General features: G+C 44.6%; 3 protein-coding genes across 3 annotated transcripts; 1 reads left to right on the top strand and 2 right to left on the bottom strand.

The window, feature by feature from the left end:
• Positions 1-23,715: 23,715 nt before the first annotated feature.
• On the bottom strand, positions 23,716-42,901 carry SNX5 (sorting nexin 5; the record flags this gene model as incomplete). Its single annotated transcript, XM_080716611.1, has 13 exons — positions 23,716-23,766; positions 25,016-25,101; positions 27,448-27,607; positions 28,199-28,285; positions 28,375-28,414; positions 29,235-29,310; positions 29,389-29,494; positions 30,112-30,207; positions 30,958-31,081; positions 32,206-32,327; positions 33,616-33,726; positions 34,445-34,549; positions 42,851-42,901. 13 exons carry the CDS (start codon positions 42,899-42,901, stop codon positions 23,716-23,718), a joined length of 1,215 nt encoding a protein of 404 aa, XP_080572737.1.
• A 2,194-nt stretch (positions 42,902-45,095) lies between these two features.
• Positions 45,096-63,913, top strand: MGME1 (mitochondrial genome maintenance exonuclease 1; the record flags this gene model as incomplete). The annotated part of the gene is made up of 4 exons (XM_080716161.1): positions 45,096-45,600; positions 53,055-53,265; positions 63,249-63,381; positions 63,752-63,913. 4 exons carry the CDS (start codon positions 45,096-45,098, stop codon positions 63,911-63,913), a joined length of 1,011 nt encoding a protein of 336 aa, XP_080572287.1.
• Positions 63,914-98,439: 34,526 nt separating this feature from the next.
• OVOL2 (ovo like zinc finger 2) lies at positions 98,440-139,358 on the bottom strand (the record flags this gene model as incomplete). The annotated part of the gene is made up of 4 exons (XM_080716567.1): positions 98,440-98,756; positions 122,346-122,535; positions 138,780-138,976; positions 139,259-139,358. The coding sequence occupies 4 exons, from the start codon at positions 139,356-139,358 to the stop codon at positions 98,440-98,442; spliced, it is 804 nt and encodes a 267-aa protein (XP_080572693.1).
• Between the last annotated feature and the right edge of the window lie 4,821 nt (positions 139,359-144,179).

Here is a 144,179-nt window from a genome sequence, read left to right as displayed (position 1 = left end):
AATCTGGTCTAGTGAAGGAAAATGTCTAAACTCTGACCAGGTTAAGTGAGGATCTAAAAACACAATACCAACAGTCTACCTCATATCTTGAATGGTTCCAAGGGCCAGTAGTTGCTGGGCTCCTTCCCCTTCTGGGACCTGTTATCATAATTTGACTTTTCTTTTTGATACTCCCTTGTCCCCTAAAATTCATTCAAACGTACATTACCAACCTGTCCAGGGTAACCTTCAATCAACTCCTGCTGCAGCCATACTCTCACCTGCCCACTTCCGAATAACCCAACCTCTCCTGGCCAAGGGGGCCCCTGTAACAACATCCCCTCTGACAGCAGGAAGTAATAATCAACTCAGTCCTTGACTATTATCACCAAAAGGCCAGGATAATAGGTTGGGTTTCTCCCCTCCTCTCGGGATCCTGCAGTTGAGACAGGAGGCAGAGCCCCAGAAGCCAGAAGCGGAGATGGGGCAGACTCCAGATGTTGCAAGAGGGCCATCCTTCTCCCACCTTGCTAGCCCCACCCCAAGACTCCAGCTACATAAATACCCTCACTTCCCCTCTGTGGCACAACTCTGCTGACCAGTAGCCCCCTCTTCCTCAATACTGGTCCACAGACCTCCAACAGGAGCAACAGACCTCTAACAAAAGGAGCCTGGTATCACAGTTCTTTGCTGTATTTTGCCTCCTTTGTGACCCCCAACTCAGTTTCAACATTATCAAACTGTCTTGCCAGAGCTTAGTGGACCAGGGTTTTATCAACGCCCAACTGACCTAGGGAAAAGAGAAACCTAATTTCAGTTCTTGTTAGCCATCTTGTCTCACCTAATTAGAGGAAAAACTGAGAAGATCGCCATCAGGGCACAGGTGCACTGAAGGACTGAGATCTAATCACAGGATTCAGTGTCTCTTCTCTCACACCTCACCACCACAGCACTAGAAGCCTATTGGCCATGCTTACTTCTTTCATGTGTGTAGTACTGAGGGTAGAAACCAGGGACCTTCTATCTCTAAACTACACTCCAGCTCTATTTTATTTTTTATTTGGAAACAGGATCTCACTAAGTTGCTAAGAGCCTCACTAAGTTGCTAAGGCTTACCTTGAACCTGCAATTTTCCTGTCTCAGCCTCCCAACTACCGGGATTACAGGCATACACCACCAGGCCTGGCTTGCCACTCTTCTTTTGACCTTTGTTTTTTTTTGCTTGACTTCTAGCAAAAAAAAATTATCAGGCATGCTAAAAGGTAAAAAGCAGAATTTGAAGAGATTACGTAAACATCAGAATCAGGTATGGCAGAGATATTGCAATTACCAGAATTTAATTTTAATTTTTTTTTGTTTTGGTGGTACTGGGGGTGGAACCCAGGGGCTGTCTACCTCCAGGCTACACTCCCAGATCTATTTTATATTTGATTTAGAAACAGGGTCTCACTAAGTTACTAAGAGCCTCACTAAGTAGCTGAGGCTGGTTTCAAACCTGTACAATCCTCCTGTCTCAGCCTCCCAAGTGCAGGGATTACAAGCATGCACCATCAATCCCGGCTCAATTACCAGAATTTTAAAAAGAAACTATAAGCCGGGCGTGGTGGCACACGCTTGTAATCCCTGCGCTTGGGAGGCAGAGACAGGAGGATCGCGCTGGTTTGAAGCCAGCCTCGCTGGCTTAAGAGACCCTGTTTCCAAATAAAAATATAAAATAGGTCTGGGAGTGTAGCCTGGAGGTAGAAAGGTTTCCAGGAACCCCAGTACCACCAAAAAGAAAAAAGAAGAAACTATAAGAAAAACTGTAAGAAACTATAGGAAAAAAGAAAGAGAAAGGTGGAGGAAGGAGGGAAAGAGAAGAGAAGGGAAGGGAAGGAAAGAGAAAATAAAAGAAAAGAAAAGAGAAAAAAGAAAAAGGAAGTCAGAAGGAAATAACACTTTAAATAAGCCAGAATAAGACTTGCATGGCAGAATCCATGCAAACAAGATGAGAGTGAAATATTTAAATCGATGAAAAAAAATAAAACCACCAACTTACAATTCTGTATCCTATAAAATTATTCACCAAAAAAGGAGAAAAACAGACTTTCTCAGGAAAAAAAAAATTGAACGAATCGGCTGCCAGAAGACCTGCCCTGCAAGAGATGTTGAAAGATGATATAAGAGAGATGAGAAATGAGGTCGGTTAGTTAACATTTCTCATCACAAGTCATAGAGGCCAGAGGAAGTAGCACATTTTCCAGGATTTAAGGAAAAAAGTGTTGCCTCGTAATTCTATGGCCAGCAAAAATAGCCATTGGGGTAAAAGGGAAATCATTCTCAAATGGAGAAAAACTTAGAATTTGTCACCTGCACAGATATCCTAGAAGAATGGGTAAAGAAAAGCTGGTGTGGCGGCACACGCTTGTAATCCCAGTACTTGGGAGGCTGAGCACAGGTTCAAAGCCAGCCTCAGCTACTTAGTGAGGCTGTCAGCAACTTGGCGAGACCCTGTTTCCAAACAAAATATGAAATAGGTCTGGGAGTGTAGCCCAGAGGTAGAAGGCCCCTGGGTTTCATCCCCTGTACCACCGGGGGGAAAAAAATGGGTAAAGAAAGTTTCTAAACAGAAATCAATAAAAGAAGAAATCTTGGAAATAGAAGAAGAAAGAACATTGTAAGCAAAATACAACTGAGTAAATAAATATATAATGTAGGATGGTTGAAGCAAATATTTTAACAGTGGAAGATGTGGTTGGAGGGGTATAAAGTCAATATTTAATGCAATTATATTACAAATGGGGGAGAGTAAAAATAAATAAATAGATTATATAAGACGTGTGTGTGCGCGCCAGGTATGGTGGCACATGCTTGTAGTCCCAGTATTTGGGAGGCTGAGACAGGAGGATTCTGGTTCAAGGCCAGCCTTAGCTACTTAGTGAGGCCCTCTGCAACTTAGTGAGACCCTGTTTCAAAATAAAGAATAAGCCGGGCCTGGTGGCGCACACTTGTAATCCCCGTGCTTGGGAGGCGGAGACAGGAGGATCGCGCAGGTTCGAAGCCAGTCGCGCTGGCTTAAGAGACCCTGTTTCAAAAATATAAAATAGGTCTGGGAGGGTAGCCCGGAGGTAGAATGGCTTCCAGGAACCCCAGTACCACCACTAATAATAATAATAATAATAATAATAATAATAATAAATAAAAAGTAGGTCCGGGAGTGTAGCTCAGAGATAGAATGTTCGTGTGTGTGTGTGTGTGTGTGTGTGTGTGTGTGTGTGTGTGTGTAAAAGGTAGTAACTAGGGCAACCATCCAAATATACAAGCAGTACACTCAAAAACACTATAAAAAGATATATTATGCATTTGTTAATCAAAAGAAAGCAGAAAGCTAGGTGAGGTGGGCCTATCATCCCACTACTTGGGAGGCCAAGACAGGAAGATCACAGGAAAGTCCCAGCAACTGAACCAAGATTCAATTTCAAAATAAAAAACAAAAAAGCTAGAGGCATAGCTAGGAGGTAGAATGACCCTGGGTTCTATCCCCAGTACCAAAAACAAACAAGGAAAATCAGAGGAAAAGCCAGATATGGTGGCACACACCTATAGTCCCAGTACTTGGGAGACTGAGATAGGAGGATCCCGGCTTTGAGGCAAGCCTCATCAACTTAGCAAGGCTCTCAGCAACTTAGCAAGATCCTGTTTCAAAATTTAAAATAAAATAAAATAGGGCTGGTTGTGTGGCTCAGTTAAAATGTCCCTGATCAATACGCAGCACCACAACCACAACAAGAAGCCAAACCAAAACAAGACAAAACTATGTATTGTTTTGTGGTTTGCTATATTTTTCATCCAATAATGTGTGTTAGCCACTTTCCATTGTCAGGATTTACAAACCTTCCATCTTTATCTTTTACTTTATCTTTTACACGGAATTCATAGTATGGACATAATATGTTCATATTGTCATTCTTCTAGTGATAGATGTTTAGGTTCTTTTGTTCTGTTTTGTTTTGTTTTTAAACAGGCAATGGGTTGTGCAGGGCAACTCAAAGTCTATGACCCAACACCCACACAAACTATTTTATTAGCAGTCTATAATGAGATAAGAAACTAAGTATAATGAGGATGTAGCTAAGTGGTAGGACATTTGCATAGCTTCTTTGAGGACCTGGATTCAATCTTCAGCACTGCAAAAGGAAAAGGAAAGAAAAGAAAGGAAAGAAAGAAAGAAAAGAAAGGAGGAAGGAGTAAAAAGAAAGAAGAAAGAAAAGAAAGAAGAAGAGAAGGAAGGAAGGAAATTATTTCAAAGTCTTTGATTTTTCTTTAAAAACCTTCCTTTCTCTAGCAATTCGTTTTTACTATAAAAGCAAAAAGGTATGAGTTTACAACCATTTGGAGATATTCTTCCCAATGGAAATCCATTCAACCAGCATGAAAGGAAGACCGGAAGGAGAAAATCAGCAAACACAGCACCAGTAACTGTTACAGACAAAAGGCCAGGTGTGGTAGCACACACCTGTAATCTCAGTACTTGGGAGGCTGAGACAGGGTCACAGGTTGAGGCCAGCCTCAACAATTTAGTGAGGCCTTCCAAAACCTAGCAAGACCCTGTTTCAAAATAAAAAAAAGCTGGGTGTGGTGACACACACTTGTAATCCCAGTACTTGGGAGGCTGAGACAGGAGGATCTGGATTCACAGCCAGCCTCAGCTACTTAGTGAGGCTCTATTCTAAAATAAAGAATTAAAAATCTGGCTGGGGATGTAGCTTTGAGTTAGAATTCCCCTGGGATCAATCCCCACTACTGCAATAAATAAGTAAATAAATAAATAAATAGCCGGGTGTAGTGGCACACGCTTGTAAGACCCTGTTTCAAAATAAAGAATAAAAAATAGGGCAGGGAGTGTAGCTCAGAGGTCGAATGCCCCTGGGTTCCATCCCTAGACCCGCAAAATAAATAAATAAATAAATAAATAAATAAATAAATAAATAAATAAATAAATAAATATTACTGGGAGCATAGCTAAGAAGTTCAATCCCTGGTAACACACACACACACACACACACACACACACACACACACGTTGCAGACAAGAGCTGCTGATAGATTCTAGCATCTGTGGAAAGTCTGAGAAGAAAAAGAGTTTGCAAAGCCTTTGGGTATCTCTTCCAGGAAGTTTGTTGACAAAACCAGGGCCTGGGGGTAGGGGGAAGATACACATCACACAGGAGCCCCTACGAAACCACCTGACCAGGAAACTAGGGCCATCATCACAGAACCAAACACTGATGCCATGTACCCATGACATGCTACACTGAGCCCCACATCTGTGGTGCTAGGATACGTGACCAGGATGCATGACCCACACCCAAGCACAAAACCCAATCAGGCCTGAGCTGAGGGACTTCAGTCACAAATAAATATTCTCCAGGGGTGTCCAGGTTCATGAAAAGCAAGAAAGAAATTACAAAGGAACAGTTGCAAGGAAGACCAGAGAGAACAAACTAGATGCAGATATGAAACTCTGAATGGTATCCTGAAGCAAGTAAAGGATATTACTGAGGAAACTAGCAAAGCTTTCATGGGCCTTCCGTTTAAGTAAGGGTGTTGCACCAATGTTAATTTCCTGGCTCTCATCAAACAGAGCCTCACTAAGTAGCTGTAAGGTTGTAGAAGGTTGTGGGAGAGATATAGGAACCTCTATTATTTTTACAACTTTTCTTCCTTTTTTTTTTCACACTAGGCTAAGGAACCCAGAGGCATTATATCTACAATCTACACCCCCAGGCTGATTTTATTTCTTATTTGGAAACAGGGTCTTGCTAGGTTGCTGAGAGCCTCTTTAAGTTACCAAGCTTGCTTTGAACCCACGATTCAAAGGTTCCAGTCTCGGCCTCCCAAGTACTAGGATTACAATTGTGTGCTATCACATCCAGCTCCCAACTTTTCTTCAAGTACTTTCTTTTTGTTTGTTTGTTTTTTGTCATTACTGTTTGCTTTGCTATTGTTAGTATTGGAGATTATGGTTTTGTTTTGTTTTCAGTGCTGGGACTAAACTCAGACCCTCATACATTGCTAAGCAAGTGCTCTACCATTGAGCTACATCTCCATCTGCTACCCCTTCTTTTTACTTCTGCTTTTCTAAAAGTGGTTCAAAGTACAAAGTTAAAACACAAAAAAAGCAGTAGAAAAGGCCCGCCTAGTTTTCCAGCAGTGTCTTTATTACAAAAGGGTCAGCTGGGCACGGTGGCGCATGCTTGTAATCCCAGTACTTAGAAGTCTGAGACAAGAGGACTGCAGGTTCATGGCCAGCCTCAGCTACTTAGTGAGGCCCTCTGCAACTTAGTGAGACCTGTTTCAAAATAAAGAATAAAAATAGGGTTAGTTATGTAGCTTGGAGGTAGAATGCTCCTGGATTCAATCCCCAGTACTGCAAATAATAATAATAATAATAATAATAATAATAATAATAATAATAATAATTGAACAAACAAATAAATCAATAAATAAAAGGGTCAAATACCACAATTTAAAAATGTTCAAAACCAGGTCCACATATATCAAAATATTTTGACATGTGGGAGTGGAGAGGTAAGGTCTGAAGCATTCTCTCTTAGAAACCTTCTCCTGAGACTGGAAGGAAGCAAAAACTTACAAGGTAGCACAATATATTTGGCAGAAAAGATGTTGTGACCCGCCCTGAGACTGTAGCCTTAGCAAATCCACTGCAGAAAATGCTGTGCACATCTGTTTCAAACCATATAACCTTTTGCCACAACCTCTTTGTGACTGATTCAAATTCAGATTCAGGGCCAGTGCTGGAACCAGGAGTACTAGGGGGATGTTAGGAATGTTTTGTTGTTTTCGTTCTGCAGTGCTGGGATTGAACCCAGGACCTCCTACATGCTAGGAAAGCACTTTGCCACTGAGCTACATGCATAGCTGCAAATGTCAGGAATATTCTGAACACCTCAGTTGCAGGACTGGCAGCTACATGCAGTGTGTGTGGAGCCAAAGGACCAAGACATTTCCCAGGGGACGAAGAAGCTCTCGCAAGGCTTCAGGCCTTACTGGTGGGCAAGGGATAGAGGCAGACCTGTCCAGGGAACCTACCTGTAGAGAAAAGGCAACCCCCAAGAAACTCCAGGCAAAAAGCTGCGTGCACGCACAGAGGAAGGGAGATGCATCTGTCCTGACCTTCAGGCAAATCCCAGGCTATGTGAGGCCAGGAAAAGAGCCATAACTGACAAAGGTAAGAAGCAGAAGCAAGACATAGCAGCCAGCCCAGAGGAAGCATGTCTTGGAAAGGGTCTCCCAGGCCACCTTCCCCAGGGGTCCCTGAAGAGGCCTCTCTTCCAGAGGTCCTCAGTGCCTCCTGGGTGGCACCATAGGGCCCTGGGGACCTTGAGTCAGGCCTCCAGGGGCTTAGCTGTTCCTGTTGGGCAGAGGTGTGGGCAGAAGAACTGTCCAGAATCTCTGAAGGCCACTCTGCTTCAGCAGCGCACTTGGGGGTCTCCAGTGCTGCCATTATATGAATGAGTGGGCTCAGGGCTCTCATCAAAGGCCCATGGGTGCTGGGTTAAAAAGGCACATTCCTGATTCGCACTCACCCACTTCTACCTTAGAAATCCAGGGATGAAGCTCAGGAAGGTGCAGTTTTAACCACCTTCCCTGGCAATTCTTTTTTTTTTTTTTTTTTTTGGTACTGGGGTTCCTGGAAACCCTTCTACCTCCGGGTTACACTCCCAGACACCTATTTTTTATATTTTTATTTGGAAAAATGGTCTCTTAAGCCAGCAAGGCTGGCTTCGAAACAGCGCAATCCTCCTGTTTCCGCCTCCCAAGCGCAGGGATTACAAGTGTGCGCCACCATACCCGGCCTTCCCTGGCAATTCTGATACTGGTCCAGGTAGGAGGCCATTTCAGAGAAGAGAAAGCAGGGCCCAGGGAGGGTACAAAACTTTCTGTAGCTACCTGAAGAGAGAGGGGCAGTGAGGGAAGAGAGTCTAGCTTCTACCTGACCTCAGATGATCAGGGCAAAAGAAAGCAATCAGATCTACCCCTGTCCCTTGAAGTTAAAGAACAGGCATGGGTTTGAATCTTGGCAGTTATGTGGCTTTGGGCAAGTGGTTTATGCCATTATCCCTCTTACCCCTGATCTCTCACCTGAAAAATAGGAGATTATAGTAAAAAGCAGATGTGGTTATGATCTTTGCAACTCCTCCCATAAAAATGAGTTTATTTTTCCTCCCCTTGAATCAGGGCTACCCTTGTGCCCTTGTTTATCAGAATGCAGCAAAGGGGTGCTCTCCCTGTTTGGAGCCACCTAAAGGGCCCTGCAGCTTCCCCTTCCTCTTGAAACCCAACCCAGCCAGTTTGCCATTAGAACCAGCCCAAAGTGCCTGCAGGAGGAGGAGAGCCCACATGGAGCGGGACCAACCATGCCCATGGAGGCCCTTCTAACACAGCCAGTCCTGGCAGACCTGACAGTCGACCTCCCGCAATAGAGTGAGCTCGGCTAGCAGAAGAACTGCCCAGCTGAGCACCGCTGTCAAAAACAAATGGTCAAGCTGGGCATGGTGGCACTTGGGAGACTGAGACAGAGTGATTGCAGGTTCAAGTCCAGTCTCAACAAGTTAGTGAGACTCTTTCAAAAAATTTTTTTAAAGGGCTAAGGGTATAGCTTGGAGATAGATTATTTCTAAATCCACCCAGGAGTGGTGGTGCATGCTTGTAATCCCAGCATTTGGGAGGCTGAGACAGGAGACTGTATACAGCCTCAGCTATTTAGTGATGCTCTCTGCAACTCAGTGAGACCCTGTTTCAGAATAAAGAATAAAAAATCAGGCTGGGGGGTGTACCTCGGAGGTAGAATGTCCCTGGGTTCCATCTCCACTACCTCAAAAAAAAAAAAAAAAAAAAAGAATGTTCCTAAGTCCAACCCCCAGTACCTAAATAAATTAATGCTGATATTTTAAGCCCCTAAATTTTGGGATAGTTTGTTATATAGCAAATTTTAAAAAAATGAGAGCCAGGCATGGTGGCACATGCCTATAATACCAGAAAGTAGTGAGACTCTCATCAACCTAGCTAGACCCTGTTTCTAAATAAAGATAAAATAGGGCTGGGGGTATAGCTCAGAAGTAGAAGGCCCCTGAGCTCAACACCCAGCACCACAAAAAAAAATGAGAATATGCTTCCCCAAAATATGAAAGGCTGCTAAGCTGAAGAGGCAAGAGGCTCTCTACCTTCTCTCTTTGCCTGAAAACATGACAGAGATTTACAAAACTAAAATATCATTCTATCTCCACCCCCTTTTCAACCTAAAGACAGGATATAAATTCTCCTTTACAACCCTTATCAGCTCAGAAACAGTGGCCGAGGAACCTGAGAGCAAACTTTTGCTCCCTGAGTGATTTCCCATATGTTCTTCCACAGCTTCCTGCCAGTGCAAGCTTGGGGCTGCTTTCCTTTTGTTGCTGAATATACTATAGAAGCCAGCATTCTTCATGTGTGTCTTGGGGGGAGGATATTGGGGATTGAACCCAGGATCATTCTATCTCCAATCCATACCCGTAGCCCTATTTTTTTTTTTTATTTTGAAATTGAGCCTCAGTAAGTAGCTGAGGCTGGCTGAGAAACTGCAATCTTCCTGTCTCGGCCTCCCAAGTACCAGGATTACAAGAGTGTGCCACCATGGCTGGCTTGATTTTTGTCTTGAAACAGAGTCTTGCTAGGTTGCTAAGAGTCTCTCTACATTGCTGAGGCTGTTCTCAAACCTGCAATCTTCCTGTCTCAGTCTCCTAAGTACTGGGACTACAGGTGTGCACAACCACGCCAGGCTTCAAGGCCACACTTCTAAACTACTGTCTTCAGTTATTTTTTTCCTGCATGATATGCACAGGTATAGATAAATAAACTTGCTAGGTTTTTTTGTGTTTTTTTTTTTTTTTTTTTTTGCAGGTCTGGGGATGGAACCCAGGAGCATTCAGCCTCCGAACTACACTCCCAGCCCTATTTTTTTTTATTCTTTATTTTGAAACAGGGTCTCACTGAGTTGCAGAGGGTCTCACTAAATAGCTGAGGCTGTCTACCAACCGCGATCCTCCTGTCTCAGCCTCCCGAATGCTGGGATTACAAGCGTGCGCCACCACACCCGGCTAAACTTGCTAGTTTTTCACTTGTTAATTGGCTTCTCATTGCAGTGACAAAATGCCCGAGGAAAACAGCTTAAAGGAGGAAAGGTTTATTCTGGCTCACAGTCCCTGAGGTTCAAGCCCACGGTCAGCTGATTCCACTGCCTTGGGCCTGAGGTGAGGCAGGTCATCATGGCAGAAGGATGCACTGGAGAAGGGCTGCTCATCTCATGGTGTGCCGGTATTGGAAAATGACTTTGGTATTAATGTATTGAAAATTTGTTTCAAAATGTAAAAAAGTAGTCAGGGTCTGGTTGCTGCCAGGCACTCAGGCAGCTTGTTATAATGCAGTTTCCTCACCAAAGCTGATTAGCAAGTACACAGAAGAGTTGGGACCCAGGGCCTTCATATTTTAAAGGCAGGTTTACATAATAAATAACTTCTAGTAGATAGGTTAAAATTCCCCAAGAATGCGGGAGGAGGGTACAGGCTCCTGGAGGGGGGGCAGGTACCACGTGACCCCTGATTTTGTTCATCATTCCAGTCCTAACAAAGACCTAAGCCTACACCTGCATTGAGGCAGGAAGGCTTTTGGCTGAGCAAGAAATCCCCATAATCATAATCCCCATAATCATAGAAACGAGTCCCGCATGGAGTTAATGGGTGGGCTCACACCTAGGTCAGAAGATTATTGGTTGGGCAAGATGAAGTATAATGTATGTTTTTTTATTTTTTATTTTTGGTGGTACTGGGGTTCCTGGAAGCCCTTCTATGTCCGGGCTACACTCCCAGGCCTATTTTATATTATTTTTTATTTGGAAACAGGGTCTCTTAAGCCAGTGAGGCTAGCTCCAAACCAGCACGATCCTCCTGTCTCTGCCTCCCAAGCGCGGGGATTACAAGCATGCGGCACCACGCCCGGCGCTATAATGTATGTTTATAAAAACCGTTCTGTATCCAAAAACTTCAGTTACATATTTTCAAGTCACTCCACTACATCCCTCTCATGTAGTGCTTTTAATTTGTCCCTTCTTTCTACCTTTGTAATAATAAAATTGCTTAAACTTACAGCAGAAGAGTTCTGGCTATTCTTTTCTACAATAGCTAAGAACAAGAACCCGCGGCTATATCTCACACTGGTACAGTTTTGCTGTGCCACCATAACAATGGCATCTAGGAAGCAGAGAGAGAGGAAGGGGTGACGGGATAAGATATACTTCCCAAGGACACTCCCCAAGCACCCACTCACTGCAACTAGGTCCCTCCTACGGCCTCCACCACTTCCCAATAGTCCTTTCAAAATAAAATGCCATCAACAGATTAATCCACTGTTGAGGTCAGCGCCCTCAGGAGCCATCCATCTCCTAAAGCCCCACCTCAACTTTGCTCTACTGGGGACAACCCATGAGCAGTGGGGAGCATTCCATATCCAAGCTATAACACTGTTTTATGTTACCAAAGTCTATAACTACACCAACTATAAACTTACCAGGGTTAAGGATACTCATTTTCTTCTACTAATTAAGCACGCCTCTACCTCATGCCCTTTCCCCTTGCTCTCTCTGAAACTCTCTTCCACCAAATACCATCTGCCTCTCTCCCTCGCTGCCCCAGGTCTCAGGGAGGCCCCTGCACAGGTGGGACAGCAATTTCATCTTACCCTGCCCCATGGCCCACCACGGAGACTGATCCCCATCCCTGCTTTGCTCTGGGCCCTCACTCCCTCAGTCACACTGGGCACTGCATTGAAATAACCCTTTAGAATATTAAAAGACTAGATAGAAGGCCATGGTGGCATGCAATCCCAGTACTTGGGAAGATAAGACAGAAGGGTTGTAGATTTGAGACCAACTTCAGCAACTTAATGAGGCCCTCAGCAACTTAGTGAGCTCCTACTTCAAAACAAAAAATAAAATAGGGCTGGGTGTATAGCTCAGAGGTAGAACACAGGGGCTAGTAACATAAAACCCACATCACATTTATCAAGAACTTACTGCCAGATGCATTGATGCACATCTATAGTTCTCGAGAGGCTGAGGAGGATAGTAGGATCAAGCAGCACATGGTAACTTAGTGAGACCTTGTTGAAATAGGGGCCTCTCCTCTTAGGGTTCTCGTCTACTGGATCATGATGAAGTTCAAGGACTAGCAAAGGTATAGAAATATGAAAGTTTAAGGCAGGGAAAGATAGAAAACAAAGCAGCCCCTCTCCACAAGGGTGGGGGGTGGATTCCAGAAAGAAAGTGACCACTCAGCTCTTGGGAAATAGGCTTTTAAAACTCCTAAAGTTGAGTATGATGGCATATGCTTTTAATCCCACTACTCAGGAGGCTGAAACAGAGGATTGCATGTTCAAGGACAGCCTCAGCAAACAGTGAGACCTTCATCAATCTATAGAGGCTCTGTTTCAAAATGAAAATAAAATACGGCTGGGGATCTACCTCAGTGGTAGAATATCCCTGGGTTCAGTCCCCAGTATCACAAACAAACCTTTCTGAGATTTTTTACCTGTTCTTTTATGCTTGGTCAGAACTGGGTTTTGAGGAACCAATGATTTTTGCACAATTTTGATCTTTTTTTTTTTTTTTTAACTTGGGATAGAACCCAGAGGCATTCTACCTCTGAGCTATACACTCAGCCCAATTTTTTATTCTTTATTTTGAAATAGGGTCTCACTGAGTTGTAAAGGGCCTCACTAAGTAGCTGAGGCTATCTGTAAAAAGTGATCCTCCTGTCTTAGCTTTCCAAATGCTGGGATTACAAACTGTGTGCCAGCAGGCCCAGCTTAATTTGAATGATTGTGTGGACTAGCCAGGGCCCTGTCTCCTGGTGCCCATCAGTCTCTTACCCTCAAGCTCACCTCTCCAACCTCATAGAAGAGGGGCAACACATAGCTGCTTTAATTTTTCCTGTTCCCAGGTCCTTTGCTCTGCCTCACTGTTTCAAAGTAAAAAAGAAAAAAGGGAAGAAAAAAAAAAAGGCTGGGGTGGGCGTAGCTTGAAGGACAAATATCACAGGGTGCAATCCCCAGTACCAAGAAAAAATAAAAAAAGAACTTATTTAGGCTTTGCATGGATTACCACTTTTTGTCCTCACAGTTCCTCCAACTATACAGAGCTACTCTTCTCATCTGAGATGGGACTGATACTCCAAATGCCTCTTGAGCAGTTTCTGACCCTTCACAAACTGGACCCTCCTTTTGTGCTCAGCGTAGTTTTCTTCTTAATGTGAAGAGACCCTGGAGAGAGAGCGTTAGAACAATGAGAGGCCTGCATAAGTCAAACATGAACAGGTAGATCCTCACCCAAAGGAGCCTTCGGGAAACAAGACCTTGAGGAAGACAAGCCAGAGACAGCAAACTGCAATGCAAGGCAGGAAGACAGTTGCCTCCTGCTCTAAAACGTTTGCCAATGCATTTTCCTGCTCCATGGGTTCTGGGAATGAGCCACCATCCTCAGCCAGCCGGCTACAAGAAAGTGGAGAGCCCCCAGTTCCTGAGAACTGCTGGGGAGGCATTAAAATTAGAGAAGGGCCAGGAGCAAATTACAGAGGTGGCTGGGCAGGGCCAGAGTGCCTTTCATTAACCTGGTTATCTGAGGAAGAGGCGGGGCCCAGGGGAGAGGAGACCCACCCTAGGGCAGGTTATGGGGAACACCTCTGAAGTCCAGGGAGCCTCATCCCTGGCCTCTGCCTTCTGTCATTCCCTGTCCCTCCCTGTAGGGGGAGCATCTGAGCAAGTCCTAGATGCACCATTTCTTACTTTTTTGAGCTGGGCAGCAGGCCTTGCCTCTCTGCACCTCATTTTCCTCTCCTGTGGAGTGGGGCCGATGAGAAGCCAGGTCACAGGGCACGACTGAGCTCGAACAACCTTTCTTGGCTGTGTATTGGAATCACCAGGTCTATCTGTTTAGTTGCCAGCATCACGGGGATGCCCTGGGCCACTGAAATCAGTGGGGAGAGACAACTGGCCGAGGCAGAAGGGAGCCTCACGGAGGCCCTGCTGGAGGGGGACGTGCACATGAAGTAGAGGTCCAAGAGGGTGGGGTCTTCAGTTACACTTGCTGAGAAAGGACCATGTCCCATTGAAGGCCTGAAGCAACCTCCATTTTGTTGTTATTGGGACATCTGTGGTCAAGAGTCCAGACAGGTTAGTGGGAATGTCTTAACTCTGCTACACAATGTGGGGGGCTTCAGCTAGGAAGACATGGATGTCTCAGGGTAACAAGAATGCCTGAATCTGGGGTTCAGTGGTAAAGTGTGTGCTTAGAATGTGTGAGGCCCTGTGTTCTATTCCTAGTACAAGAAAAAGAGGTAAGGAAGGAAAGAGAAAGGAAGGAGGGAGAGAGGAAGGACAAATTATATAGAACACATTGTCTGATACCTAGCTGCTATGCACATGGGCTATTTGATGTAAATTAACTAAAACTCAGTTCCTCAAAAGCCACGTGAGGTGGTGCATGCTTGTAATCCCAGTACTTGGGAGGCTGAGACAGGAGGATCCGGGTTCGCAGAGAGTCTCAGCTACTTAGTGAGGTCCTCTGCAATTTATATGAGACCCTGTTTCAAAATAAAGAATAAAAAATCAGGCTGGGGGTGCAGGTTGGAGGTAGAATACTCCTGGGTTCAATTCCCAGTACCCCCCCACACAAAAACCCTCAGTTCCTCAATAATACTAGTCCCATTCCAGGTGCTCAATACAGAATTTGATTATTTGGCAATCAAAACTGCAGGGCACCCGATGAAAATGTGATTGACACATTTTTAGCATATCTCCCAAATAATGCATGAAATATATTACATGAAAGTAGTAGCATACATGTAATCTGAAACGTAAAGCTGACAAGGTGTTCTGTGTTTTATCTAAACCCTAGCTAACTGGATAGCATGGACATGGGTATTTCCACAGTGTAGAAAGGCCCATGAGACTGGTCTGGCTCCGGGGATGGCTAGACTTTGCTGGGACACAGAGGTCTTCACTACATGGCAGCTGGGTTCCAAGAGCAAGTGACCCAAGAGTAAGGCTTCCCCAGCTCTGTACTTGGGACAGGATCACTTCTGTCCCATGCTATGGGTCAATGACCCTCAGCGTCATTAAGGCCAACCCAGATTCAGAAAGAGGGAATTAGATTCCTTTTACTGGGGATTTCTTGCAAATTCCATTTGCAAGATCATGTTGCAAATGGTATTGGACATATTGGTGTAGACACTTTGGGAAAGTATAATCTTGTAGAAGGGAAGGTCTGGGCTTTTGAGTCAGACGTGGAGTTGTGAAGGGAATTTGTGGAAGCACACAGAGGCCTCCTATCAAGACCCAGTTCTCATCCTTGCTCCTGCCTGCTCTCTCTCTTAAGGATTAGCTGCCCACTGAAGCCTATCTTTTATAGATCAACTGCACACTAAAGTTATCCAGGAATGCACGAACACCTCCTCTCCCAGCACTCTTTAGTCCTTAGTGGAGAAGGCCACATCTGGAAGGGAGCTTGCCAGAAATGCAGACCACAACAAAATCCAGACCCAAGTCTCTTTGATAGACCCAGAAGTTTTGATTATTTAGGTCTTCTTTAGATCCTCTGCTTTGTAACTCTTAGTGACCTAAGCAAACAAGATAAGACAAGATATACTCAGGCCACCCTTCAGAAAAGACTACTTTCAAAACACTGAATGAACTGGGTGTGGTGGCACATGCTTGTAATCCCAGAGCTTGGGAAGCTGAAACAGGAGGATGGCAAAGGTTCAAAACCAGCCTCAGCTACTTAGTGAGACCCTGTTTCCAAATAAAGTACAAAATAGGTCTGGGAATATAGCCAGAGGTAGAAAAGCCCCTGGGTTCCACCCCCAGTAACACATACACACACACTGTATGACTGAGGCTTGTATTGTCTGGGACCCACATACCTTCCCTTGAAAAGTGCTATAAAAGATTCTCTGTTGGGGCAAGGTTGGCACTGAAGGCAAGAACCCATCATCTTCCAAAACATTGATTTGTTGCTAATAAAGATCTTTCTCTGTCATTGAGTCCATGGGGCAGCAGCTAACTAAACCTTTTGCAGTTATGTTGGCAGAGAAGGGTCATAATCTGACTTTCATTCTAAAAATATCTCGTTGAGCTGGGCGTGATGGTGCACACTTGTAATCCCCACGCTTGGGAGGCAGAAACAGGAGGATCACAAAAGTTCAAAGCTAGCCTCAGCTACTTAGGCTCTCAGCAACTTAGTGAGACCCTGTTTCCAAATAAAGTATAAAATTAGGTCTGGGAGTAAAGCCTGGAGGTAGAAAAGCCCTTGAGTTCCACCTCCAGTACCACCAAATAAAAATAAAAATTAAAAAGATTTCTTTGACTGCTGTGTGAATAAGATATAGGGGGGTGAAAGTAGGGCCTGAGAATTGTGTGTGTTGTGTGTGTGTGTGTGTGTGTGTGTATTACTGGGGGTGGAACCCAGGGGCATTCTACCTCTGAACTACACCCTCAGCCCTATATTATTATTATTATTATTTATTATTATTATTATTACTATTACTATTATTATTTTGGTGGTACTGGGGGTGGAACCCAGAGACTTTCTACCTCCGGACTATACTCCCAGACCTATTTTATACTTTATTTGGAAACAGGGTCTCACCAAGTTGCTGAGAGCCTCACTAAGCTGAGGCTGGCTTCGAACCTACATGATCCTCCTGTCTCAGCCTCCCAAGCGCAGGGATTACAAGCGTGTGCCACCATGCCCGGCTTATTCTTTATTATTTTGTTTTTTTGGTGGTACTGGGGTTTCTGGAAACCCTCTACCTCTGGGCTACACTCCCAGATACCTACTTTTTATATTTTTATTTGGAAACAGGGTCTTTTAAGACAGCATGATCCTCCTGTCTCTGCCTCCCAAGTGCAGGGATTACAAGCGTGCACCACCACGCCCAGCCTATTCTTTATTTTGAAACAGGGTCTCACTGAATTGCAAAGGGCCTAAGTAGCTGAGGCTGTCAGCAAACTACAATCCTCCTGTCTCAGCCTCCCAAATGCTGGGAGTACTTACAAGTGTGCCACCACACCCAGCTCTGAAAAGTTTAACCCAGCCAGGTCTTTGGTGATGACAATTCCAGCCTCCAGCCCCCCCACCCCCTCTCATCAGCCTCATCTCTTGTTCCCAACTCTGAGGCAAGTCACATCTGGTCAGTTTCATTCCTCCTGCCCCCACCCACTATGACCAGTGCTTTAACAGGCAGTGCAAAAGAGGTCACCAAGTGCTGCAGACATAAGCCAGACTTTAGAAAAACACAAGGAAGGCCAGTTGGGATTCACAAAGGGCATTTCCAGTGTTTCTCCAGCCCTGGCTGTGGGATCAGGATTTCCTGTCTTCTCAGGCATTCACTGAGCAGGCCAAGATCAGCTTTGCCTGCAGGAAGGGCTGGGGCTTCCAACTGGGTGTCTGCACCCTCACTGGCTCTTTCCCTCTATCTCTTTAGAATTCTTTTCATATATTCTTTCTATATCTGCCACTTTTTCTGTGACTGGTAAATGTCTCTGACCCAACCAGTCTCCAAGAAAAACCAGTCATGGAATCATGATTAAAAGTTATCAAATCCAAGGGGAGGAGAGAGGATCCAGGAGCTGCAGCTGGGATCCAGCTGGACACAATTGGCTGCAGCTTCAAGTCTCCACCCTCCAGCCAAGCAGCCAACAGCTTTGCAAGAAACCTTCCTGACCTCAGCAGGGCAGAGAAAGGCAGAGCGGAGACTTCCATAAACTATGGCAAGAACTAGTAAGGTCCTCCAGCCTGAATCTGGAGTAACTGATACACAGCCTGACACCCAGCACCACTCAAACTTGCAGCTTTGGGACTTTGCCTGCCTTAGGCATGAATATGTCCCCACCTGTGGTTCTGCAAAGTATAGGAGACATGGCAAACAGCAAATGATCTCCATTTGTTCTCATTCCTCTCCTCTCCCTCTCTCTCCCTCTGAATCCCACCAAAATGACAAGGGTCTGTAACATGGCATTTTAAAAGTAATAATAAAGTCAAGCCAGATGTAGTGGCACATGCCTGTAATCTCAGTACTTGGGAAGCTAAAACAGGCTGGAGGCATAGTTCAGAGGTAGAATGCCCTGAGTTTAATCCCTACATAGACACTCAACACTTTATGAATCATGAATCATTCAATCCTTAGACATACACATACATGTAGTTAACACTTTATGAAACATAGGCAGGCGGCCAGCCTACCTTATTTTCGAAGCAACCTCAGAAATCCTATACCTCGACAACTCCCCTTTGACTGATGTTAAAAACCACCCCCAAATAGGCACTTCATTCCACTAGCTGAGGGGGCATTAGATGAATTAATTCACATGGCAAAGAACCAGAAAATGACCACCAGAAATACAAATAGCTGTGGTTGCGGTTGGAAACTCTTTTTTTTTTTTTGGTTTGATAACTGGGGATTGAACTGGGGATGGAACCCTTCTACCTCCAGGCTACACTCCCAGACCAATCTTATATTTTATTTGGAAACAGGGTCTCTTAAGGCAGCGAGGCTGGCTTCGAATCTGCGCAATCCTCCTGTCCCCGCCTCCCAAGCGTGCACAACCACGCCGGGCCTGAGCCCAGAGGTATTCTCTCAGGCCACTCTCAGCCCTATTTTACTTTGAAACAATTCTATTTTGAAACAAGGTCTCACTAAGTTGCTGATGGCCTCACTAAATTACTGAGGCTGGCCTCAAAACTGTGATGTTTCCATCTCAAACCTCCCAAGTAATGAGATTGCAGATATGCACCACCACACCTGACTTGTTTGAAATATCATAGGCGCCACAATTTAACAATGTTTGAAATATCATAGGCGCCACAATGTAACAATTTTTAAAGTTTTGTAAAAAAAAAAAAAGTATTAGAAGCTGGGTGTGGTGGCACACACTTGTAATCCCAGTACTTGGGAGGCTATGACAGGAGGATCACAGGTTCACAGTCAGCCTCAGCTACTTAGTGAGGCCCTCTGCAACTTAGACCGTTTCAGAAAAAAAAAAAAAAAAATAGGACTGGTGTAGCTCACAGGTAAAATGCCCCCTGGTTCAAAACCCAGTACTGCAAAAAGAAATAAAATTACTCTGAAAATAGTTTCCTAAGTCATTGACAACTTCAGCTAATGAATCCTCTGCAGAAGAAAAGTGGGTAAACCAGGGAAGGGGTTGCTAAAGGAAGGGGACAAGATATCCCTTGTTCACCTGTGGGATGAAGTGGGTAGGAGGCTGCCCTTTTGCTAGTGAGAACCTAGTAGTGAAAGGACAAGGATGCATAGAAGCTACATTCAGGCCTCTGGAAGATTTTCTATGAGGATTTTCTAAATGAAACAGGACTAGGGATATAGCTCAGTGGTAGGGAAACTGCCTAGCATGCAAAAGGTCCTGGGTTTGATCACTAGTACCTTTAAAAAAAGTTTCCTATTTCATTTTTACTTTTTGTGATACTGAGGATTAAAATCACCCCTCTTTATTAATTTGCAAACAGGGTCTAAGTTACTGATAGCCAGTAGCTGAGGCTGGCCAAGAACCTGTGATCTTCCTGTATTAGCCTCCCAAGTACTGGGATTACAAGTGTATGCCACCACACCTAGCTTACCTTTCCTACTGACAATTGGAAACCTCCAGGAATTAACCCAAACTCTGGCATTGTTAATTTTCTGTAAAATGCACATATCTATGTAGATAAGAATGAAATTGGTGCATGTAGGTATGGTAAAAGAGGACTTTTACTTCCTACTTCATTCATTTACTGTTGAATCTCTTACAAATATGCATAGCTTTTAGAAAGAGTACTGTGGGGGTGTGCCGAGGGGGGTGGGTAGAAGAGGGTGTCCTGGGCCCTTTCAGCACCCTGTCTGAAGCTCCACGGCCCACTGCCTGGTGTGGTCCTCCCTGCCTTCCTTTCAGACACCGCATGGCTGGGTCAGACTCAGCCAGAGGGGTTTCACCTGAGGTTGAAAGTAGTGGAAGGACACCATGCAGAACTACTAGGGGCAGGGCAACCCTCTTCCTGGTACTAATGACACTTCAGCTACAGGATGGTGACCTGAGCAGGTGACAAGCTCCCTCAGCCAGAGGGCCCATCAGCCTTGGCTACGGTCGGCCGCCTACTGGCAGTTTAAGGTGCAGGGTACTTACTGTCCCAACTGCTAAAAATATCTTCCAAATTCAGTAGAATGGCCCTGGGTTTCATCCCCAGTACTGCAAAAAAAAAAAAAAAGGGGGGGGGGGAGATGATGAGGGGAGCCAGGCGTGTTTACATATGCTTGTAATCCCAGCATTTGGGAGGCTGAGACAGGAGGATCGGTTCAGTTTCAGATACTTAAGCCCTTTGCAACCCAGTGAGACCCTGTTCCAAAATAAGAAGTAGGGATGGGGGTATAGCTCAGAGGTAGAATGCCCCTGGGTTATAACCCCAGTACAAAAAAATATATATTTATATATTTATATAAGCCTAGGTATTATGCACAACTAAGACGGGCAAATGAGAATGAGGCAGGACAATGTGAATGGAGCAGGTGGAGATGTGCTCTTTGTGACCAGCCTCCCAAAGGCTTCTTCCATGCTTGGATATTCCCAAATATTCTTTAGGAAGAAATGTATAACCTGTTTTATTGTGGTTGTATGTGTGAAACTAGTTCAGTCCCTGGACTAGACTACTCTGGTTTCTAAAAAACACTTTTGTGTTCGCTTCCTTTGCTTCGAGAGCCCTTCTGGAAGGGTTCTCCAAGAGTCCTACAGCTGGGCGTGGTGGCACACACCTGTAATGCTAATGTTTGGGAGACTGATACATGTGAGTCACAGGCTCAAGGACAGCCTCAGCACTTTAGTGAGGTTCAGTGACCTAGTGAGAGTTCCCAAATAAATTCATCCAGGGGTAGAATGCCTCCAGGTTCAACAAAACATAATTCTCCTAGTGTGGATTTGCCTGGAGGATCATTAGCAGTCTCTGAAGACCACATCCTAATAGGGGAACCTCAACAATGAAAGCACAGAAGCCTCCACACTCCAAACCATCCCTGGGCCACCATGGAACTGTGTTGCCTATGCCCGCCCACCCACTCTTCCCTTAATCTCTAGCTCGTCTGGAGCACTTACTGAGGCATCTACAGAACCTGCCTTGCCAGGTCTCAGCTCCAACTGTCCTCTCATCAGTCCCCAGGGACTAGTCTGCAATGCTTAGTATTGGGGAGTGCCTCCTGCCAGTCCTAGTTCCCCAAGGGATAATTATAGCATAAATATACTGCACCCCATCAGCGCTGAGACTGAGCATCCCTGAACAACTTGCTTTGCTATCCATCCTAGAGGGAAAGATGGCAGGAAGTTAGTCATCTAAAATCTTTCAACAAAGGCTCTCTAGAGACCACCGTATGCTCTCAACTTAGGGGACACCTAGTCACATACACAAGGTTTAGCTGGCCCAATGGAGGCTGCTCAAGCAAATGGCAGAGGAAGGTCTCAAACTGTCAAAAGACCTCATGTGAAGTGCAGAGGCCTGAAACCAGACAGCTGTGACAAGGACAGCAGAGGACACTGGTCATGATGCCAGGAATATAGAGAAGAGTGTGGAAATTGGAAATGAGTAGACCAACAGCAGAGGTAAAACTCATTTTGCACGTTTCCCAAGTATGTGCTACAGAAGCAGAAGACGTTGTGGCTGCTACTTATGTGCGACTTTAGCTACCTATACCAAATGGGGAGGCAATTTATAATCCCACTACTTGGGAGGCTGAGACAGGATCAGTTTCAAAGCCAGCCTCAGTAACTTTTGAGTTTTTAACTATGAAGCTGTCAGCAACATAGGGAGAACCCATTTCAAAAAAAAATATGACTGTGGTTTGTACTTCAGAGATAGAATGCCAATGGGGCTAAAACAGCAAATAACCAATTCTGCAACTCAGACCAGTTAATGGTTGTAGAAGCCAAAGGTGGTAGATAATAGGATTTTACCTGATATCAAAAGCATCTTCAGCCAGGCGTGGTGGTGCACGATTGTAATCCCAGCATTTGGGAGGCTGAGACCTGGAGGATCGCAGTTCGTGACAGCTTCAGCTAGTGAGGTCCTCTGCAACTCAGTGAGACCCGGTTTTAAAATAAATAAAAAATAGGGCAGAGGGTGTAGGTCGGAGGTAGAATGCCCCTGGGTTCCATCCCCAGACCCGCCCCCCCCCCCAAAAAAAAGCATTTTCATGAGTGAACTACAAACATTAGAAAACCTCACAGTAGGAAAAACCCAGTAGATAGCACCAATTTGCGGTCATGACACCCAATGGTCATGTAAGCCTGCCAAAATGTAAACATTAGGCAGCTGTGGTTGCACAAAGCTTGTTACCTTCAGAACTTTGGAGGCATAGAATAAGGACTGCAGGTTTACAGCCAGCCTCAGCAATATCCTGAGACCCTCTGCAACTTGGTGAGACCCAGTGTCAATAGGGTAGGAGGTGGGGCCAGGTTTGAGACCACTCAGTAACTTACTGAGACTCAATCTAGCAGAGTTACTATTTCCAAACAAGAAATTAAGTGTCTGGAAGTATAGTTCAGAGAAAGAACACCTGGGTTAATGCCCAGTCTTTCATTTGCAATCACAAACCCGAGATCAGGGATAGGTAACACTTCCTAACCAACTGGTCTACAGTCCCTAAAAATAATTCTGAGAGCTGGATACGGTGACACACACCTATCATTCCAGTACTTGAGAAACCAGGGGGATTCTACATGAAGGTAGAATGCCTCTGGGTTCAATTCCAGGTACTAAAAGAAGATTAGAGTGAAGGTCAACAGGACTCAGGTCAGACAGCCAAACTCTCCCCCTGTAGACAAGCTGCAATTGCTTTCCTCAAGACACATTCTGGCTGTTACCCACAAAAACACTCCACACAGTTGTACTATTTATTATATCCTTTATAAAGAAACAAAAAGGCCTAAACATGTAGGTATGCCCTCAATCATCAAGGAACTCATCTTTCTTGTAGCCATCTTCTGATGCAAGTCATATTTGTTTCTATGTATATATCTATATACTCTCCTGCCCTTAAATGTTTATATTCCAACTACAAAATGGAACTGCAAAGGTTTTATAAAGATAAATGATCTTATTAGCGCCATAGTACAAACTTTTGGGTTAATAAAGAAACACAAGAAACAAGGGGTGGGGGGGGTGTCACTTAATGAAGAAATGGAATGTCTGACAAGGAGCTGCCGCCATGTGCTGCACTGGCACCTCCAGGACAGAATCGTCTATAAGATATAGGCACATGAGTCAGTGTGAAACACCGGGGCCGGGCGATTGCTTCTACTTGCTTCCAGAAGGCTTGTGTCTTCTGCACCTTTCTTAGTAACTGAAGACAAACTACATGAGAACCCAGTACTTAGATTTTGCCCTCTCTGAGGTATTAATGTATAAGGAAAAGGATTAGTTATGTCCAAGTAGCATGCAATAAAAATGTTTTTAAACCAACATGGTTAAGTGTTAAGATTTTTTTAGAAATCAATATACTTATTTCACATGATTTTAAACTAAAGTAGAAGCAAATCATCTGCTGTGGAAATTATTTAAGTGCAAGTGACTCTGGCTTTCACATTTGCCTCCTTCCCCAAAGGAAAGACAGATCAGTTGCTCTTGAACAAGTCAATGCAGCTCTGCAAGAGGGAGACATTATTCTGGGGGGAGAAAAAAAGAAAACAAAATGCAGGTTAACACCAAAGTCAAAGTAGCCCAATGAGTCATTTTAGAATGTAGCAATTGCTATGCACTAAAGAATCACAAACCCACATAACTTTCCAAAAGTTCTGAAGCCAGCCAAAGTTGGTTGGCACTAAATCCCAATTAAACTGCAACCTATCCCAATCTCATCTCATGAAGCTTCTCTCCCTAAAAGGGACTGCTGTCCAGGGAGGCACCAGGATAAGGAGCAGGTTGCCACTACTTCAGCACCTCACTCCCCCTACCCACCCCTGCCAGCTCCCAAATGCAATCAGGGATTCCACCTGAAAAGGCATTAGGAAGATTGGATAAAAAGTTGCTGAGATTAGCCAGGCGCGGTGGTGCACGCTTTGGGAGGCGGAGACAGGAGGATCGAAGCCAGCCGCACTGGCTTAAGAGACCCTGTTTCAAAAATATAAAATAGGTCTGGGAGTGTAGCCCGGAGGTAAAAGGGCTTCCAGGAACCCCAGTACCACCAAAAAAAAAAAAAAAAGTTGCTGAGGTTGGGCTCGGCAGCCCATGCCTATCATCTCAGTACTTGGGAGGAGACAGAAGGATCACAGGTTTGGGGACAGCTGAGGCTCAATATAGGGAGACTCTATTATAAAAATAAAAAAATAGGGCTGAGGTTGTAGTTCAGAGGTAGAATGCCAGAGTTCAATCCCCAGTACCATGAAAATTTTTAGGATACTAAAGAGTTATGGGTGAGACTGTTAAAAAAAAAAAGTCTATCTGGGCATGGTTGCTCATGCTTGTAATCCCCGCACTTGGGAGACAGAGACAAGGAGGATCGCGTAGGTTCGAAGCCAGCCTCAGCTACTTAGTGAGGCTCTCAGCAACTTAGTGAGACCCTGTTTCCAAATAAAATATAAAATAGGTCTGGGAGTATAGCCCGGAGGTAGAAAGCCTCTGGGTTTTACACCCAGTACCACCAAATAAATAAATAAACAAAAAAATAAAAATAAAAAAACAAAGAGTAGGCTCTTCAGTGTGGTCTGTGAAGCCTGTGGAAGAGAAGCAGGGGCCAAGAATCTCCTTAAAGGCTATTTCAAAGCATTGTAAACTTTTCATTTACAGTAGAAAAAAAAATTCCATTAAGTGGCTAAGTGTTATAGGGGATTTAACCACAAGGAAAACACCATCTGCACCTAATACAGGGAGGGCGGGACGCAAAAAGTTGTTGGCTTATGTGAAACAAGCACTTACTCTGGCATGCTTTATTTCCAGTTCAGACATCTCAATTAGATTCTTCCTAAAAGCCGCCACTCTCTTCCGTTTGAAATTTACAAGTTCTACAAAGAAAAAATTGAATTTAACCAAACCAAGAAAAGTTAAGTTTTCATATTCATCAGTTTCCAAACACAACTCTTACACTTGATCTTCAGAGCAAGATACCTCTATTTCCTCACCTTTTTTTTTTTTTGATAGTAGAACCCAGAGGCTTTCTACCTCCCAGCTATACACCAGACCTATTTTTTATATAATATTTGGAAACTAAGATACTAAGCACCTCAATAAGTAGCTGAGGCTGGCTTCGAATCTGTGCAATCCTCCTGTCTCAGCCTCCCAAGCACGGGGGTCACAAGGGTGCCCCATCACACCCGGCTATTTCCTCACATTAAAAAAAAAATTTAATATCTGGTACTAGGGATTAAGCCCAGGGGCATCCTACCTACAAATATACCTCCAGCACGAATTGAAACACTAGGTTCTAAGACTCACTATTCCTGAAGATGTCCTCAAACCTATGATCCTCCTGCCTGAGCTTCCTAGGACTCAGGTATAAAGCTGCCACATCCAGCTTCCTAAAATGTTCTTACCTGGGATAGGGCTACACCACATGGCTTCTGGTCACTGTGATCACAAGTGGCCATCATACCCAACCACCAAGCACTAAAACTGATGAGGAGCTGCGCTCTTACGACAGTAATGTTGCCTGGGGAAAGGGCTTAAGTGAGAGTTCCAGGGATGAAAACTCTCCTCAAAAGACAATATGTAATAGCCAAAAGTTTTATGGAACTGGGTGTACTGACTCGTGCTTGTAATCCCAGGACTTGGGAAGCTGAAACAAAAGAATCATGGGTTTGCGGTCAGCCTCGGCTACTTGGTGAGGCCCTCCACAACTTAGTGAGACCTTTTTTCAAAATGAAGATAAAAGCAAATAGGTTTATGGAGAGGAAAAAATGCTGAGCATTGCTGAGGAAAATGCAAATTAAAACCACAATGAGATACTATGCCTCATACCTATGAGAATGGCTTTTATAAAGAATATGGTCACCAGAGCTGGGGACAGGATTTCAGCTAGACAGGAGTAAATTTTGAGATCTAATAATACAGTGACTATAACCAGTAATAAGGTACATTGTATCCATAATATTTAATCACACCAGGATACATGTTAAGTGAGATAACTTAGTAAGCTTCAATGCTTACTAAAACTGATTATTCAAAACTGTTAAGTTTCAAATCACTATAAATACAATTATGATGTTAATTAAAAATGATTTCTTAAAAATTTGAGCTGGATGTGGTCTTGCACACTTGTAACTACAGGAGAGGCTTAGACAGGAGGATCAATCACACGTTCAAGGCCAGCCTCAGTGAGACTAATCATCCTAATGATTAATAGGGCTGGGGGTAGAATGCCCCTAGGGTCTATCCCTAATGCCATGAAAAAAGACCAGGCATTGGCTGGGCGTGATGGTACATGCATGTAATCCTACTACTTGGGAGACTTGAGACAGGAAGACTACTAGGTCAAAGGCTGCAGCAACTTGGAGACCTTGCTTCAAAATAAAATGGGTTAGGGGCGTATCTCAAGAGATTAAAAGGTCTGTGATGTCATAAAAATGTAAAAAGCTGGTTCATTATAGTCTCACATCTATAATAAATTTCCTTGGAAGTTTAAACCCACTATTAGAAAAAAAGGCATCCAGGCATGGAGATACACATCCATAATCCCTGTACTTAGAAGCCTAAAACAGGAGAATCACAGGTTCAGGGACAGCCACAGCAACTTAGTGAGACTGTTAGGTAGTATGATGGATTCCATCCCTAATCACCACAAAAAGAGGCTAGTTCCAACAAGAATCAATACACAGTAGGTCTAGGAAGTCTAATGAAGAATAGGTATGTGTAAGGGGATTCGATTATTTCCTCAGACTTGGTGGCTAGGTAACTGTACAGAGAAACTGGATATGGTATAAATCAAAATAACACCACAAATGAGGGGAAGATAGGTACAAAGAAGGCATGTTACACATGTGTTCTGTCAGGAATGAATAAAAAGAATCAACATAAAGAAACAGCAACTCAAAATGAGGAAAAATGCTTACAAATAGAAATTAGATTCTTTGAAAAGGCCATTATCAATACATAATCAAATCCCGAGTCAAGGAGACTAAGAGACAGGATAACTTGATATGAAAGCCAATGTCATCTCCTTTGGTTTAAGTGCTTGTTTATATAGACAAGGCCAAGTTTGAGTATGTCTGTCATAAAAGACAGGGAGTGTTAAAATGAGCAATTCTGAGTTAAGGATAGATGGGTGTTTTCGTACTTTTGTACTTTTCCTCTCTATAAAGCTTGAAATTAGTTCCAAATAAAATGTAAAGAGTAGAAGAATGCTCCTGCTCAACCTTCTTTTGCAGATTCAGAAAGCTGCTCAAATTTCTGACAGCATTCCTGCTGGTGTGCCTCTGCCACCTTGACATCTTTGCTTTTCAACCGGGCTTTATCCAGAGCTTTGTTTGAATTTTCATAGTCAATGAGGGCTTTGGTGCGTCTGTATAAGAGGTCCTAAAAAGAAAATAATCACAGCATAAAATTCTCCAGGAATCAAACAGCTAAAGCAGTCTAGAAAATAACACAGGTACGTGCCAAGTATACTTCCTGAAATGATAGCAGGAATCTAATCTATGTTAATACCTCTCCTCTCCACTATTTTTTCTTCTCTTGGTGGTTCTAGAGATTGAACCCAAGGGCATTCTACCTCCAAGATAAACCTCAGCCCTATTTTTTTTTAATTTTAAAACAAGTCTTTCTAGGTTGCTAAGACTCTCACTAAGCTGCTGAGGCTGGCCTCAAACTTGAGATTCTCCTGTTTCACCCTCCCAAATACTGAGATGAAAGGCATGGGCTAACACCACCACACTTGGCTTATCTTTTGAAACAGGGTCTCATTAAGTTGCTGAAGCTGGCTACAACCCTGTTTAATGGACACAATGCCACAAGAGCATGTCAATTACCCAATCAACTGACAAAATTCCTATCTAATCAACTTGCTGACTATAAAGTAACTTTCCATTTTTAACAAAAACAGACTGTCTTTTATTTCTGGTATAGCAAGGTGATCTAATAACTGTCAAGGAGTTAAAGGACTCATCTTACCTTTGCAGCCTCTATGTTGAGCATGTAGTACCGAAGGAGCTCTGTCAGCTTTAAATCTTCATCTGACGAGACTCGACCCTCTACTTTCTATTTAAAAAAGTAAAGGTGACCATCAAGGAAGAGATCTACAGATTATAAAATATACATGTTATAAAAACCAACACAAAAATCCTTACCCTAAGTTTCTCAAATAGTTCAGCAACCTTCAATAGGTACCTGAAAATATACACAAAGTTGTGCTTAAGGTCTTCTAAGACATGAATTGAGGAGTCCTAGCCTAGCCTTTGGTACTTTATGATTGTAATTTACTAAAGTGTTCTCATTATAATGGTCTCGAAACATTCCAACCCATTTCCTGCCCAAAATGGTCCTCATCAAATACAAAGAGAACTTTTAGGTTTTTTCTTTTTCTGTGGCACTGGGGAATGAATCCAGGGGCATTCTAGCTCCAAGCTACACCCCTAGCCCTATTTCTTATTCTTCATTTAAAAACAGGGTCTCAATAAGCTGTGGAGGGAGGGACTCACAAAGTAGTTGAGGCTAGCCTCAAACCTACAATCTTGTTTCAGCCTCCCAAATACTGGGATTACAGTTGTGCATCCAGCTGATGGTCAGGTTCTAAAGAGCTACCATCATCACAAAGCAATAAATTATGCTGATTTTCAACTTCAAGGCAGAAGCAGTATTCCCTGTTACTGGCAGAGGTAGGTTAAAAAAAAAATGCTATTCTGCATTTTTTGTATTGCAAAAGAAATGCCCAAGATAGAGAAACCATAGAAAGCATATATAAAGTATAAGATCAGACTTGTGCCACTGTATTATCATCAAACCAAATCTCTTCAAGAATATCTAGGGCATTTAAGAGCACTCTAAGCCAACAGGCATCATAGAAGTGCTTAGTATAGCACAGAGTTCTGGAAAATACACTTGGTGAGCTTGTGCTTCAGAAGAAAACAGAAGCCTCCATCATTGTGTTTTTAATTACAATACTCAGTAGTCAAGAGGCCAAGGAAATGCTTTCCCAACAATAGCTTACTTTTTGATGACTGTTGGTTCTTCTAAAGCCAGGCTCTGCAAGCAGGCTGCAGTGTGGATATAGTCATCAGCAACATCTGAAGAACAATCACAGTCCTTTTTATAGGAGCAGAGCAGGCGCACCAGCAAGGCTATAAGTGCTAGTTGGTACTTACTTTTATGAGATCTGGTCATTCTGTCAGCTTTAGCACAAGAATCCTTGATTCTATTGTAATAGTTAATAAGGAAGTTCTTTTCTTGCTCAAAGAAGTCATCCACCTCCTAAAGAGGAAGAAAAAAGTCAAACAGAAATTCCAAGAATTTATAAGATACTGACAACCATGGCTAGCAAAAATCAAATGCTTGCAGGAAATGTCTAGAGTAAATTATTTAAGAGCACTCTGGCAATGACCAGTAAATTGTTAATAAAGTGGTTTTGAAAGGCAGTACACAGCCACCTAGTCTTCAATACACTGTATTCTGCGAGTTTCTTTTCTTTTTTTAATTTGATGGACATCAGACCAAATGGCAAGACTGATGGATAGACAAAAGTCCACATAAGGGCTCATCTCACACACATATATAGTGGAAACAAATGTTAACAGGTAGAAAAAATAAGCATACAAGTCTACAAAAAAAGCAAGCAGGAAGAAATAAATATACATCAATTTAACTGTGCCAAAGTTTCAAGATTTGACACTGCCCTCTACTCTCTACTTTATACCTGTACTCTGGGCAGCCAAATTAATTTTAATATTTAATACAATATATCTAAAAGTATACAACTAATGAGACAGTTTATAAGTTAGTGTTGTGCATTATACAATTATCTCTTCCAAAAAATAGGTCATGCATTCCCAAATATTCAGGAAACTTCTCAGAGATACAAAGCCTCTTACCTTAACTCCAGAAAACAGGACTTCATCAGCACTTTTCACCACACTCTTAAAAAAGCCGCCAAACATCTCTTTGGTATTTTTCCGCCTGACACTTAGCTAAAAGAAGGCAATTCCAAAGAAGAGAATGTTATATATATTTTCTCTAATAAGTTCTGAATAACATTCCAAGTCAAACATTTTTGCTAATACAGGAACACATAATAAGGTTATCTTTATTATAAACACTATGTCTGTAAAAACACAATGAAGAATTGTCAAGTTAGGGCTCATCTCACATATATCAAATGGCAACAAATGTAACAGGTAGAAAAAATAAGAATATAAGTTTAACAAAAAGAGCAAGCAGAAAGAAATATATGTCAATTTAACTTCAACTATTTCAAACATAATTTAGATGCAGTTACAAGAATAACTTCTACAATGAGCTTTGTGGGAGAAAAGCATAAGAAAGTTTTCTATCATACTTGTATTAGTAAGAAATTCAGATTTAGTTTTCTAGGAAATATAAACTTTCTGGGAACTGAGTTCAAGGCTGTAAATTCTGGGCAAGTGCTACACTAAATCTCCATTCCTGAAGTATACTTTTTAAGGTACACTCATATTTTAGGGGGCTCTGGGGCAGTGTTACTGGGGATTGAACACAGGAATTTGGCACATTCTAGGCAAGCATTCTACCACTGAACCATACTCTAAGCCCTTTTGACATAGGTCTCCCTAAATTGCTGAAATTGTCCTTGAGCTTGTGATTCTCAAGCCTTAGCTTCCAAGCAATTAGGATTAAAAGTGTGTGCAATTATGCCCAGCTAAATCATACTGGACCATGGAAATTAAATAAAATTGCCTTACATCCTGATCATATTCCAGGAAAACATGAAAGTTGCGATCTTTACTGAGAACAGGATGAGAAGAAAGCCGCTGAAGAAAGACTTCATGGGAGGACACAGTCTTCTTAAAGACAGCGAGATACTCACTGAAAAGACATGCACACAGAATTCAGTTGGCACCACTTAACTACCTCATACTGTCCACTCCTGGTTAACTCTATTGTTCTGCTCAGACCAAGTAAAATACTACAACTGGACCAACACTTAATAATGTGACTTGACTTGGTTATCTACTTAGTTAATAAGGCAGTTGCCATTTTGGAATCAGTGGAATGAACCAAGAAAAGTGGTGCTAAAATTGGATTTAATGAATCTAAGTCCAAGAGCCCCCAAACCTACAAGCAATTACTGCTCTTATGTAGCAGCTATAGGACCTCTGTACCTTTAAAAGACCAGGAAATTCTTTTATTTTGCAATCATGTATACAAAGAGTCTAAAAAGTCTCAGCATCAGCAAAGTTGAAGTGGCTTTATCTCAATCTAGGCATTAAAAAGCATGCTCAGCTTTCGCAATGACAGGACCTCAGGAGGGTGTGTTTGAAGCTTTATTCCAGTGTGCACCCCCAGGCACGCCTATGTCTGCCTGGAGGTATGAGCGCGGCCTCAGACAACGTGGGCTTAGGGCAGAGACTCTTCAGTGTTAGTGGGAGGAGAAGGGAAGATATACTCAATAGTATTTCCTAATCTTTCAGGTATATGAAATGGTATTGTGCTATAGTTCTAGAGTTCAGGTTTGATTGGCTTTAAAGAGAGAAATATGAGCTGAAGAACATCTGGTAGAAAATTTTCAGTTCTCAGTAATGCAAGCCTACAACTATGACACAGAAAAAAGAATCAATTTTTGCTTGAAAATCACCACCAGATTAAAATATGCTGCCTATGGACCTGGCCTCTTTCAAACCCTCAATAGTTATTTGGAACACTCTGTAACAGTATTCATACAACCCAGCTTCTCCACCTTCTCCACTGTGCCAGACCAGCAATCCCTACTAAGCATGGCTTATCAGAAGAAAAACGGAGTCCATCTAATGTCCATGGCCTTCAAAGAATCCAAATACAAAAAACACATCCCACACTCTGCAAGCTGAGTTTTAGAAAACAGTACTAGGCAACTTACTAAAGAAAAAAAAATTTAGTTTTCAGTTTCTTGATTTCTGTGCACAAACACAGAAATTGGTCAAAAGATAGCATAATCAAGAAAATCCACTTACGCTTCTAGTTCTTGCTTCATCTTGGCAAATTCTTCTTTGGTCATAGAACCTTCACCCTCTCCCAATTTCTGCATCTTTTCTCGAGGGCCATCAAAATCTGGCTTTGTAGGAGCAGGAGGAATCTGCAGCAGACACAGGTAACAATGCATGAGCATCTGGCCACAGGACTTGTCAACACCTTCAACTCTTGCCACTGCAAACAGTATCCTAGTGACCTTTTCATTCCAGCCGCATTCTCTAACCATTTAGAGAATGCAGGACGCCATTTTCATTGCAATTTCTTGTTCAGTTTATACCAGTGTCTATATTGCTTCAGTGTTATAGTTTAAAATTAGTATAATCAGCCAGGCATGGTGGCGCACGCTTGTAATCCCTGCGCTTGGGAGGCTGAGACAGGAGGTTCATGCAGGTTCGAAGCCAGCCTCAGCTACTCAGTGAGGCTCTCAGCAACTTAGTGAGACCCTGTTTCCAAATAAAATATAAAATAGGTCTGGGAGTATAGCCTGAAGGGAGAAAACCCCTGGGTTCCACCCCCAGCACCACCAAAAATAAATAAATAAATAAAACAAAATTAGTATAATCAATGCCAACCACCAGTGATCAATCATCAAGATTATATTTGCTGGGTGTTGTGGTGCAAACCCATGACCCTAGTTCTTGGGAGGCTGAGACAGGATAGTTTTAAGAACAGCCTCAGCAAAGTGAGACTCTCATCGAGACCCTGTTTCCAAATAAGAAAATCAGGCAGGGGGATGTAGCTCAAAAGTAGAATGCCTCTGGGTTCAATCCACAGTACACACATACAAAAAGGTCCTAATTTTGAAGGAACAGAGCATTCCTAAACACAAGCTTCAAATGCTAATTTTATTCATTAATGTACCTTTTCATTTGAAATCAGCTTGAGTATATTCCTATAGTTAAGAATTAACTCAAAAGCTGACAACTGCCCCCTTTTCTATTATCAACAATACTGAGGTTTTCTAGAAAACAATCCTACTCATGCCTGAAAATAAGGTGCCAGAGAAAAATTGTACCTCACGGTAAGATATGAATGACAGGCAAGGTGGCCTATTCCTGTAATCCCAGTACTTCGGAGGATGAGAATGAGACTCTCATCACCCAGCAAGATCCCATTCCAAATAAAAATAAAAATAGAGCTGAGGGTGTCACTTAGAGGCAGGAAGCCCCCAGGTTCAATCTTCAGCACCCCCACACACTTGAATACTCGAACTGTTTACCCTCTTAAAATGCATACAGCATACATAGGCCTGGAAGTGTTTCATCTCATTGGTGTAGTAGTCTTCACATAGAAGAGTTACACAGATGAAATCACTTGACAACCTACTGTAAAAAGCAGTTAGCCTTTAAAGTAGAATACCTTAATTATTTAATTTTCTAAAATGTACTCACAATAAGTCCAGCATAGTCTGTGGTTTCAATAAGAGTATCATGTAGCCACACAAAGTCTTCGTGTTGCCTTGTAACAGAAAACTCTGGGCTCTGAAATGTGGGCAGTGTGGTCTGTAAAGAAAGAAAGGAGAAGTTCACTGGTAACCACCAACTGGTTTGGGTTTCCAGGGCTACGATATGGGAAAAGTCTGCATAAAAACATCACAATTAAGATCCAATTAAGAACAAAGCAGTAATACTTATCTCCCCCAAGATTCAACCGGACACCTATAAGGCACTTTCCAAAAAACACCTTTCTGAAACCTGTAGAGAATCTAAGAATCTACTAGTAAAACAAAAAGTAGGAAGTTAAATAAATATAACCACCTTAGGTCTAGCTCTATATTCAAGACTAAACTTACTCCATTTATTATTAAAAAGAAAAGCCATCACTTTTAAAGACTCTCAGGAACCTAGCAGTACCGTTTCAAAAAAAATAAAAGGACTGGAGTTATAGCTCAGATATAGAATGCCTCTGGGTCTAATACTCAATACCAAAGAGTCTTAGCTGCAGTTTACTGCTATGTAAATTGTTCTTGGCTTCCTTTTTATTCCAGCCAATGCTACTACTATGATCAGGTGAAACCAAGCAGAGAATTGAGTTACCAGTCTTCATGCCACCCCCAAATACGCAAGGTATTCCAATCATGAAACCAAGAAAACTTCAAGACAAGGACCTTCCAAACATGATATAGAAAAAGCAAGCTAATGAAACTACCCTTAGGCTCAAATTAAAACCCAAAGTAAAATATCTGAGTTGGGTTAACTCAGTTGCCACTCTATTGCTTACCTTGGTGTGCACAGTAAATTTGACCTTATCTCTCTCACTGAGTGCATCAGGAATGTCAATCTGAAGTGAGGGGTCAACGTTCAGGTCCACAGACACAGATCTCAGCTGAAACACATTGAGTATTTAGTTTCAAACTCATTTCATACCTAAAAAGTGCCTATCCCAAACTGGGAGGTAGCTATTAAAAGGTATTTTTATACAGAGATTACTAAGAAAGTCAGTTGAAATATCTCAAAGTTTATTTAAAATTGAGGGTGAAACTTCTTTAAACCCATTCTGTCCAAAGTACTCCTATAATCTGAACAAAATCATAAACTTATGATTCTAGTATCGTGTCCATCCAATGAGAAATACACTTAACCCAATACTTCTCATCTAGTTAGTGTAGTGTCACACTAACTAGATGAGAAAAAAATCTTGAACTTTTCACATAAATGCCAGTACAAAAAGCCTTATTAATCATTATCACCAAAGATATGAAAGAAGTTAATGCTGGAAAAATGAAAAAGAACAGTCCCATGGTGTGAGATAAAGAGGTAGATGAACCTATTTATACTGCAGATACTGTTGCAAACACCTGAGAAACCTAGACAAGAAGGGCAAGTTACAAAACTAACCAAAGCAGATTCCTCCTGTGGTTAGACATAAGCTCAAGCAGTGCACCCTACCCTGGAAACAACCAAAGCAGCTTAGTTTGGAAGCTGGAAACTCAATGGTAAATGTATCCAGCTCCTTTTTGCCAGTTAAAAATTTTTTAGTCAGGAGTGGTGGCGCACATTTGTAATCCCAGCACTCAGGAGGCTGAGACAGGAGGACCACACAGGTTCGAAGCCAGCCTCAAGTACTTAGTGAGGCTCTCAGCAACTTAATGAGACCCTGTTTCTAAAAGTATAAAATAGGTCTGGGAGTATAGCCTGAGGGTAGAAAAGCCCCTGGGTTCTACCCCCAGAGTACCACACACAAAAAAATTTAGAATAAGAGTAGCCAGCAGAAATAACTGGGATACTGAGCTGGGCATTGTGGCACGCTCTTGTAATCCCAGCATTCAGGAGGCCAAGACCCGAAGATCGCTGTTTGTGGACAGCCTCAGCTACTTAGTGAGGCCCTCCTCAACTTAGTGAGACCCTGTTTCAAAATAAAAAATAGGGCAGGAGGTGTAGCTCGGAAGTAAAATGCCTCTGGGTTCCATCCCCAACACCCCCCAAAAAAGAGCTGGGATACTAGGAAAAAATGGTTAAGGTTTTCCTATTAAACTTAGATCAAAGTAAATTCTTTAATTCTTAAAGCATATGAACTGGTAGTCAAGTGTCTCATTCACCTATTCCTCCTTAACTAGTGCTAAAGTCATGAAATTCTAGATTAACAGGGAGATTACTGAGTGAAAAATTAGCTAAGAGGATGAGGTGTTGAGTTTGAGGTTTTCTGTCCAATTTCTCTTGGATTCTCATTTTCAAAATAAAGACTACAATAAACTAGATTAGCTAAATAAACTAGAAAACGTGGCCCAAATAGGTGTAAGACTAAATATATTCGTTAAGAACACATAATTACCTTTCTCCCCTCTGTCTTACATGTTCTAAGTACTTCCCTTTTCCTTTAAGGGCAGTAATTTCAAAATGTAAAAATAAACCAGAAGTAGCCTTTAAGAATGGCTTTCAAGCCGGGCGTGGTGGTGCACGCTAATAATCCTAGCATTTGGGAGGCTGAGACAGGAGGATCGCAGTTTGCGGACAGCCTCAGCTACTTAGTGAGGCCCTTCGCAACTCAGTGAGACCCGGTTTCAAAATAAATAAATACTGGGCAGGGGTTGTAGCTCGGAAGTCAAATGCCTTTGGGTTCCATCCCAGACCTGGGGAAAAAAAAAAAAAAAAAAAAGAATGGCTTTCAGCCAGGCTTGCTGATAATTCCAGTACTAGAGAGGCTGAGACAGGAGGATCCTGGATTCAAAGCCAGCCTCAGCAAGGTAGCAAGAATGTCAATCCCAGTACCACACACACGCAGGAAGGGTTTCCCCAAAGAAATGTTTCAAATTCTGCCAATGGAACTTAATTTTAAAATCAGCTATAAGTAAGATCATAGTATAGTCCTGACACTTCAACCTAAGAACCTTTCCTTCCAAATGCATTCTTGATGACATTTATATGGTTTAATTCCCACATGTCTGCAAGATCAATGCAAACAAAGATAAAGCTTATGGCCAGGGACTCATTTTATCAAGACTACCACTCTAGTTCTGGCATATTTCTGATAAATGCTTCCTTCCTTCTGATAAGATATAGCCTTTAAAAACACCTACACATAAACCACAATGTAATCACACAAGAACACTGGACACTCCACCCATCTTCTGTTTGTCAGGGTCAGAGGCCCAAGTACAGAAATAAAGTTGGACAGGTTCTAGAAATGCCAAACAAATCCTGTGGAGACTTTGGAGGCAGCAGCTCTGGGGACAGGTCTTAAGTGCGTGTCCCAGAGCGCAGCCATAACTACTACAATTCAGTAGCTTTCCTTTCCCTTTTTTGGCTGTTTAGGGATCAAATCCATGGCCTTAATATGCTAGGCAAGTGCCCTACCACTAAAGCTTCATTCCCAGACCTCCAATCCTTAAAAGTCGTAATTCCTGGTTTCTATCATCCCTCAATCTAATATGCTGATAATTTCATTTTTGCACCCTACAAAAAGGCAAAACTAGTAAGCTTGTAAAAATTCCACATGGACCGCCTTTGGAATTAGGAATACAGTACCCAAGGAATCGATTATATCCAAGTAATTGGGGTTCATTTAAGTGTCATAGTTAAGCCAGGCGTGGGGGCAAATGCCTTTAATCCCAATACTTGGGAGACTGATCCAGGAGGATCAACAACCTAATGAAACAGCTTCAAAACAAAAAATAAAATAGAAAGCCCACCAAGTGCCATGTGCATGTAAGTCACTACCACTATGAGCACTATGATGTGAGTCTATAATGTACCAAAAGTATAAAAAATTTGAAAACTGCAACTAAGCCAGATATGCTTCTCCAAAAGAAGCTCAAATTCTCTGTATGTACTAACTTTGGAATTCCAACAAAAGCCCCAAATAGTTAACATTATAGTCTTAATCACCACATAGGCATGTAACAGTATTTGGACCCTTAAGCATGATATAAATGGACTTTCTCATAACCTTCCAGATGAAGCTCTATCAGTGGAAAGCTGGAAATGCCCTAGGGATGTTGCTCAGTGATAGTGCTTGTCTAGCACATGAGGCCCTGGGTCCCATCCCCAGAAGCAAAGTTGTGAAATGCTTAGAGCTTCTAAGTCAGCATCTGTGTCCTCATTCCAGAAGTACCAAGTATGATTAAAAGTTCAGCATTTCTTCTTATACTTGCTTAGTCAACAAAATCAACACCCTCCAGTCCTGTGCCATACTTGCTACACAAATCACCAGCTCAAGAGTAGGAGGAAGCTGGGTGTAGTGGCACACACATATAATCCCAGTTCTTGGGAAGACAGGAAGATGGCAGCTTTCAGACTACCCTCAGCAACTTAAACAGATCCTGTTTCAAAATAAAAGGGTTCAGCTGGGCATAGTGGCCCAGGCTTGTAATTCCAGTACTTGAGACCAAAGAATTGCAGGTCTGCAGCCAGCCTCAGCTACTTAGGCCATTTGCAACCTAGTGAAGCCCTGTTTCAAAATAAAGAATAAAAAATAGGTAGAATGCCCCTGGATTCCATCCCCAATACTGCAAAAAAAAAAGAAAAAAAAGAAAAAAGAAAATAAAATAAAAGGGCTGGAGGTAGAATGTAGCTCAGGAAAAATGCTCCTAGCTGGCCATGGTGGCACACGCTTGTAATCCCAGTATTCGGGAGGCTGAGACAGGATCACAGTTCCCGGACAGCCTCAGCTACTTAGTGAGGCCCTCCATAACTAAGTGAGACCCTGTTCCAAAATAAATAAAAAATAGGGCAGGGGGTGTATCTCAGAGGTCAAATGTCCCTGGGTTCCATCCCCAGCCCCCCCACACACACACACAAAAAAAAGCTCTTGTGTTTAACTCTCCAGTACCACACACAGGGGCAAAAAAAAAGGTAGGAGGGGGGCATGGGCATTACTCTCCTTTTACCCACCTCTATCCCCTAAGCTTGAGGCATCCAAAGTACTGCTTATCCAACTCTTTATGGATGTGGTGGTGCGTGCCTGTAATCCCAGTACTTAGAAGGCTGAGATAGGAGGATCACAGGTTTGCAGCAAGCCTAGGTACAAACTAGTGATGACCCATTTCAAAGTAAAGAATAAAAAATAAAGCTGGGGGTGTAGCTAGGAGGTAGAATGCCCATGGTTCAATCCCTAGTACTGTGCCAAAAAAAAGCTTCAAAACTCAAGCCCAACCTTGGGCTGCCAGACTGTTGGTTCCATGCAAAGCTTTAATCTGTTTTCTGGTTCCCAAATCCCTTGTCATTTGTCTCTAACAATGGAATTTAGACTTTAAATGGATTCTTGTGAGAGTTCCCTATAAACCATCACCTATAAGAATATACTTTCCTATCAGATCCTTAAAAAGAATATAATCACCCTCCTCGCAAGAAACAAGGAAAAAGGAAGCCTTTTTTCAATTAGAAAAGCAAGTTTTTTTGCTTTTTTTTTTTGCGGGTCTGGGGATAGAACCTCTCGAGCTACACCCCCTACCCTATTTTTAATTCGAGACAGGGTCTCATTAAGTTGAGGAGGGCCTAAGTAGCTGAGGCTGTCGGGGAATTCTGATCCTCCTGTCTCTGCCTCCAGAATGCCTGGATTACAAAGCTTGCACCACCATGCCCAGCTTTGTTATTGCTTCTGCTATTGAGAATTGAATGCAGGGGCATGCTACTTCTGAGTTAAAACCCCAGCCATTCCGGGACAAGCATCTTGCAGCTGGAACTTGCAATCCTATTGTAGGGCACCCTGCTTGGAAAGCAAAATCTAAATTTTTAAGAAATCAGACTGCTTTTGATGAGTGCCAAGGCACTTCTCTTTAAGAGACAAAAACCTGTTAGGGAATCCCCTTTTCATTTCCTCACCTGATCAGGCAATGGCTACAGGACAGCCCTGCAGCGTTCTCAGCTGCTCAACAGTCTTTCAGGCATTCAATCTGGGCCCAAATATAATTTATAACTCATTCTGGCACAAGACTTTATCATCAGCAGCAAAACTCCCTCTTCAAAAGGTTTAATGGCGCCGGGCGTGGTGGCGCACACTTGTAATCCCTGCGCTTGGGAGGCAGAGACAGGAGGATTGCGCAGGTTCAAAGCCAGCCACATGCGCTGGCTTATGAGACCCTGTTTCCAAATAAAAATGTAAAAATAGGTCTGGGAGTGTAGCCCAGAGGTAGAAGGGCTTCCAGGAACCCCAGTACCACCAAAAAAAGGAAAGGTTTAATGGCTCACAGATGGCAAAAAGCATCTATGTAACCTGACAACACAAAAAGGCAAGATTCAGAAACTCAGAACTCAATGTGGAAACATGAGATGTGATACACATTAGGTTATCATGATCCTTGTAGTCTCTAGAGTGCTACACAGCCAAAATGATAAACAATCAGACAAAATTAACTCCTTGGTAACTGATCTACTAGAATGGGGGAAGGCTAGTGAAATCGCTATTTTAGTATAACTACTTTGGGACAAAACATTAAATTATATACAATGCCAGTCTCTTCATTTCCCTATCTGACTACAAAGAAACTGCTACAAATATATTCTTATATACTTAAATGACGGCCAAGTTTCCATCCCAAAATGAAAGAAATATACTCAGCACATGCTATCAGTGTGCATTTCCTTCAGACTGTTCCGCTTTAAGCATTCCACTACCTAAGAAATGACCTCAAGGAGTGGTCTGTTCCTAGCATGGAAGAGGAAAGAAGCCTGCCTCCTGGAACAAATCTTCACTTTTTTCCCCACAGAAGTAAACAGGACATATTTTAGCTGGAAAAACATTCATATCTTCAACTCAAGAATGATTAAATAAAACTTAAAAACCTGAGAGAGGAGGATCAAGGTTTGTGGACAGCCTCAGCTACTTAATGAGATCCTTTGCAACTCAGTAAGACTGTTTCAAAAAAAAAATAAGGCTGGGGATGTAGAGTGCCCCTGGGTCCCATCCCCAGTATCACAAAAACACTTAAAAACAGTGTCACACACAAACTTCTGTAAACATTAAAGACCCATATTACACATGCTTATACAACACTACTACTGTTTCAACTCACAAAAAGGAAATGAATGCTCTTTAAGAAATTTTAAAGTCCTTTCCCACACCTCCCTTTATGGTTTAAGTGTCAGTATTTAAAAAAAAAAAAACTTGACTCAAAGTATTGGCACTGTGAAATGTTACTCTTCTCTCCAATTCTGAGGATAACCAAAGCTTAATTACCTTTGTTCTCTCCCATCTTCTCATTGTAGCACTGGTGCATGAAACTGAACCCACTATAACTGCTCTACTAACTCTGCCTTTACAGGAAATGCACTGTAATAAGTGTCTTCAAAGTACTTCTCAAAGACCTCAGACTAACATAGGTAACAATGAAATTACTTCAGGGAGAGCTTACAAAAAACTAGAAGGACTGCAGCCAAGTGATCAGATTTCCACACTCATCTTGGTGAGATGGTACCCAGAGGGACCCATCCCTGCTGACACCAACCATTCTCACCAGTAGTCTGCCAATACACAAGCAGACTGCAATAGAACACTGCAGACTGCAGGGCATCTGGAGGCTACATGGCCCTAGTTCCTAGAACAGGAACTGAGGCTTGGAAGAAGGTCAATGCAGCACACTCAGCGAATGGATAAACTGAATCATCACTTCACAAGGCCACAAGCCCGTGCACTGGTCAAATCTTCTGAATAACACCCTTCTTAATAACTAACCCACATCAAGAAACCCATCTAATATTATATGTCTGGAGTGTATCCAAATGAGTTCACAAAGCAAAAGGTCTTTAAGGATCTTCTGGCAATCTGTAAGGGATCTCCTGGGAAACCAGCACAATTCTGCAAAAATAAAAGCTTTAAGAAAAATGAGCTTCTTTCATTCAGAACTAAAGCCCTTCATCTACTACCTAACACCTGCATGTTAGATTTGCTTTTGGGGTGTCAAAAGAATTTTTTTAGAAGAGGCATCTTAAGAGTAACTCAATGACCAAAAAAAAAAATAGGTATAGCTAGGCATAGTGGCATAGGCTTGTCATACCAGTACTTGGGAAGACTGAAACAGGATTTCAAGTTCAAAGCCAGCCTCTTGGTAACTTGAGGCCCCCCAGAACCTATAAAAAAATTGGGCTGGAGGTGTAGCTTGGAGGTAGAATGCCTCTGGGTTCAATTCCCAGTACCAAAATAATAATCCTATTCCAATGTCCATAAGAGTCCATAAGAGTAGAGCGGGGGTGATGGTGCATGCTTGTAATCCCAGGGCTTGGAAGGCTGAGACAGGATTGCTCTGGTTCGAAACCAGCCTCAGCTACTTAGTGAAGCTCCCAGCAACTTGGGGAGACTGTTTCCAAATAAAGTATAAAATAGGTCTGGGAGTATAGCCCCAGAGGTAGAAAGGCCCCTTGGTATCCACCCCCAGTCCCACAAAAAAATCTAATTAAAAAATAAAAATTAAAGCCGGGCGTGGTGGGGCATGCTTGTAATCCCAGCATTTGGGAAACTGAGACTGGAGGATCGCAGTTCTAGGACAGCCTCCTAAATTTCTTTTAAAAAATTTCCTATCGGAAAAACTATACTGAAGGCTCTGCAGCTTGGATTGCGGCACATAGCCTGCTCGCAATGCAAAACCAAGAACTCAAACCTAAAGGAACGAGTGGAAGCTTTTGTCTTTACTACTTACTGCATCGGTAATATTTTAGACATCAAAAGTTTGGGACTTGCATAAAGAGAAATAAAGCCAAGTTCTGTAAATATTAGAGCACCTAGTAAAATTACGCATTTCCCACTACGACACATTTACCGTTTATAAAGTTGCAAATACCATGCTAAAGTATGGCTCGATGGAATTTCCCGTTTGGGTCACTAAGACCTATTTCCTCAAAAGGTGGGGCAGCTTGGAGGCAACAAACCACTGCTTTGTTCCGAGCTGTTTTCACGTTCACCTTCTAGTCACCAGGGAGCCAAAGAAGTTTTAATTTTTAATATCAACACATTCTGGCATCTCCAAGGACTTGCCCCAAAGACTGGCCGAACGTGTGCTCGTTATCGGGCACCGGGGAGGGCCTTACAGGAGATGATCCTACTTGTCTGGTTCTCCCTGGAACTCCTCGGGGCAGCCTACGGGAAAGCGAGCAGAATGAGCCTCTGGCTGGCCACGAGTAGTCAGTGCACGGGGGAAAGGCCGGGGACGGCATGCAGGGCCTCCACTTCCAGAGGCTGAGGCGGGAGGGACCTCACCTTGCTACGGTCCTCCTCCTGCTGCTGTAGCAACTCGGGAACCGCGGCCATGGCGACGCGGGCCTAGAGCGGGGGCCGCCTGGCTGTGCGAGGAAAGAAGAAGCTGGGCCGCCGCCGCCTCCCGGGCGCCTCTCAGGGGCGACCGCGGCCCCGCCTCCGCGGGCCTCCCTACCCGACCGCGTCCGGAGGCCTCGGGACTCCGCCACCATCCCAGCAGCCCCGCAAGTAGGCGAGCGGCGCGCCACGTGCTCCCCCAGAGCGGCCTCCCCCGACCCCGCTGCCATCCATCTTGGAGCGGGGCAATGAAGCAACGTAGGGCCTACCCTGGCTCCGCGCCACGCGGAGACTACCGGCCGGGGGCACCGTCACGGAAAGTGGACGGGACCGACAGCCTCCCAGAGAGGCGCCTCTCGAGAAAGAGCGCGCGCTTCTGCAGGGGAATTTATGGCTCCGAGACCAAGATGACGCCGAGCGGTGACGTCACGAGATCTCGCGAGAGAGTGCGCGGTATTTGGAGGCGCCCGCGTTTCCGCGGAGGGGCGGGGCTCCCGCGTGCCACGTGACTTCCGAGAGGTACTGCGTGGGCGCCGCAGTGCACGCCGGGACTGCCTTGCCTGGGGCGGGGCCACGCTCGACCCGAGCGCGGGATCGAGAAACTGCGAGTGCCAAGGCTCTCCTGGTGTCCGGAGGGTTAGGTCGCGCGTGGCGTCTGAGGTACTCCTCCTGCGGTAGTCTGTGCCTCTACTTAAGTCGTTTCTTCCAGATCCGGGCTCCCGCCCGAGGGCCACAGCCGACCTGCCCCCACGTGGGCCACGCAGCGGAGCAGAGCATCGCTCTCTGGGGATGAGGATAATGCGACCCCCTGACCCCGCTCACCACTTCCTACACGACCCTTCAAAAGCTCCAGTTCCGTCTGTAAAACGGGGTCCTAAGCCACGCTTTACAAGGTGTAAAGGTTAAGTGAGAAATTTCGTGAAGAACCTAGTAGGGCGTCGCAGGGAAGGGTTGGTTTCTCAGCCTGAGGTCATCCGTGTCCATTGCATTCATGATGGAAAAGAATTTCAGCACGAGCCAATCTGAGACATAGAGGTTTATTTAGGAAAGTAGGAGCTACACAATGAAAAGAGAATGTGGATCCTAAATTACAGATTTTTCAGGATATTATCTGTCTTGTTAATAGTGTACAGGGCAATTGTTTCTTTCAGTGAACTCTAGGATCTTCAGACTTCCCAGAAGTTTGGGGAAGACAGGCCTGGGAAAGAGAACTGTTTTGGGGAGTAAAGGTTGAGGCATTCTAGCACCAGGTTCTTATATTTTTCTTTTCTTTCCTATCTGTCTCCTTTCTACCTATTTATTTCTTCTATCCTACAGCAAAGGGTGTGTTAACTCTAACTCAAAGCTTCAACAGAACAGGCTCCATCATTCTATTTTTTAATCTCACAGACACCTTCTTTCCTTAGGGTCCCATTTCTTCAGATAAAAGATTAGGGACATCTTGCCCAGACAGCCTATTAATTGGCATTTGGTAAGTGCTAGTCCTTCTGGTATTAATGAGGAAATAGTTTTCTCCAAACATGTCAAAAAAGTTTATTGAATACAATTTTTTTTTTAACTAGGGGTTGAACTCTGGGGCATTCTACCTCCACACTATGCCCCCAGCCCTTTGTTTTTGTTTTTGTGGTACTGGGGATGAAACCCAGGGGCATTCTACCTTTGAGCTGCACATCCAGCCCTATTTTTTATTCTTTTTATTTTGAAACAGGGTCTCACTAAGTAGCTGAGGCTGGCTGCAAACCACGATCCTCCTGTCTCCCATCTCCCAGGTACTGGGATTACAAGCGTGTGCCACTATGCCCAGCTTATTGAATATAATTTGAAGGTTGGATGTGGTGGCATATTCTTGTAATCTCAGTACTTGGGAGGCTGAGGCAGGAGGATCGCTCGTTCTCGGGCAGCCTCAGCTACTTAGTGAGGCTTTCCTCAATTTAGTGAGATCCTGATTCAAAATAAAGAATAAAAAATAGGGGTGGGTATGTAGCTCGAAGGTAGAATGTCCCTGGAATCAGTCCCCAGTGCTGTAAAAATTTTTTTTTTCTGTGTACATTATTATTCTGATGCAGTTTTCACTCTGGTGGTTCAAATATATAGTATGTGTGTTATCTAACACTGCTTTTCTCTTTAATAGAAATACAAAAGATTATCAACGTTGCAAAGAGACTAGTGAGAAGGGGGGGGAAATCTAAGGATGAAGGCATTGCACATTATTCGTAAGCAGCTCAGAAGTTCAAAGGGATCTTCTATAGCACCAGCCCCCCTTCTGGATTTCTCTACTTCCTCTTATTCATGTGGCCGGAAGAAAAAAAACCCTTATGAAGAAGTGGACCAAACAAAGTACTCTAGTTTGGTAAGGTCTGTATTATCATTCAGAGGCCTTGCTCAGACCCCAGAATCACTGTTTGAGGAAGATGCTTTACTCTATGGCCCTGTGAGTAAACATAAGCCTCCAAAGCAAGATGAGGCAAGAGTTCCACGAAACTTGTTTCCCATCTTCAATCCAGAGAGAAGTGTAAAACCAAATGCAGGCGACTCTTCAGTGCCCTTGAAAATCTCTTTGCAAAGAAATGCCATACCAAGTGTAACCCGGATCCTTCAGCAGACCATGACGTCAGAACAGATTTTCTATTTGGAGAGGTGGAAACAGCGGATGATTCTGGAGCTGGGAGAAGACGGCTTTGCAGAATATACTTCAAGTAATTCTCTTAATCCTGGTTCTATGTTTTTATTTTATATTTTTATTTTTATCTTTTTTGGTGGTACTGGGGGTTGGAACCCAGGGGCAAACTCTAGGCTATACTCCTAGACCTATTTTATACTTTATTTGGAAACAGATCTCACTAAGTTGCCGAGAGCCTCACTAAATAGCTGAGGCTGGCTTTGAACCTGTGCGATCCTCTTGTCTCAGCCTCTCAAGCACTGGGATTACAAGTGTGCGCCACCAAACCCGGCTGGTTCTGTGTTTTTTAGAATATAGAATACTGGTTTTAAAAGAATGAGCTTTCAGCCGGGCGTGGTAGCACACGCTTGTAATCCCTGCGCTTGGGATGGGGAGACAGGAGGATCACGCAGGTTTGAAGCCAGCAGTGCTGGCTTAAGAGACCCTGTTTCAAAATAAAAATATTTTAAAAATAGGTCTGGGAGTGTAACCCGGAGGTAGAAGGGTTTCCAGGAACCCCAGTACTTTGAAATAATTATCAATAAGTAGAACTTCTGTATTAACTCACTTAATTCTCTGGACAATCCTACAAAGCATATATACTATCACCCCCATTTTACATATAAAACTGAAGCGCAGATCAAGTAATTTGACTAAGTAATTTATAAACGTAATATCAGAACTGCTTGCCTTCCTTGATTATGGAACAAAGTCAGTGGCTTGATAATAGAATTCTAGTTTTTGGTAGACATTCTGTTTCAGTGTCTGCTAACTACCCATTGTTCTATTTATCAGTGTGAACTGACTATACTGAGGATTGAACCTAGGGGCATTCTACCTCAGAACTATACTCCCAGCCCAATTCTTCATTCTTTATTTTGAAACAGAGTCTCACCATGTTGCAGAGGCCTCACTAAGTAGCTGAGGCTGGCAGCAAATTTGCAATCCTCCTGTCTCAGCCTCCCAGGTACTGGGATTACAAGCATGAACCACCACACCCGGCTACATGATCCATTTTATATCTTGGTAAATTCAGTTTTGCAGATGCTCTTGATTAGGAGCTAAGAGTAAATAAATTTTAGCCCTTAACTCTTAACTTTAGACAAGTGGAAATAATTGCTACCTTCCTAAAGCAGATTCTATTCAAAAACAAAAGCACAGGCAAATTAGCTGTTCCCAAAAGGATATAGGTGTCTATTGTTAAAATCAATTTTTATATAGGCATTCCTTAGACCATACATCCCCAAGAGCCATACATGTACCCCTACAGGTACATGAACACTTTAATTTTTAGAAGTAATGTATTTATTTCCGGCCATCTTAGGAAAAAAAGATGGCCTAAGCATGTAATATTGACCATGTTGTTCACTTATGTTTTAAAGAAAAATATTAAGTATATAGGTGGACCTGAATATGACAGAAATGACCAAGAGACCTTAGCCATTTATAACATTACTCAGCATCGCACTGAGGAACACTCTGCCACTGAATTACATCCCAAGCCCCACAGCTCTTGGCATAGAGTAGGGAACTGGTGGCTCCCTGTAAGAAAATTTGTTTGGAATATGAATGAGCCCCATAGCCCAGGTAGACAGAGTTTATTTATTTATTCATTTTATTTATTTATTTGTGGTACTGGGGATTGAACCTAAGGGGATTTTTCTACCTCTAAGCTATACCCCAGTCCTTTTTTTACTTATTTATTATATTTTTGAAACAGGGTCTCAATTGCTAAGGCTGACCCTGACTTGGAATCCTTCATTCTCAGCCTTCCAAGTACTGGGATTACAGATGTATGCCACCACACTCAGAATTTCATAGTCAGCATTTTTGATCTAGAGAAGCATTCTGTGTTTCTCAGTTAATATCAACCTTAAGAAATGAGCAGATTCACTCTTTGAAAATATTGGGACATATCCAGGCGTGGTGGCACACACTTGTAATCCCAGCATTTGGGAGACTGAGACAGGAGTATCACGGTTTGAGGCTAGCCTTAGCTACTTAGTGAGGCCCTTTGCAACTCAGTGAGACCCTGTTTCAAAATAAAGAAAAAAAATAGGGCTGGGGGTGTAGCTTGTAGGTAGAATTCCCCTGGATTCCATCCCTGGTGCAACAAAAAAAAAGGAAAGAAAGAAAGAAAAAAAACTAGGGCTGGGTGTATAGCTAGGAGGTAGAATGCCCCTGGGTTCCATGCCCAGTACTTAAAAAAATTGAGACAGCTGAGTACATGCCTATAATTCCAGTACTTGGGAGGCTGAAACAAGAGGACCTGAGGTTCAAAGCTAGCCTCAGTAACTTAAGGGGGCCCTCACCAAGTTAGTGAGACTCTTGTCTCCAATAAAAATAGAAGCTGGTGTGGTGCTACACACTTGTAATTCCAGTACCTGAGGCTGAGACAGGAGGATCACAGGTTTGTGGCCAGCCTCAGTAACTTAGTGAGGCCATCCACAACTTAGACCCTGTTTCAAAATTTAAAAAAGAAAGAACTGGTATGGTGGTGCATGCTTATAATCCCAGTACTTGGGATGCTGAGATAGAAGGATCATAGGTTCACAGCCAGCCTCAGCACTTGTGAGGCCCTCTACAACTTAGACCCTGTTTCAAAGGTAAAGAATAAAATAGGGCTGGGAGTGTAGCTCAGAGGTAGGATGTCCCTGAGTTGAATCCCAGTACTGCAAAAAAAAAAATGAATGAATAAATAAATATAAAAATTTTTTAAAAACAGGGCTGGAGTTCTAGCTCAGAAATAAAATGCCAGCTAGGCATGGTGGCACAAGCTTGTAATCCCAACATTTGGGAGACTATGAGGAGGATCATGGTTCGCGAACAGCCTCAGCTACTTAGTGAGGCCCTCTGCAATTTAGACCCTGTTTCAAAATAATAAAAAATGAGGCTGGGGGTGGAGCTCAGAGGTAGAATGCCCTTGGGTCCCATCCCTTGTACTGCAAAAAAAGAAAAGAAAAAAATAGAATACCCTTTGGTTCAATCCCCAGCACCACAACAAATAAATAATAAAATAGAGCTGGGGTATAGCTCAGGAGGAGACTGCTCCTGATAAAATAAAAAGGGCTGGGGGTATGGCTGGGAGGTCATATGCCTCTGAGTTCAACTTCCATTACCAAAGAAATAGAGTCAATCACATACATGTTAGTGTCAGGGCAAGAAAGACCAAGATAAAAGGAAAAAAATAGAAAGGAGAAAGAGAGTGTATTAGAACTTACTAAATTGATAGATGAATCTTGAGTGTGCAGTTTAAAAAATACTGGATTGATTCCCACCCCCCCCCCCCAATATTTCCAAAGTCCAAAGCACAGAAATAACCCCGGAGCTGACATTCTTCAAATATTTGAGCACTTTCCCAAGCATCAGTTTACTTATAGGAGATTGGTGAGAATGAAAAGGTCTGACTATTCTGATTTAAGTGTTGATCATGGTGGAAAGGACTAGGGTTTATGTTTTAACTTTGTTTTGGTTTTAGCATTGCTGGGGATCTAACACATGGTCTTAAACTTGCTTGGCAAGCACTCCCTTACTGAGCTACACCTCAGCCAACACTGACTTTTTGTTGTTGTTTGTGTTACTGGGTATAGAACTCCAGAGCATTCTACCGCTGAGCTATAACTCCACCCTTATTTTTTTTTTTCTTTCTGTTTATTGGTTTTTGAAACGGAGTAGTGGTTTTTTTGTTTGTTTTGTGTTTTGGGGTGGTACTGGAGGTGGAACCCAGAGGCTTTCTATCTCCGAGCTATACTCCCAGACCCATTTTTTTATATATATATTTTATTTGGAAACAGGGTCTCACTAAGTTGCTGAGAGCCTCACTAAGTAGCTGAGGCTGGCTTCAAACCTACGCGATCCTCCTGTCTCAGCCTCCCAAGTGCTGGGATTACAAGTGTGCACCACCATGCCCGGCTTAAATTTTGTTTTAATAAATTGAATCATGTATAATGTTCTGAGCCTTAGAGTCTAAGTGATCCTGAAATCTAGATTTTCCTGTTCATGGTCACATTGTGTGAAGAATTTAACCAAGGATTAGGTCTGCATAGACAAATTTTTTCTTTGTATGACACTATGTAAACCAATTTTTTCTTTTTCTTTTTTTTTTTTTTTTTTTTTTTTTGGTGGTAGTTGGGGTGGAACCCAGGGGCTTTTCTACCTCAGGGCTATACTCCCAGACCTATTTTATACTTTATTTGGAAATAGGGTCTCACTAAGTTGCTGATAGCCTCACTAAATAGCTGAGGCTGGCTTTGAACCTGTGCGGATCCTCCTGTCTCAGCCTCCCAAACGCTGGGATTACAAACCTGTGCCACCACGCTTGACTTCAACTTTTTTCTACTTTTTAAAAATTTTTTTGCAGGTCTAGGGATGGAACCCAGGGGCATTCTACCTCCAAGCTACACCCCCTGCCCTATTTTTTTATTCTTTATTTTGAAACAGGGTCTCACTAAGTTGCAGAGGGCCTCACTAAGTAGCTGAGGCTGTCTGCGAACCACGAGCACCACCACGCCCAGCTCTACTTTTTCTTTTTTTTTTCTTTTTTTTTTTTTTTTTTTTTGGTGGTACTGGGGTTCCTGGAAGCCCTTCTATCTCTGGGCTACACTCCCAGACCTATTTTATATTTTTGAAACAGGGTCTATTAAGCCAGCACGGCTGGCTTCGAACATGCTCGATCCTCCTGTCTCTGCCTCCCAAGCGCAGGGATTACAAGCGTGCGCCACCACGCCCAGCCAGCTCTACTTTTTTTAAAAAAGAGTTTTTTCACAGTGCTAGAGATCAAACCAGGGGTTTCACATAAGCTAGGCAAGCATTCTCCCGAGTATACTCCCAGACCTCTTCCTATTTAGACATATTTATCTTCTTTTTTTTTTTTTTTTGGTGGTACTGGGGTTCCTGGAAGCCCTTCTACCTCCGGGCTACACTCCCAGACCTATTTTTTACATTTTCATTTTGGAAACAGGGTCTCCTAAACCAGCGCGCGCAGCTGGCTTCGAACCTGCGCGATCCTCCTGTCTCTGCCTCCCAAGTGCGGGGATTACAAGCGTGCGCCACCACGCCCGGCCATATTTATCTTCTGATTTATTACGCTAGTCTGTACATGAATACCACATTTCTTTTCATTATTGTTATTGTTATTATTATTATTATTTGCAATACTGGGAATGGAACCCATGGGCATTCTACCTCTAAGCTACAACTTCCAGACCTATATTTTATTCCACAAGCCAGGGGTGGTGGTGCATGTTTGTAATACCAGCATTTGGGAGGCTGAGACTAGAGGATTACAGTTCAAGGACAGCCTCAGCTACTTAGGGAGGCCCTCTGTAACTCAATGAGACCCTGTTTCAAAATAAAGAATAAAGCCGGGCATGGTGGCACACGTTTGTAATCCCAGCATTTGGGAGGCTGAGACCAGAGGATCGGGTTTGCAGACAGTCTTAGCTACTTAGTGAGGCCCTTTGTAACTCAGTGAGACCCGGTTCCAAAATAAAGAATGAAAACTAGGGCAGTGGGTGTAGCTCAGAGGTTGAATGCCCTTGGGTTCCATCCCCAGACCCGAAAAAATAAAATAAATAAATAAAATAAAGAATAAGTGGAGTATGGTGGCGCACACTTGTAATCCCTGCACATGGGAGGCTGAGACAGGAGGATCGCACATGTTCGAAACCAGCCTCAGCTACTTAGTGAGGCTCTCAGCAACTTAGACCCTGTTTCCAAATATAAAATAGGTCTGGGAGTATAGCCCGGAGGAAGAAAGCCTCTGGGTTCCACCCCAGTACCACAAATAAATAAATAATAAAAAATAGGGCTGGGGTGTAGCTCAGCTCAGAGGTACAATACCCCAGGATTCCATCTCCAGTTCTGCAAAAAAGAAAAGAAAAAAAGTTGACATATATATATATATATATATATATATATATATATATATATATATATATATATATATATTTTAAACAAGATCTCACTGAGTTACAGAGGGGCCTCCCTAAGTAGCTGGGGCTGTCCGTGAACCCCGATCCTGTCTCAGCCTCCCAGATGCTGGGATTTCAAGCATGCACCACCACACCCGGCTTCATGATGTCGTTTAATATTACCTCTGTGGAATGAGGTGGTTTCTGTTCTATTGCTATAGGCCTGTCTCTAACCATGTTATTTCCTACTCTTTCTGTGTGTATCTAAATGGTGGTTTCTGAGCTTTACCTTTACCACTGTCTTTTCTGTGTAGTAAATAGGAAAGAACAAACTCTGGTGCCAAGATGCTGGTCCAACTTTTTACTTTTGGCAAATTAATAGTACTACCTAGGCTGGCAGGGCCTCATTAAAATGGGGCTAATAGCCGGGCATGGTGGCACACACTTGGAATTCCAGCATTTGGGAGGCTGAGACCAGAGGATCATGGTTCGCAGACAGCCTCAGCTACTTAGGCCCTCTGCAACTTAGTGAGACCCTGTTTCAAAATAAGAAATAGGGTGGTGGGTATAGCTTGGAGGTCAAATGCTCCTGGGTTCCATCCCCAGACCCGCATTCTTTTTCTCTGTTCATTACCAACAATCAGTTACATATATTATACTTTAAAGTGCATAAGGAAGGAAATTCAGGATATAACAGCTGTCTCAGGCTGTTTCAGAACTAAAAAATAATTGCAAGAAAAGAATCATATTTTCTCTTTCCCCTCTTCAACCCCACAATATCCAACTGTTTTTAATTTGTATGTCTTTTTTTTAATTTCCTTGTCACTCATCCTGTTTTTGTTTTTGTTTTGTATGTGTGTGGTACTGGAGATTGAACCCAGGGACATACCCTCAGCCCTATTTTTTATTCTTTATTTTGAAACAAGGTCTCACTAAGTTGAGAGGGTCTCACTAAGTAGCTGAGGCTGTCCGTGAACCGCGATCCTCCAGTCTCAGCCTCCTGAATGCCGGGATTACAAGCATGCGCCACCACGCCTGGCCCTATTCTTTTATTCTTTATTTTGAAACAGGGTCTCACTGAGTTGCCAAGGGCCTCACTAAATAGCTAAAGCTGTCAGCGAACTGCGATCCTCTGGCCTCCGGAATGACAGGATTACCAGCATGCGCCACCACACCCTGCTTCCCATTGATTTTTGAAAGTACATTCTTGGGTTTTATAAGGAGCTGAAACTTTCATATCTTAGAGATTGCCACTTGAGTTCTGTGGAATTTTTAGTTTTATTATTCAGATTTTTTTTTTTTGGGGGGGGGTCTGGGGATGTAACCCAGAGGCATTTGACCTCTGAGCCATACCCCCTGCCCACTTTTTATTCCTTATTTTGAAACAGGGACTCATTGAATTGCAGAGGGCCTAACTAAGTAGCTGGGGCTGTCTGCGAACCGCGATCCTCCAGTCTCGGCCTCCCAAATGCTGGGATTACAAGCGTGTGCCACCACGCCCAGCTTCAGAATTCTTTAAAGCATTTGGTTTTTAGTAATAACTTTGTGTTTGTTGTCTTTTTCCTTGATTTTCTTTCAGACATATTTTTACAAGGAAAGCAGTTCCATGAAGCCTTGGAAAGCATACTTTCAGGGAACATAAAACAGAAAGACAAAAATCTTGAATGTGGCTACATTGAAAGCATCCATCATATTCTGAAAGATGTCAGTGGAGTGCGAGCTCTTGAAAGTGCTGTTCAACATGAGACCTTAAAATATGTAGGTCTGCTGGACTGTGTGGCGGAGTATCGGTAAGTACAAAACTGTTCCCATCACACTGCGGTGGTGACTTAATGTCAGGTGGGATAGATGATGCCTGTCAAGAGGTGCTTTTTTTAAGCCAGGTGTGGTGGCACAAGCTTGTAATCCCAGCATTCAGGAAGTGGAGACCGGAGGACCACAGTTCGTAGACAGCCTCTGCTACTTAACACCTTCGCAACTCAGGACTGTTTCAAAAATAAAAAGACTAAAAAATAGGGCTGGGGCTATACGTCAGAGGTACCACAAAAATAAGTGCTTTTTTTTTTTTTTTCTATTTAACCCCTGGTTGTGGTGTGCCTGTGTACTATGGCCTCTGCCTCTTCAAGGTTAATCCTATGTTAAAGAATTAGGTGTAGGGCAAGAAGTAAGGACAGATACAATAAGGAAAGCTATGTAATCCTTATAAGCAAGTATTCCAAAATCAAACTGATGGAGAAAAGGTCTACTTTTCAGAATCCCTAGCATGGCCTGTCTTCCAGCCTGGACCTCTTCTTCTTTCCCCTAGCAAGATATCAGTCATAAAATCAAAACATCCATAAGAATAAAAAATTTGATTCTTGCATTTTCCTTTCTGTTTTCCTCTCATGTCAGCTTTTTCTTTTTCTTTGTTTTGTTTTGTTTTGTATTTTCCTGTTTTCCTAAAGATAGTACCATAATCTGTTATCCCTGAAAATCAGCTCCTCTTCCTGGCTTCCAGGCAGTGGTTAACATAATAGGAAATGTAACCTTGCTAAAGCTTCCTGCAGTTTTAAATTGTTGCTGTTAACTGTTTTTCTCAGTTATTCCAAATTCTAAGGGTAGCTATAATCAGCAAGTACCCTCTCCAAACAAAGTATGTAAGCAATAATAACAGCAGGATGTGGGGGGAAAATGTGTGTGTAACCCCTGGAGCTCCAGTCAAAATTTAACTTAAAATTTTTTTTTGGCCAGGCGTGGTAATGCACGCTTCTAATCCCAACACTTGGGAGGCTGAGACAGGAGGATCGCACAGGTTCGAAGCCAGCCTTAGCTACTTAGTGAGGCTCTCAGCAACTTAATGAGACCCTGTTTCCAAATAAAGTATAAAATAGATCTGGGAGTATAACCTGGAGTTAGAAAGCCTCTGGGTTCCACCCCCAGTACCACAAAAAAATTTTTTTTTTTTTTAAATCTGGGCATGGTGGCAAATGCTTGTAATCCCCAGTACTTCAGAGGCTAAGACAGGAGAATGGATGTTTTGCTGCCAATTTCGGCTACTTAATGAGGCCCTTTACAACTTAATGAGCCCCTGTTTCAATATACAGAATAAGCCAGGTGTGGTGGTGCATGCTTGTAATCCCAGAATTGGGGAGGCTGAGACCTGAGGATCACTTGTTTGGCCAGCCTCAGCACTGGGGTTTGAACCCAGGGGCATTCTACCTCTGAGCTACACCCCCCCAGCCCAACTGTATTTTTATTTTGAAACAGAGTCTTACTAGGTTGATGAGAGTCTCACTACTTGCTGAGGCTGTCCTTAAACCTGCACTCCTCCTGTCTCAGCCTCCTAAGTACTGGGATTACAAGTGTGCACCACCACACCTGGCTTTCTTTTATTTTCTTTCTTTCTTTCTTTTTTCTTTTTTCCATCCATTCTTCCTTTTTTTTTTTCCTTGTGGTGCTAGTGATTGAACCCAGGGGCTTTACCTCCAAGTTACACCCCCAGCCCAATTTTATTCTTTTATTTTGAAATAGGGTCTCACTAAGTTGTGGAGGGCCTCACTAAGAAGCCACGGGCCCGGATCCTCCTGTCTCAGCCTCAGAAGTACTGGGATTACAGAAGTGCACCGTCATCACACTCAGCTCCTGGCTCCTCACCCCTTCACCCCCCGTAGCACTGGGGATGGAGCCCAGGGACATTCTACCTCTGAGCTACACCTCCAGCCCTATTTTTTATTCTTTATTTTGGAACAGGGTCTTACTGATTTGCAGAGGGCCTCACTAAGTAGCTGAGGCTGTCCGAGAACCCTGATCCTCTTGTCTCAGCCTCCCAAATGCTGGGATTATAAGCGTGGCCACCATGCCCAGCCTTGGCTTTCTTTTAAAGATTAAATGTTTTGTTTTTGTTTTTGTTTTTGTTTTCTTGGTACTGGGGATGGATCCCAGGGATATTCTACCTCAGGGCTACACCCCCCAGCCCTTTTTTTTTTTTTTTTTTTGAAACAGGGTCTCACTGAGTTGCAAAGAGCCTCACCAAGTAGCTGAGGCTATCCGCGAACCCGTGATCCTCCTGTCTCAGCCTCCCAAATGCTGGGATTACAAGCGTGCGCCACCATGCCTGGCTAAGATTAAATGTTTTAAAGATTAAATGGAACGCCAGGCTAAGATGGAAAGATCACAGTTTGCCAGCAGCCTCAGATAGTATTCAGTGAGTCACTGGGCAACTTAGTAAGACCCTGTTTCAAAGTAAAGAATAAAAAATAGGGCTGAGGTGTAGCTCGGAGATAGAATGTTCCTGAGTTTTGAATAGAGGTTTATTTAGCACACAGTTCTAGAGGGCAGGAAGTCCAAGGTCAGGGGCTACACCTGTGGCAGCCTTTTTCCTGGTGAGAACTCTGCAGTCCCAAGATGAGACAGTGTTGGACATCTTGTGGTGAGGTAAGACAACCAGAGACCTGGCTTTTATAGGAAAGTCATTCCCTTGATTACTCATTCATCTGCTAATCCATGAATGGATTAATCCCTTCCTCAGAGCAGAGCCCCCACGACCTAATTACATTCTAAAGTGGAATTTAGAATATAAATTGAACTCACCACCAAACACCATTAATATGATTTTGAGGATTAAGTTTCAGATACATGAGTTTAGGGGAAATTTCATACCATAGCATACAGTGTTGGGAAAACTTCTGTAGACATGCATAGGTTCTCTTACTGGAGGTTGGGAGGTGATGTATGCAGCTGGGGTCAGTTCAGTGGGCCTGGACATATGTACTTCTCAAATTTCCCAGGTACTTGTCACTATCGCCCAGAATATAAGCCATTGCTCTCTGGTACAGAGGGAAATTGCCAGGTGAGGTGGTGCATGTTTGTAATCCTAGTACTTAGGACGCTGAGACAGGAGGATTGCAGGTTTGTGGTCAGCCTCAGAAACTCAGCAAGGCCCTCTGCAACTTAGTGAGATGCTGTTTTAAAATAAATTAGGGCTGAGGGTGTAACTCGAGGTAGAACACTCCTGTGTTCAATCCCCAGTACCACACACACCAAAAAAGGGGATGAACTGGGTGTGGTGGCGCACACTTATAATCCCAGTACTTGGGAAGGCTGAGACAGGAGGATAGCACAAGTTCGAAGCCAGTCTCAGCTACTTAGGCTCTCAGTAACTTAGTGAGACCCTGTTTCCAAACAAAAAAATATAAAATAGGTCTGGGAATATATCCCAGAGGTAGAAAGCCCCTGGGTTCCATCCCCAGTACCACACAAGGGGGGATTGAGGATTGTTGGGTCAAGGGTAACAAACATGAGTGAGATTATTGTAAATATCTTTGACAACAGAGTAATTTTGGTAACATGTTTTCAGTCTGCACTTCATGTGAGACTGAGCATCCTTTTATCTGTTTAAGAACTATTTGTATCAGGCGTGGTGCTGCATACCTTTAATCCCAGTACCTGGGAGGCTGAGATTGGGGGATTGCTTTTTTTCCCCTAATACTATTCTTCTGCAGTACTAGGATTCAACTCAGAGGTACTATCCCCTATACCCTTGAGCTACATCCCCAGGTCCCCTCCCCCTGGCCTTTTTTATTTATTTATTTTTTGTACTGGGGATTGAACCCCGGGGCATTCTACCTCTGTACTACATCCCTAGTCCTTTTTATTTTTATTTGGAAACAAGGTCTCACTAAGTTGCTGAGTCTAGCCTCAAACCTGTGATCCTCCTATCTCAGCCTCCCAACTACTGAGTTTGCAGATGTGAGCCACTATGCTGGCCCTTTTTATTTTTTATGTTGAGACAAAGTCTTAAGTTGCCTGAGTTGACCTTGAAGTTAAATTCTCCTGCCTCAGCCTCTGAAGTAGCTGTGATTATAGGCATGCACCACTATTATTATTTTTATTTATTTGTTTGTTGATTTTGTGGGTCTGGGGATGGAACCCAGAGGCATTCTACCTCTGAGCTACACCCCCAGCCCTATTTTTTATTCTTATTTTTATTTTTATTTATTTATTTTTTAAGTTGCAAAGGGCCTCCTTATTTATTTTTTTATTTTTATTTTTTATTGGTGCACTGTATTCATACATCATAGTGAATACAAAAAAACTTTTGTAGACATACATGCACACATCGCCCAGTCAGCCCCCACCCCATCCCCACCCCATTCCCTCCCCATCCCTCCTTCCCATGCTTGGCTTAGTGGTTGACATCTAGTATTATAGCAATTTATCCAAAATTAACAATGATAATCTCACATAACAGTTTCATTTGTCTGATACCAAGCTTTTGATAACTTAAAGATAACATTTCAATATTTCTTTTTGCTTTCTTACCAGAGAATATTTTTTTCTTTTTTTTTTTTTTTTAGGTGAACTATCATATATTTATATATTTATTTTTCAGAAAAAAATCTATCCTGATATGAAATATGGACTCTAGATAACCAAAACGATCTCCAAAAAGAACAAAGCTAGAAGATATGTATTTTCTGATTTCAAACCATATAAAGCTACAATAATTGAAACAGTGTAGTACTGTTCTAAAGGCAGATATATAAACCATTGGAGTTAAATAAAAGCCTAGAGATAAATTCTTCCATATATTGTCAAGTTATTTTTGACAAGGTTTCCACGAACATTTGGTGGAAGAAATAATTATCTTTTAACTAAATATTGTTGAAAATAATAATTACATGAAAAAGAATAAAATTGGACCCTTACCTAATCCCATATACACATATTAACTCAAAATAGATAAAAGACCTAAATATAAATCTTAAGACTATAAACTTATAGAAGAAAATCTGGGTCATAAAACCTCACAACATTGAAATTGGCAGTGATTTCTTGGATATGATTTCAATGGCACAGAAAACAGAAGGGTATACAAACTCCCTAAAAAATAAAAAAATATTGTATATCCAAAGACAATGTAAACAGAGTTAAAAGTTACTGATAGAATGGGATAAAATATTTCCAAATGCTATATCTGAAAGTATATTAATATTCCAACTAGAAATTTTAAAAATTAACAACAATAAAAGCAAACAATACAATTTAGAGATAGGTAAAAGACTAACATAAATAATGAATCTCCACAGATAACTAATCTTAGTTGTCTGTTGGATGGAAAATCTTATTTCTCTGATTCTGGTGTGTGTTACCTATTTCTTCTTTGTAGTTAATCTCTTTGAGTATTTTCTCTAGCGCTGGTTTTGAAGACATAAATTCCTTCAGTTTCTGTTTGTCATGGAAGCTTCTTATTTCTCCATCTAATTTGATAGAAAGTTTTGCTGGGTAGGAAATTTTTGGCTGGAAGTTGTTTTCTTTCAGAGTTTGGAATATGTTACTCCAAGCCCTTCTGGCTCTCATGACTTGGTTTGGGAAGTCTGGAGTGATTCTAATTGGTTTGCCTCTGAATGTCACTTGGCTCTTTGTTTTTGTTGCCTTTAAGATTCTCTGCTTGGCTTCCATATTGGTCATTTTGACAATTATGTGGTGTGGGGATCCTCTTCTCCGATCCTGTCTAAAGGGGGTTCTATAAGTTTCCTGGACCTGTGTATCGCCCTCTTGCTCTATGTTTGGAAAATTTTCTGCTATTACTTCCTTGAAGAGATTGTTGATCCCTTTGGTTTCACCTTCTTTTCCCTCTTCTATTCCAATTATTCTTAGGTTAGCTCTCTTAAAATGGACCCATATTTCTTCAATGTCAGATTCCTGCTGTCGGATATTTTTTTCTAGATTAGAAACTATGCGTTCATTTTTGGATTGCTCATCTTTTAAGAGCGAGATTCTATTCTCCACGTGGTCTAATTGGTTGTTTGTGCTTTGAATTGAGGCCTTTACTTCATTAATCGCATCCTTTATCTCTTTTTGGCTCTCTCTGAATTCTTTTCAAAACACCTCTATTATTTCTACGGTTATTTTCCTGATTTGATCTTCTAGAAATCTCTGAATTTCTGTTTTATCGGGTTCTGATGTTGTGGGGTTGTGGGCATTCATTGCTCCATTGTTATTCCTCTTTCCCATGATTTTGGAAGTTTGTGCCTTCTCTGGGTTCTTCCCTTGGGTGACTATGACTTCACTTAAGGTGCTCTGGATCTCGAGTCTGTGGTATCTCGGTCCCCACTACTCCTTTACTGGGTTGTATGGCAGAGTCTCAGACCCAGGGAGTTGATAGAGGCTGCTTTAGACTATGGGGGGAGCCAGGTTGGGCATTCTCCTATGGTGTGGTATCTCTGCCACCGCCACTCCCCCACTGGGTCAAGTCTCTGGGAGTGCAGTACTGGGATTTCTCCTCTGGGGCCCGCAATTTGACTCACTGTTGTTGAGTACGCAGATGGAGCTGTAGTGGACTCGGTGAGTTCGCTGCTGCTGCCGCCGGTGACAATATGGCGCCGCTGTCATGCCCTCGGCCGTGAGGCTGGCGTATTTCTTCTCTGGTTTTGAGCTCCGCTCTGAGTCCCTCGGCTTGCTGTCTGCCGCTTCTCTCTGGAGCCTGGTGGGTTGTTGAGTGCGTTGGTCTGTAGCCGTAGCCGTCTGGTGAATTCGCCGCTGCCGCTGGCAGTAAGGCACTGCTGCCGCGTCCTCAGGTGTGAGGCCGGCATATCTCCTCTGTGGCTCTCTATTTTTTTGATGGTATTGGGGGTAGGACCCAGAGGCTTTCTACCTCTGGGCTGTACTCCCAGACCTATTTTATATTTTATTTGGAAACAGGGTCTCACTAAGTTACTGAGATCCTCATTAAGTAGCTGAGGCTGGCTTCGAACCTGTGCGATCCTCCTGTCTCAGCCTCCCAAGCGCGGGGATTACAAGCGTGCGCCACCACGCCCGGCTCCTATTTTTTATTATTTATTTTGAAACAGGGTCTCACTGAGTTGCAGAGGGCCTCACTAAGTACCTGAGGCTGGCCGCGAACCGCGATCCTCCAGTCTCAGCTTCCCAAATGCTGGGATTACAAGCATGCACCACCACACTCAGCTTGTTTATTGAAGTTTTAGTTTGGTTTTCTCTGCATTTTTGTGTGTGATCCTGGAGATTGAATCAAAGGCCTTCTACCGCTGAGCTGCACCCCCAGCCCTTTTGCTATGTGTCTTTTTGTTTTGAACCATGTCTCCCGAGGCTGTTGAGGTCTCACTATGTTGGTTGCTAAGGCCGTCCTTAAACCTGTGATCCTTCCGTCTCAGCTTCCTAAATACTGGGATTTCAACCATGTGCCACCATGCCCCGCTCTTTGCCTACTTTTGAATAGCATTACTTGATTTTTTTGTAATTGAGTTGAATTCCTTATATATTTTGGATATTAGCCCTGCATTAGATATATGGTATGCAGATATTTTCTGTTCTCTGGTTGGTTTGTTCACTCTATTGTTTCATGTGCTATGTAGAAGCTTTAATTTCATATATCCCACTTGTTGATCTTTGGTTTTGTTACTTGTGTTTTGGGGCATCTGTCCAAGAAATCATTGTCTAAGCCAATTCCTTCTCATGTTCTGTTGTTTTTGTTTTGTTTTTTGGTTTTTTTTTTGTTTTGGTACTGGGGGTAGAACCTAGGGGTCTTCTACCTCCAGGCTGTACCCCCAGACCTATTTTTATATTTTATTTGGAAACAGGGTCTCACTAAGCTACTGAGTCTGGCTTTGAATCTGTGATCCTCCTGTCTCAGCCTCCCAAGGCCAGGGATTATAAGCATGTGCCACCATGCCCAGCTAACAAGAGAATTTTTAAGGCACCATATGTGTAATCCTTTATGATGGAGACTCTGCTATTGATATATTGTTAGGTATTTGAAGCAAAATCAACCATGATAATGACAGGTACCATTTTAGTTCTCCTGTCAACTTTTAAAGGAAAGGAGTCCAAAGCCAGGCACAGTGGCACACTCCTGTAATCCCAGTACTTGGAAGGCTGTGACAGGAGAATCACGGGTTCAAGGACAGCCTAAACAAGTAGTGAGATTCTTGTCATTCTAGCAAGACCCTATTTCAAAATAAAAATAAAATAGGGCTGGGGTGTAGCTCAGAAGTAGAATGGCTCTGGATTCAATCCCCAGTACCACCAACAAAACAAAAGGAGTTGGGTTTGGTGGGGTGGTGTAATTCCAGTACTTGGGAGAATTGCGGGTTCTTGGCCAGCCTCAGCAACTTAGTGAAACCCTGGTTCAAAATAAAGGAAAAAAAATAGGGCTGGGAGTATAGCCAGGAGGTAGAATGTCTCTAGGTTAAATACCTAGTACCACAAAAGAAAAAAGAAAAGGAAAGGAGTTTCCAAGGAATTATTAGGAAGTTTAACTGCAGAAAATTTGTTTCCCAGTTTCTTCCATATAGCACACATCTGAGGTTCTTACTGGTATACTGCAGGAGGATTTTCTATCATACCCCAGGGGTTTACCACCCACCTGACTCAGTGGAGCAGAGGAATGAGAGTATCAAACTGTCCTTTCATTTTCTTTTATGCTTGCTTGCTTTCTCTCTTTCATACTGAGGATTGAACCCAGGGGCATTTTGCCTCTAAGCTATTTTTCAAGCCCTTCCAACTTTTTTTCTTTATTCCTTTTTTTTTTGTGTGTGTGTGTATGGTACTAAGGATTGAACCCAAGGGCATTCTACTTCCAACCTACAACCCAGCCTTAATTTTATTTTTATTTTGAAACAGGGTTGAATTTCTTATTTTTGAAGCTAGGTTGATGAGAATGTTACTACTTGCTGAGACTTTCCTCGAACCTACAATCTTCCTGTCTCAGCCTCCTAAATACTGGGATTACAAGCATGCACTACCACACCTGACTGCCCTTTTTATTTTTTTATTTTGAAACAGGGTTTCAGTAAGTTGCTGAGACTGGCCTTTAACCTGTGATCCTCCTGTCTTAGTCTCCCAGGTACTGGGTTTATAAGTATGTGCCACTATGTCTGGCCTTTCTCTCTCTCTCTCCTTTTTTTTTTTTTTTTTGTATTTGATTTGCCGTACTAGAGATTGAACTCAGGGCCTTATTCGTGCTAGGAAAGCACTCTACCACTGAGCTATATACCCCTGGCCCCATTACACCTTTCTTTTTGTTTTTTGGCGTTTTTGTTTGTTTGTTTGTTTGTTTGTTTGTTTGTTTGTTTTGGGGGGCTTTTTTGGTACCGAAGATTTAAACCAACAGGCATTCTACCTTCAAACTTCTCCCCTAGCCCAATTTTATTTTTTTACTTGGAAACAGGGTCTTACTAGGTTTCTGAGAGCCTGGCTACATTGCTAAGGCTGGGTTTGACCTGCTATAGTCCTATCTCAGTCTCCCAGCTATTAGGATTGCAAGCATGAGCCACCACACCCAACCTCCCATTTTACCTTACCTTTTCTTTCTTTCTCTCTCTCCCTCTCTTTCTTTCTTTCTTTCTTTCTTTCTTTCTTTCTTTCTTTCTTTCTTTCTTTCTTTCTTTTTTTCTTACAGTACTAGGGATGGAACCCAGGGGCATTCTACCCCCGAGTTATACCCCCAGCCCTTCTAAAAAAGAATAAAAAATTATTTATTTTGAAGTGCAGTCTCAGAGTTGCAGAGGGCCTCAGGAAGTAGCTGAGGCTGGCCATGAACCTGGATCCTCCTGTCTCGGCCTCCCGAATGCTGGGATTACAAGCGTGCACCACCACGCCTGGCTCCCATTATACCTTTTAATTGTAAAATGTGAAGCCCAGTTCAGAAGGTGGCAAATAGAAGCATGGGCTTTTGGGTGACCAATAATAAGCATATATAAGAGGAGAGCTAACCAAATAAGGCTTTTCAGTTTCAGCTGTTGCCTACAGAGACTTTCTTTGGTTTCTCTTTAAGGGGCAAGCTGTGTGTGATTGACTGGAAGACATCAGAGAAACCAAAGCCTTTTATCCACAGTACCTACGACAACCCACTACAAGTTGTGGCATATGTGGGTGCCGTAAACCATGATGCCAACTATGACTTCCAGGTAAGGGTTCTGAGCCTCTCCCTGATTACTGAACGCTTTGCCCAATACTTATTTGCAGCTGCTTCCTCTTAAGGTTTTTATTAGACTTTTATCTCACTGCTGATTCTGTCCCTTGTCCTGCTCTCTCGTTTGAAAAGCACTTTTGTTTCCCACACTCTTGGGCATTTTTTAATAGTTTCCTTAATGATCACAGCCCATTCTTTGATGTCTTATCTGTCATCTCTTTGTTCTCGTGTGTCTTGGTGCAGTCTTTGATCAGCCTACTTTAGGAACTGCGCTAGTAGATGTTACTGTTGATTGCTTAAGGCTGGAGGGAGAAAGAAATGAACCTGATGTGGGAATTATGGAACTACCCTGTGCTTCTTTGTAGGTTCAGTGTGGCTTAATTGTGGTGGCCTACAAGGACGGATCCCCTGCCCACCCTCACTTCATGGATGCAGAGCTCTGTTCCCAGTACTGGGCCAAGTGGCTTCTTCGATTAGAAGAGTACTCAGAAAAGGAAAAGAACCAGAGTATTCAGAAACCGGATTAGAGGGCAGGACACCATTTGAGAACATCAAACACTTTCTCATTGTGTTGAAAGACCGCTGTTTACTGTGTTCTAAAAGCAGAGGTACCACCACATCAGAGAGCTACATTAACACAACCAGAAGTATTAATTTGTTGAAAGTGTATTTCTACTGAAAAGCCAGAAAACTCTAGATTTAAGGAGCTGGATATGGTAGTGCATGCTTGTAATCCCAACTTGGGAAATTGAGACAAAGAATGCAGGTTCAAGGCAGCCTCAGCAACTTAGCAAGACCCTGTTTCACATAAAATAAAAATGAAAGAGCTGGGCATGGTGGTGCACACTTGTAATCCCAGGACTAAGATTACAAGTGCTGAGACAGGAGGGTCACAAGTTCCCAGCCAGCCTTAGCTGCTTAGGCCCTCTGCAATTTAGTGAGACCCTGTTTCAAAAAAAAAAGAATAAAAAATAGGACTGGGGGTGTAGCTCTGAGGGAGGGTGCCTCTGGGTTCCACCCCCAGTAAACCTCTCCCCTCTCGCCACAAACACACACAAGCTGGGCATGGTGGCGCATGCTTATAGTCCTAGAACCTGGAAGGCTGAGACAGGAGGATCACAGGTTCATAGCCAGCCTCAGCTCCTTAGTGAGGCCTTCCGCAACTTAGTGAGACCTGGTTTCAGCTCAGAAGTAGAATGCCTCTTGGTTCACTCCTTAGTACCATACACAACAAAAAGAACAAATATAAAAAAATAAAAGCCAGACGTGGTGGCGCACGCTTGTAATCCCAGCGCGTGGGAGGCCGAGACAGGAGGATCGCACAGGTTCGAAGCCAGCCTCAGCTACTTAGGCTCTCAGCAACTTAGTGAGACCCTGTTTCCAAATAAAATATAAAATAGGTCTGAGAGTATAGCCTGGAGGTAGAAAGTATAGCCTGGAGGTAGAAAGTCTCTGGGTTCCACCCCCAGCAACTCTAAAATAAATAAAGAACTGGACATCAGAACATGAAATGCCAACTGTGTTACCTCTGACTGTTACTTACCTGAAAAGAGGGCAAGCAGGATTGACCGTCACAGTGCCCACTCGACTCGCCTGAAGACCTTTCTGTGTCCCTGGTAGAACGCCCAGTCTTGGCCCAGTCTTTGATCTGAGATCGCAAGGCAGTGAGGCTTGGTGTGCCGAGCATTCGGGGTATGTTGTACAGGGAAGATACACGTCAGCCCATCACCACTGCCAACAGCTTCCTAAATCCTTTTTATACATTGGAATTCTGTATAAATCTTAATTGGGGAGGGAAAGGCTTATGTTTAAACTAAATGTGCACATGTGTGATGATTTCCCTGGAGTGGCCATTATGTCAGGAGAGGTGGGACACGTGCACCAGGGCAGGGCAGCGCCTTTGGTGGACCATACAACCCCAGACGGAGCCACTGGTGTAGAAATTGTCACTGTGAGCGTTTTAGTAGACAGAATGTGTACACAGAAAAAATTGATCATTCATGGAGTCTTTTTAGCTATGGAAAACACTAAGAAAATTTTTTTCTGTTTGCTAGGTAATAAAATTATTAGTTCTTGGAAGTTTCTGGCTTAATATAGGCTGCTATAATCACTTTTTTTTTCCTTTCATTGGTCATTAGAAATAAAGACAAGATATAAATAATAAAGTTTTTGGTTTTATTTAAATCTGTGCTTATAACTTCAAGTGGGGTATGGTGGCACATGCCTGTAACCTCAGCCACTTGGGAGGCGGAGACAGTAGGATTGTATGTAAAGTAGGGCTGGAGCTATAGCTTGGAGGTAGAATGCCTCTGGGTTGAACCCCTCAGTACCACAGAAATAAGGATAATTTCATAAACTTGGAAATTGTTTTGACTTTTAACATTTTTTAGCTTATCTTTCACAGTCCCACCCAGAGCCCTGCACATGCTAGGCATGCCCTGTACTGAACTGTGTGTCAAGTCCCTGGGCTTTGTTTTTTTTGTTTTTTTTTTTGTTTTTTTTTTTTGGTGGTGGTACTGGGGTTCCTGGAAGCCCTTCTACCTCCGGGCTACACTCCCAGACCTATTTTTACATTTTTTTTATTTGGAAACAGGGTCTCCTAAGCCAGCACCCGCGGCTGGCTTCGAACCTGCGCGATCCTCCTGTCTCCGCCTCCCAAGCGCGGGGATTACAAACGTGCGCCACCACGCCTGGCTGTTTTTATTTTTTTTTTTAATTTATTTTTGTTGGTGCATTGTAATCATACATCACATTGGAATATAAGACTTGAGAGGATATACAAGCACACATCATCCAATTAGCCCTCATCCAGCCCCCATCCCATTCCCTCCCCCTCCCTCCATCCCATGCTTGTTTGGTGATTAACTTTGATACATATGTTTATGTACCTCCTTTTTAAAGAGGTTCCATCCTCCCCTATTCCATACCCTCTGATTGGTCACCTTAATTGCTTCACGATAGGGCCCTTTCTATAGCTCGACCACTTCCTGTTGCCCCTTTCCTCCTAGTTATTGCTGATTAGGGGAAGCATCTGGTTTTAATTTTCTGTGATATTTCTCTGTGCATGCCGTGTTGCAAATACCGATCCCACTCTTGACGGCCCCAGTAGTGGCCTGGCTACCCGGTGGACTGATTCTGGTCTCGCTGGCCTAACCCCTCAGCTGGAGGCCTCAATAGCGGCCTTGCCTCACGGAAGACTCTGATGCTGGCCGCTGGCCCCGGCACCGGCCTAACCCCTCAGCAGGCTCTGATCCCAGCCTCAGAGGCCCCACACCGGCCTTGCCTCATGGCTGGCTCTGATCCCAGCCTTGCTGTGTCCATTGCCGGACTCACCCCTCGGCAGGCTCTAATCCGAGCACCCTCTTCGCCCAACCATTTGTCCCACGTTCTCAAGGGTGTGTGGTGGTAGCATTCTGCCTCTGGGGTCATTATTTCAAAGGTTCCAGGTGTAATGCATCAGATCTCTGCCTCCCCTGAATAGGCCACTGCCATTGCCACTGCCTCCACCATTTCAAATCTTTCCCAAGCTCTTTTCCCACTCTGAATGTTGTCCAGTGTTCCTAAGCATGCGTGACAGTAGCATTCGACCTTTGGTGTAATTTCTCAAAAAAAAAAAAATAAGGTTGGTAGGCTCCAATTTCTGCTTCTCCTGAATACAAGTCTCTACCACCAACGCGGAGACTGCCTTTCTCCTCGGTCTCCACTAAAGTCCCTCTCCCACGCGCTGGGATTACAAGCGTGCGCCACCACGTCTGGCTTTTATTTTTTTATATTTGTTCTTTTTGTTGTGTATGGTACTAAGGAGTGAACCAAGAGGCATTCTACTTCTGAGCTGAAACCAGGTCTCACTAAGTTGCGGAAGGCCTCACTAAGGAGCTAAGGCTGGCTATGAACCTGTGATCCTCCTGTTTCAGCCTTCCAGGTTCTAGGACTATAAGCATGCGCCACCATGCCCAGCTTGTGTGTGTTTGTGGCGGGAGGGGGGGGTTTACTGGGGGTGGAACTCAGAGGCACCCTCCCTCAGAGCTACACCCCCAGTCCTATTTTTTATTCTTTTTTTTTGAAACAGGGTCTCACTAAATTGCAGAGGGCCTAAGCAGCTAAGGCTGGCTGGGAACTTGTGACCCTCCTGTCTCAGCACTTGTAATCTTAGTCCTGGGATTACAAGTGTGCACCACCATGCTCAGCTCTTTAGTTTGAAACAGGGTCTCACCAAGTTGTAAAGAGCCTCACTAAATAGCTGAGGCTGACTATGAAACTTCGTATCTCAGCATCCCAAGTACTGGGCTTATAAACATCTGCTACCACACCCAGCTTAATGAGTCTGGCTTTGTTCCTGTGGTCCTCCTGGGGTCCATCTCCCAAATACTGGGATTATAAACCTGCACCACCACAACTGGCTTCCATCTCTTAAAAAAAAAAAAAAAAAAAAAAAAAAAAGCCGGGACTGCTGAGCGTGGTAGCGCAGGCTTGTAATTCCAGAATTTGGGAGGCTGTAACGGGAGGATCGATCGTGGTTCACAAATAGCCTCAGCTATTTAGTGAGGCCCTGTTTCAGAAAGAAGCAGGGGGTGTAGCTCGGAGGTCGAATGCCCCTGGGTTCCATCCCCAGACCCACAAAAAAAAAAAAAAAAAAAAAGGCAGGCCTAGTGGTGCACACTTGTAACCCAGTACTTGGGAGGCTGACATAGGAGGACTGCAGGTTCAAGGACAGCCTCAATTTAGCAAGGCTTTCTGCAATTGAGTGAGGCCCTGTTTCAAAATAAAAAATAAAATAGAGCTGGAGGTGTATCTCAAAAGGTAGGATCTCCCTAGGTTTAATCTCCAGTGCCACAAAAGAAGAAAAAAAAACAAGTTTATCACTACTAAGACATAAGAAGAAAAAGCCAAATTTACATATCCAAATGAGTCGCAATTTTTCAAGAACTGATATGTAATTGTATATTAATAATTTTTGGATACCACCTTTTCTTTTAAGTGATAAAAGCATATTTAAATCCATTGAGGTGCAACAGAGTTCACAATAAGGTGAGATTTTCTAGGTAGGGAAAATCAAACTTTTTTTTTTTTTTTGGCAGTGCTAGAGATGGAACCCAGGGCATTCTACCTCTGAGCTGTACCCCCTGCCCTATTTTTTATTCTTTATTTTGAAACAGGGTCTCACTAAGTAGCTGAGGCTGTCTGCAAACCGCGATCCTCCTGTCTCAGCCTCCCAAATGCTGGGATTACAAGTGTGTGCCACCACACCCGGCTTCAGCCTCGGCAATTTAGTGAGACCATTTCAAAAAAAAAAAAAAAAAAATAATAATAATAATAATAATAATAATAATAATAAGGAAGCTGAGCGTGGTGGGACACGTTTGTCATCCCAGTACTTGGGAGGCTGAGCCAGGAGGATCAAAGTTAGCAGTCAGCTACTTAGTGAGGTCCTTTGCAACATGGGGGTGGGAGGTTAAAGAAAACAAAGGGACTGGGAGTGTAGGCCAGAGGTAGAATTCCCCTATGTTCAGTCCCTAAAAAGAAAGTGAGGGAGGGAATCAGTTGAACATTACAGATGAAACGTCCTTGTGTTTGTTTCCTAATCACATTTCCCTCTTTCCCGGGACAACCAACATCATAGACTTGGCATGTGCCTTCCCAACATGTCCTTTACTAACTTTGTTTTATGTACTGGTTTTCATGATTCAGATAGCTTTGCTTTCCATATTTCTAGTTTTTCCTTTGTCAACATTTTTTCTACAGTGCTGGACACTGAACCCAAGCATACAAGGCAAACACTCTAACCCTGAGCCACATCCCCAGCCCTCAACATTTGTTTTTGAGATCTGTCTAGGCTGACCACTTCTAGCTCCACAAGCATTCTACATTTCTATCCTTATTATCACTATTATCATTAATAACATCATTATTATTGCTGTTGTTATTATTAAACAGGATCTTGCTAGATTGCTAGATTGCTAAGAGTCTGTTTCCCTTAGTTGTTGAAGCTGGTTTTGAACCTGTGATCTTTCTGTCTCAGCATCCGAAGTACTGCAATTGAGATGTGTGCCATTACACTTGGCTCCTTGATTTTTTTTTTTTTTTTTTTTTGGTGGTACTGGGGGTGGAACCCAGAGGCTTTCTACTTCCGGGCTATACTCCCAGACCCATTTTTATATTTTATTTGGAAACAGGGTCTCACTAAGTTGCTGAGAGCCTCACTAAGTAGCTGAGGCTGGCTTCGAACCTGTGCGATCCTCCTGTCTCAGCCTCCCAAGCGCGGGGATTACAAGCCTGCGACATCACGCCCGGCTCCTTGATTTTTTTTTTAATGTTTTTGTTTTGTTTTTGTTTTTGTTTTTTTGCCGTACAGGAGCTGGAACCTGCCAGGAACATTGTACCTCCGAGCTACACCCCCAGCCCTATTTTTTAGTCTTTTTATTTTTGAAACAGGGTCTCACTGGTTGCGAAGGGCCCTGCTAAGTAGCTGAAGCTGGCCGTGAACCGCGGTCCTCCTGTCTTCACCTCCCGAATGCTGGGATTACAAACAGCGCCACCACACCTGACTCTAACAGGAGTTTGGGGATTACTTCCCCTCACACTCCAGCCTGAGAGGGTGAAACTGTCTAATTTGGAACCTGCAAGAGATTTGCTTTAAAACAGGATCGCCATCTAGTGACTAGAAGAGTGTGCTGCCGCGAGAAGGCAGAGGCCAAACATGGACGGACCCATCTGGAGCTCAGGGTAATGTGGGCACTTTGGTCACTCCGAGGTCTGGTTTGGATAAGATCAACTACACAAGAGTTTTCCATCATCTAATTACCGGTTTTAGGCAGCTTATACTTCTCTCTTTTTCTTTTTTTCTTTTCTTTCTTTCTTTCTTGTGTGTGTGTGTGTGTGTGTGTGTGTGTGTGTGTCCACGTGGTACTGGGGTTCCTGGAAGCCCTTCTACCTCCGGGCTACGCTCCCAGACCTATTTTTTTTATACTTTTTTAAAATTTGGAAACAGGGTCTCTTAAGCCAGCGAGGCTGGCTTTGAACCTGCACGATCCTCCTGTCTCCCCCTCCCAAGCGCGGGGATTACAAGCGTTCACCACCAGGCCTGGCTCTCTTTTTTCTACTATGACAGCATGGAGCCTTTTCTTGAAAGTCCAAGACAGAGGAAGACCCGTCTGCAGAGCCCAACGAGGCCCTCACAGCTGAGCACCTGAGCCACTGCTCAGAGAGGAGGAGCAAGGTGAACAGGGAGCAGGCGCCTCAGCAAACTGCAGCTCCCGAAGAACACCATCTCCAGTGAGAAAGAAGCGCTCGGCAGCACTGGTCACAAGTGGCCTGCGCTCGGAGTCCAAGTTAGCGTCTTCCCAGTTGGCTTGGACTGTCTGCCTCGAGGACTTCTGGAACCAGTCCAAAAAGATTTAAGAGAGCTTAAGATGCTAGACATTAATCATCAAAAACAGATACAAAGCGGGCGTGGTGGCGCATGCTTGTAATCCCAGCATTTGGGAGGCTGAGACCAGAGGATCACGGTTCATAGACAGCCTCAGCTACTTAGCAAGACCCTGTTTCAAAAGAAAAAAAAAGAGAAAAAATAGGGCAGAGGGTGTATGTAGCTCAGAAGTCGAATGCCTACCCCCAGACCCAAAAAAAGAATCAATTTTTTTTTTCGGGTCTGAGAATGGAACCCAGGGGCATTCAACCTCCAACCTACACCCCCTGCTCTATTTTTTTATTCTTTATTTTGAAACCGGGTCTCACTGAGTTGCAGAGGGCCTCACTAAGTAGCTGTGGCCGTCCACGAACCACGATCCGCCGGTCTCAGCCTCCCGAATGCTGGGATTACAAGAGTGCGCCACCACGCCAGGGTAAAAAATAGATTATTTTAAAAGATCTGTACAAGCATGATGTGGGAGTGCATCCATGTAATTGGGAAGCTGAGCAGGAGGATCACAGGTTCACAGCCAGCATCAGCTATCCAGTGAGACCCTGTTTCAATTTTTTTTTTGGGGGGGGGGGTTGGGGATAGAACCCAGGGGCATTTAACCTCCCCAAGATCCCAAGATCTGCAAAAATAAATAAATAAATAAAAAGAATAAAAAATCGGGCTAGGGGTATAGCTCAGAGGTAGAATGCCCCTCCAGTACTTAAAAAAAAAAAAGTAGAGTTTGTTCTTCACCCCTTTAAATCTTGCCTTGGCTAAGTCACTTGCTTTGGCGGTTGGGGTGTCAGTAAACACAGCCCACGCCAAGTCTTCCGAAGTGCTTTGGGCCCAGCCTTGTTCCCTTGCTGCTGCTGGGAATCTCTGCCATTGGTGCATGAAGGAGCCCAGGCTAGGTCCTGGATGTGAGTCACAGGGCCCAGGCGTCTCCATGCCAAGCCTGACACGGGAGAGGCCACCCTGGACCACCGCGCTCCAGGTGAGCTGCCACAGACGAAGTGCCCAGCTTGACATCGGAAGCATGAGAAACACATTTCAAACCACCAACGTTCGGGATGTCAGCTAGCAAATGCTAGCTGACAAGAGAGTGAGAGGAGCTGGGACTGAACCAGCCGGTCCCTCCTCTTGTCTTTCTCATCATACCAAATCGCAGCCAACTGCTCAAGCCCCAAACCTAAAAGGTGCCTCTCCTGTGTCCACCTTCCTTGCTGTGCTTACCCGCGCCACCAGGGGGCGCGCTCGAGGTCCTTCAGCGCTGGCCGTCGTCTTCCCTGCCTTCCTCCCCTCTGTCAAGCTATCTCACCTCTCATCTGGAGATGGCAAAGTTTTCCTGTAAAAGTCCGGCTTGTAAATATTTTAGGCTTTGTAGGACATCCAGTGTCTGTTGCAAGACTTAATTCTGCTGCCATAGAATGAAAATAGCTGTAGACAACATGCAAACCAATGGGTGATGCTGGGTTCCAGTAAAACTGTATTTATGGATAATAACATCAGAATTGTTTTAGTTTTCATGCACTACATAAAATGTTCTACTTTTAACTTTTTTTTAAAGCTGTTCTGGGTATTGAGCCCAGGGCTTGCACATACTAGGCAAGTACCTGCACATTAAGTTACACCCTCGGGCCTTTTTTTTTTTTTTTGATACAAGGTCTCACTAAATTTTCCAGGCCAACCTTGAACTTGTGACCTTCCTGCTCAGCCACCTCACTAGTTGGGATTATAGGCCTGTCTCACTGCACCTGGCTCATAGGCTTTTTATTTTATTTTTGTGTGGGGAGAGTTGAGGGGTGGAGGTTATTAGGAATTGAACCCAAAGGTGTTCTACCTCTGAGCTACATCCCAGCCTTTAATTTATTTTGAAACAGGATCTTGTTAAGTTACCAAAGGTCTCACTGAATTGCTGAGGCTGGCCTCGAACCTGTGATCCTCCTAACTCAGCCTCTCAAGTACTGGGATTACAAGCATGCACTACTATACCTGGCTAGACCTGACCCTTTCTAGCCACATGACCTTGGACCAATCAGTTGACATTGGGATGCTTTGGTTTCCTCAACTGAAAAATGACACCTCACCTGCCTCCCAGAGTTGGTATGAGACCCAGCCCGTGGGCCCACATGACACAGTGCTCCATAGTCTATGAAGTACTAAATAAAGAGCAGGTTTAGAGGCCACACCTGGAGAGCAGGCGTGAAGGAGTTGTATGACGAGGTGAGCTGCAGAGGAAGGGAGGACCTGTTTTTTGGCCACTGGAACGAAGTACAGAGTGAGGTCTTCCCTCCCGTGGGGTCTTCGAGAACCACAGAGTCAGCCAGGTACACACTAATCCCAGTACCTGGGAAGCTAAGACAGGAGGATCACAGGTTCAAGGCCAACCTCAGCAACTTAGTGTGACCCTGTTTCAAAATAAAAAATAGGTCTGGAGTATAGCTCAGAGATAAAATGCCCCTGGGTTTAATCCCTAGAAACACACACAGTTAAAGGACCTTGCAAGGAGCCACACTGGTGGCCTCGCCAGCCACCTGCCAGCTCCAGGATCTCTGGTTTGTCCCCAGGGCCTTCAGCCAGCTCTCCCGTCCTGCCAGGCTCCTCCAGCTCCACCTCAGGACGTGGAAGTGACTGAGAGGCTCCACCCCTGCTGGTGTAGCTTTCTATGCTGAGTGCCTGGGAACGTTCCCTAGTTAGGAAATGCAGCACCATGCCTCCAAGGGCAGAGACCACCTGTGTGCAGGCTGAGCTGTAGACCACACAGGGAGCCCCGCGCTCCCGTCTAGCTCCAAGACCCAGCCGAGCTCCCCGCTCTGCACAGTTGCAGCCCCCCACCCCGCAGCTCTGCCTAGACACACATACCCCTCACCCCGCTGGAATCTGGTCAGGGCTCATTTTTACATTTCTAGACACAAGCAGTGTTGGGCATCACAACAAACACTGTTCCCTCAGCACTCAGGTCAAGTGTGTGTGTGTGTGTGTGTGTGTGTGTGTGTGTGTGTGTGTGTGTGTTACTGGAGTGGAACCCAGGGTCTTTTCTACCTCCAGGCTACACTGCCAGACCTATTTTATATTTTAGTTGGAAACAGGGTCTCACTAAGTTGCTGAGAGCCTCACTAAGTAGCTGAGGCTGGCTTAGAATCTGTGCGATCCTCCTCTCTCAGCCTCCCAAGCACTGAGATTACAATCGTGAGCCAGCACACCCGGCTCAAATGATGGCCTCTTACCAGGAACCGGAGAATTCCTACCTGAAAGTCTAGTCTGGGTGCAGATCAGGCCAAACAAAGTTCCATGGAGCTGACATGCCTAGGGCATCCTTTTTTTTTTTTTTTTTTTTTTTTTTTTTTTTTTGTGGGTCTGGGGATGGAACCCAGGGGCATTTGACCTCCGAGCTACACCCCCTACCCTATTTTTTATTCTTTATTTTGAAACCGGGTCTCACTGAGTTGCAGAGGGCCTCACTAAGTAGCTGAGGCTGTCCGCGAACCGCGATCCTCCAGGTCTCAGCCTCCCGAATGCTGGGATTACAAGCATGTGCCACCACGCCTGGCTCCTATTTTTAATTCTTTATTTTGAAACAGGATCTCTCTAAATTGTGGAGGACCTCACTAAATAGCTGAGGCTGTCCACAAACTGCGATCCTCTAGGCTCAGCCTCCCAAATGCTGGGGTTACAAGCGTGCACCACCACGGCTGGCCCAGGGCAACTTTTTTTTTTTTAATTTATTTATATGTAGAACATACTGAAAATGGTATACATTTAGACTCTGCTTGGTGCCCTCTCCTCTGCCACGTTCCCCTTCCCCCCTCCCAACAATGAGTGACCAGGTTGACTATGCTATATTCATACTTTTACACATATTTGGTTTTTGGTTTTGGTTTTGTTTTTTTGGTGGTACTAGGGTTCCTGAAAGCCCTTCTACCTCCGGGCTACCCTCCCAGACCTATTTTTACATTTTTATTTGGAAACAGGGTCTCCTAAACCAGCGCCCACGGCTGGCTTCGAACTTGTGCGATCCTCTTGTCTCTGCCTCCCAAGCGCGGGGATTACAAGCATGCGCCACCACGCCCGGCCCACTTTTACACATATTTGAATGTCGCTCCTCCATTAATCAACCTCAGCCTTCTTCCTCTCCCATCCTTCCATTCTAGCTTTGTTGAGGTTTCCCCTCCATTATCTGGTATCCCTCTGGTATCCCCAATGCTCTCTAGTTTGGGCATATTAGAGAAAACATATGTCCCAGGGCAACTTTAAAAAAAAAAAAAAATCTGTGTATGTGGTGTGTGTGTTTGTTACTGGAGAGTGGACTCAGGGGCATTTCTACCCCAGCCCTGTTTTTTATTTATTTTGAAACAAGGCCTCAAGAAGTTGGTGAAGGGCCTCACTAAGTGGCTGAGGCTGGTGTCAAACCTGCAATCCTCCTGTCTCAACCTCCCAAGTACTGGGATCACAAGTGTGCACCACCATGCTCAGCTCAGGGCAACTTTTAACCAATGAAACACAGTAGTTAGTGGATAAATAGCCCAGCCTAGAACAACTTTGGGCCAGATTCTACAGGGTCACTCAGAGACCCCAGCAGCACACAGCCTCCATTGTCCACAGCAGTGACCTGCACCCTCACCGAGCCGGCCTCCCCTGCCCCACCACTTCACTGCCTTCTCACACCTCCTGGGGTCAAGTAAGCTCCCCCTCCAGGCCCTGCTTCTGAAGAACCTAGCAAAGATGACAGCGAGGTCGCTGGTTACTCGTGTGGGTGAGTAAAAAGCAATGGATGCTGGGTGCATGGCACACACCTGAAATCCCAGTATTTGGTCGGCTGGGGCAGGAGGATCACAGGTTTGAGGCCAGACTCAGCAACTTAACAAGACCCTGTTTCAGAATAAAGATAAAAGCCAGGCGTGGTGGCACACACTTGTAATCCCCGGCTTGGGAGGCTGAAACAGGAGGATCGCATAGGTTCGAAGCCAGCCTCAGCTACTTAGTGAGGCTCTCAGCAACTTAGTGAGACCCTGTTTCCAAATAAAAAAAATAAAAAATAAACAAAGGTCTGGGAATATAGCCCCAAGGTAGAAAGCCTCTGGGTTCCACCCCCAGTACCACCAAAAAAAAAAAAAAAAAAAAGAATAAAGATAAAAATGGATGGTGGTAAAGCGTGGCTGTAGATGCACCTGGGTTCAATCCCAAAACCAGGAGCAGCAGCAGCTCTGGAAGCCAGCCTGCCGGCTTCCACAGCGTGTCTAGACTACGCAGGAGCACGCACACAGCCAACAGTTTCGACACAGGAAAAAGCACTTCTCAGCTGTCCTCACCATCCTGCTATTTGTCATTCCATCCACCTGCTGTCCCTGTGAAACTCACCCACGTCAGCTAAAATGGTACACTGGGCTTGGAATTGGCTGAGGAAATGTCAGGCTGGTGGAAAGAGGAGAGAATAGCAACTGTGTGGACTGTGGTGGCCACACAAGTCTGCCCTGTGCAAGGGCAGCAGGCCCGGGGGGCCTACAGGGGCAGTTGCTATGTAGGGGCGCAGAGGAGGACTCCGACGTCAGAGCCTGAGTCAGGCGGCATCCAGCTCCTCCTTGGTGCCTGGACCGCTTGGCCCTTTCCCAGAGCCGGCTGCGCCTACTTCCTGCCCCTCCACCTCCACAAGGGCAGAGGGGTCTCCCAAACAGAACTGAGTTGTTTACTATTGCTGCTTATTTTTAAGTGTTTGTTTGTGTGATGTTCTCTCCTAGAAGTAAATTGTCACAGTGTGCTGATCTTTTCCTTGAGTCTCACTTTTTCCAAGAGAAAGATTTCAAATGGAAAGCACAATAAGGAAGCATGTGAGGCTTATTTAAGGTGGGTACAGCTTAAGAGAAGGCCATGATGGTGCACACTTGTTGGGAGGCTGTGGCAGGAGGCCCGCAGGTTCAAGGCCAGCCTCAGCAACTTAGTGAGACCCTGTTTCAAATTAAAAAATAAAAGCCAAGTGTGGTGGCACATGCTTTTTTTTTTTTTTTTTTTGGTGGTACTGGGGGCGGAACCTAGAGGCTTTCTCCCTCCAGGCTATACTCCCAGGCCTATTTTTTTAATATTTTATTTGGAAACAGGGTCTCACTAAGTTGCCGAGACCCTCACTAAGTAGCTGAGGCTGGCTTCGAACCTGCACGATCCTCCTGTCTCAGCCTCCTAAGCTCTGGGATTACAAGCGTGCGCCACCACGCCCGGCGTGGCACATGCTTTTAATCCCAGTCCTTGGGAGGCTGAGACAGAAGGATGATCACAGATTCAAGGAAAGCCTCAGCAAGTAGTGAGACTTTCATCAACCTAGCGAGACCCTGCTTCAAAATAAAAATAAAATAGGGCCGAGTGTATAGCCTGGAGGTAGACTGCCCCTGAGTTCAATTCCCAGTATCAAAAAATAAACTAAAAATTTAAATAAACAACTTAGTGAGACCCTGTTTCAAAATAAATAATAAAAAATAGGGCAGGGGATGTAGCTCAGTGGTCAAATGCCCCTAGGTTCCATCCTCAGACCCGCAAAAAAAAAAAAAAAAAAAAAAAAAATTTAATTAAAATAGGGCTGGGGTTGCAGCTCAGAGGTAGACTGTCCCTAGTTCAACCCACAGTACAAAGAAAGAGAGAAAGTAAGAAAAGCCTGTGATAAAGAGGTTACATTTTATTCTTTGTTTTTCTTTTTTCTTTTTTTTTCTTTTGCTATTCTATTTAATTTTTTTTACCCATTTTTTAAAAATTTTTTATTGGTGCACTGTATTCATACATCATAGTGGGATACAAACTTTTGTAGACATACATGCACACATTGCCCAGTCAGCCCCCACCCGATCCCCACACCCTTTTCTCCCCATCACTCCCTCCCATGCTTGGCTTAGTGGTTGACATCTAGTATTATAGCAATTTATCCAAACTTAAAAATGATAATCTCACATAACAGTTTCATTTGTCTGATACCAAGCTTTTGATGACTTAAAGATAACATTTCAATATTTCTTTTTGCTTTCTTTCTTACCAGAGAATATTTTTTTCTATTTTTTTTTTTTTTGGTGAAACTATCATATATTTATATATTTATTTTTCAGAAAAAAAATCTATCCTAATATGGAATATGGACTCTAGATACCCACAACGATCTTGAAAAAGAACAAAGCTAGAAGATATATATTTTCTGATTTCAAACCATATAAAGCTACAATAATTGAAACAGTGCAGTACTGTTCTAAAGGCAGATATATAAACCATTGGAGTTAAATACAAGCCTAGAGCTAAACTCTTCCCTATATTGTCAAGTTATTTTTGACAAGGTTTCCACGAACATTTGGTGGTGGAAATAATAATCTTTAACTAAATATTGTTGAAAAATAATAATTACATGGAAAATAATAAAATTGGACCCTTACCTAATCCCATATACAAATATTAACTCAAAATAGATAAAACACCTAAATATAAATCTTTTTTTTTCTTTTTTTTTTATTGGTGCACTGTATTCATACATCATAGTAGGATACATACTTTTGTAGACATACATGCACACTTTTCCCAGTCAGCCCCCACCCAATCCCCACCCCATTCTCTCCCTATCCCTCCCTCCCATGCTTGGCTTAGTAGTTGACATCTAGTATTATGGCAATTTATCTAAAATTAAAAATGATAATCTCACATAACAGTTTCATTTGTCTGATACCAAGCTTTTGATGACTTAAAGATAACATTTCAATATTTCTTTTTGCTTTATTTCTTACCAGAGAATATTTTTTTCTATTTTTTTAGGTGAAACTATCATATATTTATATATTTATTTTTCAGAAAAAAATCTATCCTAATATGGGATATGGACTCTAGGTACCCACAACGATCTTGAAAAAGAACAAAGCTATAAGATATATATTTTCTGATTTCAAACCATATAAAGCTACAATAATTGAAACAGTGTAGTACTGTTCTAAAGGCAGATATATAAACCATTGGAGTTAAATAAAAGCCTAGAGATACATTCTTCCATATATTGTCAAGTTATTTTTGACAAGGTTTCCACGAACATTTGGTGGTGGAAATATTAATCTTTTAACTAAATATTGTTAAAAAATAATAATTACATGGAAAAGAATAAAATTGGACCCTTACCTAATCCCATATACAAATATTAACTCAAAATAGATAAAACACCTAAATATAAATCTTAAGACTATAAACTTTTAGGAGAAAATCTAGGTCATAAAACCTCACAACATTGAAATTGGCAGTGATTTCTTGGATATGATTTCAATGGCACAGAAAACAGAAGGGTATACAAACTCCCTAAAAAATAAAAAAAATATATTGTATATCCAAAGACAATGTAAACAGAGTTAAAAGTTACTAATAGAACGGGATAAAATATTTCCAAATGCTATATCTAAAGGTATATTAATATTTCCAACTAGAAATCCTAAAAATTAACAATAAAGGCAAACAATACAATTTAGAGATAGGTAAAAGACTAACATAAATAATGAATATCCACAGATAAGCAATCTTAGTTGTCTGTTGGATGGAAAATCTTGTTTCTCTGGTTCTGGTGTGTGTTACCTATTTCTTCTTTGTAGTTAATCTCTTTGAGTATTTTCTCTAGTGCTGGTTTTGAAGACATAAATTCCTTCAGTTTCTGTTTGTCGTGGAAGCTTCTTCTTTCCCCATCTAATTTGATAGAAAGTTTTGCTGCATAGGAAATTTTTGGCTGGAAGTTGTTTTCTTTCAGAGTTTGGAATATGTTACTCCAAGCCCTTCTGGCTCTCATGACTTGGTTTGGGAAGTCTGGAGTGATTCTGATTGGTTTGCCTCTGAATGTCACTTGGCTCTTTGTTTTTGTTGCCTTTAAGATTCTCTGCTTGGCTTCCACATTGGTCATTTTGACAATTATGTGGCATGGGGATCCTCTTCTCCGATCCTGTCTAAAGGGAGTTCTATAAGTTTCCTGGACCTGTGTATTGGCCTCTTGCTCTATTTTTGGAAAATTTTCTGCTATTACTTCCTTGAAGAGATTGTTGATCCCTTTGGTTTCACTTTCTTTTCCCTCCTCTATTCCAATTATTCTTAGGTTAGCTCTCTTAAAATGGGCCCATATTTCTTCAATATCAGATTCCTGCTGTCGGATAATTTTTTCTAGATTAGAAACTATGCGTTCATTTTGGATTGCTCATCTTCTAAGAGTGAGATTCTGTTCTCCATGTGGTCTAATCGGTTGTTTGTTCTTTGAATTGAGGACTTTACTTCATTAATTGCATCCTTTATCTCTTTTTGGCTCTCTCTGAGTTCTTTTCGAAGCACCTCTATTATTTCTATAGTTATTTTCCTGTTTTGATCTTCTAGAAATCTCTGATTTTCTGTTTTATCGGGTTCTGATGTTGTGGGTTTGTGGGCATTCATTGCTCTAGTATTATTCCTCTTTCCCATGATTTCGGGAGTTTGTGCCTTCTCTGGGTTCTTCCCTTGGGTCACTATGACTTCACCTAAGGTATTCTGGATCTCGAGTTAGTAGTATCTCAGACCCCACTACTCCTTTACTGGGTTGTATCACAGAGTCTCCGACCCAGAGAGTCGATAGAGGCTGCTTTAGACTGTGGGGGGTGCCAGGTTGCACGTTCTCCTATGGTGTGATATCTCTGCCACCGCCACTCCCCCACTGGGTCAAGTCCCAGGGAGTACAGTACTGGGATTTCTCCTCTGTGGCCCGCAATTTGACTCACTGTTCTTGAGTACGCAGATGTAGCCGTACTGAACTCGGTGAATTCACTGCTGCTGCCGCCGGTGGCAATATGGCGCTGCTGCCACGCCCTCGGCCGTGAGGCTGGCATATTTCCTCTTGGTTTTGATTTCGACTCTGAATCCCTGCAGCGTGTGCTGAGCTCAGCCACTGGGAGCTTTAGATGTTCCTTCGCCGAGAAATCCCGCCTGGCTGTTCTGCAGCGGCTCACCTTGGCTTGCTGGAGCCGTCCGGTGAAATCGCCGCTGCTGCCAGCAGTATGGCACTGCTGCTGCGTCCTCGGGCGTGAGGCCGGTGTATCTCCTCTGTGGCTCTGAGCTCTGTTCTCAGTCCACTTTCTCTCTGGAGCCTGGTGATTTTTTTGTTTCTCTGGTGATGGTGTTTTTTGGCTATAAATGGTGCTGATTTTGTGGTAATGGAGATTAGTTGTTAGCGGGGCTCTTAAGCCCTGCTTTTCTCAGTCGCCATCTTCCCGGAAGTCTCTTATTCTTTGTTTTTAAACCACATCTCACAAGCATGCGCCACCACGCCCGGCTAAAGTTGCTATTTAAAGCTGGGCATGGTGGCGCACACTTGTAATCCCAGTCCTTGGGAGGCTGAGACAGGAGGATCACAGGTTCGCAGCTAGCCTCAGCTACCTAGTGAGGCCCTCCACAACTTGGTGACACCTGTTTCAAAATAAATACTAAAAAATAGGGCTAGGGGTGTAGCTCAAAGGTAGAATGCCCCTGGGTTCAATACCCAGTACCAAAAATAAAATAAGCCGGGCGTGGTGGTGCATGCTTGTAATCCCTGCACTTGGTTCATGGCCAGCCTCAGCTACTACTTAGTGAGGCCCTTTGCAATTCAGTAAGACCCTGTTTCAAAATAAATAATAAAAAAATGGGGCAGGGGTGTAGCTCAGAGGGAGAGCGCCCCTGGGTTCCATCCCCAGTACCACAATAAATAAATAAATAAATAAATAAATAAATAAATCCCCAGTACTGCAATAAATAAATAAATAATGTTTAAACATTTATCTGTTGATCTTCAAATTAGTCTTCTATGGAGCAGTTAGATAAAAATGTGTGGATTTTCCTACCTGGGTCAGTTGCAGGATGCACCTCACAGAACACAGTGTGCCCCGATGACCTGGGGATGGGTGTTTCTTCCTCCAGGGGAAAGGGCCATTCTCAAAGCAAAGCTCTTTGGCTCTTATATTATTTACTCAACAAACATTTATTGGGTGCCTATATAGGACGAGGCTCTGTCCCCAAGCTCCAGTGAGCAAGACTGTCCTCACGGAGACCAAATCTGAGCATCAGTGCCAGGACATCGTAAGTCCTGGGAAGCAAAGCAGGTCAGCGGAAGGAGATGGAGAGGCACAGGGCTGCAGCCGGAGCTGGGAGGTTACCTGTGGTCCTGTCATAAACTGCCTCAGAACTAATGGATATAAAACAGCCATCATAGTATCTGTCGAGATTCCTGCACTAGCCAGGCTGCACTGCGTGGTTCTCCTGCTCCAGATGTTCACAGGTGTCGCCATCAGCTGGGGCTAGACGGATGGAGCCTCCAGCCTGACCCCTCATGTGTCTGCTGTCGTGGCAGGGGTGGCTGGGTGCCAGGATGACTGGGCCCCTTCTCCATGTAGTCTCTGGGCTTTCCCTGTCCACTAGGCTGGCCCAGCTGGCCTTCCCATCGGGCAGCCAGCTGCTTACATACCAGCCCAGGGCTCCACAAAACCAAAAGCCAAAGCTGCTAGGCCATCTTAAGGCTCAGGCCTGCAATCAGCGCAGCACCACCATTGGCATGGCACTGCTTCTGCCATGTTCTGCTGGTGACTCAATCATAGGGCTTAGATCTCACGTGGGGAAGACCACAGAAGGGAGGGAGCTTGGGGAGCATGGCTTACGGGCTCCGGCCACCGAGAAGGGCTCCCAGACCACAACAAAAAGCAGGCCAGGTGCGCTGGCACGCACCTGTAACCCCAGGACTTGGGAGGCTGAGACAGGAGGATCACAGGTTCTAGGACAGCGTCAGCAAGTACTGAAACTCTCATTTTTTTTTAATAAAAATAAAATAGGGCTAAGGGTAAAGTCCAGAGGTGGAAACTACCTGGGTTCAATCCCTAGTAGCACATACATACCAAAATTAATTAATTAATTAATTAATTAAATGGAGTTGGGGATATCACTCAGTTTCCGAATACCCTGTGCCCAGTCTTGTACCCCTACACATACACACACATAAAAGGCAGTGAGTGCAGGCAAAGGCCTTGATACAGGGATGTGCTCCAGGGGTGTGTGGACAGGAAAGAGGCCGCTGTGGTGGGAGCTAAGTGTTCAGAGGGCAGAGCGGCTGGAGACAAGGGCAAGGAGCAGCTGGAGGCAGAGCACTCTGGCCCTGCAGGCCAGGGAAAGGGCTGTGGCAGGTGTTCTTAGTATGGCAGGGAGCACTGGATGTACCTTGACCGCAATTGCCCCATTTTTTTTTTTTTTTTTTTTTTGGTACTGAGGATTAAACCCAGAGGCATTCCACCTATGAGGTACACCCCAGATATTCTTATTTTGAAACAGGTTCCAGGTCCTCACTAAGTTGATGAGGGTCTCACTCTGTTGCTGAAGCTGTCCTTGAACCTGTGATCAGCCACACAAGTACTGGAATTATAGGCATGTACTACCACTCCTGACTAGTTCCCAGATTTTTTTTTTTTTTTTTTTTGCGGTGCTGAGGATAGAACCCAGGGGCCTTCTATACTCCCAGACCTATTTTGTATTTTATTTGGAAATAGGGTCTCATAAGTTGCTGAGAGCCTCACTAAGTAGCTGAGGCTGGCTTCAAACCCGTGCGATCCTCCTGTCTCAGCCTCCCAAACGCGGGGATTACAAGCGTGCGCCACCATGCCCGGCATGTCCCCAGATCTTGATGCTGCTGGATTCTGAACTTGGGGTGGAGCCTCAGCTCTCGGCCTCCCAGGGTCACCCTGTAGCCCCTTTCCTGGCTTCCCTGCGCCCCTTCTCTGTGAAGAGTTCTCTGTAGCACTTGGCAACACCTGCACACTTGGTACGAGACTCCTAGCAAATACTGCATGACTGGATTGACTTAGCAACAAGATGGCGTAGAGTTCCACTGGCTTACTCAGAAGTCACCCTCCTGTAAGCAGTTTCCCCGGGGAAGATGAAGAAGAAAGAAAAGGCCTGGAAGCAGTTCAGATAGTGAACAGTCACACGACAGACCTCCTTCACCTGTCATCCTGGCACACCTCGTGAGCTGGGGGCCAGGCAACTGCACCCTGGAAAGCCCTGGACTGAAGGACCAGGAGACCAGGATAAGGGGGTCGGCTGCCAGCGGGGAGCAGAAGACTCAGCACAGTGCGGGTGGGGCAGAGCGATCGGGTCACACAGCACCGCCTGCAGGTCTCAGAGACTAGAGGTTGCGCCTGCAAGTTGTACATCAGGCCACAGCTGTAAGGGCCATTATGCCACCCTTTGGTAACATTTTTTGGTACTGAGGATTGAACCCAGAAGCATTCCACCCCCAAGTTATACATGCAACCCAGTTTTTTATTTTTATTTATTTTTATTTATTTATTTATTTATTTATTTATTTATTTATTTATTGGTGGTACTGGGATTCCTAGAAGCCCTTCTACCTCCAGGCTACACTCCCAGACCTATTTTATACTTTTTTTTATTTTTGGAAACAGGGCCTTTTAAACCAGAGCAGCTGGCTTCAAACCTGCGCGATCCTCCTGTCTCTGCCTCCCAAGCCTGGGGATTACAAGCATGTGCTCCACCATGCCAGGCCAGCCCAGTTTTTTAAATTTCTTCTTTGGAAACAGGATCTCACTAAGTTTCAGAGGGCCTAAATTGCTGAGGCTGGCTTTAAACCTGCAATCTTCCTTCCCAAGTATTGGGATTACAAATTTGCACCACACCCAGCATTACATCACTTTAAAAAAAAAAACAAATGAAGCAGGGCGTGGTGGTGCATGTTTGTAATCCTAGCATTTGGGAAGCTGAGACAGGAGGATCTGGGTTCGCGGACAGCCTCAGCTACTTGGCAATGCCCTTTGCAACTCAGTGAGACCCCATTTCAAAATAAAGAATAAAAAGTAGTGCTGGAGGTGCAGCTTGGAGGTAGGATGTTTTTGGGTTTCATCCCCAGTGCCACAATAAAAGAAAAGAAAAAAAAAGAACAAATGATGTCTGCTATCTTTTTTGTTTTGTTTTGGTATTGGGGATTGAACCCAGGGACATTCTACCTCCAAACTATACCCCCAGCCTTTTGTTGTTATTGTTGAAACAAAGTCTCACTAAATTGCTGAGTGAGCCTGGTCTCGAACCTGCAATCTTCCTGTCTCTGCCTGACAAATACTGGCATTACAGGCATGTGCCATCCTGCCCAGCTCACTGTCCTGTTTAATATGAGGAAGTAAAACACCAGGCACATTGGTATACACCTATAATTTCAGTACATGGGAGGATGAGTAAGGAGAATCATAGGTTCAAGACCAGCCTCAGCAACTTAGTAAGACTCTTTCAAAATTAAAAATTTAGATGAGTGAAGTGGTAAATGCTTATAATCCCAGTACTTGGGAGGCTGAGACAGGAGGATCGCAGATTTGAGGATAGCCTCAACAAGTAGTAAGACTTTCATCAAACTAGTGAGACCTTGTTTCAAAATGTGCAGGTTCGCTGCAAACCTGTGCGATCCTCCTTTCTCAGCCTCCCAAATGCTGGGATTACAAGCCTGGGCCTCCAGGCCTGGCTCCTCATTAACAACTTAAAAGATTCAAACCCAAGCCAGGTGTGGTGGTGCACACCAATGATTCCAGGACTTGGCAGGCTGAGATAGGATGCAAGTTTGAGGTCAGCCTCAGCAACCTAGCAAAACCCTGTTCTTAGCAACTTAGCAAAACCCTGTTTCAAAATTAGAGTGTGTGTGTGTGTGTGTGTGTGTGTGTGTGTGTGTGTGTGTGTGTGTTGGGGTGGGGGTGGCTGGGGGTATAGCCCAAAGGTTGAATGCCCTGATTAAGAAAGAAAGAAAGAAAGAAGAAAGAGAGAAAGAAAGAAAGAAAGAAAGAAAGAAAGAAAGAAAGAAAGAAAGAAAGAAAGAAAGAGAAAATCCAAACCTAGACTCCTGGCTGACACCTTCCCTGACCCGAATCCCCTCATGGCTGTTTCCAGCCCAGCAGCTGTTGCTTCAATTCTTCCACCTGCCCAAGGCAAAGCCTTTTGGAGTCATTCTGGACTCCTCTCTTTCTTTTTCTTTCTTTTTTTTTGGGGGGTGGGGGGGATTGAACCCAGGGATATTCTACCTCTGAGCTACATCCCAGACCGATTTTATTTTTTTAATTTGAAATAGGGTCTCACAGGTTGGTGAGTTTCACTACTTACTGAGGCTGTCCTCAAACCTGCAATCCTCTTGTTTTATCCTCCAAATACTAGGGTTACAGGCCTGAGCCACCACGCCCAGCTCTCTTTTCTTATAACCGGATGACCATATAATACATTACATAAACCAGAACTGCCCCAGACAGATAGCGATGTATGGTCTAGCCATTAACCCACATCAAATCCATCAGCAAACCCAGTTAGTTCTATTTTAAAGAGCGTATCCTGCATCCGGCCATTTCTCACCAACTCCTCCACTGCCATCCTGGTCCAAGCATTCATAGTGTCCTGCTTTATTTTTGCAACAGCTTCTTAATTGGTCTCTTTACTTCCACCCTTGCCTCCCACCCCCAAATCTGTTCTTGCAGCAGCCAGAGCAAGCCATAACACAAACGAGAGCACGTTATTCCTCAGCTCGGATGAGTAGCCCCCACAGGCCCGTGTGTCAGATGCTTGGCCTCAGGCTGGTGCTGCTGGGAGATGCTGTGTCCTGTAAGAGGCAGAGCTTTATGGGAGACCTGAGGTCCTTGGGGCATCCCCTGAGGAAGATAGAGGCCCCTGCCAGTCTTCCCTTCTCCCTTCCCACCCATGAGGTAAGCAGCTGACTTTGCCATGTGCCCTGTGCCACTGCCTTCTGGTACCTTCCTTCTCCTCCTGAGTACTGGGATTAAAAGCATGTGTCACCACTATACCTGGAAACCTTTTTTTTTTTTCTCTCCTTCTTTGTAGTACTACTGATGGAATCCATGTTCCTGGAGGTAGATGGAATCCATCTACCTCCAGGCTATACTCTCAGATCTATTTTATTTTTCATTTGGAAACAGGGTCTTGCTAAGTTGCTAAGAGCTTTACTAAGTTGTGGAGACTGGCTTTGAACCTGCAATTCTCCTGTCTCAGCCTCTTAAGTACCGGGATTACAAAGGTTATCACACCTAGCTAGCAACCTTTTTCTATATCAGTTAATTATGTCAGATATTTTGTTATAGTAACATAAAGCTGAATAATAGTTTTCTAGTACATTTAGAATGAAAGCTAACACTTGCAGTAGCAATCTACTCTCAACCTCTCTGACCCCATCTGTATACATGCTTCTGATCCCATCTCTTCTTGCACCACACAAGCTACACTTGTGTATACACAAGCCCTTCAAAGGAGTCAAGCACACACTCACTGCCTCTTGGACTTAGCCTTTGCTATTCCCTCTGCCTAGAACCCTTTCCCAGATAGCCACAGGCTTTGTGTGTGTCAGGTCACACGGTCCTGCCCCCCACATATGCCCCCAATTACTAACATCACCTCCACCTCATTCCAGCCTTCTCATATTTAAAAAATGGCCTATCAAGCCAGGTGTGGTGGCACAGGCTTGTAATCCCAGGATTTGGGAGGCTGAGACTGGAGGACCGCAGTTCACAGACAGCCTCAGCGACTTAGTGAGGCCCTTTGCAACTCAGTGAGACCCTATTTCAAAATAAAGAATAAAAAATAGAGCTGGGGGTATAGCTCAGAGATAGAATGCCCCTGGGTTCCACCCTCAGTACCACAAAAACAAAACAAAACAAAAAAATGGCCTAACGCGGGTTCGAGGACAGCCTCAGCAAGTAGTGAGACTCTTACAAACTAGCAAGACTCTGTTTCAAAATAAAAATAAAGCTGGATGTGGTGGCGCATGCTTGTAATCCCAGCATTTGGGAGGCTGAAACCGGAGGATTGTGGTTCTTGGACAGCCTCAGCTACTTAGTGAGGCCCTCTGCAACTCAGTGAGACCCGGTTTCAAAATAAAGAATAAAAAATAGGGCAGGGGATGTAGCTCAGAGGTCATATGCCCCTGGGTTCCATCCCCAGAACCGCAAAAATAAAAATAAAAATAAAAATAAAAATAAAAATAAAAACAAAATAGAGCTGTGGGTGTAGTTGGAGGTAAAATGCCCCTGGGTTCAATCCCCAGTACTACCAAAAAAAAAAAAAAAAAAGTAAAATAAAATAAGGAAAGAAGAGAGTCACGTGAAAAGGGATCAAGGCCCCCAACCAACGAGCAAGCGTGAACCACCAGGTGTATGACCTCAGCTGATTCTAGGCCCTAGCCTTCATGTCTTCCAGCTAAGCCCCAGACATCATAGGGCCGAGTAAATCTCCCCCCCTCTGCCCTGTACTATGCCTGGGCCAAATCCCTGACCCATTGAATCCATAAATTTGGTCCTTGTTATTTACACAGCCATAGTAACTGGGATACCTCATTTTTCTACAGAATCCAGCCTGGTATATATTTATTTGTTTGTTTATTTACTGTGTCTCTTACCAAGAGAATGTGAGCTTCTTAAGGACAGGGGCTAGGGTCTATTTTTTTCTAGCCTCAGTATCAAGAAAAGTACCTGGCACACAATGGGAACTTGAGAGATATTTGTTGAGCAAATGAATCTTTGCTAATTAAAGAAAACTGCTCCTTACTATAATTCGCAACACCTCCTGCTGAGGCATGTGACCTTTCCCTGAAGAAAGTGTTCTCTGGTTTTGGACCAGCTCCCTGTTAAAAAATATCTCTTGTCAGCCATCTGGAAAACGATAAAGTTGGATCCATACCTCCCACTATACACCAGGAAATAGTCCAAACGGATCAAAGATTTATACATGGTAAAATGAAACCATTAAAGTCCTAGAAAAAAGTGTGGCAGAATTCCTATAAAACCTCATAGTGGGCAAACCTTTCTAACTACAGGTCAGTCTCCAGCAGCCATAAAAGAAAAAGACAGGTCAATCCAAACTTTATAAAAATCAAGAACTTCTGTTTGGCCAAAAATAACTCAGGGAAAGCAAAACTGAATGCTACGTGGCAATCTCAGAGGGAAACTGGCAATTTAAGCCACAAAGGGTTAAGCTTCATGACCTATTAAACAAATAAGCAAAAAACACAACGCCAAGAAATCAGACAGAAAATTTTTAAAAAAGAAGTAAGGCAGAAGTTTGGTGGGAAAATGGACATTTAGGCAGTTCACAGCAATAAAACCTACAAATATCCCTTAATCATGTGAAAAGACATTCAATCTCTTTCTCTCGCACATAATAAGACAAATGTAAAATAAAATGGCACTGAAGAACTATTACTCCTCAACCAGATTGGCAGAAATCCAAAACCATAGCAACACCATGTTGGCACTTGGAGAGGACTTAGGCGCTCACACACTTGGCAAATTGGCGCCATTTCCTTGCAAGCGAATTGAACCATATCTACCAAGGGATGACATGAAAGCCTGCAACTATGTCATATACATAGGCCCAAACTTCCTGACAGACTTAAAAAATCACACAGACGACTCCTAGAAGCTAGGCTGGGAGTTAGGGATGTAGCTCTGTGGTAGGACCTTACTTCCCCAGGATGTGCGAGGCTGTAGGTTCAAAGCCCAGCACTGGAGCTGGGTGTGGTGGTGCACACTTGTAATCTCAGTACTTATGTGGTTTAGAGCTAGCCTCAGCAACTTGGTGAGGCCCTCTGCAACTTAGTGAGACCCTGTTTCAAAACTAAAAAATAAAATAGTTCTGGGTGCCAGGTATGGTGGCAAACGCTTGTAATACCAGTATAAAGGAGACTGAGACAGGAGGATCACAATTTTTTTTTCTTTCTTTTTTTGGTGGTACTGGGGTTCCTGGAAACCCGTCTACCTCTGGGCTTCACTCTAAGACCTATTTTAAAATTTTTTAAATTTGGAAACAGGATCTTTTAAGCCAGCGCGGCTGGCTTCGAACCTGCGCGATCCAAGCGCGGGGATTACATGCATGCTCCACCATGCCCGGCGGGGATCACAAATTTGAAGCCAGCCTCAGAAGGTTAATGAGGCTTTTAGCAATTTAGTGAGACCTTGTTTTCAAATAAAATATAAAAAATAGGTCTGGAAATATAGCTTGGAGGTAGAAGGCCCCTGGATTCCATCCTCAGTACCATAAATAAATAAATAAATAAATAAATAAATAAATAAATAGCCAGACATGCTGGCACACGCTTGTAATCCCAGCATTTAGGAGGCTGAGACTGAAGGATCACAGTTCTCAGACAGCTTCAGCTATTTAGTGAGGCCCTTTGCAAATCAGTGAGACCCTGTTTCAAAATGAAGAACAAAAAATCGAGCTGGGGGTGTATCTCAGAGGTAGAATGCCCCTGGGTTACATCCCCAGTACCACAAAATAATAATAATAGTAAATAGTGCTGGGGATATAGCTCAGAGACAGAATGCCGCTGGGTTCAATCCCCAGTAACACCCGTGTGCATACACACACACACACACACACACACACACACACACACAACAAAAACAAAAAAACAACTCAACTAAAAAACAAAAAACTTGGCACTGTGGGAGGTAGGGAAAAGGTTATACAGACAAAAAGACTAACAACCCAGTGAATAAATAGGCATTTAGTCAGGTCACAGAAAAAGGAAATACAAACAGCCCTTAATCATATAAAATTGTGAACACCAACAATTGCATTTCTGGGAATTTATCCTGCAAATAGGACTGCACATATGTGCAGTGATACTCACTGTGGCATTCTCTATAGCAGCGAAACACGGAAAGCATTAAACATCCATCAGTAAAAGACCATAACCTAAGTTATGGTGCACCCATGCACCATAGGACACAATACAAGATAGCTGTAAAGAATTAGAACACTTTTTTGAACTATTCTGGAAAGAACTACTGGATGTCTTGTGTGTGTGCGTGCGTGCGTGTGTTTGTGTGCACATAGTAGTAGTAGTATTTAATACTACTAGAGTATTTAGTACTGGAGACTGAATCCAGAGAACTCTGAGGTACATGCCCAAGTCCTCTTTATTTCTTATTTTGAAACAATAAAAGTTGATGAGATTCTTGCTAAATTGATGAGGCTGGCCTCACACCTGAGATCCAGTCTCAGCCTCCCAAGTACTGAGATTATAGGAACGTGCCACCATACCCAGTTTAGATATATACCCAATATATATATATATATATATATATATATATATATATATTGGGTAAAACTATACACACACACACACACACACACACACACACACACACACACACACATAGTTTTGTTTTGTTTTGCGGTACTGGGGATGAAACCCACAGGCATTCTACCTCTGAGCTACACCCCCAGCCCTATTTTTTAATTTATTATTTTGTTTTTGTTTTGCGGTATGGGGATGAAACCCAGGGGCATTCTACCTCCAAGCAACACCCCCAGACTTATTTTTTATTCTTTATTTTGAAACGGGGTCTCACTGAGTTGCAAAGGGCCTCACTAAGTAGCTGAGGCTGTCCTCGAACTGCGAGCCTCCTGTCTCAGCCTCCCAAAGGCTGGGATTAAATCGTGCACCACCACGCCCAGCTCTTTATTTTGAAACAGGGTCTCACTGAATTGCAAAGGGCCTCACTAAGTAGCTGAGGCTAGTCATACACTGAGATCCTCTGTCTCAGCCTCCCAAATACTAGGATTAAAAGCGTGTGCCACCACACCCGGTGAGGGACCAGTTTAGAGAACTTCTCTTCATATAAATATTTCATTTTAGCCGGGCGTGGTGGCACATGTTTGTAATCTCAGCATCTGGGAGGGTGAGACCAGAGGATCGCAGTTCACGGACAGCATCAGCTACTTAGTGAGGCCCTCTGCAACTCGGTGAGACCCTGTTTCAAAATAAAGAATAAAAAATTGGGCAGGGGGTATAGCTTGGAGGTCAAATGCCTCTGGGTTCAATCCCCAAACCCGCCAAAAAAAAAATTAAATATTTTTTTTTTGTGTGTGTGTGTGTGTGTGGTGCTGGGGATTGAACCCAGGGGCATTCTACCTTCGAGCTACACCCCCAGAGCAATTTTTTTTTTATTCTTTATTTTGAAACCAGGTCTCACTGAGTTGCAAAGGGCCTCACTAGGTAGCTAAGGCTGTCTGTGAACCTGCGATCTTCCTGTCTCAGCCTCCCAAATGCTGGGATTACAAGTGTGCACCACCACGTCCGGCTTCATATAAATATTTAAAAAATTTCTTCCAAGCTGGGCGTGGTGGTGCACCACGTGGTTCATGGACAGCCTCAGCTATTTAGTGAGCCCCTCCACAACTCAGTGAGACCCTGTTTCAAAATAAAGAATAATAATAAAAAAAAAAAAAGCCGGGCGTGGTGGCTCACGCTTGTAATCCCAGCATTCAGGAGGCTGAGACCAGAGGATCATGGTTCGCGGACAGCCTCAGCTACTTAGTGAGGCCCTCTGCAACTCAGTGAGACCCAGTTTCAAAATAAAGAATAAAAAATAGGGCAGGGGGTGTAGCTCAGAGGTCGAATGGCCCTGGGTTCCATCCCCAGACCCGCAAAAAAAAAAAAAAGAATTAAAAAAAAATGGGCTTGGGGTATAACTTGGAGGTAGAATACCACTGAGTTCAATCCCCAGAACCACACACACACACAAACACACACACACACACACACACACACACACACACACACACAAATTCTTCCAAAAACATTATCTACTTTCTTTGCAATTCACTCCTTTAGCTCCAAAAGCAGATCCTTTATCAAAATACCAACATTGCAGGGACAAGTAGCCAGCCAGAGTCTGTGTTCACTGTAAGAATCCATCCCTGTGACTTCTCACTCTGACCCTGAAGCTCTCCCAGTGAGCCAGTCCTCTCGAACGCTGGCCTCTAAAGAGTTTAGTTGCTGCTACTGAGAATGCCCAGTGCTTCTGCCCCACCCCACCCACTAGGGTCTAAGGGACATGTGATGACTGGCCCCTTGCTCAAGGTTCAACGTCTATGGTGCCATTCTCATTCCTCTGCACCCCAATTCTAGGCTGCAGCTAGATTCCAGTGGACCCCAGTCTTCACCTTGTTTCTTTCTCTGTTAGATCTTGTTTCCTTCACCTCCTTGTTTGTTTCTCCTAAGAGTCTTCCTCAATAAATTACTTATCCCAGAACCGCTATTCCCAGGCTGCGTTTCTAGGGCCTAGCTAAGACCTCTACAAAATAAACCACATGATGCCGGGCGTGGTGGCGCACTCTTGTAATCCCTGCGCTTGGGAGGCTGAGACAGGAGGATCGCACGGGTTCGAAGCCAGCCTCAGCTACTTAGTGAGGTTCTCAGGAACTTAGTGAGACCCTGTTTCCAAATAAAGTATAAAATAGGTTTGGGAGTATAGCCTGGAGGTAGAAAGCCTCTGGGTTCCACCCCCAGTACCACCAAATAAATAAATAAATAAATAAATAAATAATAAATTAAATAAACCACATGAATAGATAGTGGATCCCTTTCTCCAAAATGTATGTCCGTTATGCACTTCTGCCTAGTGTTTTTCAGTGTTTTTGCACTGGACTGGTCTAACACAAACCAAGACAGGTAATTGTAGGTGGGCTTAATACAGGTTAGTAATTCACGAGTCGCCAACCCTCTACTCCAGACTCAAGGTTCCAGGACCACCAGCCTGAGAATCAGTGCCCCAAATCACCAGCCTGGACACGTTCCCTGGATTTCCTGGCAACTGACTGAGTAGGACGGGGCAGCACGGTTGGAATGAGGAGAGAGAACAAAAAGTGAGAATTACAGGCTAGACTCAGCAACTCAGCGAGACCGTTTCAAAATTAAAATTAAAATAGGGTTGGGGATGTAGCTCAGAAGTAGAATGCCCTTGGGTTCAATTCCCAGCAACACACACACACACACACACACGCACACGCACGCACACACACACACACGCACGCACACACGCGCGCGTGCGCACACACACACACACACACACACACACACACACACACACACTTGAGACTGAAGCTGGGTGTGGTAGCATACACCTATAATTTATAATTCCAGTAACTGGGAAGAAGAAAAAAGATTACAGGTTCAAGGTTAGCATCAGCAATTTAGAACCTGTTTCAAATATATATACATATTGGTTTGTGTGTGTGATGTTCTCACTAAGTTGCTGAGGGCCTCACTAAATTGCTGGGTCTGGCAGGCCTACAACCTGCCATCCTCTTGTCTCAGTCTCCCAAGTACTGGGATCAAAGGCCGTGTTACCACAGCCAACTCATTCTTCCCATTTTATCACACAAAACTGTTGCTACATGGTCTGCATTTTCCTGCCCAGCTAGTTAATTTAGTGGCTAAATTCTCCCCATGGATCCTTCTCATGTGAGTGGTGTGGACATGGGCCTCATCCAGGCTGTCTTCCTGCCCCGGTCCCAGTTCCACAGCATCTGAGTCTATGTGCTTTGGCTAACTCTGCCTGGGAGATTTTCCTGGCACAGAAAACAAGTGTGGCCAATGCATGGGGCAGATGTGATGGCCTAGACACAAATGTTCCTGTGGCAGCCAGTGATGGATGGTGAGTTAGATGTTTCTCTGCTCTTCGTGGGAAACTCACACTGCCTCCCAAGGGGTCCAGGGATTAAGCTCCCATTGCTCACAGCAACTCCTTTGATTCTGTTTGACCTTCTTTCCTTCCTGTTACTTTTGCTCTGGCCCCTATACATGCTTTCTGGGGTCAACCTACTACTACTAGCAATCTACTGGAACTATGATCCTTGGCTCAGAATGACTTTTTTATTTTTCATTGTTTTATTTTTATTTTTGGTATTGGAGATTGAACCCAAGGGAGTTCTACCTCCGAACTATATCATTTATTTTGTTTTTCAAAACAGCCTCCTACTGGGATTTTAGGCATATGCCACTGCCCCAGGCTTGTACCTTATTTTACGTAGGCCACATGCCCAACATCCATTTCCTCTTCTCCCTGATTTCCTTTTGGGAAACCTCTTCCCCATCACTCCCAGGTCAGGAGATGGCTCATCTGCTTGCTGTACCTGATCCAGAGGAGGCAGGAGTGTACAGCTCAGGCCTGCTCAGGCTGGGGTTCTAGCTCAAAGGCAAACTGCCCCCATAGGTCCAATCCCCAGCAGGAAAAAAAAAAAAAAAAAAAGTGACACTGCCCAACCACTGTGATGGTTCCAGGCAGACCCAGAGCCAACTGTCCAAGACCTTAGGCTCAGCCAGGTGTGGTGGCACAAGGCTATAATTCCAGTACTTGGAAGGCTGAGATAGGAAAACTATAGATTCAAGGCCAGCTTTAGCAATTTACCATGACACTGTTTCAAAATAAAAGCAAAATAGAGCTAGAGGTATAGCTCAGAGGTAGAATGCCCCTGGGCTTAATCCCCAGTACAAAAAAATAATAATAAATAAAGAAAAGAAAAGAAGGAAACAAGGAAAAGAGAAGCTCTATTTCAGGTTATTGCTCTGAGGGACAGAAGTCCAGAGCTATGGACAGCCATTGGGATCCACTTGAGCTTGCCTGGGAGAGAAGACACCATGGAGAAAATAGCACTGAAAAATGGAGACAAAGGCAGGGCGTGGTGGCCCACACTTGTAATCCCCGCGCTCGGGAGGCTGAGACAGGAGGATCGCACAGGTTCGAAGCCAGCCGCGCTGGCTTAAGAGACCCTGTTTCCAAATAAAATATAAAATAGGTCTGAGAATGTACCCCAGAGGTAGAAGTTTCCTGGGTTCCATCCCCAGTACCACCAAAAATAAATAAATAAATAAATAAATAAATAAATAAATAAATAAAATGGAGAAACAAACAGAAATAATGTCATTATTGCCGGGCATGGAGGCGTACACTTGTAATCCCCGTGCTTGGGAGGCGGAGACAGGAGGATTGCGCAGGTTCTAAGTCAGCCTCGCTGGCTAGCCTCTCCATGGCTAGAGCTAGGAGACAGCTCGGGGTCAGCACTTTGTCCTTTGGGGTCCAGGGTGAATGCTCTTCTTCACTCAGTGCTGACTGAGCTCTGGGAGGCTGCACCTTGTGCCTCCTGAAACCTCAAGACCAACACCTGTAACTGCTGATGCCCAAACCCAGCCGTCGAGGCTGTGCAGCGTCAGCCTCCGCCCATGCACCTGGAGCCTGGTGAAGCAGCACCGAGCCACCAAGACCTTGCAGGCTGGCTGTGCCTTGGGCCCTAGGCCTGAGGGGCTGGGAGAGCAAGCATCCCCAAGTCAGGGCCTGCTTCTCCACGGTCCCAGTCCAGGTTGAACCTGAAGCCATTTCCCTTCTTGAAGGCAGGGTGGAGAGGGAAGTAGAGGGGCTTTGCGTGGCTTCAGAGGCCCGCTGGGGAGGCTCTGCAGATGTTTCAGAGGACAGCTGTGCAGTGAGGGATGCCCAGCTCAACTGCGGACACCTCATACGTGTCCCACAGAAGGGTTTGCTTCCTTCCTTCTGAAGGAAATTCAGCGATTAGGAAGAGAAACGGTACCATACGCTTAAAGTGCCCAATCTTGGCATAATGCCGAGCTGAGAGTAAGAGAGAGAAGGTGGAAGAAAAGGAGAGAAGCAAAGGGGAGGGTGGAGATGGACAGAAAAGAAATGGCCTCATTATTCCAGCATTTCACCAGACCACAGAGTGGCCTGGCAGTGGCCAGGGGATGGGGACTGGAGTGTGAGGACCACCCTACCGGCATGTCCTAGATTCAGGCCTCAGCTTAGAGGTCTGAGCTAAGGAAGGCCTCATGCAACTACAGGGCCCCAGGAGAGGGCTCTGGGCCCTTCAAGTCGTGGAGGGACCAGCGACACCGCCTGGCCACCCCCTTGGCCAGCTGCCCTCTTACCCTGTTCTGTCTCAAGGCGAGCTTGACTGCTGGCCTCCCTGCCTCTGGGAACTCGCCTGCAAAGAGGAGAGGGAGGCAGCCAAAGGCGCTGCGCCGCAGGCCATTCGGTGATGCACAAGGTGCATTTGAGCCAGGTTGATGCTCCAGGGTTTGCTGCATGCTTCCCCCAGGGCTGAACTCTCGCCCCAGAAAGCAAAGACCTCTGCACGTGCCCGGGGCCATCAAGACAGACCAAAGAGGCAGTGTGGTCACCTGTAATCCCAGCAACTCAGAAAGCTGAGGAGGAAGCCGGGCGTGGTGGCGCACGCTTGTAATCCCAGCATTCGGGAGGCTGAGGCCGGAGGATCATGGTTAGCGGACAGCTTCAGCTATTTAGTGAGGTCCTCTGAAACTCTGAGACCCGGTTTCAAAATGAAGAATGAAAAAATAAGGCAGGGGGTGTAGCTCGGAGGTCGAATGCCCCTGGGTTCCATCCTCAGACCCGCAAGAAAAAAAAAAAAGAAAGCTGAGGAGGAGGATTGCAAGTTCGAGGCCAGTCTGGGCAATATAGTGAGACTTGGTCTCATAATAAAACATACATGGGGCAGGGGATGTAGCTTAGAGGTAGAGTGTCCTGGGTTCAATCCCAAGTATAACAAAATGAATTAATAAATGAGAGCCCAGACTTGGTGAGCACCCTGGTGCTCGGACTCCAAGTGTCTGCCTACCACCTACTACTCAGCGCTGTTTCTACCAACTACTCATTTTACCCAACCATCAAGACTTGCTTCCTCAGCTGGGCGTGGGTGGTGGTGCTTGGGAAATTGAGATAGGAGGATTACAAATTAAAGGCCACCTGGGCAATTTATAGAAATTCTCTCTCTCTCTGGTACTGGAGGCTGCCCTTGGGCCATTCTACCTCTGAGCTATACCCTAAGCCCTATTTCATCCTGAGACAGGGTCTCAGTTGCTGAGGGTCTTGCTACATGGCTGAGGCTCTGCAGGGCATGGTGGCACACTTGTAATCTCAGTACTTGGGAGGCTAAGACAGGAGGATCACAGGTTCACAGCCAGATTCAGCAAATTAGGAAGGCCCTCCACAATTTAGGGAGATCCTGTTTCAAAATAAAATAAAATAGAGCTGAGGGTTTAGCTCAGAGGTAGAATGCCCCTGGGGTTCCATCCCCAGTACCATACCAAACCTGCAATCCTCCTGTCTCAGCCTCCCTAGTACTGGGAAGATAGGCATGCACCATCAAATCTGGCTACAAGATCCTATCTCAAAAGGCAGGGGGAAATGATGTAGCTCAGTGGTAGAACCCATGGATTTAATTTCCAGTACTATTAAATTAAAAAAAAAGATTTGTTTCCTTACACCCACTCCACATGGCAAAACCACTGACCTCCCTTCCCCCCAAACACCTGGAGCCCAAGGTCACATAGTAAGCCCTAAACAAAGAGCTGCAGCTCAACACTATTTTGCTTGTTTAAATATTCATGTCATTTCACATGAATATTTCATTTATTAAAATAATTTTCTGTAAACTCTTTCAAAATAAGATTCTTTTTCCTTGCTGGAATAGCATCTCAAGACACCACAAAATGATGGTCACTCTAAGAACACCCTCTCGCCGTGTGTAGAAATCTTATTACAAAACAAACCAATCCCTGCATGGTGCTCTCAGCCATTAGGGTGGTGGAAAACAGACTGGCGAATGCCACTGTTCAGCAGGTCACGTGGCACGGGGCTCAGCGTCTCTACTTCACACCGTCATGGACAACCTTGGAATGGACCCTGCGGCTCTGCCTCCAAAGCCCCGAGAGTTGGCTGAATGCTTGTCATTAAAGAACAAGTGAGACAGTGAGCCGAGACACCCGCAAAACCCCAAATCCATGTAAACGTGGCCGAGTTCCTCTCCTCTTCCTCCTCCTCACTTTTTCTCCTCTTCCTCAGTAAGGATAGTATTTTCCCGGTGTGTGGACATTAGCTTGCCCTGCAAAAGGGCCTCCAGCTTTTTGGATGTCTTTTTCAGAAACGTGCTGCCTGGGTGGGCATGGCTGACGTGGAGGTACAGGTCCTCCTGGGTGGGGCCCGTGTAGCCACACTCCTCGCACACGTACAGCTTGTCCCGACGCTGTTTGTAGGCATATTGCTGCTGGACCCCGTGGATTTTCTTCAGGTGGGACTCCAAGGAGCAGCGCTGGGTGAAGGCTTTATTGCAGACATCACATTTGTAGGGGCGGATACCTGCCGGGAACAGGGCAGAGGTGTCATTGTGGTCAGAGCCTCCCAAGGATGAAGCCATCAAAGAAGACCATGACCAAGATTCATGGCAATGTAAGGAAATGGTTAATGCACGGTACGAAAGTGTCTACCAAGGTTTGAACAAGCACACAAGAAATCCCAACACGTGTATCAACGGTGTGCATGCGCGCGTGCGCACGCACACACACACACACACGCACGCACACGCCTCTGAGAGGAAGAATTTTATTCTACTTGTATGCCTTAATGTTTTCCTTTTATCCTGGGAAAAGTAATCTTCGGTTTTATGTGGTTTGGGTTTTTCAGAAAATAAGACCCTGAGACAAAGATTCTTGGATAAGCACTTGATTTGAGCGGTCATCTGACCAAGCACTGGTTGGAAAAGGAAGAAGGGAGACTGGGGAGGGCAGGGTGAGTCGCCATGTCTGTCTCTACAGCGGATAAGCAGGGTCCGATTCTGCTGGCGTAGGAGGCAGCACAAAACACACATGTACCAGTTCATGTACAGTTAAGTACCTGTATTGTACTTAACATTTCAGGGAAATAAATGAAATTAAAAATAACCAAACTGGCCCAGGGGTGTGGCTTAGTAGTATAGCACTTGCCTGGCATGCCCAAGGCCCTGGATTTGATCCCCATAACTTCTAAAACAAATAACAAAACCACGATAAGGCCCAATTATGACATAAAGGAGAGGATCGTGGCTTTAAAGGAGAGATGTGAGCCAGGCGTGGTGGCGCATGCTTGTAATCCCTGAGCTTGGGAAGCTGAGACAGGAGGATCACACGGGTTCGAAGCCAGCCTCAGCTACTTAGTGAGGCTCTTAGCAACTTAGTGAGACTCTGTTTCTAAATAAAATATAAAAAAGGTCTGGGAGTATAGCCCAGAGGTAGAAAGCCTCTGGGTTCCACCCCCAGTACCACCCAAAAAAAAAAAAAAAAAAGGAATAAAAAATTGGGCTGGGAGTGTTGATCAGAGGTAGAATACCCCTAGGTTTCATTCCCAGTACCATGGGGGGGGGGGGGGAGAATGAGCCCAGGGGCATTCTTGAGTTCAATTCTCAGAGGTAAGCACCCAAGCTCTTTTTATGTATTTATTTATTTGTTTATTTATTGCAGTACTGGGGATGGAACTCAGGGGCATTCTACCTCCAAATTATATCCCTAACCATATATATATATATATTTTTTTTTTTCCCCCCTGGTTTGGGGATGGAACGCGGGGCATTTGACCTCCGAGCTACACCCCTGCCCTAGTTTTTATTCTTTAATTTGAAACAGGGTCTCACTGAGTTGCAGAGGGCCTCACTAAGTAGCTGAGGCTGGCTTTGAACCTGTGCGATCCTCCTGTCTCAGCCTCCCAAGCACTGGGATTACAAGCGTGCACCACCACACCTGGCTTATTTTTATTTTTTTTATTGTGGTATTAGAAATTGAACTCAGAAGTATTCCATCTCTGAGCTATACCTCCAGCCTTATTTTTGAGATACTGGGGATGGGACCCAGGGGCATTCAACCTCCGAGATATACCCCCTGCCCTATTTTTTTTCTTCTTCTTTTTTTTTTTTTTTTTGCAGTACTGGGAATGGATCCCAGGAGCATTCTACCTCCAAGCTACCCACCCAGTCCTATTTTTTAATCTTTATTTTGAACAGGGTCTCACCGAATTGCAAAGAGCCTCATTAAGTAGTTGAGGCTGTCAGTGAACCTTGATCCTCCGGTCTCAGCCTCCCAAATGTTGGGATTACAAGCATGTGCCACCACGCCCAGCTTTTATTCTTTATTTTGAAACAGGGTCTCACTAAGTTGTGGAGGGTCTCATGAAGTAGTTGAGGCTGTCAGTGAATTGCCATCCTCTGGTCTCAGCCTCCCAAATGTTGGGATTACAAGTGTGTGCCACCACGCCCGGCTCTATTTTTATTTTGAAACAGGGTCTTAATCAGTTGATGAGAGTCTCACTACTTGCTGAGACTGTCCTCAAACCTGAAATCCTCCTGCCTCAGCCTTTCGAGTACTGGATTACAAACATGCACCACCATAGCCGGCTCAGCTTGCTGTTTTAAAACATCCAAACTAGACTTCCGGGAAGATGGCGAACGAGAAAAGCGGGGCTTAAGAGTCCCGCTAACAACCAATCTCCATTACCACAAAAAGAGCGCCTTTCATAGCCAGAAAACACCATCACCAGAAAAACAAAAAAACCCACCAGGCTCCAGAGAGAAAGCGGACTGAGAACAGAGCTCAGGGCCACAGAGGAGACACACGCGCCCGAGGACGCGGCAGCAGCGCCATAATGCCGGCGGCAGCAGCGAACTCAACGGACGGCTACAGCAAGCCAGGTGAGCCGCTGCGGAACAGCCAGGCGGGATCTTTCGGCGCAGACAGCATTTAAAGCTCCCAGTGGCTGAGCTCAGCACACGCTGCAGGGATTCAGAGTGGAAATCAAAACCAGAGAAGAAAAAATACGCCAGCCTCATGGCCGAGGGCATGGCAGAGGTGCCATACTGCCACCGGCGGTGGCAGCAGCAGTGAATTCACCGAGTCCAGTACAGCTACATCTGCGTACTCAAGAACAGTGAGTCAAATTGCGGGCCACAGAGGAGAAATCGCAGTATTGGGCCTCCTGGGACTTGACCCAGTGAGGGAGTGGTGGTGGCAGAGATATCACACCATAGGAGAACGTGCAACCTGGCACCCCCCCATAGTTTAAAGCAGCCTCTATCGACTCCCTGGGTCGGAGACTCTGTGATACAACCCAGTAAAGGAGTAGTGGGGTCTGAGATAATACAGACTCGAGATCCAGAGCACCTTAAGTGAAGCCATAGTGACCCAAGGGAAGAACCCAGAGAAGGCACAAACCTCCGAAATCATGGGAAAGAGGAATAACACTGGAGTAATGAATGTGCACAACCCCACAACATCAGAACCTGATAAAACAGAAAATCAGAGATTTCTAGAAGATCAAATCAGGAAAATAACTGTAGAAATAATAGAGGTGCTTCGAAAAGAACTCAGAGAGAGCCAAAAAGAGATAAAGGATGCAATTAATGAAGTAAAGGCCTCAATTCAAAGCACAAACAACCGATTAGACCACATGGAGAACAGAATCTCGCTCTTAGAAGATGAGCAATCCAAAAATGAATGCATAGTTTCTAATCTAGAAAAAAATATCCAACAGCAGGAATCTGACATTGAAGAAATATGGGCCCATCTTAAGAGAGCTATCCTAAGAATAATTGGAATAGAGGAGGGAAAAGAAAGTGAAACCAAAGGGATCAACAATCTCTTCAAGGAAGTAATAGCAGAAAATTTTCCAAATATAGAGCAAGAGGTTGATACACAGATCCAGGAAACTTATAGAACTCCCTTTAGACAGGATTGGAGAAGAGGATCCCCACGCCATATAACTGTCAAAATGACCAATGTGGAAGCCAAGCAGAGAATCTTAAAGGCAACAAAAACAAAGGGCCAACTGACATTCAGAGGCAAACCAATTAGAATCACTCCAGACTTCCCAAACCAAGTCATGAGAGCCAGAAGGGCTTGGAGTAACATATTCCAAACTCTGAAAGAAAACAACTTCCAGCCAAAAATTTCCTACCCAGCAAAACTTTCTATCAAATTAGATGGAGAAATAAGAAGCTTCCATGACAAACAGAAACTGAAGGAATTTATGTCTTCAAAACCAGCGCTAGAGAAAATACTCAAAGAGATTAACTACAAAGAAGAAATAGGTAACACTCACCAGAGCCAGAGAAACAAGAGTTTCCATCCAACAGACAACTAAGATTGGTTATCTGTGGAGATTCATTATTTATGTTAGTCTTTTACCTATCTCTAAGTTGTATTGTTTGCCTTTATTGTTGTTAATTTTTACGATTTCTAGTTGGAATATTAATATACCTTCAGATATAGCATTTGGAAATATTTTATCCAATTCTATTAGTAACTTTTAACTCTGTTTACATTGTCTTTGGATATACAATATTTTCTTTTATTTTTTAGGGAGTTTGTATATTCTTCTGTTGCCTGTGCCATTGAAATCATATCCAAGAAATCACTGCCAATTTCAATGTTGTGAGGTTTTATGACCCAGATTTTCTCCTAAAAGTTTATAGTCTTAAGATTTATATTTAGGTCTTTTATCTATTTTGAGTTAATACTTGTATATGGGATTAGGTAAAGGTCCAATTTTATTCTTTTCCATGTAATTATTATTTTTCAACAATATTTAGTTAAAAGATTATTATTTCCACCACCAAATGTTCGTGGAAACCTTGTCAAAAATAACTTGACAATATAGGGAAGAATTTAGCTCTAGGCTTGTATTTAACTCCAATGGTCTATATATCTGCCTTTAGAACAGTACTACACTGTTTCAATTATTGTAGCTTTATATGGTTTGAAATCAGAAAATATATATCTGCTAGCTTTGTTCTTTTTCAAGATCGTTTTGGGTATCTAGAATTCATATTCCATATTAGGATAGATTTTTTTCTGAAAAATAAATATATAAATATATGATAGTTTCACCTAAAAAAACAGAAAAAAATATGCTCTAGTAAGAAAGAAAGCAAAAAGAAATATTGAAATGCTATCTTTAAATCATCAAACACTTGGTATCAGACAAATGAAACTGATATGTGAGATTATCATTTTTAATTTTGGATAAATTGCTATAATACTAGATGTCAACCACTAAGCCAAGCATGGGAAGGAGGGATGGGGAGAGAATGGGGTGGGGATCGGGTGGGGGCTGACTGGGCGATGTGTGCATGTATGTCTACAAAAGTTTGTATCCCACTATGATGTATGAATACAGTGCACCAATAAAATAAAATTAAAAAAAAAAGCGTGCACTAAAAAAAAAAAAATAAAAAAAAAATAAAAAAAAAATAAAACATCCAAACTAGGCCAGGTGTAGTGGCACATGCTTGCATTCCCAGTATTGGAGAGGCTGAAACAGGAGGATCGCAGGTTCTCCACCAGCCTCAGCTATTTAGTGAGGCCCTTTGCAACTCAGTTAGATCCTGTTTCAAAATAAAAAATTAAGCTAGATGTGGTGGCACAGGCTTGTAATCCCAGTACTTGGAAGTCTGAGACAGGAAGATCGCAAGTTCTCAGCCAGCCTCAGATACTTAGTGAGGCCTCTGAAACTTAGTGAGACCCTGTTTCAAAATAAAGAGTAAAGCTGGGCATGCTTGTAATCCCAGCATTCAGGAGGCTGAGACAAGAAGAGCACGGTTTGAGGACAGCCTCAACTATTTAGTGAGGCCCTCCACAACTTAGTGAGACTGTTTCCAAATAAAGAATAAAAAATAGGGCAGGGGGTATAGCTCAGAGGTCAAATGCACCTGGGTTTCATCCCCAGTACAATAATAATAATAATAATAATAATAATAATAATAAGAAGAAGAAGAAGAAGAAGAAGAAGAAGAAGAAATTTTTTAAAATCCAGACTAAAAGTCGGACATAATGGTACATACTTGTAATCCCAGTACTTGAGAGGCTGAGACAGAAGGATCACAGGCATGAGGGCAATCTCAGCTAAATTTTTTTTGTGTGTGTGTGGTGGTGGAGATGGAACCCAAAAGCTTTCTACCTCCGGGCTATACTCCCAGACCTATTTTATATTTTATTTGGAAACAGGGTCTCACTAAGTTGCTGAGAGCCTCACTAAGTAGCTGAGGCTGGCTTCGAACCTGTACGAGACTCCAGTCTCAGCCACGCCCGGCTCAGCTAAATTTTTTTAAGTCAATAAATAAATAAAAGCCAGGCGTGGTGGTGTACCTTTGTAATCCCAGTGCTTGGGAGGCTGAGAAGGAGTTTCATCAGGTTTCAACCTGGATCAAGAAAAGTCAAATTCCCAGAAATGGATGTCCTCAACCGACTTATGGCTCCTACCCAAGGGTGCTCTGTCACCTGGGAGAGGCTGCCTGCACCACACTAAGCCCGGGGTGCACAGGACTCTGTCTTCCCTCAGCCCCACCCACCACTCGGCACACCCTCTGAGCACCTTCTGTGGGCAGAGACTGAAGGATTTCAGAGCCCTGAATCCTGTAGACCATGGAGAACTGGGTGATTATTGTGCAGGGTTTTTGTTCGCCCGTCTTCAGGGAGGCGGGTGGGATTGGAGCCTGGTTTTGAGGCTGTGTGGCTCAGACACCAACACGGAAAGCTGTAAGTTCTACTTAGAGTGTTCCGACTTGTAAACCTGCACCCTTCCCACAGAGCACCCCCTCCACAAAGCCATCGCTGCAGACAGACTTGTCACACCAAAGATGAATGAGCCTCTCCACTGGGGCGCCATCACCATCCACCAGAGCTCTGGGCATGGAGCCTGGGGCCAAGGTTCCCAGCACCCATCACCTATCTTAGTGCTCAAGGGCAAAGGGCAATCCTGTCCATACCAGAGGGGATTTGGGACTGAAAAGCACCATATGGATGCCACATTATTAACCCAAGGACACCTACATGTGGACCCAAGTCCAAGGCCAGTGCAAAGCCAGGCATCTGCCACTCATTAACTGGGCTGCGCTTGGGCTGCTTAGCCCAACCCAGGCGCAGCGTCTTCACCTGTAAAAGGGGACATTCTTTGTGGGTGTGGCGCTAGGGATTGACCTGGGGCATTCTATCTGCAAGATACACCCCAGTCCAATTTTATTTTTATTTCAAAACGGTCTTCGTGCTAGGTTGATGACAATCTCACTACATTGCAAACTTCCTGTCTCAGCCTCCCAAGTACTGGGTTCAAGGTGTGCGTCACCACTGGATTAAAATGGAATAATACCCCCCTTTCGTTCTGAGGATTATCAGAAGTGTTGCATCCTCCCAGATACCAAGGATCAACAAGATGCACGCCAGTCCCTGTGGTCCAAGGCGGCATGACGCAAATGTGCCCTTTCATAAACTGCCTGGTGTACATGAAACAGTGTGCCTCAACACTGTATTCTCTGGACACTTGTATTTGTGCACACCTTTGTATTTCACAACAGAATTTTTTAAAGTTTTGTGATACTGGGAATTGAATCGAGGGACATTCTAACTCTGAAAGCCCTATTTATTTTTTTACCTTATTTTTTTTGGTACTGGGAATGGAATCCAGGGGCATTCTACCTCCGAGTTACACCCCCAGCCCTATTTTTTATTCTTTATTTTGAAACAGAGTCTCACTGAGTTGCAAAGGGCCTCACTAAGTAGCTGAGGCTGGCCATGAACCTGGATTCTCCTGTCTCAGCCTCCCAAATACTGGGATTATAAGTGTGCGCCACCATGCCTTGTATCCCAAGCACTTTTTATTTATTTTTATTTTATTTTTGTGGTACTGGGGATTGAGCCTAGTCATTCTACCTTTGAGTTCTACCCTCAGACCTGTTTTACTTTAATATTAATTAATTAATTTATTTTTGTGTCACTGGAAATGGAACTCAGGGGCTTTCTACCTCCAGGCTACATACACCCCAAGACCTATTTTTATATTTTATTTGTAAACAAGGTCTCACTAAGTTGCAGAGGGCCTCATTAAGTAACTGAGGCTGGCTTTGAACCTGTGTGATCCTCCTGTCTCAGCCTCCCGAGTATTAGGATTACAAGTGTGCGCCATCACACCTGGCTCTTATTTTATATTTTGAAATAGGGGTCTTGATAAGTGGCTGAGGATTTTGCAAAGTTGTTGAGGCTAGCTTTGTACCTGTGATTCTTCTGTTTCAATCTCCCAAGTACTGGGATTATATACATGTGCCATCATGCCCATCTCTTACATTATTTATAATTCCTCTCTTTCCTTTAAATAATTCCTTTCAGGCTGGGCGTAGTGGCACACGTTTGTAATCCCCGCGCTTGGGAGGCGGAGATAGGAGGATCACGCAGGTTCGAAGCCAGCCATGCTGGCTTAAGAGACCCTGCCCCCCCCCCAAAAAAAAGTATAAAATAGGTCTGGGAGTGTAGCCTGGAGGTAGAAGGGTTTCCAGGAACCCTAGTACCACCAAAATAAATAAATAAATAAATAAATAAATAAATAAATAAATAAATAAATCCTTTTTGTGTATCTGTATGTGGTGCTGGGATGAAACCAAGGGACATTCTACCTTTGAACTGTACCCCAGCCCTATTTATTTTTTATTTAGAAACAGGGTCTCACAAAGTTGCTGATAGCCTCGTTATTTGCAGAAGCTGGCTTCAAACCTTTGATCCTCCTGTCTCAGCCTCCCAAGTACTGAGATTATAGTAGGTACATGTCTCCATGCCCAGCTTAAAATAATTTCTTAAACTATTTTAAAAATTTGGAAAGAGCCAGATGCTTGCAATCCCAGTATTTGGGAGGCTGAGACAGTAAGATCACAAGTTCAAGGCCAGCCCCAGCTACTTCATGAGGCCCTTAGAAACTTAGTGAGACCCTGTTTCAAAATAAAAAACTAAAAAATTAGGGCTGGGGTGTAGCTCGGAGGTAGAATCCCCCTGGGTTCGATCTCCAGTTCCACATTCCACCAAAAAATAAATAAATAAATAAACTGTGGTCATAAGGTGGCTGGTGGACAGCACTCACTGCCCTTTTGAACGGTGTACCATATGTCTGTATTACCTCCAAAAAAAATCAATCCTTCCTTCCTTATTTACTTCTTATTAAATCCAGTGCATTCTACCTTGATCTACAAACCCAACTCTAATTTATTTTTTTTCTGAGCTATGCCCCCAGCCTATTTTTATTCCTTATTTTGAAACAGGGTTTCACTAAGTTGCAAAGGGCCTCACTATGTAGCTGGGCTGGCCACGAACCTGTGACCCTCCAGTCTCAGCCTCCCAAGTACTGGGATTATAAGATTATGGCTCCACGCCAGGCCCCATCTTTTTTTTTTCCCCCAAGTACTGGGCATGAAACCCAGGGACATTCTACCTCCACGCTATATCCCCATCCCTATTTTTTGTTCTTTATTTTGAAACAGGGGTTCACTGAGTTGCAAAGCACCTCACTAAGTAGTAGCTGAGGCTGTCCACGAACTGTGAACCTCCTGTTTCAGCCTCTCAAATGCTGGGATTACAAGCATGCACTATCACGCCCTGTTCTTTTTTGTTTTGAAACAGGCCCACTAGTTTGCTGAGAGTCTCACTAAATTGCTGAAGCTGGTCTCAAACCTGCAATCTTCTGGCTCATCCTCCCAAGTACTGAGATCACAAGCTGTTGGCCACTGTGCCCAGCTGAAAAAAAAACAAAACTTTTTGTTGGGTTATCAAAAAAGGGTTTTTCAGCCAGGTGTGGTGGCGCATGCATGCTTGTAATCCCAGCATTTGGGAGGCTAGACAAGAGGTTCATGGGCAGCCTCAGTTATTTAGTGAGGCCCTCTGCAACTCAGTGAGACTCTGTTTCAAGATAAAGAATAAAAAAATAGGGCTGGGAGTATAGCTCAGAGGTAGAATCTCCCTGGGTTCAATCCCCAGTACTGGGGGGAAAAAAAAGGTTTCTCATCCTCAAGTTTTTATTCCTAATACCATATTAAAGCAGAGAGTGGTGGCACACTTCTATAATCCCAGGACTTGGGAGGCTGGGACAGTAGTGCTGTGCCCAGACCCATGTCGCAGGAACGGAGAAAGACAGCACCTAAGTCGCAGGAGGATCACCAGGTTTGAAGCCAGCCTCAGCAATTTAATGAGTTTGTCAGCTACTTAGTAAGACCTTGTGTCTTAATAAAAGATAAATAAAGGGCGACCGAGAAAAGCGGGGCTTAAGAGCCCCGCTAACAACCAATCTCTATTACTACAAAATCAGCACCTTTCATAGCCAGAAAACACCATCACCAGAGAAACAAAAAAATCACCAGCCCCAGAGAGGAGGGGGTCTCAGAACGGAGCTCAGAGCCACAGAGGAGATACGCCGGCCTCACAGCCGAGGACGCAGCAGCAGCGCCTTACTGCTGGCGGCAGCAGCGAGCTCACCGGACGGCTACGGCTACAGACCAATGCACTCAACAGCCCACAGGCTCCAGAGAGGAGCGGCGGGCAGCGAGCCGAGGTGAGCTGCTATGGATCAGCCCGGCGGGATTCGGCAGATTTTTCGGCACAGGGAGCGTCTAAAGTTCCCAGTGGCTGGGCTCAGCACACGCTGCAGGGACTCAGAGCAGAGCTCAAAACCAGAAAAGAAATACACCAGCCTCACGGCCGAGGGCTTGGCAGTGGCACCATATTGCCACCGGCGGCAGCAGCAGAAAATTCACCAAGTCCACTACAGCTCCATCTGTGTACTCAACAACAGTGAGTCAAATTGCGGGCCCCAGAGGAGAAATCCCAGTACTGACTCCCAGGGACTTGACCCAGTGGGGGAGTGGCGGTGGCAGAGATATCACACCATAGGAGAAAGCGCAACCTGGCACCCCCCCATGGTTTAAAGCAGCCTCTATCGACTCCCTGGGTCTGAGACTCGCCATACAACCCAGTAAAGGAGTAGTGGGGACCGAGATACCACAGACTCAAGATCCAGAGCACCTTAAGTGAAGTCATAGTCACCCAAGGGAAGAACCCAGAGAAGGCACAAACTTCCAAAATCATGGGAAAGAGGAATAACAATGGAGCAATGAATGCCCACAACCCCACAACATCAGAACCTGATAAAACAGAAATTCAGAGATTTCTAGAAGATCAAATCAGGAAAATAACTGTAGAAACAATAGAGGTGTTTCAAAAAGAATTCAGAGAGAGCCAAAAAGAGATAAAGGATGCAATTAATGAAGTAAAGGCCTAAATTCAAAGTACAAACAACCAATTAGACCACATGGAGAATAGAATCTCGCTCTTAGAAGATGAGCAATCCAAAAATGAATGCATAGTTTCTAATCTAGAAAAAAATATCCGACAGCAGGAATCTGACATTGAAGAAATATGGGCCCATTTTAAGAGAGCTAACCTAAGAATATTTGGAATAGAGGAGGGAAAAGAAGGTGAAACCAAAGGGATCAACAATCTCTTCAAGGAAGTAATAGCAGAAAATTTTCCAAACATAGAGTAAGAGGTCGATACACAGGTCCAGGAAACTTATAGAACTCCCTTTAGACAGGATCGGAGAAGAGGATCCCCATGCCACATAATTGTCAAAATGACCAATGTGGAAGCCAAGCAGAGAATCTTAAAGGCAACAAAAACAAAGAGCCAAGTGACATTCAGAGGCAAACCAATTAGAATCACTCCAGACTTCCCAAACCAAGTCATGAGAGCCAGAAGGGCATGGAGTAACATATTCTAAACTCTGAAAGAAAACAACTTCCAGCCAAAAATTTCCTACCCAGCAAAACTTTCTATCAAATTAGATGGAGAAATAAGAAGCTTCCACGACAAACAGAAACTGAAAGAATTTATGTCTTCAAAACCAGCACTAGAGAAAATACTCAAAGAGATTAACTACAAAGAAGAAATAGGTAACACACACCAGAACCAGAGAAACAAGATTTTCCATCCAACAGACAACTAAGATTAGTTATCTGTGGAGATTCATTATTTATGTTAGTCTTATACCTATCTCTAAATTGTATTGTTTGCTTTTATTGTTGTTAATTTTTAGGATTTCTAGTTGGAATATTAATATACCTTCAGATATAGCATTTGGAAATATTTTATCCCATTCTATCAGTAACTTTTAACTCTGTTTACATTGTCTTTGGATATACAATATTTTATTTTTTAGGGAGTTTGTATACCCTTCTGTTGCCTGTGCCATTGAAATCATATCCAAGAAATCACTGCCAATTTCAATGTTGTGAGGTTTTATGACCCAGATTTTCTTCTACAAGTTTATAGTTTTAAGATTTATATTTAGGTGTTTTATCTATTTTGAGTTAATATTTGTATATGGGATTAGGTAAGGGTCCAATTTTATTCTTTTTCATGTAATTATTATTTTTCAACAATATTTAGTTAAAAGATTATTATTTCCTCCACAAAATGTTCATGGAAACCTTGTCAAAAATAACTTGACAATATATGGAAGAATGTATCTCTAGGCTTTTATTTAACTCCAATGGTTTATATATCTGCCTTTAGAACAGTACTACACTGCTTCAATTATTGTAGCTTTATATGGTTTGAAATCAGAAAATACATATCTTCTAGCTTTGTTCTTTTTCGAGATCATTTTGGGTATCTAGAGTCCATATTCCATATTAGGATAGATTTTTTCTGAAAAAAAATATATAAATATATGATAGTTTCACCTAAAAAAAAAAAAAGAAAAAATATTCTCTGGTAAGAAAGAAAGCAAAAAGAAATATTGAAATGTTATCTTTAAGTTATCAAAAGCTTGGTATCAGACAAATGAAACTGTTCTGTGAGATTATCATTTTTAATTTTGGATAAATTGCTATAATACTAGATGCCAACCACTAAGCCAAGCATGGGAAGGAGGGATGGGGAGGGAATGGGGTGGGGATGGGGTGGGGGCTGACTGGGCGATGTGTGCATGTATGTCTACAAAAGTTTTTTTGTATCCCACTATGATGTATGAATACAGTGCACCAATTAAAAAAAAAAAAGATAAATAAGTAGGGCTGGGGGTGTAGCTTGGCGATAGAATACCCCTGAGTTCAATCTCCAGCACCACAAAATAATCAAGTAAATAAGTAAATAAAATAAAATTAAGTAGGGCTGGGAGTGTAGCTCAGCGGTAGAAGAACCTGGATTCAATTCCTAGTACCATCCCCACCAAAAAAAACCACTAAACTTCGTATCCCAAGCACCAAGGAAATTCGTTATTCCTAGAACTTTATTTGCTCCCCTTGCTGTAACTCAAGGGCTCCTTCCCTGGACTTGATCCAGATGTTGACTTGCAGTGAAAAGGCTTACAGCCTGCAGCCTGCATGTGGGAGTGGACTTTGAGGACAAACTCCTGGAAAGGCAATTTGGCCGTGCGCATAAAAACCACACCTTTCCCAGCCTTTGGCCTGGCAACCCCACTCGAGGGACATGAACCTACAGAAAGACGCACAGATGGGCTGAGTGCATACAAGAACATGCGTGACACCATCACCTGAAACTGAAAAAAGAAGGCCCAGAAGAACTCTGAAAACGGAAACAAGTGTCATTTATTGGGGAATTGGCCAAAAATTAGGCCTCCATGTTGGAAACTGACAATGATTTGTAAGAGACGTTCTTACAACCATGGAATAAGCTCCAAGATATATATTACATGAAAAAAGTAATGTGTACTAAAAACTTCTGGGAAAAAAATATGATGATGTGCTTTAAGAAGCAGAATGGGGGCGCAGCAGGCAGGAGGAGGCTTACCCTTTTTTTTTCTTTCAATTTTCCCCATATGAATATATGACATTTCTCGCTAAAAAATAAAAATAAAAAGTAAAACAGTGAGGAGGGACAGTCTGGGAAGCAGTAGGCAGCTCCGGCAGGCAGCCCCCAGGCAGCTGCCCTGGGTGGGTGTACCACAGTCGCATTTTTTCCCAATCCAGTCAATCCATCCCCTTAGGCTCCAAACAAAGAGGCCATTGTTTTCTCTTCTTAAATCAAGATGGGATTTGTTTGCCTTCCCATGAAGCCCCAGATGGGAGATAAGAGAGGGTGCTGGCTGATCACTCTCCCACCCCACCTCAAATCTGAATTCCTCAGCTTCTCCCTCTGAAGCTTCCACAGGAATAGCAAGTGCCCTAAAGGACACCTTTACTCCTGTTGGAATTAAGACTTTACTATCGCCCTGAACCACACCTCTCAAGACTGAGCCAGGTACCCAGGAAGTGCCGACCCCTCACAATTATTTATGGTGGTCCGTAATTTCTTTTCTATAGCTGCGCTTATTTTGTATGTATGAATGGATGGATGGATGGACGGACGGACGTATGGATGGTTCTGGGGACTGAACCCAGGAACATTCTATCTGAACTATACCCCCAGCCCCCCCCCTTTTTTGGAAGATTTAAAGAAGTTTATTAGAAAGATAGAAATACAGAAAATAGAAATACAGCCCCATGCCATTTTGGCATGAAGGGATGACTTGAAATGAACACCCCCCCCAAGCCCTTTTTATTTTTGTATTTTAAAACAGGGTCTCATTAAGTTGCTTAGAACTTTACTAAATTGCCGAGACTGGCCTTGAATTTGCAATCCTCCTGTGTCAGCCTCCCAAATTATGGGATTACAGGCTTGCACCATAGTGCCTGGCTCCCTCAGCCCTTTTTTATTTTGAAACAGAATCTCATTAAGTTGCTGAGGGTGGCCTTGAGCCTGCAATCTTCCGGTCTCAGCCTCCAAACATTGAAATTTGCAACTACACCCAGCAAGGCAAAAAAAAATTTTTTTTTGGTAGTACTGGGGATAAAACCCAGGCATAATCTACATCTGGAAGCTACTCTCCCAGCCTTATTATTTATTTATTTTCTCCTTTTCAGTACTGGAGATCAAATCCAGGGGCATTCTACCTCTGAGCTACACCCAGCCCAATTTTTTTAAATTCTTTTTTTTTTTTTTAATTTTTCTTGCAGGTCCGGGAATGGAACCCAGGGGCATTTGACCTCTTAACTACACCCCCTGCCCGTGTGTGTGTGTGTGTGTGTGTGTGTGTGTGTGTGTGTGTGTGTGTTACTGGGATTGTGGGATTGAACCCAGGGGCATTCTACCTCTGAACTACACCCTCAGCCCTATTTTATTATTGTTTTGAAACCAGATCTCATTAGGTTAATAAGAATCTCACTACTTGCTGAGGGTGTCCTTGAGCCTGTCATTCTCCTGTCTCGGCCTCCCAAGTACTGAGATTTCAGGCACAAACTGTGCCACTGTTTCCAGTTTCTATTAGCTTTTCATATGCTCTGAAGTCTTTCACAGAACAAGCACTCATTTTAAAATCAAGAAAAATAAAATAGTCTTGCTGGGCGTGGTGGCTCACCCTTGTAATCCCAGCATGAGATAGGAGGATATGGGTTTGTGGACAGCCTCAGCTACTTAGTGAGGCCCTTTGCAACTCAGTGAGACCCTGTTTCAAAATAAAGAATAAAAAATAGGGCTAGGGGTATAACCCTGGGTTCAAAAACCAGCAACACACACACACACACACACACACACACACACACACACACAGAAAGAAAATACTCTCAATAAATGGTGCCCGTGAGTGACTCCCCTGGCTTTGAGGTTCCAACATTGTTCCCAGGTGCTGCTGGTCCACGGACCAGAGGAGAGAGGTTATGAGCACTTAGTGCAGAACCCAGCACTGGCTAGTGTTTGGTTATTATTTTTTACCGGAAAATATAGATCTCCCTTTACCAAAAGCAAATCATTTACGTCAACAGATAGCCATTCTTAGGAAGTATCCCAGCTGGTTTGACCTAAAACACTTAAATAAATCCCAAAGAATATTCTATAAAAACAGGCCCATGATGTTTTTCATAGCTGTGAATTGAATACACAATTATTTCTTTGATGCCTTCTTTTACTTTCTATGTATTTGGTAGTGGGAATTGAACCCTGAACTATTCTACCTTTTTTGATTTTTAAACAGTTTCACCAAGTTGTTGAGGCCTGGTACCTACAATCCTCCTGTCTCAGTCTCCCCATTACAGGGATTACAGAAGTGCACTACCACACCCAGGTCCTTTCTCTATTTTCCCCGGAGACGGGGCCTCGGTGAGCCTGTCTATTCCGTGGAATAGAGCACTGTCCTCTGTGACATGTGCAGTGGGTGATGCTCCCTCACCGCCCACACTCCTGGACCACTGTGTATCAACCTCACCGCCCACACTCCTCTTCGGGACCACTGTGTATCACCAGTTGTAGTGCATGTTGGCAGTTAACAGCTCCTGGCCACCTACCTCTCCGGGACTGGGAACTGAAAACTGACCTCCCAGATACCTGGGGGATGCAGCCCTCAGCAATGTCTGGCTGAAAGGGGTAGGAAGTCAGACTGGTGGTGCTCACCTATAATCTCAGTGCTTGAGAGACTGAGACAGGAGAACTACATAGCAAGACCCTATTTCCAAATAAGAAATAAAATCAGGCTGAGGATGTAGCTTTAGAAGCAGAATGCCCCTGGGTTCATCCCCAGTACCACACACACAAAAAAAAGTAAATAAGAAAAAAAGAAGAGCTGGGCATGGTGGGTACACACTTGTAATCCCAGCATTTGGGAGGCTGAGACAGGAGGATCGTGGTTCATGGACAGCCTTAGCTACTTAGTGAGGCCCTCCGCAACACAGTGAGACCCTGTTTCAAAATAAAGGATAAAAAGCCGGGCGTGGTGGCGCACGCTTGTAATCCCTGTGCTTGGGAGGCTGAGACAGGAGGATCGCACAGGTTCGAAGCCAGCCTCAGATACTTAGTGAGGCTCTTAGCAACTAAGTGAGATGCTGTTTCCAAATAAAATATAAAATAGGCCTGGGAGTATAGCCTGGGTTTCACCAACAGCCCCCCTCCCACCAAAAAAATAAAAAATAGGGCTGGGGGTATAGCTTGGCGGTAGAAAGAAAAGAAAGGGGTAGGAAGGTCATTCCCAGCTTGCCTGCAGCCAGGACTACTCTAGCAATCCTAGTACCACAAAGAAAAAAATGTTGCTTCCAGGGAACAGGACCAAGGACAACTCGGATTGCCCTCAGTCAGCCACTTGTTTGCTGATATATTTTTCTGTGTGTGTGTGTGTTGTGGGATTGAACCCAGGGGCATTCTACCTCTGAACTACACCCTCAGCCCTATTTTATTATTATTTTGAAACAGGATCTCATTAGGTTGATAAGAGTCTCACTACTTGCTGAGGGTGTCCTCCTGTCTCAGCCTCCCAAATACTGAGATTACAGGCTCAAAATGTTATAGAACTCTTTGTATACCAGTTGGAATCTCTCTTTTTTTGTTTGTTTGTTTGTGGTACTGGAGGTGAAATCCAGGGGCTTTTCTACCTCGGGGCTATACTCTCAGACCTATTTTATACTTTATTTGGAAACAGGGTCTCACTAAGTTGCTGAGAGCCTCACTAAGTAGCTGAGGCTGGCTTCGAACCTGTGCAATCTTCCTGTCTCAGCCTCCCAAGCGCGAGGATTACAAGCGTGCGCCACCACGCCCGGCTTTACTTTTTCTTTCTTGCATTATGTCTTCAAAATCTAGTCTGTGTGTTAAACCACATCTCAGCTCTGCCCAGCCACCTCTGAGGGGTTCAGTAGCCGCATGAGGCCAGTGGCTGCTGTCCTGACTGGCACAGTCCCAGCTTTCCCACACCTAGACCGCTCCTGAGCCACAGCCTGTTCCCCAGTAAGAGAAACTCTGAAGCCCTTTACAGCACACCCACTGGAGGCACTTTTATTCACCAACTCAAATGACTTTTAGTGCCACATAGGAGTCACTAGAAATGTCACCTAAAGAAGACCTAGGCGCCTCAGGCTGGGCCTGGGAGTCCAGGCCTCCCCCTTCCTGCTCACCCCAGGACAGACAACCTCTAAGCACCACTGAACACACACACTCACTGGCTCCTATACAGCCTACCAAACCCCATGCTGCAGTGTGAGTGTGTGCCAGGTCTCAATTGACCTTTATCTCACCTTCCTCCAAAAGTAACCAGGCTTCCAGAAATGGCATTGAGGCAGAATGGTGAGGCCCCTGCTTCAGGGAGAACACCAGAAGGCCCTGGGATGCAAAGGGGGCCGAGATGGGGAGCCTAGGGAAGGTCAACAACCTCAAATGTCAGGACAAGCCTGTCTTCGTTCCCAGCTCTAACAATTATGAGTTGCTGAGTTCCACGAGCCTGGTCTTGTCATGTCAAATAGTAACGGCCCTTTGGGGTTGTTTGAGATGATAGGATCCGTGTTGAGGGCCTGGCATTGCTGACAAAGCCATGTGTAGCCTGCTGCCACGCAAAGGCATCTCCCATCTCTGAGGAGTCGCCCTCCTCGCTGCCAACTCATCTGCCTCCCTGGAGAAGATGCTATCAGACCCTTCCCCACATCCCCTCTGCAGATCGCTAGGGCACTTCTCTGCCTGCAGGTGTTCCCCAGAAAACAGGACAGGCCCACAAAGGGATGGGGGAGGAGGTGACTGCCCAGAATTTGAAGGTCCTAGGATGGACCCCCAAGAAGGCAGGATGAAGGCTAGAGATGAACACCCCAGCTTCTTCACACCTGGAGCAACGTGAGGTGCATTATTATTATTATTATTATTATTATTATTTTTGTGGTCCTGGGGATGGTACCCAGGGGCATCCTACCTCCGAGTGACACCCCCAGCCCGATTTTTTAATCTTTATTTTGAAACGGTCTCACTGAGTTGCAAAAGGCCTCACTAAATAGCTGAGGCTGGATCCTCCTGTCTCAGCCTCCCGAATGTGGGGATTACAAGTATGCGCCACCAGACCCAGCTGTGAGGCACATTCTCTGTGGCTCCTCAGAGGACCCAGCAGGATCAAGCCTCAGCTGTCACAGTGCTGACCTGTGCATTAACAGACTCTCATTAGCTGTTTTCTGTCTCCCTCCTGCACTCCCTCACAGTGCCTCCTGGGATTACCTGCTAAATACAACCTCCACACCCACATCCTTGTGCTCCTGGGACAACTCTAACTAAGACACTCCCCATTACCAATGCCCTCCCTTCCTTCTGTTTAGCTGTGGGAATCTCACTCATCTCTCAAGGCTCAGCCAAAGGCCACCTCCTCCAAGAAGCCCCCTGGTTTGCCATCAGAAGCAATGCACCTCCAGGACACCCTGTTGCCATATGCCGCTTTTGCTTCCTTCTGTTTCCCTGGTGAGATGAGCAGATATTTGAGTTATTTCTCAAACCACCATGGGTTGTGACCTCCCCAGCACAGAGCTGAGTGGGTACGGGAGGCCTGCACACACTGGGTCCTCTGTAATCACTACGACTCACACTGCTGCACACAAGGGATGGTTTCTAAACATGGGAGATGCCATTTTGACCCTGAAACCTCTCATCTGTCACTTTGTTTGTTTATTTATTTATTTTGTGGTCCTGGGGGTTGAGCCCAGGGTCATTCTACCTCTGAGCTACACCCCCAACCCTATATTTTTATTCTTTATTTTGAAACAGAGTCTCACTAAATTGCAGAGGGCCTCATTAAGTAGCCGGGGCTGGCTGTGAACCCATGATCCTCCTGCCTCATCCTCCCAAGTACTGGGATTACAAGGGTGTGCCCTCATGCCCGGCTTCCTCCGGTCACTTTAGATGACAGTCATTAAAATCATCAGGCTTGCCGGGCGTGGTGGCGCATGCTTGTAATACCCGCACTTGGGAGGCTGAGACAGGAGGATCGCACAGGTTTGAAGCCAGCCTCAGCTACTTAGTGAGGCTCTCAGCAACTCAGTGAGACCCTATTTCCAAATAAAGTATAAAATAGGCCTGGGAGTATAGCTGGGAGGTAGAAAGCCTCTGGGTTCCACCCCCAGTGCCACAAAAAATAAATTAAAATTTAAAAAAATCATCAGGCTCATTTTAGACATGGAGAAACTAAGGTGAAATCATAAGTAAGTCAGTCTCACAAGTCAGATAACATGGATACTCCTTCCCTTTTTTTTCCTTTCATTCTGAGGATAGAACCAGGGTTCTGCACATCCTAGAGCTCTACTGTGGTGCTCACCCAGCCCTTTTTCTTCCTTCCTTCCTTTTTTTTTTGGTTCTGGGAATTAAACCTAGGGGCATGCTACTCAGAGCTATACACCCAGCCCTTTTTATTTCATCTCATTTTTGTTTTTGTTTTTCGCGATACTGGGGATGGAACCCAGGGGCATTCTCCCTCTGAAAAAAAAAAAAAGTATTTTTTATTCTTTATTTTGAAACAGGGGGGTCTCACTGAGTTGCAAAGGACCTCACAGTAAGTAGCTGAGGCTGGCTGCGAACCGTGATCCTCCAGTTTCAACCTCAAATGCTGGGATTACAAGCGTGCGCCACCACATTCAGCTTTTAATTCATTTTGAAACAAGGTCATGCTAAGTTGCTGAGGGTCCTGATAAATTAAGAAGGCTGATCTCAAACCTGTAACCTCCCCCACTGCCAGGATTACAGGCATGCACCATCACACCAACTCCTTTCTTTTCTTTTCTTTTTTGCAGTACTAGGTACTGGGGATTGAACCCCAGGGCATTCTACCTCTGAGCTATACCCTCAGCCCTATTTTTATGCTTTGTTTTGAAATGGTCTCACTAAATAGCTGAGGCTGGCTTCGAACCTGCAATCCTCCTATCTCAGCCTCCCAAGTATTAAGATTACAAGTGTGCGCCACCATGCCCAGCTATTTTTTCCCCACTTTGATTTCAACCGAAACTACCAACAGCCCTTTTTACTCCCTGACGCCCTTTGCTTCATCCAAGATGCCAGAATTAAGAGAGTGACTGCAGAATCTATCAGGTAAAGGAGCAGAACAAACCAGCCATGTCTTCAGGGACGCGCTGAAGAGCTGAGACACTCTCCAGCCAGCTCAAGACAAACAACTTAATGAATGAGTCGTCCCTGTGGTGTCCCCAGGGCCAGCTGCCTACAGTGGCTGTCAGATGCTCCGTGGTCCTTTCCACCCCAAGACCCGACATTACCTACCAGATCCCATCACCATACAGGCCCCCACCACTTCCCAAGCATTCTCCCCATCCCACCCTGAAGATGAGCCTGACCTTGCAGAGGTCAGACTTTTACTGATTAACTGGAATTTTTAAAAAAGAGAGGTGTGTGATGGTGCAGGCTTATAATCCTAGTACTTGGGAGGGTAAGGTTCAAAACCATCCTTGACAACGAGGTTCTCAGCAACCTAGTGAGACCCTGTTTCCAAATAAGAAATAAAATCAGCCGGGGAGGGGGGTGGTGTAGCTCAGAGGTACAATGTCTCTAGGCTCAATTCCCAGTACCACACACAAAAAATAAAAATAAAAAATTTCTTTCTTTCTTTCTTTCTTTCTTTCTTTCTTTCTTTCTTTCTTTCTTTCTTTCTTGTACTAGGGATTGAACCAAGGGGCATTCTACCTCAGACCTACACCCCCAGCCCTATTTTTTTTTTCTCAGTACTGAGGATGGAACCCAGAGGCATTTTACCTCTGAGTGACACCCCCAGCCCTATTTTTCTTTTTTCTTTTTTTTTTTTTTTGCGGGTCTGGGGATGGAACCCAGGGGCATTTGGGTACACCCCCAAAGATACACTCCGAGATACACCCCCTGCCCTAATTTTTTTTATTCTTTATTTTGAAACCTGGTCTCACTGAGTTGCAAAGGGCCTCACTAAGTAGCCAAGGCTGTCCACGAACCACGATCCTCTGGTCTCAGCCTCTCGAATGCTGGAATTACAAGTATGCACCACCATGCCCGGCTCTTCGTTCTTTATTTTTTAAACAGGGTCTCACTAAGTTGTGGAGGGCCTCACCAAGTTGCTGAGGCTGGCCTTGAACCTGTGATACTCCTGTCTCGGCCTCCCAGGTACTGGGATTACAAACCTGCGTCACCACGCCCAGCTTCCTTATTACATTTGAAACATGGTCTCACTAAGTTGCAGTGGGCCTTGCTAAGTAGCTGAGGCTGTCCACAAACTGCGATCCTCCTGTCTCAGCCTCCCAAATGCTGGGATTATACACATGCACCACCACACCCAACTCCACTCACTTTTTTGTGTGTGTGGTGGTACTGGGGTTCCTGGAAACCCTTCTCCAGGCTACACTCCCAGACCTATTTTATATTTTTATTGGAAACAGGGTCTCTTAAGCCACCACAGCTGGCTTCGAACCTGTGCGATCCTCCTGTCTCTGCCTCCCAAGCGCAGGGATTACAAGCGTGCAGATTACAAGCATGCGCCACTGTGCCCGGCGTTCCACTCACTTTTGTTTTTTGTTTTTTGTTTTTTTTTGGTGGTGGTACTAGGGGTGGAACCCAGAGGCTTTCTACCTCTGGGCTATACTCCCAGACCTATTTTATATTTCATTTGGATACAGGGTCTCACTAAGTAGCCGAGGCTGGCTTCGAACCTGTGCGATCCTCCTATCTCAGCCTCCCAAGCGCAGGGATTACAAGCGTGCGCCAACACCCCCGACTTTCCACTCACTTTTAAAATAATAATACTATGAAGGAATAAATGAGATGAACTGGGATGGAATGTGATGATCTGGACGTGTTTCATGAAAGGGCTGGGATGTGGGGTGGGCTGGGCTGAGATAGAACTGAGTCTGACCTTGGACCCAGACCATGAGGTACTCTCTATGAAGCCCATCCACAGGAGAGGAGTCTGCATTTCATTCTGCCCAGAGGCGGAAATACTTTGGCAAGGTAGTGGCCCTTAGCATTCTGGGGGATCCTTAGAGCAAAGGTATAGACTCTGGGCTCCAAGCAGGAGAGCCTGGAGGCCACATGTTCGTTCCTAAGATAAAACTAATGAGGGTTGTGACCAATCAGAAGGCCCAGGAGCGAGGCAAAGGGTACACACTCTCATTAATAGTGAGCTGGTGAGGACGCAGAGCCACACACTGAAGTTGGGAAACAGGTTGGGGAAGAGCCCAGCATATGAGTCCCTGGGTTCCATACCAGCATCAAAAGGGAAAAAAAAGGTCAGGTGTGGTGGCACACACTTGTAATCCCAGTTTTTGAAGCCGGGCGTGGTGACGCAAGCTTGTATTCCCAGCATCCAGGAGGCTGAGACCAGAGGATGGTGGTTCGTGGACAGCCTCAGCTACTACTTAGTGAGGCCCTCTGCAACTTAGTGAGACCCTGTTTCAAAATAAAGAATAAAAAATAGGGCAGGTGTGATAGCTCAGAGATCAAATACCCCTGGGTTCCATCCCCAGACCTGCCAAAAAAAAAAAAATCCCAGCTTTTGGGAGGCTGAGACAGGAGGATCGTGGTTTGCAGACAGCCTCAGCTACTACTTATTGAGGTCCTCTGCAACTCAATGAGACCCTGTTTCAAAATAAAGAATAAAAAATAGAACTGGGGGTGTAGCTCAGAGGTAGAATGCCTTCCCTGGGTTCTATCCCAGTAACTAACACACACACACACACACACACACACACACACACACACACAGAAAAAAAGGATCAAAGTAAGTGGAGAAAGAAAGTGAGAAGGGCCTAAAAGCAACGTTCTTGTCCACCAGGCTCAAGTAGGAGGCTCAGGTCAGCTCCAAGTGAGCTGAGCATTTTCTTTTGATCCCACATGAACATAATGCCATATTCTTTTTTTTTTTTTTTTTTTTTTTGGTGGTACTGGGGTTCCTGGAAGCCCTTCTACCTCTGGGCCACACTCCCAGACCTATTTTCTGTATTTTTGAAACAGGGTCTCTTAAACCAGCGCGGCTGGCCTCGATCCTCCTGCCTCTGCCTCCCAAGCGCAGGAATTACAAGCGTGCGCCACCACTCCCGGCCATAATGCCATATTCTGAGACAAGATTATTTCCAAAAAAAGAGAGGCATGTCATACCAGAGGTAGCTGCCTGGCTCAAGTTGACATGGATACCAGGTAAGTGGAGTCAGTAGGCGATTCGAGATGTACTGGTTCCAACTACCCAGTCCTGTGACCCTTCGAGAAATATACCTTCCCTCCAGACCCCTGAGATTGGGTCTTAGTAGGGAAAGATACAGGATCTCTTGATCAATAAAGCACACCCAAGAGCCAAAGCGCGGGGTCCCAGCCTCACCTGTGTGTGTGCGGACGTGCCTCTTCAGGTCAAAGGTGTCATTGAAGCCCTTGCCGCAGAAGGTGCACAGGTGCCTCTTGACTTGGTTGTGGCACTTGAGGTGGCGGTTGAGCATGCGCTGCAGGCGGAAGCCTTTGCCACACAGATCGCAGCTGTGGGTCACCGAGTCACTGCAAGTGCCTGTGGTAAACTGAGCAGACGGAGGCTATGAGATCCCAGGGCAGGCTCTGGGGCCTCCTCCCTGTGGTAAACTGAGCAGACGGAGGCCATGAGGTCCCAGGCCAGGCTCCGGGACCTCCTCCCTGGGGCTCTATGTCTGGCCTGTGGCTTTTGTTCCCTCTCATTTCCAAGTGGGGCTGGGCATAGTGACACATGTCTGTAGTCCCTGTACTTGGGAAGTAAGACAGGAGGATCACAGGTTTGAAACTACTCTCAGCAACTTAGTGAGGCCCTCCCCAACTTAGCCAAACCTTGTTTCAAAATAAAAAATAAGAGCCGGGCGTGGTGGCACACGCTTGTAATCCCTGCGCTTGGGAGGCTGAAACAGGAGGAGCAGGTTCAAAGCCAGCCTCAGCTACTGAGTGAGGCTCTCAGCAACTTACACCCTATTTCCAAATCAAATATAAAATAGGTTTGGGAGTATAGCCCAGAAGTAGAAAGCCTCTGGGTTCCACTTCCAGTACCACCAAAAGAATAAAATAAAATAAAATAAATAAAAAATAAAAGCCGGGTATGGTGGCGAATGCTTGTAATCCCAGCATTCGGGAGGCTGAGACTGGAGGATCGCGGTTTGTGGCCATCCTCCGCTACTTAGTGAGGCCCTTTGAAACTCAGTGAGACCCTGTTTCAAAATAAAAAATAAAAAAATAGGGCAAGGGGGCATAGCTCAGAGGTAGAATGCCCTTGGGTTCCATCCCCAGCATCACACACACACACACACACACACACACACACACACACACACACACACACACACATACACACACACAGAAATAAAAATGGATTGAGGGTGTAGCTCAGAGGTAGAATGCCTGTTCAATCCTCAGTACTACAAATAAATGTAATAAAAAATAAAATAGGTCTGGGGGTGTAGCTTGGAAGTAAAATACCCCTGTGTTCAATCCCCAGCATGAAAAAAGTAAATAAAAACTTTTGAGTGGGTTTGGCTTTGAGGAAGGAGAAACAATAGGCAGCAGGTCCTTCAGATATTTACTCTCCACTTCTGCCTGAGAATAGACCTGTGATAACTAGCTGAGCACACTCTTACAACACTCTTATAAAAGACACAGCCCTGTGACCACCCTGCTGATGAAACACAAATTTCCTTAAGGGGAAAGGAGTGTTTCCTGCTGGTTGGAGCCCCAACAACTACCTTGGGCCATGCAGTGAATGAGGACTGAGGATGAAGGAGGAGGAGAAGGAAGGAATCTGGGTCCTGCTGTGGTCACTGACCCCAAAGACAGCTAGTGAATTACTCCCTCTTTGTACACATCCATCCATCCATCGAGAGAGGGGGACTATTTCCTCTTTCTGTGAATCTGGCCATGGCTTATGACTTCTTGGACCAATGGAGAGCAGCAATGATATGTCAGTTTCAGGTCTTACTTCCAGCTTCCACTGCCTCCCTCTGGTAAGCCACTTGCCACCTAAGTAGTCCAAGGCCACCATGTTGTGAGGAAGTCCAAGCTAGCCACATAGAGAGCCAGAGACCAAACAGAGGAGCACTGAGGTACCAGACATGAACAAAACCTCCTTGGACCTTCTAGCCCAACCCAGGCTACAACCAGCTGAGTGACCCCAGCCAATGCTACCTGGAGTACACTGCCTAGCTGAACTGGGCCCCTGTTCCTAACCCGAAAACTCATGAACAAATAAAAGTATCACTTGGGTAAGTGATATGGTCAGGATCTCACAACCTGTTCTCTGCCTTAAACTGTGCTTGCTGCCTTAAAGGAAGAAAGATGAATTTATCTACCTAAGAAATTTATCTATATAATCTATATAATAATTTATCTATATAATAAACAATTCAAGACTTGATATATTCAAAGGTTACCAAATCAGATCCTTTAGGAAATGGATCTAATTGCTCTGCCAAAATTTTGTTCCCCTAAGGACTGGGGGGATATAGCTCAGTGGTAGAGTACTTATCTAGCAGATGCAAGGCCCTGGGTCCCATCTCTAGCATTGCAAAACAAGTAGAACATTTATCTTACAAAAACATTAGCAAGAAGAGTCGGTCTTTTCTTGGCTCCACATTCTCTGAGCTGCCCCTACCCCACTCATTTCCTTTACCCTGGGCACTGCCTCCTCTAAGACTCAGCTCAGTTGTGACCTTGCTATCACAGCCCTCTTCAAATATGGGCGCCATGCCAGACTGTTCACTGTCCATTAGACCGATGCCTCTGAGACTTCTCTACATCCTTGGGGTCTTGTTAAATGCAGGTTTTGGTTCAGGAGGTCTGATGGGTTCTGAGGTGCCACACTTCTAGCCAGTGACCACAAGATGCCCCTGAGACTGATCTGTGTGCTATATTGGAAAACGTGGGGGTGTAGCTCAGTGGTAAAGTGCTTGCCTTCCATAGGCAAACCCTGGGTTCAATTTGCAGCAGAGAAAAAGAAAAAGTGAGACTAAATAGAGCACTAGTACTCAGAGTTTAGTGGAGCTGTCCCTCAATGTCCACAAGGGATTGGTGCCAGGACCCTGTGCAGATGCCAAAATCTGTGGATACCCAGGTCCCTTATATAAGTCGGTATACTGTTTATCTAGGCCTGATGAGGCACACTTGTAATCCCAGTACTTGGGAGGCCGAGACAGGAGGATCCCAGGTTAGAGACTAGCCTTAGCAATTTAGTAAAATCCTCAGTAACCTAGGGAGACCCTGTTTCAAGAAAATGGTATAGTATTTGTATATAACCAATGCATATCCTTTTATATGCTTTTTTAGATACTGGGGATTGAATCCAGAGGCATTCTACCTCTGAGCTACACCTTCAGACTAATTTTTAATTCTTATTTTAAAACAGGGTCTCAAGCTGGGCATGGTGATGCACACTTGTAATCCCAGTACTTAGGAGGCTGAGACAGGAGGATTACAGGTTCATGGCCAGTCTCAGCTACTTAGTGAGTCCCTCCACAATTTAGTGAGACCCTGTTTCAAAATAAAGAATAAAAAATAATCTGGGCGTGGTGGCACAGGCTTGTAATCTCAGCATTTGGGAGGCTGAGACAGGAGGATCGCAGTTTGTGGACAGCCTCAGCTACTTAGTGAGGCCCTTTGCAACTCAGTGAGACCTTATTTCAAAATAAAGAATAAAAAGTAGGGCTGTAGGTGTAGCTCTGAGGTAGAATGCTCTTAGGTACCATCCCCAGCACTGCAAAAATTTTTTTTAATTAAAAAAAATTAAAAAGAGTTGGGGGTGTAGCTCAGAGGTAGAATGGCCCTGGGTTCCATCTCCAGTACTACAAAAAAAAAAAAAAAATCAACAAACTGGAACAATAATAAATGTATCCCCATGACTGCCACTTTTCATAAATATTTGCTTATTGACTTATTTATTTCAGCAACATTCGTGTATTTGTATATGTGTGCGTGATACTGGGGATTGAATCCAGGGGCATTCTACACCCCCAGACTGTTGTGGGGTTTTTTTGTTGTTTGTGGGCGACACTCCCAGACATATATATATATATATATATATATATTTTTTTTTTTTTTTTTTTTTTGAAACAGGGTCTCTTAAGCCAGCACGGCTGGCTTCGAACCTGCGTGATCCTCCTGCCTCCACCTCCCCAAGCACAGGGATTACAAGCGTGCGCCACCACGCCCGGCCCCAGTCCAGTTTTTTATTTATGTGGAAACAGGGTCTTGCTAGGCTAATGAGTCTCACCACTTGCTGAGGCTGTGCTTGAACCTGCAATCCTTTCTCAGCCTCCCAAGTACAGGGATTACAGGCATGCACCACCACGTGCAGCTAACATTCATGTATTTTGATATAGGAATTATTAATGTGTTTAATTACAGAATATTGTTCCAGATGTTCCAGTGGTAGTATTTACACCATACTACCTTCTGAAAATGCCTAACAGTCTCATCCTTAATCCAAAACTGACACTTTGCAAAGGTTATTAATGAAGTGGGAAAACTATCTTTGAAGTTGGGGAATGCCATCAATCTGGAAATTAATTCAGGAAAAAAGATGAGGAGCGGATGAGCGCGTCTCCAAGCCACCAGCCTGCAGGGTGCTCACTGTCTGTCCTTTGCTCTGCAGGATCTCAGCTTTTGTTCACAAAATTCTCAAGAACTTCTAAAACACAGGTCTCTGCAACAAAAACAAACTGATCATTGTATCAGAGCTACTGAACACATCAGGAGCATCCAGAAAGGCAGGGACCGGGGCTGGCTCTGTGACCAACTTCAAAGCTGCTCAGATTACTTACCTATCAAACTTCTAAAGGAAAACCAACAAGAAAGGGGAATGACCTTCTCTTTTCCCTTTGGATGCTTCCTCTAGACCAGTTCATTAAGTTAATGGTCCTATTTCCTGTAGGAGGAGACTGAGTCCAAGGCTACCTTTTGTGGCCCTTTGGACCAGATTTCTACCGACAAGTTAGCTATATTTTAATGCTCATAATATGCTAAGAATATTTTCCCAATTCGTTTTAGATTCAGATTATCCTCTTGGTCCAAGGTATCATTTCCCAAGGGTTCACAACTACCTACATGGCAGAAAGGAAAAGCTTCTCAGATGCAGGGATTATGAAGGGAAAACATCTATATACACCTGAAGAAACTGACATGATAGACATGGTTCTATCCCCAGTACTGGGGGAAAAAGTATATCTATCTATCTATCTATCTATCTATCTATCTATCTATCTATATTTAAAAAAAAAGACATGGAACCTGCTTGTGGCCACCGGCTTGTGAGTACCTACATTGAGTTATTTATTCACTTATTTATTTATTTATTTATTTTGTACTGGGGATTGAACCCAGCACCATTTTATCTTTGAACTCTACCCCTAACCCTAATCTTTTATTTTAAAATAAGGTCTCACTAGATTGCTGAGGTTCTTGATAACTTTCTAAGGCTGGCCTCAAACATCCAGTCCTCTGTTTCAGCCTCTCAGGTACTGGGATGACAGGCATGTGCCACCACGCCTGGCCCACAGCTCAGGCTGGCCGTGAACCCATAATCCTCCTGTCTCAGCCTCTTAGTACTGGCATGACAAGTGTGTGCCACCATGCCCGGGTCTTGTGCTTGGTCTTTGCCACTAATGACTGTGAGAAGTACAATGAAAACTTAGAATTTTTGTGCCACTTCAGAATATTGTATTTCAAAATAAAAACTTGGAGTCTCCGGGTTGGGCTTTGGCTCTAATAACTACAAAGAATTCAGTGAAAACTCACTGGGTTTTATCTTTCCCACCCTGAAAGTAAGGAGACCGGGCCACATAAATTTCAAAGTTTCCCACAGTGGGTCCCATGAATGGACACTCTCAATATCCACTCTGAGTCTCTTTTTGGGACCCTCCTGTATTGCAGAGGCTAGTGACCTACTAACTTTATTTCTCAGACTCCCTCCCAGAGGGTTTAAGAAGAGACTTGGGAGCAGGACCCAGCGGCTCACACCTGTAATCCGAGTACTTGGGAGGCTGACACAAGAGGATCTTCGGTTTGAAGCCAGTCTCAACAATTTAGCGAGACCCTCAGAAACTTAACAAGACCCTGTTTCAAAATAAAAAATAAAGCCGGGTGTGGTGGCGCACACTTGTAATCCCAGCATTTGGGAGGCTGAGACAGGAGAATCATAGTTGGTGGACAGCCTCTGCTACAACTAAGTAAGGCCCTTTACAACTCAGTCAGGCTGTTTCAAAATAAAGAATAAAACTGGGCGTGGTGGCCCACGCTTGTAATCCCAGGATTCGGGAGGCTGAGACAGGAGGATCAGTTCTAGGACAGCCTCAGCTGCTTAGTGAGGCCCTTTGCAACTCAGTGAGACCCTGTTTCAAAATAAGAAATAAAAAATAGGGCTGGGGGTGTAGCTCAGAAGTAGAATACTGGTGGGCTCCATTCCCAGTGTTGCAAAAAGTAAAAAATAAAGAATAAAAGATGGGGCTGGGGGTAGATTTCGGAAGGACAATGCCCCTAGGTTCTATCCCCAGTACTGAAAAAAAATACAAATAAAATATAAGCCCAAGCGTGGTGGCACAAGCCTGTAATTCCGGTGATTGGGAGGCTGAGACAGGAGGATCACGGGATAGGACAGCCTCAGCAATGTAGTGAGACTCTCCGCAACCCAGAGATCTTGTTTCAAAATTAAAAAATTGAGCCGGGCGTGGTGGCGCACGCTTGTAACCATAGCCTTTAGGAGGCAGAGACAGGAGGATTGTGGTTGGTGCACAGCCTAAACTACTACTTCGTGAGGCCCTTTGCAAGTCAATGAGGCCCTGTTTCAAAATAAAGCATAAAAAAATTGGGCTGGGGGTGTAGCTTGGAGGTAGAATGCCCCTGGGTTCCATCCCCAGTACCACAAAAATAAATAAATTAATAAAAAAATAAAAGAAGGGCTGGGGGTATGGCTCAGAGGTAGAATGCTCCTGGGCTCAATCCCAAGTACACCACACACACACACACACACACACACACACACACACACACACACACAAATAAATAAATAAATAATAAAATAGGGCTGGGGATGTAGCTCAGAGGTAGAACTCCCCAGGGTTCAACCTCCAGAGCCACAAAAATGGTAAAAAGAAAAAAAGAAAAAAGAAAAAAGAAAAGAGAGAGGCCGGGCACACACTTGTAATCCCCGCGCTTGGGAGGCAGAGACAGGAGGATCCCGCAAGTTCGAAGCCAGCCTCACTGGCTTAAGAGACCCTGTTTCCAAATAAAATATATTTAAAAAAAGAAATAGGTCTTGGAGTGTAGCTTGGAGGTAGAATGGTTCCATCCCCAGTTCCAGACACACACACACACACACACACACACACACACACACACACACACACACACAGAGGAGATTTGGGTTCTGCTCATTACATACACTAAGTTGCTGAGAGCCCCACTAAGTATCTGAGGCTGGCTTCGAACCTGTGCCTAAAAAAATATTGGGAATGGAACCCAGAAACTTCTTGAGGCCCTCCACAATTTAGTGAGTCCCTATTTTTTTTCTTTTTCTTTCTTTTTTTTTTTTAATTTAAAGAAGTTTATTAAAAAGATAGAAATACAGAAGACAGTTACAGCCCCTTGCCAGAATGGCATGAGGGGGAGGTGGTATGAGCCAATTCACCCTCCCCCTAGGGAGTCCCTATTTCAAAATAAAAAAATTAGCTGGGCATGGTGGTACATGCTTGTAATTCTAATACTTGGGAGGCTGAGTTGGGAGGATCGCAGGTTCAAGGCCAGCCTCAGCTACTTAGTGAGAACCACCACAACTTGTAAAGACCCTGTTTCAGCCAGGCATGCCAGGCATGGTGGTGCACGCTGGTAATCCCAGTATTTGAGAAGCTGGAACAGGAGGACTGCAGGTTTGCGGCCAGCCTCAGCAACTTAGTGAGGCCATCTACAACTAAATGAGACCCTGTTTTCAAATAAAAAAGGATAAAATAGGTCTGAATGTGCAACTCAGAGGTAAAATGTCCCAGGGTTCCACCACAAGATAAATAAAGAAAAATCCTTTTTCAAAATAAGAAATAAAAAATAGGGCTGAGAATGTAGCTCAGAGGTAGAATGCACCTGGGTTCAATCCCCAGTACTGCAAAAATAAATAAATAAATAAATAAATAAATAAATAAATAATAAACAAACCAGGCGTGGTGGTACATGCTTGTAATCCTAGCATTCAGGAGGCTGAGATGGAGGAAGGCAGTTCAGGGACAGCCTCAGCTACTTAGTGAGGCCGTTTGCAACTCAGTGAAACCTTGTTTCAAAACACAGAATAAAAATAGGGCTGAGAGTGTAGTTCGGATCTCAAGTACCACCAAAAATAAATAGATGATTGATAGATAGATAAACAGATAATTAGATAGATAGAATACTTTTTAGCCAGGTGTGGTGGTGCATGCTTGTAATCCCAGTAACTGGGAGGCTAAGACAGGAGGATTGCACAGGTTCAAAGCCAGCCTCAGTTACTTAGGCTTTCAGCAACTTAGTGAGACCCTGTTTCCAAATAAAATATAAAAATAGGTCTGGGAATGTATCCTGGGGGAAGAAAGCCTCTGGGTTCCATCCCCAGTACCACACACACACACAAAAAAGTAAGCTAGTGTGGTGGCACACCCCTGTAATTCCAGTACTTAGAAGGCTGAGACAGGAGGACCACAGGTTCGAAGCCAGCCTCCGCTACTTAGTGAGGCTCTCAGCAACTTAGTGAGACCCTGTTTAAAAATAAAGTATAAAATAGGTGTGGGAGTATAGGCCAGAGGTAGAAAAGCCCCTAGGTTCCACCCCCAGTACCACACAAAATAAATAAATATATAAATATATAAATAAATAAATAGAATAAGCCGGGCGTGGTGGTGCACGCTTTTAAACCCAGTGCTTGGGAGGCTAAGACAGGAAGCTCGCACAGGTTCAAAGTCAGCCTCAGCTACTTAGGGAGGCTCTTAGCAACTTAGTGAGACTCTGTTTCCATACAAAGTATAAAATAGATCTGGGAGTACAGCATGAAGGTAGAAAAGCCCCTGGGTTCCACCCCTAATACCTCCAAAATACATACATACATACATACATACATACATACATACATACAAATAAAGAATAAGCCGGACATGGTGGCACATGCTTGTAATCCCAGTATTTGGTATGCTGAGACAGGAGGACTGAAGGTTGGTGGCCAGCCTCAGCTACTTAATGAGGCCCTCTGCAACTTAGTGAGACCCTGTTTCAAAATAAAATATAAAAAATAGGGCTTGAAGGTAGAATGCCCCTGGGTCCCATCCCTAGTTCTGGAAAGAAAAATAAAAGGGCTGGGGGTGGTTGGTCTAGTTCAGAGATAGCCCTGGGTTCAATCTCTAGCATGCAAATAAATAAATAAATATTTTAAAAAGAACTGGAGTATTACTGTTTTGCAATACCCCCAAATTCAAAATATTTGGGCCCTGAGCATCAGTAGCTGCTAACATCACAAAAAGGGAGATATTCGAGCACTCAGTGCCTGTTGGTAGAAATACAGAGCCCCACTGGGACATATTCCAGACAAAATAAACGTGACCAAGCCCATAGAACAGTGCTGCCCGATACAACTTCCTATGGTGATCCAAGATTCTATTCCTATACTGGTCAGCACAGGAGCCACCAGGCACACACAGCTACTGAGCATTTGAAATTTTATCTAATTAAACAACCACATGTGACGATGGCTACTGTCTTAGTGCAGCTCAGCTCAGTTCTAGCTACCAATTTAGAAAAAAACCCTAAGAGGCCAGGTGTGGTGGTGCATGCCTATAATCCCAGTACTTAAGAGGTAGAGACAGGAAAATCACAGTTTAAAGGCCAGCCTCAGCACTGTAGCGAAATCTTGTTTCAAAACAAAAAGCAAGCCAGGGGTGGTGGTACACACTTGTAATCCCAGCATTTGGGAGGCTGAGACAGGAGGATCTTAGATCTCAGACAGCCTCAGCTACTTAGTGAGGCCCTTTGCAACTCAGTAAGACTCTGTTTCAAAATAAAGAATAAAAAAAAAAATTAGGGCTGGGTGTAGTTTGGAGGTAGAATGCCCCTGGGTTCCATCCCCAGTACTGCAAAAAAAAAAAAAAAAAAAAAGTCTAGGAGTGTAGCTCAGAGGTAGAATGCCACTGGGTTCAGTCCCCAGTAACCCAACGCTCCCCCCACAAACTTAGAGGACTGAGGAATGTTAAAACACTATAGAGATACGTGCAGCACAAGCGGACTCTTGAGAACTCCACAAAACAAACAACACATTTCTTCAATAATTAACTCGTAAGGACATAAAAAAAGAAACGGGAGGAGAATGTATACATCCAAAGACACCGAAAGACACACCAATCACAACATGTGGACCTTCTGTGGACCTGACTAAACAAACCTGAGGGGGTAAAAGTAAGAATTTACCAAACATTTAACAATGTGAACACAATGCTTCAGGTGGGTTTAATCTTGTGTTTTGGTATGTACCCATAGAAGCACATTTTGTTTCTTTTGTTGTTGTTTTTTAAGGTACTGGGGATGGAACCCAGGGGCATTCTATTTCAGAGCTACACCCCCAGCTCTATTTTTTATTCTCTATTTTGAAGCAGGGGCTCACTGAGTAGCAAAGGGCCTCACTAAGTAGCTGAGGCTGCCTGTGAGCCTGCAATCCACCTGTCTCGGCCTCCCAAATGCTGGGATTACAAGCGTGAGCCACCACGCCCGGCTAGAAGCACATTTTGAACTATTTATGCGTGCATCGTTTAATGACAGGTATGAATTCTGAGAAATGCCTCATTAGGCAATTTCATCATGCAAACATCATAGAGTGTATACTTATATAAAATAAGCCAGCTAAAAAGACATCTTCCAGGACCGTAGTCATGGACGTGGTCTGTCACTACACAGTGTGTGACTGTAGCAGGATACCTGAGATTTGCTTCAAAGTGTGAGAGAATGAAGGGGGTTGCAGGTGGGCAGGACTGGGCACAGGTAATGGTTGTTGGGGTTAGGTGTCAGATACATACTTCTCTGCCTTTGAAATGCTCCATAATTAAAAGGATGGGGAGCCGGGTGTGGTGGCACACGCTTGTAATCCCCGCGCTTGGGAGGCAGAGACAGGAGTATGGCTCAGGTTCGAAGCCAGCCGTGCGCGCTGGCTTAGGAGACCCTGTTTCCAAATAAAAATGTAAAAGTAGGTCTGGGAGTGTAGCCTGGAGGTTAGAAGGGCTTCCAGGAACCCCAGTACCACCAAAAATAAATAAATAAATAAATAAATACATAAACACATAAATACATAAATAAATAAATGGATGGGGGACAAGACTATTCCAAGTTCACACATCTGTTGCCACTGAAAGATTCACACTAGAGAGCCAAGTTAAAGGATGAGCATACTTTTGAAGGAATCTAAACTCAATTTTTCCCGTTTCACTCATTTTTATCGATGTATTGTAATTATACAACATAGTGAGATCCAAAGTAATATTCATATATGCCTCAAATTTTTTTCTCTTTTGTGTGTGGTACTGGGGATAAAACCCAGGGGCATTCCACCTCCGAACTACACCCCTGCCCTATTTTTTTATTCTTTATTTTGAAACAGGGTCTCACTGAGTTGCAAAGGGCCTCAGTAAGTAGCTGAGGCTGTCCGCGAACCGCGATCCTCCAGTCTCAGCCTCCCGAATGCTGGGATTACAAGTGTGCCCCCCCAGGCCCGGCTAAGGAAAAGACTTCTTGATATAGGTCTGAAGGCTGTGGACATTGCAGGGGAGGGGACAGGCTTTAGAGCTCTGCAGCTGGAATAAGAAAAGGATGCTGGTGACTAGAAGATAGGAAACATGCCTGCAGAGGTCAGGGACAGAGTTGCAGCCTTGAAGCTGGAAATGGATCCCAGGGCGTGGTGAGATGGTCACGGGGCCACGCCAAGGAGCGTGGTGCTCCTTTGGGAGCAGAGGAGTGCTCTGCAGGGCTTTATCCCCCTTCCCCCCTCTGACACAGGGGATTGAACCCAGAAGCATTCTACCTCTGAACTAAACCCCTAGCCCGATTTTATTTCTTATTTGGAAACAGGACATCACTAGGTTGCAGAGGGCATTGCTAAGTTGTGGAGGCTGGCTTCGAACCTGCGATCCTCCTGTCTCAGCCTCCCAAGTACTGAGATTACAAGTGTATGCCACCACACCTGGCTTCTGGAGGGCTTTGGAGAAGTAAAACCGACTCCATCAGGTTCATCTACCAGCTGTGGTCAAAGATACATTTCCTCCTCCAGTTCTCAGTCCCTTGATCTCTTAAATGAGGAAATAGTAGAATTGGCCTCAGAAGTGTTATGTAGGTTAAATAAGATTTTGGATGCAAAACATTAGCTGGGTGTGGTGGTACATGCCCATAATCTCAGTACTTGGGAGGCTGAGATAGGATGATTGCAGGTTCAAGACCATCTTCAGCTATTTAAAGAGACTATCAGCAACAAAAAGTAAAAAGGGCTGGGAGTGTAGCTTGGAGGGAGAACGCACCTGACTTCAATCTCCAGCTCCGCCAAGAAAAAAAAAAGTGTCGATGCAAAATATTGAGTGCTTTTGTGCGTGCACAAGCTGTCCAACAGCAAGTCAGGGTGACACTTGGCAGATGCTCTCATGCCCAGCATTGGAGCCTGTAGTAGGGACCTGGGGTTCTACAACCTGCTCTTGTTACTGCCAGTGGATCCAGGAAGGAGTCCTGCAGGTAGGTTAGGAAATCAAGTCTATACCAGCCTATGGTCTATATCTGCTGATTATGAGCCTTGGAGCAGGTTGTAAAATTGTCTCTTTAACATTGAGGATTCTGCTGAGCAAGGTAGTGCATGCTTGTAATCCCAGCGCTTGGGAGGCTGAGACAGGAGGATCGCACATGTTCGAAGCCAGCCTCAGCTACTTAGGGAGGCTCTTAGCCACTTAGTGAGACCCTGTTTCCAAATAAAAAATATAAAATAGGTCTGGGAGTATAGCCTGGAGGTAGAAAAGCCCCTGGGTTCCACCCTCAGTAACACACACACACACACACACACACACACACACACACACACACAAATTGAGGATTATATAATCCCTCTGATAACTTTAGTGTTAACTCATTTGCAGATCTCCAGCTGTGAGGTAGAGTCCCAGGAAATGCTAATTACCTCTGTCCTTCATAGTCTTATCAGAAATAAAGGCTGGAGTTAACCCAGTTAGTTGGTTGAGATTTACTCCCCATTAAGTGTGGCTGACATGACCCAGGTACAAGTGTGGACCAGCAAGTGAATTCAATCCTCTTACCCCATCCTATTCTTTCTCTCTCTCTCTCTCTCTCTCTCTCTCTCTCTCTCTCTCTCTCTCTCTCTCTGCCACTCCCATAAGTAACGAAAAATTTGAGAGCTGGCCGTGGTGGTGCACACATGTAATCCCAGCATTTGGGAGGCTGAGATAGGAGGATCACTGTTTGCAAACAGCCTCAGCTACTACTTAGTGAGGCCCTTTGCAACTCAGTGAGACCCTGTTTCAAAATAAAGAATAAAACATAGGGCTGGGTGGTGTATTCATTTCCAGTCACCGCCCCATGCCAAAATGGCATGTATTTCTATTTTCTGTATTTCTCTTTCTAATAAACTTCTTTAAATCTTCAAAAAAAAAAAAAAAATGGGGCAGGGGTGTAGCTCGGAGGTGGAATGCCCCTGGGTTTTATCCCCAGTACCACAAAAAAAGTAGATACTCCAGAACGTAGGAAAAGGTTTGCTGCCTCTGTACAGGGCACTGGCTCAAACTTGCACTTCCTCTGGGCAAGTGCCCACTGCCCAGTAAGTGCCCTGGAATTATGTAAACTAAGTCATGAGAGTGATACGTCAGGCTGGGGTAGGTCAGCTGGTAGCCTTGGGCTGATCCAGAACACCCTATACCCTCCAAACCAATGCCTTGTGAATGGGTCTCGCCCTCCAGTGGCTTTCCCCCTCTTCAGTTCAGAAACGAATTCTTCCAGAAGTTCTGCAAGTTCAGCATGCCTTGTTGAACTTTCGTCACGAAGAATTTCATCAGTCATTTAAAAACCACCAGTAGTTGGGCATGGTGATGCATGCTTATAATCCCAGCATTTGGGAGGCTGAGACAGGAGGATCGAGGTTCGCCGACAGCCTCAGCTACTTACTGAGGCCCTTTGCAACTCAGTGAGGCCCTTTCTTTCTTTCTTTCTTTCTTTCCTTTCTTTTCTTTCTTTCTTTGTGGTACTAGGGATGGAACTCAGGGGCATTCTACCTTCGAGCTACACCCCCAACCCTATTTTTTATTCTTTATTTTAAAACAGGGTCTTACTGAGTTACAGAGGGCATCACTAAGTAGCTGAGGCTGTCGGGGAACCACGATCCTATTTCAGCCTTCCGGAATGCTGGGATTACAAGTGTAGGCTACCACGCCCGGCCAGACCCTGTTTCAAAATAAAGAATAAAAAAATAGGGCTGGGGATGTAGCTTGGAGGTATAATGTCCCTGAATTCCATACCCAGTACCACAAAAAAAGAAAAACTGAAAAAAATTAAAAATAGCCGGGTGTAGTACGCACTCTTGTAATCCCAGCATTTGGGAGGCTGAGACAGGACAAGTGCAAGTTCAAAGAGAGCTTTAGCTACCTAGGCCCTTTGCAACGCAGTAAGACTCTGTTTCAAAATAAAGAATAAAAATAGGGCTGGGGGTGTCACTCAGAGGTAGGACACACTCTGGGGTTCCATCTCCAGTACCACAAAAAAAAATTCAAAAATAAATAAAAATAAAAAACACCAATAACCCAGGTATGGTGGTGCACACTTGTAATCCCAGTATTTGGGAGGCTGAGATAGGAAGACTGCAAGTTCAAGGACAGCCTCAGCAAATAGTGAGACTCTCATCAACATACTAAGACCCTGTTTCAAAATAAGAATAAAATAGGGCTGGAAGTGTAGCTGGGAGGTAAAATACCACTATTCAATCCTCAGAACCACAATCAATCAATCAATCAATCAATCAATCCTGTCCATACCACTGCTGATAATACTAGAGGCTTAGAATATATTAATACCAGAATTCCTTTCTTTCTTCTTTTTTTTTTTCCTTAACGGCAGAGCAAAGGAACTCGATATTAGTAAACAAAAACTCCTGGGGAATCTAGAGGGGAAAAGGATCCCGGTTAACGGTTCTAGGACAAAATATACCACACCCTCCTCCCTATGGTTAGGCAACAGATCTTGGAAATGATTGGTTAGTTTATCCCTCTTATCCAGGGTTCCAATGGCTCTGTTCATATGAGGCAGGAAAAAGATCTCCAAAATGTTGGTTAAGAACTGGATCTCTGTCACGGCTCACTTTCTCTCCAGGGGATTCTGGGCAGTGGGCAGAGGGGCAAACAGTCACTCCCAAAACAACGTTGTGATTGTCCTTCCAGCCTGTGATAAATAATGCAAGTGGGACACCAGCCTCAGGCAAGCCTTCCCTCCAACTTAACCCCACGAGGCCCAAACCCCACAGGCCTCTCCTCTGAGCATCAGCAACACTCCTTCACTGCTAAATCACAGGCCAGAAAAATGCTTTTTTTTTCCCCCAGTACTGGGGTTGGAACCCAGGGGCATTCTCCCTCTGAGCTACACCCCAGCCCTATTTTTTATTCTTTATTTTAAAATAGGGTCTCACTTAGTTGCAAAGGGCCTCACTAAGTAGTTGAGGCTAGCTGCAAACACCTATCCTCCAGTCTCAGCCTCCCAAATGCTGGGATTACAAGCGTGCTAAGGACAGGCTAGGGACAAATTCCTTAAAGAGGTCTTTCCTCTGGATTCTAGCTTTAACCTCAATTCATAACCAAATTCGCTCCAGCCCGGGAAGGGGGAGGGGAGGGGAGGGGGAGAGGACAGAGAGAGGAGAAAGGCAGAGACCTTTCTCTGCATGGCCTCTTCCCCCCAAAGTAACTACCATTTTCTCAACTCTCAGCTAATGCCTGGGTCCTTCCTTGACCCCTCTTACCTCCCTCCCAGTCAGTGTGGCAGGAGAGCCCCGGAGAGCTGCGGGATTATGGCCGACACTGCAGGGTGGCACTTTGACCCACCACCAGGCTAGGAACTGGGGTCATGCGGTTCATAAAACATCCGCTACTTCTGGTTGTCTGGGAGTCAGTGGAAAGGGATTCCTTAATCCTAGGGGATCGCGGACACCTTTCAGGAGAGGACCTTGGAATTCTATTCAGGAAAGCGCAGCACAGGCACCCAGATACGATGCTGCCTGCAATTCTAGAATTCTCGTGGGGGCGCCGACCATGGAGGGGAACAGACCCTCCCATCCCCCGGGGTAGGGGCGCCAAAGAAAGCTGCAGGTGAACTCTCATCCTTGAACTTAATCCACGAAGGTTTGAGAGCAGTGACAAACGGAAGGTAGCCTCGCTCTAAGGCACCTCATGCTTGTTCTGCGGTCGGCTGCGGTTGCAAGAGGCCCACTGTGCGCTTAAGCTGCCGCCACCGCCTCGACACAAAGGAGGGCCGGGAACTCAGAATCACATGGCCCACGGCCGCCCGGGCGGACGGAGGAGTCTCGGGGCGCCCGGCCCCCTCCGGAGCCGGGAGCCTCGTGGGGGCCGGTCCCGCGCGGAAGGCGGCGGCGCTGCCCGGTCCTTGTGAGCAGTGCCAGGGCCTGGGCGCGGGGAGGCCTGGCGGCCGCCCAGGGGCAGGTGCAGGGCGCGGGCGGGCAGCGGCGCCGCCGGGGCCCGACGCCAGGGCGTGGCGGGCGGCGGCCGGGCAGGGTCGACCGTACCTTGATTTTCGACCTGGCGACCTGGCGCTGCTTGGCGGCCAGGGCGGCGGCGGGGCCCTCGGCGTCGCGGGGCTCGGGCGATCGGCGCTGCGGGGCGCGCGGGGACGAGCCGCCCTCGGCGCCGCCGGGCTCCCCGCTGCTGCCGCCGTCGCTGCGGCCGTCCTCGGCGGGCTCGGGGGGCGGGCGGCCCGGGCTCCCTGCGGGGCAGAGCGGAGGGAGGGAAGCAGCGGCGCCGGGCGGGCAGGTGGGCGCGCAGCCCCGCGCCCCACGCGGGCACCCGCCGGCTCCCCGGGCGGGGCGGGCGGGCTGCCCCTCCCGCGCGGCCGGGCCGGGGGCCAGGTGGCCGCCAGCTCCTTCCCGGGCCGCCCGCGCCGCGCCGCCGCCGGGAAGCGGCGCGGCGGCCCCGCCACCCACCCCCTCCGCCCCGGGAGGGGGCGCCGGCCCCCGCCACCCGGCCCGGCCCGGCCGCCCGCGCTCACCTGGGATGTAGGTGTCCGCCCTGTTCTCATCCGGGAGCTCGTCCCAGCTGCGGACCGCGACGCCCGGGCTCCTCCTCTTCACCAGGAAGACTTTGGGCATGGTGGGTCCCTCGGCCGGCGGCGGTCCCCCCTCCCGCCTGCTTCCCGCTAGGGGCGGCGGCGGCCGGAGCCCACCCTCCCGCCTCGCCCGCCTCGCCCTGCACCCCCGCCGCCGCAGCCCCGACCTCCCCGCGCGCCCGCCGAGCTCCAGCCTCGGCGCCCCGCGACACCCCGGCCTCGAGCCGCGGGAGAGACCACGCCGCGGAAAAAGTTTCATAAGGTGGAATAGAAACGGCACCAGGAAACTTGGGAATGAGCATGCGCCCTGCAACATAACGGTGTCAACAAGCTCGCTACCTGTCCGACCGGTTCCGGCGGCCGGGGCTGCTTGTTCCAGCCCTTCCTTAGGCATGAATGTTTGCAAAAGAATTTAACGTCTCATTCTCCCCCCTCCTCTTTTTAAAAAAGGAAAAGCGTGTTCTAATTAAGTCCCGCACCCTCTTCCGCCATCAAGCACGCCTTACCGAAGTCCTGGAGGTAAACCGCAGGTAGGTCCCTGGTCGGGACACCCCCCCTCCCCGCAGCGAGTGGGGCCTCCGGACGGCCGGTCCTCACCGCCGCCCCCCACCCCCCAGTCAAGAAAATGGCTCGATGCCTCTGGACCTTGTGGTTCGCTCCCGGAGCTTGGCGGAATCTCGGTGGACGGGAGTAGGAGGTGGCGGGGAGACTACTGAGGACAGATCTGGTAAAGGACGGACTTGGGGGCTTAGCACCCCATCATCTACAACCCCCCCCCCGTTAAACACAGCAATAATGAAAATGTTAATTCCGAATCTTTGGAACATGTTATTTTACTGATTTGTGCCGCAAAATATAAGGAAAAAAAAAAAAGGTTTGTTCCTTCAAAGCAGTGTTCCAACCCAAGAACTTGCACCCCAAATAAACACAGTGGAAACAAAGGCACTGCCAGGCGTGGCGCGCGCGTGTGGCGGCGCAGCACGCTTGTAATCCCGGTGCTTGGGAAGCTGAGACAGGAGGATGGCAGGTTCCAGGACAGACTCAGCAAGTACTGTGACTCTCATCAACCTAGCGAGACAGTTTCAAAATAAAGATTAGGGCCGGGCATGGTGACGCACGCTTGTAATCCCAGCACCTGGGAGGCTGAGACAGGAGGATTGCACAGGTTCGAAGCCAGCTTTAGCTGCTTAGTGAGGCTCTGCAATTTACTGAGACCCTGTTTCAAAATAAAATATAAAATAGGTCTGGGAGTGTACCCCGGAGGTAGAAGCCCCCTGGGATCCATCCTCAGTGAGGCAAAAAAAAAAAAAAAACCCACACACAAAAATAAGATTAAAAATAGGGTTAGGAGTGTAACTGGTAGTAGAATGCCCCTGAGTTCGATCCCCAGTACCACAATGAACCGAATGAATGAATGAATATAGGACTGGGTGTCGCTCAGAGGCAGAATGCTCCCTGGGTTCGATCCCCAGCACCAAAAACTGAATTAAAAATTAAAACTAGGGCTGGGGGCATAGATCAGAAGTAGAATGCCACGGGGTGTGGTGGTGCACACTTGTAAACCCCAGTACCTGGGAGGCTGAGACAGGAGAATCCGTGTTCACTGACAGCCTCAGCTACTTAGTGAGGTCCTTCACAACTTAGTGAGATCCTGTTTCAAAATAAAAAGAATAAAAAATAGATCTGAGCTGGGCGTGGTGGCACAAGCTTGTAATTCCAGCATTCAAGAGGCTGAGACCAGAGGATAGCGTTTCGTGGACAGCCTCAGCTACTTAGTGAGGCCCTCTGCAACCCAGTGAGACCCTGTTTTAAAATAAAGAATTTAAAAATAATAGGGCAGGGAGTGTAGCTCAGATGTCGAATGCCCCTGGGTTCCATCCCCAGATCCGCAAGAAAAAAAAATAAAAAAAGATCTGGGGGTGTAGCTTGGAGGTAGAATTTGCCTGGGTTCAATCCCCAGTACCAAAAAAAAAAAAAAAAAAAAAAAAAAAGAATGCCATTAGGGTCAATCCTCAGTACCATCAAAAGATAAAAAAAAATACAAGTTCATGTACGACGCTTCCAAGCAAGTCTCCAATCCTCACGCACTCCCGCTATTGCTTCCCCCTAACCCCCTGATCCTCAAATTCGGAGACTGGGAAATACCTTTCCAGGAAGCTGGTAATTGAAGTCAGTTACACCCTCTGACCTCTGCGGGGAGGTGCTGGAAAGCTTTGTTTTTGTTTTTTCCTATTCACCTTTATTCCTGGAAGGGGAGGGAGAGAGCCGGGGTGGTAAAAGATGCTAAGTTCTAGGGCGGCCGCGCGCCGAGCCCCTCCCACGGCCTCCCCGGCGCGCCCGGGCCGCGCTCCCGCCCGCTGCGCCGGCTCCCGGGTGACTGGACCGCGGGCCGGCCGGGGTGTCCCTGCCTGTAACCTGACCTGCGCGCACGGCGGCGGCCGTCTCCCGCCTCGGGCGGCCTTGGGCACCGCCGCCTGGTAACGGATTTTTCGGTTTTTCTTCTCCAGGCGCGTGGAGAGGGCGCAGCTCTGCCCGGCGGGGAGGAGCAGGTGCGCCGGGCTCCACACCGCCCTCCTCGGTCCACCTGGCCTGGCCCCAACTCTGAACCCAGATTTTCTCGGAGAAAACCGGTCCAAGAATGGAAAAGACGTTGATCCCAGTGAACCAGAGTAAAGGAGGAAGACATTTCTGTAGCGGCACAAGAAAGGAGAAAGGAAGGCTTCCTTGTTAGCCAGGAGGCCGATGGCGCAGCTCCTGGAAGGCTCTGCGTAGGTATTTTTATCTGCCAGCGAACTGGAGATTTGTTTGTAGGCTAGAAGGCACCTGACTGTGATGAGAGAGAGAGAGAGAGAGAGAGAGAGAGAGAGAGAGAGAGAGAGAGAGAGAGAGAGAGAGAGAGAGAGATCTCACAGGTATATCACCTCTCTTTAAAAGTCTTCAAAACTTCAATGCTACAAAAAAATTTTCACTCAAAATCCGGGCGTGATGGCTCAGTTTGTAATCCCAGCATTTGGGAGGCACTTTGCAACTCAGACCCTGTTTCAAAAATATAAAAAGAGGCCGGGCGTGGTGGCGCACACTTGTAATTCCCGCGCTTGGGATTGCGCAGGTTCGAAGCCAGCCGCGGGCGCTGGCTTTGGAGACCCTGTTTCCAAATAAAAATGTAAAAATAGGTCTGGGAGTGTAGCCCGGAGGTAGAAGGGCTTCCAGAAACCCCAGTACCATATATATATATATATATATATATATATATATATATACATACATATATATATGTATATGTATATATATACATATATATGTATATGTATATATATACATATATATGTATATGTATATGTATATATATACATATATATATATATATATGATATATATGATATAGCTCAGAGGTAGAATGCCCCTGGGTTCCATCCCCAGTACGGCATTAAAAAAAAGAAAAAAGAGAGAAAAAGAAAAACTTCATTCAAATTTCTTTATTTTACAAAAGGCAATCATGTCATTAACAAAGCTTCCCCCTGCTCAGTACTGAGGATGGAAAACAAAGCCCCCTCCCCCTTCTTTTCCTTTACTGGATTTCAAATTAACTAATGTCTGGACCAACTTCATCTGAATGTTACTTGCAAATATTATAGAAAAAATGCAACAATGAAATTTACTATTCTAGCCAGGCAGGTTGGGGCACACCTGTAATCCTAGTACTTGGGAGGTAGAGACAGGAGTATTGCAGGTTTGAGGACAGCCTCATCAAGTAGTGAGATTCATCAGCCTAGCAAGACCCTGTTTCAAAAATAAAAATAGATCTGAAGGTGTAGCTTGGAGGTAGAATGCCCCAGGAGTCAATCCCCAGTACCACAAAAAAGAAAGAAGAAAAGAAAGAAAGAAAGAGAGAAAGAAAGCTGTATAATTATTATGAACAAATAAAAACCACAAAACTTTTAAAAACTATTACTGAATAGTGGGATATGTTCTTAGAAACTCCCCAAAGCACTGCAAAGTTTAGGGGTTTGGATGCACATTAACTATAGTAGCTAAGTGTTTTCTTAAGGAGAAAAAAATTCTTAAAATGTTTTCTTTCTCATGTATGTGAGTGAGAGAGGTCATACTTGGTAGGGGTTGATCCATATTATTAACATATACAAACCAGGGATGGTAGCACATGCCTGTAATCCCAGCACTTGAGAGGCTGTGTCAGGAGGATGGCAATATATGTGTGTGTGTGTGTGTGTGTGTGTGTGTGTGTGTGTGTGTGTGTGTGTGTTTGGTGGGTCTGGGGATGGAACCCAGAGGCATTTGACCTCCGACCTATACCCCCTACCCTGTTTTTTTTTTTTTTACTCTTTATTTTGAAACAGGGTCTCACTAAGTTGCTGAGAGCCTCACTAAGTAGCTGAGGCTGGCTTTGAACCTGCACGATCCTCCTGTCTCAGTCTCCTAAGCACTGGGATTACAAGTGTGCGCCACCACACCTGGCTAAGGATGGCAAATTTGAGACCAGCCTCAGCAACTTTGACTGTCAACAACCTAGTGAGACCCTGTTTCAAAATAAAATAAAAAGTACTGAGAGAGCCAGGTGTGGTCGCACATGCTTGTAATCCCAGCATTCGGGAGGCTGAGACCCGGGGATCGCGGTTTGCAGACAGCCTCAGCTACTTAGTGAGGCCCTCTGCAACTCAGTGAGACCCTGTTTTAAAATAAAGAATAAAAAATAGGGTTGGGGATGTAGCTTGAAGGTAGAATGCCCCTGAGTTCCATCCCTAGTACCACAAAAAAAGAAAGAACAAAAGAAAGAAAGAAAAACAAAGTATTGAGAATTGCAGCTCAGAGGTAGAATGCCCCTGAGTTCAATCTCTAGTACAAATGA

Source organism: Muscardinus avellanarius (assembly GCF_963383645.1).
Source record: "Muscardinus avellanarius genome assembly, chromosome: 19".
Classification (NCBI taxonomy): Eukaryota; Metazoa; Chordata; class Mammalia; order Rodentia; family Gliridae; genus Muscardinus; species Muscardinus avellanarius.
The sequence above is the reverse complement of the archived record's forward strand: the minus strand, read 5'-3'. Positions and strand labels throughout refer to the sequence as shown.